Source organism: Carcharhinus amblyrhynchos, chromosome 12 (genome assembly GCF_965287045.1).
Source record: "Carcharhinus amblyrhynchos chromosome 12, sCarAmb.v2.hapA, whole genome shotgun sequence".
Classification (NCBI taxonomy): Eukaryota; Metazoa; Chordata; class Chondrichthyes; order Carcharhiniformes; family Carcharhinidae; genus Carcharhinus; species Carcharhinus amblyrhynchos.
Genome location: NC_137335.1, coordinates 18,045,107 through 18,189,285, shown reverse-complemented (window position 1 = coordinate 18,189,285; position 144,179 = coordinate 18,045,107). Strand labels below are relative to the sequence as shown.

The 144,179-nt window shown below is 46.6% G+C and overlaps 1 protein-coding gene across 1 annotated transcript; it reads right to left on the bottom strand.

Annotated features, from left to right (window-relative positions):
• Window positions 1–28,212: 28,212 nt before the first annotated feature.
• On the bottom strand, window positions 28,213–115,295 carry syndig1 (synapse differentiation inducing 1). The gene is made up of 4 exons (XM_080199752.1): window positions 115,209–115,295; window positions 82,795–83,369; window positions 46,006–46,143; window positions 28,213–28,371 (listed from the first exon to the last, which is right to left on the bottom strand). The coding sequence occupies exons 2-4, from the start codon at window positions 83,275–83,277 to the stop codon at window positions 28,213–28,215; spliced, it is 780 nt and encodes a 259-aa protein (XP_080055878.1). The 5' UTR covers window positions 83,278–83,369; window positions 115,209–115,295.
• Between the last annotated feature and the right edge of the window lie 28,884 nt (window positions 115,296–144,179).

Sequence of the window (144,179 nt, the reverse complement as noted above, 5' to 3'; positions counted from 1 at the left end):
AAGAAAGCAGAGTGAATTTATTTCAGCATCAATATGAAGTGGATATGATAATTGAAAAGAAAACAGTCTCATTTGTATCAGTGAGATATTTAATAGTTTTTCTGTGGCTTTCACACCACAGAATAAATTGGTAGCGAGTCCATTTATTTTAAGTTAAAGTTTATTTATTTGTGTTCCAAGTCAGCTTACGTTAAAACTGTTATGAAGTTACTGTGAAAATCCCCGAGTCGCCACACTCACAGGCGACTATTCGGGTGCACTGAGGGGGAACGTAGTATGGCCAATGCACCTAATCAGCAGGTCTTTTGGACTGTAGGAGGAAACCAGAGCAGCCAGAGGAAACCCACGCAGACACGGGGAGAATGTGCAAACTCCACACAGACAGAGACCCGAGGCTGGGAATTGAACTCTGGTCCTGTGAGGCAGCAGTGCTAACCACTGTGATACCAGTTTAACAATTCCTTCTTGAAATGGCACAAGCGTGTATTGCCCAAATCTACATGCCCAGTACTGTGTAATCTGACATCATTTTTTCCTCACAATCTTTCGCATATCAATGGGGTTTCAAGAAATTAATTATTTCATCTAAAGACAGACTATTTGATGGAACAGATCCCTGCTGGTGTTTACACCCCACCCAAAACTCCCTTCACTTTACTGCTTGTCATCCTCATCAGTATATCCTTCCATTTTCTTTGTCCCTCATGTAACTATCTAGGTTCTTCTTAAATTCACATTTCTACAGCCAAGAAATAAAATTTGACTTCACAATCCTGACTGGTGACAGTTAGAGACCGAAGGCATGGCGAGCCAGACACTCGCCTGCAAAAATCAACCTGCTCCCATGATATGTAGCAGAATCTTCTACATGTGGTAAGATATGATACGTGCAAAAGAGCATTGAGAAAGAATTATTTACAGGACTATGGCGAAAGGATGGGAGATGGAGGCTAATTCATTCAGAGAGTGCCTACAGTGCAGAAGGAGGCCATTCAGCCCATTAAACCAGCACCAACAGCAATCCCACCCAGGCCTTATCCCACGTATTTACCCTGCTAATTCCCCGTGACACTAAGGGGCAACTTAACATGGTCAATCCACCTAGCCCACACATCTTTGGAGTGTGGGAGGAAACCGGAGCACCTGGAGGAAACCCATGCAGACACGGGGAGAGTGTACAAGCTCCACACAGACAGTCACCCAAAGCCAGAATTGAATCCAGGTCCTTGGCGCTGTGCTAACCACTGTGCCACCATGCCATCCAAAGACTTGCCTTACGCGCCATGGCTGAGATTTTCCTGCCGTGCTCACCTGAAGGCCAGAAATACCCCCCCTCCCGACGTCAATGAACATTTGCATGTCCTGCCCACTACAATTGCCATGGTGGGCAGGATGGGAAAATTCTACCCCACAACCTGAATGGCTGCTTTGTGTGCTGTAAGTTTCTGTGGTCTAAAAGTTCAGCTGCGTGGTACCTGTGTTTTTGGCACTACCATTGCCCTTTTGTCTCCAGGATGGGGTCACCTGTGAGTGCATGATTCTGGTGGGCTGGACTCAAATTTGGCGTCAAATCGAATGTCCTTTTCACCCATCAGAAACAGACATTGGGCCATTGACATATACAGATGACGGGGGGGGCGGGGGGGGGGGCCTAATGTTTTCTGTTGTTCCCTCTTGCAACTTTGTTCATTCCTGAGACAGTTAGCATCACTGCGGATTGTTTCTGGGAATACCAACTCTCAGCAGCAGAGAATTAAAAAGAAAAGTTTAATAACATTGGCACCACACAAATGGCAGGCAATGACCATCACCAATAGGATACAATCTAACCTCTGCCCCTTGATATTCAGTGGGGTTACCATCACTGAATCCCTCACTGTCAACATCTTTGGGGTTACCATTGACCAGAAACACAATTGGAATGGCCACATAAACACAGTGGATACAAGAGCAGGTCAGAGGCTTAGAAATATTGCGGCGAGTAACTCACCTCCTGATTCCTCAAGGCCTGTTCACCATCTACAAGACACAAGTCAGAAGTGTGATGGAATACTCCCTACTTGTCTGGATCGGTGCAGCTCCAATAACACTCAAGAAGCTCAACACCATCCAGGACAAAGCAGCCTGCTTGATTGGCACCACATTCACTCCCATCCACTCCCTCCACCACCGACGCTCAGTAGCAGCAGTGTGTATTAGCTACAAGATGCGCTGCAGCAATTCAGCATAGATCCTTAGGCAGCACCTTCCCAACCCATGTCTACTTCCATCTAGAAGGACAAGGGCAGCAGCAGATCCATAGGAACACCACCACCTGCAAGTTCCCTTCCAAACCACTCACCATCCTTACTTGGAAATATATTGGCGTTCCTTTGCAGTCATTGGGTCAAAATCCTGGAATTTGTTCCCTAATGGCTTTGGGGGTCAACCCACAGAACATGGACTGCAGTGTTTCAAAAAGGCAGCTCACCACCACCTTCTCAAGGGCAACTACAGATGGGCAATAAATGCTGGCCAGCCAGTGACGCGTACATCCCATGAATGAATTAAAAAAACTCACCTTAGTTATCATCGCTCCCCTCCCTGAGGTCTCCAGTCGTACTCCTGACTCTGACCTCCAGGCAACCGCTTCAAGCCCAGTGGCCCATCCTTGATCTCTCTGCCCCCTCTGCCCCAACAATGACAGACCAACATGGGACTTAACCATTTATGACAGAGGACAGTTATAAATAAAACTGGTGACATATTAAAGAATCATAGAATACTACAGCAAAGAAAGGAGCCAATCCCAGTTTCATGCCAAAGCAGTGCCTTTGGTACGTATTCCGTTTCCCTCCTTTGGGACTTCCCGCTGTCACGGCTGATGTGAATGTGTCCATTTTATTTCTTACAATTCTGCTCTCACCTGTTCTCAGAAACACGAGAGGGTTCCCCTCGCACTCATTCCAACCCACTGGCCTCCATGTTCAACATATCATCCTCCGCCATTTTCATTACCTCCAGTGTGATATCACCACCTGACACATCTTTCCCCTCCCATTTTCAGCATTCTGAAGGGACCGTTCCTCCTGGCCCATTCCTCCATCGCCTCGATTAACCAATCCCCTTCTCACACAAGTGTAGGAGATGCTATTCCTGCTATTTAGTATTATTGTGAGACAATTAGTCCAGAAACTCAGCTGATGTTCTGGGGACCTGGGTTTGAATCCCACCATGGCAGATGGTGGAATTTGAATTCAGTTTAAAAATCTGGCATTAAGAATCTACTGATGACCATGAAATCATTGCCAACTTTTGGTAAGACCCAGGTGGCTTCACTAACTTAGGGGAGGAAATCTGTCGTCTTTACCTGGTCTGGCCTACATGTGACTCCAGAGGCACAGCAATGTGGCTGACTCTCAACAGCCCTCTGAACAAGGGCAACTAGGGATGGGCATTGAAATGCTGACCAGCCAGCATCACCTATGTCCCATAAATGAATAAAAAAACACTTCTCCCTCATCACTGTTCAAGGTCTGTAGAAATGGTGGCAAGACTTAATGCTGATTTTCCGGTGGTGTACAATAAAGGTGTGGGGAGTGTCTCACACCATGCACTCCTGACCTGGTTGGCTCCATTGCAGGTGTAGGCTTCTGCTAATTCCCTCCCACTGTCCTAGAATCAGGTCAACTTGTCCATGACCCATGGTTCACCATCCCTCAGAGCAGTCATGAACCATAATCGATATTTGGAAACCTTTTCAAAGGTAGGGTCAGAAGGCCTTACCCATGCCTCCATACTGCCTCCATGCCAGCTCACGCTCCCCATCAATCCCTGTGGCCCTTCATACCCTCCATGTCAACACATGCCTCCCACCTATTTCCATGGAAGCTCATATCCTCCATGCCAACTCATGGGACTTCCATGCCCATTCACCCAGTATAAGCTTTGTATAGAGTCAATTAACCCTCTAGTAATAACACCATGAGAAAACTGCTTTAAAAATATCATAATTTTTTTAACAGAAACTGCTGTTGTTACAACCCTACAAAAGTGTCAATCAACCAGACCTTTAAAATAACAGAAACTATAAGCAATTGATGCCTTTTTATTTAATGCTAATAACAGAGAGAAAAAATAGCATATTATGGCTGTAAAAAGCTGTCGACCTGCCTTGCAGCTGTGTCAATAAACCCAGTCACCTAATCCTTTAATGGGAGTCTGGGCTTTCGGCCAAGCCTTATTAGGGGCTCTGATGGCAAGGGCTAGAGTTCTTAAGATATAAACAAACAAATGGGACAAAGTCCTGGAGGACTGAGGCAGGCTGCTCCTGCATTCACATCCAAACTGCTTCTGGGGCAGCAAGCCCGATTCTATTCCCCCTTGACTTTGCATCCCCAGAACAAATATTGGGTACCTTGAACTGTTGTAGGTTGAGAAATCTCCATTTTCAAACTATCTGCCTCAGTAGTAAAATTCCAGAAACTTTGTTTCTTTCCACTGATGTGGGCGGCACAGTTGTTAGCACTGCTGCCTCACAGTACCAGGGGCCCAGGTTCAATTCTGGCCTCAGATGACTGTGTGGAGTTTGCACGTTCTCCTGGTGTCTGCATGGGTTTCCTCTGAGTGCTCTGGTTTCCTTCCACAGTCCAAAGATGTGCAGGTTAGGTGGATTGGCCATGCTAAATTGCCCCTCGATGTCTGAAATTATATAAATTAGGGGGATTAGTGGGTTAAATGCGTGTGGTTATGTGGGAGCCTGGGTGAGAGTTGGTGCAGACTCAGTGGGCTGAATGATTTCCTTTTGCATTTTAGTGATTCTATGATTTTATGATGCTACCAGATTGCCCCTGCCTACATCAATGGGGATGAAGTGAAAATTGTAAAGAACTTCAAATTTCTAGGTGTCTAGATCACCTACAACCTGTCCTAGTTTCTCCATACTGACACTATAGTTAAGAAAGCTCACCAACACCTCTACTTTCTCAAGGGGCTAAGGAAATTCGGCATATGACTCTATGACTCTCACCAACATCCACAGATGCACCATAGAAAGCATCCTATCCGGATGTATCATATCTTGGTGTGGCTTCTGCTCTGTCCAAAACAGCAAGAAACTACAAAGAGTTGTGAATATAGCCCAAGCCAATGCTATATTAAGACAGCCCACCAACCCCTCTACTTTCTCAGGAGACTGAGACAATTTGGCATGTCTGCTATGACTCTCACCCAGTTTTACAGATACACCATAAAAACTTTCAAATTGTACTCCCTTGTGATAATCCCAGGATTTGTGTGGGGAATCTCTGTAAGACTTGTACACTATGAGTTCCTTAGGGATTGGTAATTAACTCACCAGGTGGAGCTTGTATACCGAGCCCTGTATAAAGCAGTCCTCTGAGTGGGTCCATTATTGCATTGTCCCGGTTGAGATCCCTTGTATTCACTACAAGCTTGTGGTTTTGCTTTAATTTATTTTAGTTTGTGCAATAAAACACTGTTCCTTTACAGCTGACTCCTGGAGTTATTATATCCCTGTGCCTGGGAACAGGCCATTCACACATAACAATGATCCGAATACTAACTCCTGCGGAACTACTATATACTTGTCCCCAGTATGAAAACCGTTTGTTTGGCATTACTCTCCACTTCCTAACCCTGTTCCAGTTATGTGTACAGCTTACCACTGCCCCTTTAATATCATGTGCTTCTATTTTCCAAATCAATCTGATGCGTGTTACTTTATTGTACGTGCTTGGAAAGCTCATGTACACAAATATCGATTGCTCCATTAACCATCTGTGTTACTCCATCAAAGAACTCAATCACGTTAGTTAGACACAATTTCCCTTTCATAAATCCATTCTGTCTGCCCTTTATGAGCTCATCTTTCTTCAAGTGAGAATTGATTTTATCCTAGTCAATAGTCTCTGTTAGATTTTTCGAACTGAGCTTGACTGATTTGCCTGAAGTCATTGAGTTTATTCCTCTCCCTGCTTTTGAACAGGACCAGAACATCTGTAATCTCCCAGTCATCTGGTGCTACTCTCATCAGAGGAATGAATGTCTGTGATCAATCTCCAATCTCCAACTGCAATCTCCAACTAATCTTCTTTCAGCCACTTAGGACACACCCTCTCAGGACCAGAGACCTTGTTCATTTTGAGCAATGCCGAATTTTGGGCTCCGTATCTGAGAAAGGATGTGCTGGCCCTGGGGAGAGTCCAGAGGAGGTTTGTGAGAATGATCCCGGGAATGAAAAGCTTGATGTATAAGGAGTGTCTGAGGACGCTGGTCTGTACTCGATAGAGTTTAGAAGGATGAGGGTGGGGGATCTCATTAAAACTTACAGGATACTGAAAGGCCTGAATAGAGTGGATATAGAGAAAATGTTTCCATTAGTAGGAGAGACTAGGATCCGAGGGCACAGTCTCAGAGTAAAGGGACAACCCTTTAGAACCGAGATCAGGAGGAATTTCTTCAGCCAGAGGATGGTGAATCTACGGAATTCATTTCAACAGATAGATGTGGGGGCTAGGTCATTGAATGTATTTAAAACAGAGATAGGTAGGTTTGTGATTGGTGAGAGGATCAAAGATTACGGGAAAAAGGCAAGACAATGGAGTTGAGAAACTTATCAGCTATGATTGAATGGCAGAACAGACTTGATGGGCCGAATGGCCTAATTTTACTCCTGTAACTTGTGGTCCTTTTCCTACAAAAGGCTGTCCTCATCTGCCCTTAATTAGCCAAGCCATTTCTATAACTATCCATTTACTTTGATGGTCTTTATTTGAATGCACGTTGTTCATTTGCCTCTGAGGCAGAACATGACCTTATTTCCTCCAAGATGCACAATAAAATATCCCTTTAACTTCCACATAATGGGAGCTCATTTCTCTTCTATGATTTACGAGGGGAATCATTGCCTGTGAAAACGAAAACAGAATTGATAAGACACCTCAGACATGGAATATAAATCATCATTATCTTGTCCAGGGACGATAAGGTACATTTAAACCCTGGCACATGAGATTGGTTGGCAATGTTGAGTTGATAAGTGCATTTATACACGATGACTGCACCAGTGTGATGGTCAGAGTGAAGTGGAACTTGTTTTTACTCAGAAACCTGACTGTTGATGATAGAAAATGTTCTCTTATGATTGGCATGCTACTCCAGCACTGCAATCTATTTCAGAATGAGGATTTTCTTTTGGGTAAAATTCTAAGTGGTTGTGATGATGCATCAGATGATGGGATTTCTTTACATCTTGATTCCAGAGCAGAGCTAGTGAGAGACCAGGCATCACATTAAAGAAAATAACTCACATTTCTACAGCAAACTTCACAGCCTCGGATCATCGAAACGGACTTCACAATAAATGAATTAATTTTCAATGTGGTCACTGCTGAAACACAGCAGCTGACTGGCGCACTGCTAGGCCCCACAAGCTCAAATGGGATACACGGCCACATCACCAGTTTTACGGTGATTTTGCTTTATTTTGCTTTCAGGCTAGATGTTGTCTAGGGCAGAGGAGAAAACTCCCTCGCTTGTTCTTTGAAATAGTGCCCTAGGGTCATTTGCACTCCCCTGTCTTGGTTGGCAGGGCCGCATTGTAACTGTACCAGGCTGACAGGGCCTGTAAAGGCTGGCAGGCCTCAGAGTAACTGTACCAGGCTGACAGGGCCTGTAAAGGCTGGCAGGCCTCAGTGTAACTGTACCAGGCTGACAGGGCCTGTAAAGGCTGACAGGGCCTCAGTGTAACTGTATCAGGCTGACAAGGCCTGTAAAGGCTGACAGGGCCTCAGTATAACTGTATCAGATTGACAGGACCTGTAAAGGCTGACAGGGCCTCAGAGTAACTGTATCAGGCTGACAGGATCTGGAAGAGCTAGCAGGGCCCCAGAGTAACTGTATCAGGCTGACAGGATCTGGAAAAGCTAGCAGGGCCCCAGAGTAACTGTATCAGGCTGACAAGGCCTCAGTGTAACTGTATCAAGCTGACATGGCCAGTAAAGACTGACAAAGCCTCAGAGTAACTGTATCAGACTGGGGGGACCTGTAAAAGCTGGTAGGGCCTCAGTGTAACAGTATCAGGCTGAAAAGGCTGACTGGATCTCACCTGAACTATGTCAGGTTGACAGGGACTGTAAAGGTTGACAAGGTCTCACTTTAACTTTATCAGACTGACAGGGCCTGATAAGGCAGTCAGGGCTTCAGATTAACTGTATAAAGCTGACAGGGTCTCAGTTTAACCGTATAAAGCTGACAGGGTCTCAGTTTAACTGTATCGGGCAGATAGTCCTTAGTGTTATGAAACGTGCTGATTTTAGGTGTGAGAGCATTCTAACCCGAAACATTGGTTTCATATGTTGTATTTTCTTTTGGATTACCTGTGAGTAACACTTGTGGAAACAGTGATAAAAGCGTTTATTAAAGTAGAAGAAAGATAATGGAACACTACAAAGAACAATCTTATACTTCAAAGATGAACAATAAACACTTACTTTCTCACAGACTATAAACCCTAAAGCGTCTATTTCCCCTGTATCCTCAACTCTACTGAGATCCATCCATTTCCAAACAATACCCATATATCTATTGGTCAAATCTACCCAGTGACTGCTACGTTGTACAGTGTAAGTGACCAGGCCTTTGGTTCAGTGAAGAAAACAATCTTTTGAACAAACTGGCTTTTGCCTTCAATATTTCAACTCAGACTGGGCTGTTTGCTGAAGATGGCTGACCCTCTCCCTCTTACTGCTGTTTCTTCAGTATCTCATCTGCATTTGCCTACTGCTTCCTGAACACAACACTCTAACTCCTAAAACATATCAATTGCAGAAAAACATCCTGTTCCCTTAGTCCCTGCCCAAATATGGCTAAAAAATTACATGGCAGTTTGATCTTACTTTTGCACAAAACAATACATTTATTTTCGTAATATCCTATGTTTCGTAACATGCTCATTTCGAGAGAAAAATTAAGCACCTAAACTTTAAAAGATGTTGTAATTTTACACAAGAATCTGTTTAACTTAACATTACTACAAAAAAAGTTAGCATGCTTTATCAGAACAACAAACTCCAGTAAAATTATATAGATTTTCAACAGTTTTTTAAACTCAGCAATATGAATTTTTAAAAATGAAATAGCTGCAATAATAAACACTTCGTCGAAATAATCTTGTGTTGCAGATTCAGAGCCTTTCCAGGAACCTGAATCGATTATGATCTGGCTCTATAAGATTACTATCAACATAAACTTCACAGTGCTGTAGTGCCAGTACTAGACAGAAAGTTTCTTTTTTTGATGGTGGATTTGGTTTGATTTATTATTGTCCCATGTATTAGTATACAGTGAAAAATATTGTTTCTTGTGCACTATACAGACAAGGCATACCGTTCATAGGGAAGGAAAGGAGGGAGTGCAGAATGTACTGTTACTGTCATAGATAGGATGTAGACAAAGATCAACTTAGTGTAAGGTAGGTCCATTCAAAAGTCAGATGGCAGCCGGGAAAACGCTGTTCTAGAGTCGGTTGGTACGTAACCTCTGACTTTTGTATCTTTCTTCTGATGGAAGAAGGTGGAAGAGAGAATGTCCAGGGTGTTTGGAGTCCTTAGTTATGCTGGCAGCTTTTCTGAGGCAGCAGGAAGTGTAGACAGAGTCAATGGATAGGAGGCTGGTTTTCATGATGGACTGGGCTACATTCATAATCCTTTATAGTTTCTTGCACTCTTGGGCAGAGCAGAAGCCATACCTATGGTGCATCTGTAAAAGTTAGTGACAGTCATAGTGGACATGCCAAATTTCTTTAATCTTCTGACAAAGTAAAGACATTCATGGACTTTTTTAACTATAGCATTGGCATGGGGGGACCAGGACAGGTTGTTGATGATCTGGACACCTAAAAACTTGAAACATCTCGACCACTTCTACTTCATCCTTGTTGATATAGGCAGGGTTCTCTACTACGCTTCCTGAAATCAATGACTATCTCCTTCATTTTGTTGACGTTGAGGGAGAGATTATTGTCGACACACCAATTCACCCGATTCTCCTTCTGATGTCTGTCTAGTTTTCAGGGAAAATATCCCACTGGTTTTTCGATTGCCTGGTCATCCTTTAGCAACAAGATCTTTGCCCTCTAAAATCTTTGAAATGCCCTGGTCACTTGTGATGATACTGCGCCTTTAAGAAATATGTTTTAGTCATGTTTCTATGCAGAATGTTTCTAACAGGCTCTTCCGTTTTTATCAGAGCTGTTCTGCCTGGGTGCAGCAACACTGTATTTGTTACTGCAGCAACATAATTGATCTTAATTGATACACTGTTGGGTTTGATTTGAACTAATGCAGGATCCTGTTGTTTGTGTTTGCCCCTGTGAATTTGCAGAGTGAGGCTTGATTGGGATGGTTGATAGGTATGGTCATACGACTGGATACAGCTAGGCTGACGCAGAGAACTCAAGATCAGTCTGCTTTTTGGGAGAAGGAGAAGTGCCTCTCTTTTCCCCTCTCTGAGATCAGGAGACTGGGAGCTGACAGAGAGTAGGTTTAATTCTCTGCAGTTTTTCTGTTTTGAGAGTATCTCCTCCTCTGAAAGCTGCTGTCTGGGTTTCTATCCAGAAGTGTTAAAAAGCTGGAAATCTAGCATTACATAAGCATCTTTGGCTAACTATTTCTACAGAAGGGATTTGTGCATATGGGGTATACTGCTGAATGGAACAATAGAGATAGTTAGCTGTTAACAAATATACTTTGTCATGTTTAAGTCTTATAAAAGTTATGCCAATTATTTTAGTTACATCCTAACTGTGTTCTTAAATAAAATTTGTTTGTAAAAGCTGCTTATTGGGTCACTTGAGTCATACCTGGAGTGAAACACTTTGTGCTCACCCTAATGCCAACATCAAACGTAAAAGTTGGGGTCTAGGCTAATTGCGTAATATACCTTAGAGTTTCTGGTCTGGTCCTTAACAGCTTTGATATCCATTCCCCTTGGACACATGGGAGCTTTTGAAATCACCACAGCACTCCATTCCATAGTAGGGTATGGCCCAGGTGTTTAAAGCTCTCTTTAAAGTGCTCTTATAGAAATGACCTGTCAGGATTTCTCAGGAGTTCTCCTTGCTTTTTCTCATAGCCGACAGCTGCTGTGAAACCCCTTTGAAGTGCTTTGATGATCAGTTTCACTGGAAAAAGCCCTTTTATCATTAAACAGTTAGCATCTGGTGTCTGCATCCTTTGAAATAGTTTGATTGACAGGTATGGATTACTTACCCATTGGCAAAGAGCTTTGTTTGTTTTTCTTTCCCTTCACTGGTGAATGTATCTCAAGTGCTTTGTAAACATTGTGGTTAGAAACCTCAGAAAATATCCAACCGGATCATAGGGGATTTTCACAGTAACTTCATTGCAGTGTTAATGTAAGCCTATTTGTGATGAATAAATAAACTTTACTTTAAAATCTTTACATTTATAAACATTCAGACTTTGATTAACAGGGTGCTATGATCTCTGTAACCTGGGCTGGCCGGCATGATTCCCGGGATGCATAAATTTAGGTTAGGGATATAAAGCTGGGTTAGGGATCAAACGTTTAATTATAGCTTGTGATTTCCCCACTACTTGGCAAGTGTGACACGTTTTGCAGCGATTAGCCACAACTCTGTATAATCCATTCCATAAATTTAAATGCTAAAGGTGGGAGAATCCCACCTGACAGGCAATTCTAGTGCTAACAGGAAGCATCCTGGTTTTTCTGCTGGCAGGAGAACTTAGAGTGCAAATGGTTGAATTGTGCCATAGTCCGGAAGCATAGGTTCTGACTTTTAATTTCACAGTTTTCCTTGAATTAACTTGGATAGTCCTCTGACTGTATGCCTCAAGGCTATTTCAAAATGACTCAATTTACCAGAGTCACCTGGGGGCGTGGAGGATTGAAATCAGTAAAATTGGAATCCCTTTGTCCCAGTTATAAGGGTAATATTGACCACGTGCTTTCATTATAGCCTTCAGAGATGCCACCTTTCTAATGTTCCTGTGACAGTAGTGGCATTTTTTAAACTCCAAATTCTCCATAACCTCTCTAGATAATCTTGACACGTAACCTGAGCCCTGAGCAGATTGGATTTCTTTTGGTAAGCCATATTGGTAAAAAAAAATGGTCAATTCGTCTCCCATTCTCTCAGCTGAGATACATCCAAGTGAGATGGCTTTGGGAAATCTAATTGATACGTCCGTGATAGTTCAACAAATGTTGATTTTCACTGTGTGTTTTTGGTAAAGGACCCACACAATCAACAAGAGCTCATGAAAAAGCTGGAATAAGGAACAAAGGTTTAATTATAGCTTGTGATTTCCCCACTGCTTGGCAGGTTTTGCAGTGATTAGCCACAACTCTGTATAATCCATTCCAGCAGAAATCTTCTAGTATCTTAGCTTATGTTTTCCTTATTCTCAAATGTCCTCCCAGTGGTATCTCATGAGTTATTTTTAGACTCTCTTTTCTCTATTCAGGATGTAGTATAATCTGATGTTTTTCTGCCCTTGTGTCATCTCTGGTCACATGTGGTGGTCTCCACTTTCTCATCAGGATCTTATCTTTAATATAATAACATTCAGGAATATGCTGTGCTTCCAATGTTGAATAGGCTGTTTGATAAATTTGGTGTAATTAGGGATCTTTCTGCTGTAGCTCAGTGAATCTGTTTGAAGTAAACAAATCTGTCTCTTTATCTTGACTTGCTCCCTCTGTAGTCAATTTGTGAAAATTGAGAGCATTCCAGGAAATTCTTTTTATAAGGATTCTGCAGCTAGACTGTATACAGGCTGTTCAACTACCACAGGCATTACCACTACCTATGATGCTGCTAACTCATTCCCCAAAATAAATTAAACCCCCTGCAATAGGTAATTTTGCTACGGTCCAACAGTCCTCCCATCTTAAACTGCTCCTTCAGTTGAATTTCACTGGGGAAATCTTCCTGTTTTCCCCTTGAATGCTTGTGATGAGAACCTTTTCTTTTAGCATCCTGTTGGAACAACAAGTAATCTTTATCCCACGACATCAGGGACTGACTTGCCCCTGTATCTCTCAGGATTTTAATGTCTTCCCCATTCTGTCCTGTCCACATGGAAAAACCTTTCCAACACCAACAATTACATAGAGTCATAGAGGTTTACAGCATGGAAACTGGCCCTTCAGCCCAACTTGTCCATTCTGCCCTTTTTTTAAAATCCCTAAGCCACTTGTAATTGCCCACGTTTGGCCCATATTCCTCTATACCCATTTATCCATGTAATTGTCTAAACGCTTTTCAAAAGACAAAATTGTACCCGCCTCTACTACTACCTCTGGCAGCTTGTTCCAGATACTCACCATCCTCTGTGTGAAAAAAATGTCCCTCTGGACACTTTTCTATCTCTCACCTCTCATCTTAAACCTATGCCCTCTAGTTCCCCTAACTTTGGGAAAAGATATTGACTATCTAGCTGATCTGTGCCCCTCATTATTTTACAGAACTCTATAAGATCATCCCTCAGCCTCCTACGCTCCAAAGGAAAAAGTCCCAGTCTATCCAACCTCTCCTTATAACTCAAACTACCAAGTCCTGGTAGCATCCTAGTAAATCTCTTCTGCACTCTTTTGAGTTTAATAATATCCTTTCTATAATAGGGTGATCAGAACTGTACACGGTATTCCAAGTGTGGCTTTATCAATGTCTTGTACAACTTCAACAAGACATTCCAACTCCTGTATTCAATGTTCTGACCAATGAAACCAAGCATGCCGGATGCCTTCTTCACCACTCTGTCCACTTGTGACTCCACTTTCAAGGAGCTACGAACCTGTACCTCCAGATCTCTTTAATCTGTAACTCTCCCCAATGCCCTACTATTAACTAAGTAAATCCTCCTGTGGTTCAATCTACCAAAATACATCACCTCCCATTTATCGAAGTTAAATATCAAGGGGACATAAGTTCAAGTTGAGAGGGGGAGAAGGTTTAAGGGAGACGTGCGGGGGAAGTTTCTCACGCAGAGTGGTGGGTGCTTGGAACGCGCTGCCAAAGGAAGCGGGTGGGAGGAAGCACGTTAACAATATTTAAGAGGCATCGGAATGGGTGCATGAATGTGGAGATAATAAAGAGATATTGTCCGAGTAAGGGCGGACTTTCTTTTAGTTTAGTTAGGGCATCATGATCAGCACAGGTTTGGAGGGCTGAAGGGCCTTTCCTGTGCTGTAACTTTCTTTGTTCTAAAATCCTGTAGAGACATGTGCCACCTGCTGGTCACTCTGTCCCTGTACAGTTTGTGCACATGAGTTCACCTCCACCGGGTGCTCCCTCACCCAATGCATTTTCTTTTTCTCCATTCTCTGTTTTCGTTTCTTCCTTCTCAAGATTGATAAGTCCAACTGGCTTTCCCTTTAATGACCAGCATTCTGATTTCACGTGGCCCAGTTTATTGCACTGATAACATCTAACCCTCTTGACTGCTTTCAGGAGGGGTGAAACCTCTTTAGCACTACCATTTCTCCATGGCGGTGAAAGCTCTTTTCCCACACTTCCCCATTTTCCATCTTTTTTTTCCCAATTTAAAATAATTATGGAAAATGTTTGGCTCTATGGACCAGCTTTATAAGCATCACCAAGCTCTGCCACCCGTCTCCCAATCCGAACTCTGCCCTCCCCCCACATGCATCCTAACAATCACAGAGATTGAATTTTTAAATTCTTCTCAAAACAGTCAGCTAAGATTTTCCAATGTTTTCACATCTTTAAAGCCCATATCTAGCAATCAAAATAATTTTCTTTTCTAGTTCAGGATGAGTTTGCCCAGGCTGCTTGTTTGTGTTTCAAAAAATGTGCCCTGTATGCCTCAGGAACAAACTCAAATGCACTGATAACTCTTTTGACTGTCTCACACTCCTTCCATCTCTTCTCATCCAAAGATGCATACACTTAGGCAGCCTTACCTAAAAAATTACTCTGCAAGATTTTTGTCCAAAGCCCATTTTAACTGTTCAGCTACATTTTCAAAAGATATAAAAAATGCCTCTACATCTTTCTCCTCAAATTTAGGAAGTGCCATGTTAATTTACACATCTCTCCACCAGATTCATATCTAGAGCTGCTTCCTTCCTCACCCTGAGCTAGTGTCTCAACTTTTATTTACCACATTCTGAATTGAAATTCCTTCTCTTTATCTTTTTCTCTTTCTAGCATCACTCATTTCGTCATTTCCATTTTGCCATTTCCCTTTCTCTCTCAGCCTGAATGCATGCTAACTCCATTGCCTTACCTTTTAGAGAAGAATCAACTCAACAACAGCTTCTTCCCTGCTGCCATCAGACCTTTTATAGAATTATAGAATCCCTACCAGGCAGAAAGAGGCCATTCAGCCCATTGAGCCTGCATTGACAACAACCCTATCCAGGCCCTATACCGTTAACCCTGCTAATCCCCCTGACACTAAGGAGCAATTTAGCATGACCAATCCACCTAATCTGCGCACCTTTGGACTGTGGGAGGAAACTGGAGTATCTAGAAGAAACCCACGTAGACGCGGGGAGAACGTGCAAACTCCACACAGTCACTCAGGCTGGAATTGAACCCGGGTCCCTGGTGCTGTGAGGTAGCAGTGTTAACCACTGTGCCACTCTAATGGACCTACCTTGCACCAAGTTGATCTTTCTCTACACCTTAGTTATAACTGGGACACTATATTCTGCGCTCTCTCCTTTTCTTCTCTATGAATGGTATGCCTTGTCGGTATAGTATGTAAGAAACAATACTTTTCACTGTATAGTAATACATTTGACAATAATAAGTCAAATCAAATAAAAAAAATTGGCCTGCCCGTCATTGCTGGCAAGTTTAGGTGCTCTGCTAGTCTTTCCACAATCTCGGATTTCTTTAATCATACAAGTGAACCTCACTCCAAGTTATCTGCCAATTCCAGTAGTTTAGCCTGAGGCACATTTTTCAATTTTGTCGTGGTTGTGTCATCCATTTCCAAATCAGCTTGGACTGAAGTGAGAGGTTTTTTTTCTGCAGCCTTTTATTCTGAATAACAAGTTCTCACTTGCCTTCCACAGTTCCACACTTGTTAACCCTTTAAAAAGTTAAATTCTCAGCACCAAAACAAGTAAGATTTAAAAAAATTCAGGCCCAAACAGCCCCCAGTTTATGTATTATGAAACCCTGCTGGTTTAGGTGTGAGAGCATTCCAATATGAATCTTTGTTTTTTTTGTGTGGATTATTAGTGAGAAGTGTTTGTGGAAATAGTGAGAACTCTTTCTTTGAACAATAATAAAAATATTTATTAAAGTAGAAGAAAGATAATGAAACACTAAAAGAAAAATCCTATATTTCAGAAAATTAACAGTAAAACTTAGTGCCTCGCAGTCTATAAACCCAAAAGCATCTATTTCTCCTGTAATCCTCAAATCTACTGACACCCAACCATTTCCAAACAATATCCATAAATCTGTCGGTCAAATCCAGTCAGTGACTGCCACACTGTACAATTGGGTGACCAGTGTTAGAATGTAACCAATGATAACATTGGATCTGTTGTTGTGTGACCAATGGTAACAAGTTGTAAGGGTCAGCTGACCCAATAAGCTATATCACCAATGACAAAATGATGTGATGAGCAGCTGACTCAACATAAATAAGAACTTGTTGGGAATTGTTAAATTGCCTGAATGGCCCAGAGTGAGGCCTCAAGTGTTGGAGTAATAAAGTTTCTTTATTAAACCTTTTTCTTTGATTTATAAGTTGGAGTAAGTTTTGTTATATTTTATTGCCTACACTTGAAGAGTTCCTTCTGGAGGACCAACAACTAGGAATTGTCTTTGGTTCTGTGAAGAAAACGATCTTGCACAAACCAACGTTTGCCATCAATACTTGAACTCTGGCTGAGCTCTCTCTCTCTTGCTGCTGTTTCTTTAGCACCTCAGTAAATCTGCCTACTGCTTCCTGAACACAAGACTCTGATCTTAAAATGTACCAATTGCATAGGACGCCATGTTCCCTTAGCTTCTGCCTAAACATGGTTAAAAAAATTACATGGCAGTTTGATTTTGCTTTTGCACAAAACAATATATTCATTTTAATAGCATCCTAACATTTTGTGACGTTAGTGTTACTGCATCAGGCTAAGAGGGCTGTAAAGGCTGACAGGGCCTCAGTTTATCATCTCCCCTAAAAAAAATGGCTGCTCTGATAGTTCAGTGCTGGGAGTGTCATCCTGGTTATCATCGCTCAAGTTCACAGAGTGGGACTTGTACCCCTGCAATTGGAGATCATGGGTTAATTCCTAGAAAAGGCAATGGCTGGAATTTCCATCCATTGGAAGGTCACAGAGGCAGAGCTGGAAAACCAATGAGCCCAGGATGTATTGCTGCTTCGAGCAGAGAAGGGCTCGTGGGACTCAACCCTGAGAATGGGCAGAATCCATGTGGAAAGGGAGGGCAAAGTTTTCTGTCCTCGTTCACGGCTGGGATATCCCGGTGCCACCAAGAGGGAATGGAGTTTTGATGGGGACACCAAATTTTATGTTCCTGCTCATAATGGCCACGGATGAGACCAGGGAATCCCATCCAAAATATGTTTGCAAGGAGGTTTCAGGAGGAATTTTCTAGGGGTGGAGGAATTGGTGAGAAGTAAGAGCATTAATTTGGCATGTCAGCTACGGCTCTCACCAACTTTTACAGATGTGCCAGAGAAAGCATTCTTTCTGGTTGTATGGCAGCTTGGTACGGCTCCTGCTCTGCCCAAGACCACAAGAAACTACAAAAGGTTGTGAATGTAGCCCAATCCATCATGCCAACCAGCCTCCCATCCATTGACTCTGTCTACATTTTCTGCTGCCTCAGAAAAGCAGCCTGCATAATTAAGGACCCCACGCATCACGGACATTCTTTCTTCTACCTTCTTCCTTTGGGAAAAAGATACAGAACTCTAAGATCACGTATCAACCCACTCAAGAACAGTTTCATCCCTGCTGCTGTCAGACTTTTGAATGGACTTACATTGCAGTAAGCTGATCTTTCTCTACACCCTAGCTATGACTGTAACACTACATTCTGCACTCTCTCATTTCCTGCTCTATGAACGGTATGCTTTGTCTGCGCACAAGAAACAATACTTTTCATTGCATGTGACAATAATAAATCAAATCAAATCAAAAAAATCAAATCAATTAAGGTATTTAAGCCAGGAAAAAAAACAGATGTGGGATAATGGAGATCAAGATTAAGAGCCAATGTCTTAGAATCCCTACAGTACAGAAAGAGGCCATTCAGCCCATCAAGCCTGCACCAACCACAATCCCACCCAGGCCTTATTCCCATAACCCCACACATTTACTCTGCTAATTTAGCATGACTAATCAACCTAACCCGCACATCTTCGGGCTGTGAGAGGAAAGCAGAGCACCCAGAGGAAACTCACGCAGACAATGGGATAACAGGAACCCCGCTTCTCTCTCCAGCGACCCTGCCAGACCCATTGAGAGTTCTCGGTCTTTCTGTTCTCATTTCAGATTTACAGCATCTGCAGGACTTTGCTTCTAAAGGTGGGTGAATTAGTGAAGGGTTTTGGATGAACGGAAACGAATGAAGGTAGAGATGTGAAGCTGACAATAAGGCAGTGACTACATTGTAATGTTTTGCCTTCTCCTCATGTGAAAGTAAATTGATTAGTGCCTCGTTAGACGGCCAGCAATGGAATCGTGAGTGAACGCCATATCAATTTGTCCACTCCTGTCACCAATGCTATTGCTAACTTAGAGACTTACGGCCAAGGTCCTATCTGATCCTTGCTTCTAGCTTCAGGCTAGGAGAAATAGACAATCATTTGTGGGTGAAAGAGTTCGATTCTGAGACACAAGCTTCCCTGAAACATTTACTCCAGATGCGTACCACACATTGATGCTGTTTGCAGAACTGCCAAAATGTTTTATTTTACACTGTCATTTTATTATACATTAACTTGCGTTGTTCTACATTGATTTTAATGCTTAATGAATGACTTTGCTGCTAATTGGCCCTTTGGACAACACATGCCATGAGTGGAAATACACCAACAAGTGGAGGTATATGAGGAAAGAAATGAGAAAGGACACATTATACTTCTGCTGTTTAACATTTCCTCTGTGGTGGTGTTATCTTAAACAAAGATCCTGAAAGCAATCTTTGAGCAGGTTGCAGTCTTTGGAGGGTAAAAGTGGATTTATCTGTAACAGAGGCTGCCGTTAGCTTTGAATCATAGAAACCTATAGTACAGATGAGGCCATTCAGCCCATTGAGTCTGCATTGACCATCCGAAGGAGCACCCTATCTAGGCCCAATTCCCCGCCCTAACCCTGTACATTGACCATGGCCAATCCATCCAACATGCACATCTTTGGACTGTGAGAGGAAACCAGAGTACACATGGGAAACCCATGCAGAAATGGGGAGAACGTACAAACACCACACAGACAGTCGTCCAAGGCTGGAATCGAACCCGGGTCTCTGGCACTGTGAGGCAGCAGTGCTAACCACTGTGAATGCAGTGGGATATCTGTGGGAAACCGCTTTTTCTGAAACAGTGGCCCACACACAGATTGACACTCGAATATTGTCTTTGGTAGTCACTCATTGCCGTCTGTGTGGAAAGGCCCAGATGATCTCTCAAGCATTCTGCCTTCTTATTAGGATAGACTTTTCTTGAAAAGTGACAACACAAGTATTCTCCTTTTGCCTACTCATCAAACCCCGTGTTTGCCACGAAGGGAGAGTTGGGTGCTACTCGCTCTGAGTAGTGCCAGCATGGATGTATTTGCCAAGATCCCTTCCATTCAGTGTCTTGACTTCAATCACAAGCACTCTCCATTATAGCACCCTCGATACAGAGAAAAGCAGCATTCTTTTCAACCACCCCTCCTGCCGTTACACAGGACCAGTAGGATGGAGTGAGAGCGGGGGCGGGGGGGGGGGGGGTGGGTTTCCCCACCCTGTCTCATCCATCTCTTAGGCTGGAACTACAATCAGAAGACTTGATGTTAATCAAAATTGTCACAGTGAATGGTGCAGAAGAGCAGTGGGACACACAAGAGGAAGGGTTTCAGTTTGTAATGTTGGGTGCAATTATTCTTGGTTGGCAGTGTAAAGCGGGTGTTAGCAAACCAGCTGGCTGATTTACTCTTTGCCCAATGATTGTGTTAGAGAGCAGAATGGGGCTCAGGTAAAATGGATTGCCACTTCGCTATTACCTGTCTTATGCTATCATCCCAGATTTATTCCAAAACTGAGAGGTTCAAGCCCCACAGGCACCATTAGCAACTATTTTCTGGGGAAATGGGGATGATCCCTGGCTGTTTCTTTTGGATGGTATTACTGGCCAATAGAAATTTTTTCAGTTTACTTATTAGAGTCACAATTAGGCTTACATTAACACTGCAATGAAGTTACTGTGAAAATCCCTGGTTGCCACAATCTGGCTCCTGTTCGGGTACACTGAGGGGGAATTTAGCATGGCCAGTCCACCTAACCAGCACGTCCTTGGACTGTGAGATGAAACAAGAGGAAACCTACGTAGACACGGGGAGAACATGCAGACTCAGCACAGCCAGTGACCCAAGCCAGGAATCGAACCCAGGTCACTCTGAGGCAGCAGTGCTAACAACTGTGCTACCATGCAGCCCCAGTTTAATGATGTCACCCAAATTTTAATGTTGTGCTCCTTGCCTGGATCCCCTGATCAGAATTTGTTTCTCTACATCCAATCCATCGAATTAATTTATCAATTTAAGCACCCCTGGTAGATCACGGCACAGCCTTTTAAGCTCAAGGAAACAATACATGTCCTCAGAACTTAACCATTTAATTGGTGGCACAGTGGTTAGCACTGCTGCTGTACAGCACCAGGACCTGGATTCAGTTCTGGCCTTGGGTCACCATTTTTGCATATTCTGCGTGGATTTCCTCCAAGTGATCCAGTTTTTTTAGGGTTGATTGCCATGCTAAATTGACCCTTAGTGTCAGAGGGACTGGCAGGGTAAGTACACAATGGGGGTTACGGCGATAGTGCCTGGGTGGGATTACTGTCGGCACAGGCTCGATGGGCCAAAAGGCCTCCTTCTGCACTGTAGGGACTCTCTGATGCTATCCCTGGGCACCATTTTGGTAAAGTCTGCTTCTTTCCCTCCACATTTGGTGTATTTCACACCCCCCGAGATGTGGTGCCCAAGGACTGAACGTAGTACTGTAAAGAGGCCTGACTGGATGCGAAGGGGATATAATTATACCTTGGCTGGGAGTGCAGAATGGGCAGCAGTGAGTCAGCAGCCTGTCTCATGCCCTTCGATCAACGTCAGGTAATAGCTGAGTATGTATTATGTGTAGGCGTTTATGACAAATAAATCATAAGTGTCATGATTGGCATCAGCTCGCAAAGCTGTCAGCATCAGGGCAATATTAGGAGCGAGGTTTACGATTGAGTTAGAGATATTGAATAGAGCAATTAAATTTGCGGAGGTGTGTTTAATTTTTAAAAAGCGACATATTTTCACTATAGATCATAATCCATAAACCAAAGTAACCTATCATCAATCTGAATGAATGACACTGGGTCCCAATGGTACTTCTGGCTTGTTTTCACCAACCTTCTGTCAAGACACTCTTCACCTCATCCAAAAAGGGGTGGTGGGCTGAGAGGGGGGGTGGGGTGGGGGGAGACCAGGGGATGGTGGTTAGGGTCAGATCACATGTGAAATACCATAAGCTATTTTGGGCTCCATTTCTAAGGAAGGATGTGTTGGCCCTGGAGAAGGTCCAGGGGAGGTTCATGAATGAAAGGCTTGACGTACAAGGAGCGTTTGAGGACACTGGGTCTGTACTCGGAGTTTAGAAGGATGACGGAGGGGAATCTCATTGAAACTTACAGAATCCTGAAAGGCCTGGATAGAGCAGGTGTAGGGAAGGTGTTTCCAATAGAAGGAGAGACTAGAATACAAAGGCACAGCCTCAGAATAAAGGGACAGTGCTCTAGAACTGAAATGAGGAGGAATTTCTTCAGCCACACAGTGATAAATCTATAGAATTCATTGCCACAGAAGGCTGTAGAGGCTGGAGCATTGAATATATTTATGACAGAGATAGATAAGTTCTTGATTGGTAAGGGATCAAATGTTGCAGGAAAAAGGTGGGAGAAAGGCGTTGAGAAACTTATCAGTCATGATTGAATAGCGGAGCATACTCGATGGGCCGAATGGCCAAATTCTGCTCCTATATCTTATGGTCTTATTGTCAACCACAATCTTTCAGGGGTTATCTAGCCATATGTGTATTATATACCCTGGTCAAAATGTCCCCAGATCCATTTAGTCCCTGATGGACCCCAGTCACAATTTCTCACCAGATATCTAGTCCAACAGGTTAGGTAGACAACAGCTGCAGTCTCTCACTGCTTGGCTAACATTTCATTCTGATACAAATGAAATAGAAATGAAGTCTTACTCCGAGCATTGAAGCGAAAATCCATCCAGGAATAGTCAGAAAAATATATACACTAAATATGCCAAAGGTTCTGTTTTAGCTCAATATATATAAGTATATAAAATCTATATATCCATAAATGCACACTCTGGTGATCACCAGTTTTCTCATTAATGTACATCCAATTTTACATGCAAATAGAACTTAAACCATTCTGTTAACAGTAGGGCATTCATTAACTGTAAAATTTGAAGTAACATACCTTTGTTACCTTCTGCATGCTTAATTTTTGGGAATATGTTAAGGGACTAAATCAATCCTGTCAGATCAATTTGTTTTTACATGTCTCTTTCATGGACATTTCTACATGCTCCAGGTGAATTATTCTAAGCCTGGGTTTAACCAGATCTCATGTTGAGTAGGTGCGATTCAGTGAATAAACATCCAGCAAAGAGAAAAACATTCCAATCTCTTAATGCCACAGTTAGCACCCTCTTCAAGGAATCCTACTGAGTGTGGAATTCTAAGACGAGTCAATGGGACTTCATTGTAAATTAGCCATGTTGATGTATATTTGTACAGCTGGAAGTGAGGGTGAAGTTTGTAATGTATACTTTTCCACTTCCAATTCAAGTTAGAACCACAGAATCCCTAAAGTGCAGAAGGAGGCTATCGGGCCTATGGATCCAACCCAGGCTCTATCCCCAAAACCTCATATATTTACCCTCCTAACTTTCCAACACTAAGTGGCAACTCATCATGGTCAATCAACCTAACCTGCACACCTCTGGAGTGTGGGAGGAAACCGGAGCACCCACAGGAAACCCACGCAGACATAGGGGAGAACGTGCAAACTCCATACACTCACCCGAGGCCGGAATGGAACCCGGGTCTCTAGTGTTGTGAGGCAGTAGTGCTAACCACTGTGCCATTGTGTTGCCCACTGTGCCACTGTGCTGTGGGCATGATTAGTGGCATGGTGTTAACATGGTTGCGTGAGTACACACAATTCTGATCAGAAGCCATGTAAGTATCAATTTATCTATTGACGATGAGTTCTCATCTCCCTTATATGATTAACTTTACTGGATATTAGTGTCAATGGGTGAAGACCTCACTCTACATTTCCATAAAATGCATATCATCATGACTAATTTATAAAATTTTAAAAACTGGATAAAGACTCTAAAATGAAAGAAACCCTGGCTGACTGTGGCTCAAAAAAAACTTTCTGACATGCAGAGAAGTTTCTCGTTATCTCTGAAGACATGCTTGTGAGCTGCAAAAGATCAATTTCCAAGGAAATTCTACAAAGGCCATTTACATTCTTAGCTATGACCTGTTCAATGGGGAATCCTTGTTTGCTAGGACAATGCACGTTATAACCTTTTCTGAAATTCTTAATGATTGAAATATTAACTATCTCAAGATTGAGGAATTTACATTTTTTGTCAAAGCAAATGTGAAGAAGTGAGAGCCATGTCACACACCCCACCCCCCCCCCACCTGCTAATGAGTTTGCCATCTTTCATCAACCACACAGAAGCTCAGAAAAAAGGACTCTGTCCTTTGAATGTCTAACCCTATCTGTGTTGTTTCTACTGGAAGTTTTGTACCATTTCCCACATGACTAATCCTTCTCTGCATGTCCATCTCATCGTGGAAGTAGTCTTCACTGGATCGGTTTGCAGCCTGCTGAACTCTCTGAAGGAATGAACGATTTGGACTTTTGATTCTGGACTCGCATGAAACAACCTTTCTTATTTTCTCTGAGGTCTTTTCTTTATCCCTATTTTACTCCATGGGCATGATCTTCCCTGCTGTCATGGCATGCTCCCGCTGCAGCAAGGCCAGTGAATTTGGCAGCCAACCACATCTCCGTTCACTACAGAGGAATGGGAAAATCCTGTTGACGTGAACGGTGATAAGTTTCTGATCCATGAATACAATAAAGGATGGGGTAGGGAGCATTGTGAACCCTCTACCCATGTTTCAAGTGGGTGTGAAAATAGACCAACTCTCTGATTTTACCCTTCTGTGAGTTTGCTGAACTTGGATCATACTAGAACAACATGCACCACTGCTGCTAACAGGGGAGATACAAAATATCAAAAATATTATCCAAACAGGGACGGGTAGTGTGAGGGGAAATCAGGGCTATCTAAGTTAAACCCCTTCCTGTCCATAACAGTAGACAAGGGTAGAAAGTGACACCCAGTGCACTTAATAGCAAGGTCCCAAAAACAACAGAAAATCTGCTTTTTGGTGAATTTGGTTGTGGGATAAATGTTGGCCAGAATACACCTGCTCTTCTTCGAAATAGCCCTGTTGAGTCTTCTACATCCACCTGGCAGGGTAGATAGGGTCTTAGTTTAACATCTCAACTGAAGGATGGCACCCCCAGCAATGCTGCACTCCCTCAGTACTGCAGCACAAGTGTCAGCGTGGATAGTGTGCTAAAAACACTGGGGTGGGACTTGAACCTATCATCTTCTGACTTCCACTAAGTTTAAATTTAAAGTTTATTTATAGTGTCACAAGGAGGCTTACATTAACATTGCAATGAAGTTACTGTGAAAATCCCCTAGTCGCCACAGTCCGGCACCTGTTCTGGTACGCTGAAGAAAAATTTAACATGACCAGTTCACCTAACCAGCATGTCTTTTAGACTGTGGGAGGAACCCAGAGCACCCAGAGGAAACCCACGCAGACCTGGAGAGAACATGCAGACTCCGCACAGACAGTGACCCAAGCCGGGAATCGAACCTGGGTCCGTGGTGCTGAGAGGCAGTAGTGCTAAGAACTGTGCCACTGTACCACGCTAAACCAAAGTTTACGTCAGTGAAAAATGGAATAAGTGAAGGAATAAAATTTAGATGTTGCCAAGTGGGAGGTGGTGGCACAGTGGTATTCTGTGGACTAGTAATCCAGAACCCGGGCTAAAGTTCTGGGATCGAATCCCACCATGGCAGAGGGTGAAATATGAATTCAATAAAAAAATTCTGGGATGAAAATGACCATGAAAGCATTGTCGATTGTCAGAAAAACCCGTCTGATTCACTATTGTCCTTTAGGGAAGGAAATCTGCCTTCCTTACCCGGTCTGGCCAATGTGTAACTCCAGACCCACAACAATGTGATTGACTCTTCATTGCCCTCCAGGGGTGGGCAATAAATGCTGGCCCAGCCAGCATTGCCTACATCCAATGAAAGAAAAAGTATGTCGTGGAATGGGAACACTGCTTCAGTGAAACAAAGAAAGGAAGATTGTACTAAATGTAACAAACAATTGGCAGTTTGATTTGAGACAAAATTCATCTGCCACATGTCCGTTGAGGAAGCAAGCTTTCAGTTCCGCTGAAAGAACCTTTTGTTTAATTATTCGTAAGGAACAATTGATTGAAGAACCCCTGCCCAGGCACAGTTGGAGAGAATTAAACTGTTTCGTGAAGAAGAATTTGGCTTCATGGCTGTAATGATGTCAAAAATATTTCCCTACTCAGCTACACAGAAGGCGGGAGCTGTTTGATTGATGGGAGAACTCTGCCTTTAAGAGCATGGAAAGGGTTACAATGTTGGGATAAAACAAAGGTTATTGCATTTCTGTGAATCAACGTGAATAAGGGCCGAAATTCTACCACCTCACTTGCCTGATTCCAGGGCTGCCGAGGTTCCCAGAACGGAAATCTCTGTTGACCTCGGATGGGATTTTCCGATCTTGCCGGAGCGAGGCTGTTAAATCCTCGCCCAAGGATTGCTGAAGAGCAGGAAGAGACCGTTCAGCTCTTAAAACCTGCTCTATCATTCCCGACTGATCTGCAACTCAACATCATTTGTGCAGTTTGGCACCGTATTCCTCAATATTCTTACACAAAAAAAGGTACACTGACCTCAGGATTGAAATCTCTAACTGAACCCTAACATCAGGAGCCTCTTCGTGAGTAAATTTCATGTTTTTTATCACCCTTTGTGTCAAAACATGAGTTGCGATTAATGTCCTGAATGCCTTGGCTCTTGAATTGTAAGATTGTTCCCCTTCGTTCTTGAAAGGAAATTTCAAGCTTCAAAGTTTAACCGATGGATTTAGTCAAAAAATCCCTTTTCATCAAAGAGCTGATAAAGTGGCAGAATGGACACCCCAAGATGTTAATCATGGGAGGGTTCAGTAATAGTAATAATGTTGAATGTCGAGGGGAAATGATTAAACTTTCCCATTTGGAGATGATCATTTCCTGGCACATGTGTGGCACAAAATTTACTTACCACTTGAATGTAATCAGGTCTGGCTGTGTGCTGGACTGGGCTCTGGGTTAGAGCCTGCACATTTACTCTCTGGGTCAGAGGTTGTACATTTACTCTCTGGGTCAGAGGTTACACATTTACTCTCTGGATTAGAGGTTGTACATTTACTCTCTGGGTTAGAGGTTACACATTTACTCTCTGGGTTAGAGGTTGTACACTTACTCTCTGGGTTAGAGGTTACACATTTACTCTCTGGGTTAGAGGTTACACATTTACTCTCTGGGTTAGAGGTTACACATTTACTCTCTGGGTTAGAGGTTACACATTTACTCTCTGGGTTAGAGGTTACACATTTACTCTCTGGGTTAGAGGTTGTACACTTACTCTCTGGGTTAGAGGTTACACATTTACTCTCTGGGTTAGAGGTTGTACATTTGCTCTCTGGGTTAGAGGTTACACATTTACTCTCTGGGTTAGAGCCTGAACATTTACTCTCTGGGTTAGAGGTTACACATTTACTCTCTGTGTTAAAGGTTGTACATTTACTCTGTGGGCTGGAGATTGCACGTTTGGTCGCCGGTTTGATTAATCCTAACTTGACCTGTGAGGTTGGTGCCGTCCTCACCTGATGAGATGCCCCCTATACCTCCAGGTGACTTCTGTCTGGCGGCCTGCCAGGAGTGAGCAGCCTATTCTCATTAGGTTTTTAACCAAGTGAAACCTTCTTCCAAATGTGGCCCATCAGCTGACTCAGCACAAACCAATGGGTGGAGATGGGAACAGCCATTTGGAAAGGTGTCTATGTGGGACGCATCCTGCACGGAATAGGATGGTGCTTGTCTGCAGAGATTCAGTGAAGCAGGGCGAAGAAGAATGGTGGTTGGCGGGGGCGGGGGTGGGTGGGGGGAGTGGTGCGGTGTGGTGGCGGGAGGGGAGGCGAGGTGGGGTGGGGGGGGTGGGGTGGTTGCCACGGGAGGGTACTGGGGAGGTGAGTGGTAGTTTGGTGGCCAGTTTTTAGTCATCATTCCCCAGAGGCCTTGGAGCCGAGGCCTGTGAGGAAATCAACGGAAGGAGAGAAGAACGAAACAAATAGGTAGCTTGGAGTACCTAATTTTTCACAAACTCTTTCCAAAGCTATCATGAGCCTTGCTATGAGGGCAAAACGATTTTCTACATCATTGTCATTGCTGTGACACACTTTTGAAAAGCAACCTCATCCTTGCATTTGGGGTAAGGCTTCCCCCTTGCTTAGCTGACTGAATTACCAGTTTGAGCCCGGGTATTTTTTTGGGAAGCACTTTGTCCTCAGTCCTCCTAATACTGTACACTGATGCGATTGAACAGCTGATGAGGTTTTCCTTTTAATCAAGCGTTCCATTGGCTGTGTTGGAGCTGACCAGTTCGCCTTCTGATTTAGGACGTGGCTCGCGTAGCTCGAGAGGTCACATGTCGAAGAGCGATGTGCGTGTCCAGTGAGGTCACCGAGTCCTACAAATGGTTGTTCTTGGACAGGTAGGCTATCAGTGCCACAGCAACGCCCACGTAAATGCCAGTCCCAATTGTGATGGAGAGCACTGCCAGGAACAGGGCCCGCCTGGAGCTGGAGCTGGCATGATGGTAGTCTCCCTTTGCCACACCCTTGTTGGTCTGGAGAGGAACAAATAAAAATAAATTGGTCTTGAACAGTGAGGAATGGAACACATCTGTCACTCAATAGTGAAACTGTCTCTTTAACCAGAGCCCCTCATCAACATTTTCTATAAAAACAGCGTGGCATCATAACAATTTGAATTCAATGAACAAAATCTGAAATTAAGAATCTACTGATGACCATGAAACCATTGTCGGAAAAGCCCATCTGGTTCACTAATGTCCTTCAGAGAAGGAAATCTGTTGTCCTCACCTGGTCTGGGCAACATGTGGCTCCAGAGACACAGCAATGCCCTCTTAACAAGAACAACTAGGTATAGGGGATAAATGCTGGCCAGCCAGCAACACCATTCATTCCCATGAATGAATAAAAAAAATGAAAAAAGGGTACTTGGACCAGAGTGCAGACACCTCAGGAGAGGGATAAAAGCGAATTACTGTGGATGCTGGAATCTGAAACCAGAAGAGAAAATGCTGGAAAATCTCAGCAGGTCTGGCAGCACCTGTAAGGAAAGAAAAGAGCTGATGTTTCCAGCCCAGGTGACCCTTTGTCAAAGCTAAAAAGCACAGAAAGTGGGAGATATTTATACTGCAGGGTGAGGAAATGAAAGATGTTATAGCCACAGAAACCAGGGAAAAGGCTGCTAATGGCAGTCCACACGGAGTATAGAAGGTGTGAATGGCCAAACAGCACAGAAGCTGAAATCAGAGGGTAAGCTGTGACAGATGAAGATATGGGGGGAATTGGCTGGAAGAGAGGTAAATTGAGAAAAAAGGGGGAAAGGAGAAGCAAAGGGGGAGAAAAGGTAAGGAAAGAGGGAGAATAAAATAGAGAGAAAGTGGGGGGGAAAGGAAAATAAAGAAAGACAATAAAGAAATAGAAGGGAGAGAACAGTTAAAAATTAAATAAAATGAAAACATGGGGAATCATGGAACCCTACAGTACAGAAAGAGGCCATTCAGCCCATCGAGTCTGCACTGACCATAATCCCACCCAGGCCCAACCCCCATATCCTACCTGCTACTCCCTCTAACCTACGCACCTCAGGACGCTAAGGGGCAATTTTAGCATGGCCAATCAACCTAACCCGCACATCTTTGGACTGTGGGAGGAAACTGGAGCAAACCCACGCAGACACGAGGAGAATGTGTAAACTCCACACAGACAGTGACCCGAGCCAGGAATCGAACCCAGGTCCCTGGAGCTGTGAAGCAGCAGTGCTAACCACTGTGCTACCGTGTTGCCCACAAACAGGCAAGGGGCCGATATTGAAAACAATCCTCTCCTGTCAACTTCACAGGTTCCTGCACTGGATGCAGGGAGCCAACTAGGAGAACTTTCTTTGAATTCAACCTCCTCTGTGATTCTTCATGGAACTGAAGCATCAAATTACAATGTATTCTGCGTGGATACTGTCAACTGCCTCAGCCAGGCTTCACTGCATGTGGTATTCGTGTTGGGCCTGTAAGTTCATTGCTGCCTTGGATGTAAATCAGGGTGTGATTACTACCACTGAGGGAGTGCTGCACTGTTGGAAGTGCTATCCTCTGAATGACAGGCTAAACCAGAGCTCTGTCTGTTCTGCCAGATATTTTTAATTTATTTATTGGACATGGGCGTCACTGGTGACCAGCATTAATTGCCCATCCCTAGTTGCCCTTGAGGGGAATTGGGAGTCAATCACATTGTTGTGGCTCTGGAGTCACTTGTAGGCCAGACCAGGTAAGGCTGGCAGATTTCCTTCCCTAAAGGACATTAGTGAACCAGGCAGTTGTTCTGACAACCGACTATGGTTTTAATGGAATTCAAATTCCACCATCTGCTGTGGTGGGATTCAAATCCGGGTCCCCAGAACATTAGCTGAGTTTCTGGATTAATAGTCACTCGGCCATCGCTTCCCCGTTGATGGCGAAAGACTCCTGAGTGCCAGGTTTGCAAGAGGATTAAGGATGTTCTCCACAGTATTTGTCCTTGAACTTAACATCACCAAAATCAATCATGTGTTGTTATTACTTTGCTGTCTGGGGATCTTGCTGTGTTTCTACAAATATATAAAACGAAAAAGAGTGGCTAAAGTAAACATTGGTCCTTTAGAGGACAAGAAGGGGGATGTAATAACCGGAAATGAAAAAATAGCTGAGGCATTGAACAGAGATTTTGAGTCACTCTTCACAATGGAAGACACAAATAACATGCCAAAAATTGATGACAGGAAGGCTATGGCAGGTGAGAACTAGAAACTATCATTATCATGAAAGAGGTAGCGTTGGGCAAATTAATGGGGCTAAAGGTAGTCAAGTCTCCTGGTCCCGATGGAATGCATCCCAGGGTACTAAACGAGATGGCGGGAGAAATAGCAAATGCACTAATGATAATTCACCAAAATTCGCTGGATTCTGGGATGGTTCCCACAGATTAGAAAACAGCAAATGTGATGCCACTGTTTAAAAAAGGAGGTAAACAAAAGGCAGGCAACTATAGGCCGGTTAGCTTAATTTCTGTAGTAGGGAAAATGCTTGAACCTATCAAGATGTCTCGCTATTTCAAGGAAGAAATAGCGAGACATCTGGATATAAATTGTCCTATTGGTAAGACGCAGCATGGGTTCATGAAGGGCAGGTCATTTTTGACTAATTTGGTGGAATTCTTTGAGAACATTACATGTGCAGTGGACAATGGGGATGTGGTGTATCTGGATTTCCAGAAGGCATTTGACAAGGCGCTACACAAGATAAAGGTGCAATGTGTTACGGGTAATGTATTAGCATGGATCGAGGATTGTTTAACTAACAGAAAACAAAGAGTGGGGGTAAATGGGTGTTTTCTGGTTTGCGGTCAGTGACTAGTGGTGTGCGTCAGGGATCAATGTTGGGACTGCATTTGTTTACGATTTACATAGATGATTTGGAGTTGGGGACCAAGTGTAGTGTGTCAGAATTCTCAGATGACACTAAGGTGGATAGTAGAGCAAGGTGTGCAGAGGATGCTGGAAGTCTGCAAAGGGATATAGATAGTCTAAGTGAGGGTCTGGCAGATGGAGTACAATGTTGGTAAATGTGAGGCCATCCATTTTGGTAGAAATAACAGCAACATGGACTATTATTTAAATGGTAAAAAATTGCAGCATGCTGCTGTGCAGAGGGACCTGGGTGTCCTTGTGCAAGAATCTCAAGGAGTTGGTTTGCAGGTGCAGCAGGTAATTAAGACGGCAAATGGAATTTTATCCTTCATTGCTAGAGGGATGGAGTTTAAAAACAGCGAGAATATGTTGCGGCTGTATCAGGTGCTGGTGAGGCCACACCTGGAGTACTGTGTACAGTTTTGGTCTCCTTACTTGAGAAAGGATATACTGGCACTGGAGGGGGTGCAGAGGAGAGTCGCTAGGTCGACTTTAGCATTGAGAAGGTTGGCTTATGAGGACAGGCTGAATAGACTGGGGCTATACTCATTGGAATGCAGAAGAATGAGGGGGGATCTTGTGGAAACATATAAGATTATGAAGGAAATAGATAAGATAGAAGCAGGAAAGTTGGTTCCACTGGCGAGTGAAACTAGAACTAGGGGGCATAGCCTCAAAATGAGGGGAACAGATTTAGGACTGAGTTGAGGAGGAACTTTTTCACACAAAGGGTGGTGAATCTGTGGAATTCCATGCTGAGTGAAGCAGTTGAGGCTACCTCATTGAACATTTTTAAGGCAAGGATAGATACATTTTTGAACAGTGAAAGATTTAAGAGTTATGGTGAGCAGGCGGGTAAATGGAGCTGTATCCGCAAAAAGATCAGCCATGATTTTATTGATTGGCGCAGCAGGCTCGAGGGGCCAGATGGCCTACTCCTGCTCCTAGTTCTTATGTTCTTACGTGATGTTCTTATGAAAGCTGACTGGTACTGGCACATGCTGACTGCGTTAAAAACATCAACTGCACTTCCAAAGGTTTCCACTGGTTGTATAGTGCTTTGGGATGTCCCAAAGTTGTGAAGGGTGCTGTGGAAGTGGAAGTCTCTCTTTCTCTCTCTTGCTTTCTCTCTTTCTCCCTTTCTTCTCCAGCTGATAATATTATGGAGCGACAGGTTTTAATTATTCATGCACACTCTCTGCAGCTGCCTCAGATGTAAATAAGTCATATTTATGGCATAAAGATTGTTACAAAAATAACTGCAGAGCAGCAATCAAGCTGCAATATTTGACCCTTTCCGGGCTGGAAAGTGTTTGCTATTTTCAGTCTACCTGCTGCACAATATAAAGCAAAGAGAATTGATTCTGAGATGGGGTGCAGGGAAGAGACAGAGGGTGGGACTTTCAGGCCGCACTCACTCCAAGAGCAGAAATTCCTGCCTGACGTCAATGGACCTTTGCATGGTCGGCCAAATATTCTGTCCCACCCGCTACGATTCCCACAGCGGTTGTGACGGGAAAATTCTGCCCAGAGAATCTGGTGAACCGGTGCGACGACAATAATCTCTCCCACAATGCCATTAAAGCGAAGGAGATTGTCATTGACTTCATGAAGCGTAAAGGATAACGCGACCCTGTCTACATCAATGGTGATGAAGTGGTAATAGTCAAGAGCTTCAAATTTCTAGGTGTTCAGGTCACCAATAATCTGTCCTAGTCCCCTCGTGTTGACACTGTAGTTAACAAAGCCCACCTACACCTCTACTTTCTCAGGGGCTTTTTGGCATGTCTGCTACGACTCTCACCAATTTTTTACAGATGCACCATAGAAAACATCCTTTCCGGATACATCACAGTTTGGTATGGCTCCTGCTCTATCCAAAAGACTGCAAGAAACTATAAAGGGTTGTGAACAAAGCCCAGTCCATCACGCAAACCAGCCTCCCATCCATTGACTCTGTCTATACTTCCCGCTGCCTCAGAAAAGCAGCCAGCATAATCAAGGAGCCCATGCACCCCAGACATTCTCTCTTCCACCTTTCTTCATCGGGAAAAAGATACAAAAGTCTGAGGTCACGTACCAAGCACAGCTTCTTTCCTGCTCCCATCAGACTTTTGAATGGACGTACCATATATTAAGTTGATCTTTCTCTGCAGCCTAGCTATGGCTGTAACACTACATTCTGCACCTTCTCCTTTCCTTCTTCCCTATGTACCCTATGAATGGTATGCTTTGTCTGTATAGAGTACACGAAACAATACTTCTCACTGTATTCCAATACATGTGACAATAATAACTCAAATCAAATCAAAATGCAGGCCCTCAAGTAAATCCTTGGGAGGTGAGGAAGTGGGGAGCGATGGGAGAGGCTGGGGAATAGGCTGTTCAGAATAGAAATGTTACTGCCTTTTGGTACTTTACATAAGAACATAAGAAAAAGGAGCAGGAGTAGGCCATCTAGCCCTTCGAGCCTGCCCCGCCATTCAATAAGATCATGGCTGATCTGTCGTGGCTCAGTTCCACATTCCCGCCCTCTCCCCATTACCCTTAATCCCCTCTCTTATCAAAAACCCATCAACCCGCGTCTTAAAAATATTTAGCGAGGCAGCCTCCACCACTTCAATGGGCGGAGAATTCCAGAGATTCACCACCCTTTGAGTGAAGAAGTTTCTCCTCAACTCCGTTCTAAACCGCCCTCCCTTTATCTTGAGGCTGTGCCCCCTAGTCCTACTGTCCTTTCTGAGCGGGAACAGCCTCTCCACCTTAATTCTCATCAAAAACCTAATGCAATCAAATCCAATTTATGGTCCCCACGTAAGGAACTAGCAAGATCCAAGTTGACAAGATGAGACATTGCACACCTTCCCAGGCTTCATCTTAGCCAAAAGGCCAAGATGGCTTCGAAAAATTGGATCAGGTAAGGCCTCAGTTTAACCTTATTGGTTACCCTGAATCTTTACCCTAGCTTTGGCAAACCACCATCGCAAGCTTCAGCACACCCTGAGCGCAATGGGCCAGCCTCACCAGCTGCCTGATTTGCTAAGACGAAATGCCAGATCAAGCGTAAGATGGGGTGCGGCGCTTTATCTTGTCAGCTTGGATCTTGTTTGTCTCTCTTGTGGGGACCATGAATTGGATTCAATTGGAAGTTGAATTTGGTTTTTGGAGCCAGCAAGGATTGGATTCAGCTTCGCTCGGTTCACTCTGAACTTTGACTTTGTAACTTCAAGGATGGAGTAAAAAAAACAATGTTATGAAGACAGGAGGAACTTGATTTTGAAAGAATAATTACATTGGCATTGGTTGCTGAAGACATCAGGGTGAGGTCACGGTGAAGTAATTTAGCGGATGGGTCAGACGCTGAATTGGGTTTTACACTTCTCTACGTGAGAGTTGTAGGGACTGAAAAATGGCCCGGTCCATTTTTGAGTTGGACAGTTTTCAGGGATCCTTGAGGCACAGGACATTGGGCCCTGAAATTGGGCTGCGATGTACCTGTTCTCTAATCGTAAAAGGGCACAAAGAAGTCTGATTTCTACCTGTACAATTCTTTCACAAAGCACCATAAAGACAAGACAGAGTTATACTGGAAAATAGTGAGCCTTGTGTACACAAAAGTGATGTATAACACACAACTGTCTTTGTGTTGAGTAAGTGATGAATAGAAGCACTAAATCACTTTTTTTATGAGCCACTGGATTAACCCACTCCGTCATCTCTCACGCGACACACAGCTATAACAGCTGCTCTATTTAATTGTCGGGAGGTCATTACAGGATCCAGAAATACTTCACGTCTGGTTGTTTGGGGGTCACACAAATAGCTGAGGAAGATTGAATTCAAGCTGAGATTCAGCATAATCCAAGGTTGGTGAGGTAGTGTGAAGGGCTCCTTTCTCTATTGATTCACATTTGTCTCTGTCAGATGCCGTCTGTTCTGCGTCTGTTGGCTAGAATCAAAATGTGAATCATACGTTGGCCTCTGAACACTTTCTCAGCCAGCCAAGGCATTTTGTGCTTACGCAGCCAGATCCTGCCTCTGTGTGTTAGCTCTAATGGAAAGTGGATGTGATGGAGGGCACTGATTGGAGTTGTGTCCTGTCTGACCTCTCAGATAAAGATCCCAGAACAAAGGTTCAGGACATTGCGGCCCGCTTGCTCAGCACCCCATCCACCACTTTGAACATTCACTCCTTCCAGCACAAAGGCAGTGGTGTGTGATGTGTGCAAGATGCACTGCTGCAACTCACTGATGTGCCTTCAACAGCACCTTCCACCATCTAGCAAGGCAAGGGCAGCAGGCACACATCAATGTCACCAACTGCAAACATCTCGACTTGGAACTATATCGCCAACTGTCAGTGGGTCAAAATCCTGGAACTCTCTCCCTAACAGCGCTGTGGGTGCACCTACATCAATTTAAGAAGACAGCTTGTCACCACACTCTTAAGGGCAATTAAGGATGGGCAAAAAATGCTGCCATGCCAATGACACTCACATCCCATAAAGAATCTTAAGAAATCACTATCGTGCCAAGAAGGTGTCTTGGCCTACGTTTATTCCTGATCCAACATCATTTAAAAAAGGTTATTGCGTCATTATCCCAGTTACTGGGATCTTACTGTGCACAAATTAGCCGGTACTTTGCGCTTGAAAGTACTTCAGCTGCTGTAACACACTATGGAACACCCTAAGTTTTTTTTATTCATTTGTCATTTTTATTCATTCTCCCCTGAATCTGGCTACATTAGGGGTACCATTCACATACACCCGGGGCAGGGTAGGTGTAGGAAAATGCTTTGTTGAAATGGCGGCGCGGGCTCGTTGGGCCGAAGGGCCTGTTTCCCGTGCTGAGTTGTTCTTTGTTTTGTTTTGTGGGACATGGGGGTCGCTGGCTGGCCAGCATTTATTGCCCATCTGAGATAGTGGTGATGAGCTGCCTTCTGGAATCCCTGCAGTCCGTGTGCTGTGGGTTGACCCACAGTGCCGTTAGGGAGGAAGTTCCAGGATTTTGTCCCAGTGACTGCGAACGAACGTAGATATATTTTCAAGTCAGGATGGTGAGTGGCTTGGAGGGGAACTGGCAAGTGGTGGTGTTCTCATTTATCTGCTGCCCTTGTCCTTCTTAATGGAAGTCATTGTTGGTTTGGAAGGTGCTGTCTAAGGTTCTTTGGTGAATTTCGGCAGTGTATTTTGTAGATAGTACACATAGCTGCTACTGAGCATCGGTGGCGAAAGGAGTGGATATTTGTGGATGGGATGCCAGCCAAGTGGGCTGCTTTGTCCTGGATGGTGTCAAGCTTCTTGAGTGTTGTTGGAGCTGCACCCATCCAGGCAAGTGGGGAGTATTCCATCACACTCCTGACTTGTGCCTTGTAAATGGTAGACAGGCTTTGGGGAGTCAAGAGGTGAATTACTCACCACAGTATCCCTAGCCTCTGATCTGTTCTTCAAGCCAAGAAAGGCAACTCACGGAGCAATTGGCTGACTATCAACATATAGGATAGGGAGCCAAACTGGATGATTGTAGGTTGAGATATACGACAGGCTGGACTGAGGCCCTAAGGTTGGCTGAGGGAAAAATACAATGCAGGGGAGGTGGAAGTGGGGTAAGGTGGTGGTGAGTGGAGAACCTGGCATTACAGTGGCCTGGAGTAACTTTGGGGATCCTGGGGAGGTGGGGGTTGCACAATTCTATCAGTCCCCATCTCCAATATCACCCTTGGAAGTGGTAGAACTTACTCAGTTCAGCCTCCCGACTAGTTTTGGCTGAAGATAGTATTTGCGTTTACATCAGAGGTCCCTGATCTTCACGTGAAACGGGATCTACTATCTGAAAAAGTTGGCCCTTTAAAAATGGCACCAGCCATAACACGGGTATTAACAAGGACTCTATGGTTGTCAACCCCACTTTGAGGTTGTTGCTGTACAATTAAAACCAGTGAAAAGTTGAATAGGCCTAGTTACTAATACCTATATCAATGGTGACAGTATGTAGTTTTTATCCATTTGTCACTGAGAGCTCTACACTCACAGAGAAAGGAGAAGAATTTGGCAGTTGTTAATATGATTTATTCTTTTAATAATCCTGATAACATGCACAATATTAATGCCTAACTGAGGACTAAGTACTCAATCTTAGAATTCCACCACAAATGGCCATGCCATTGTTTGAGATACATAGCTGATAAGACGTTAAAACATGAAGAGTTTCTTAGCAACCACGTAGGTTCCTAAGCAACAGTCATGTAAATCAATTCAGCAGATAATGAAGACGTACGTGGTTGAAAGCTTGCCATCCTTTCCCAAGACGGTCAATTTGTCTCCCTGATTGAGAAACCGTGGCTGACCTTGTATTAATTTATTGAACATTTTCAAATTTGCATCGGGTTCAATTTGTTACAGTCAGCGAGATGAATGGAAGTGCTTAATGTCTTCATAGCAAGTGGTATCAGCCATGCCATTCTGATTTACAAGTCGCGGGTTCAAGTCCCACTGCTGAGAATTGGCCACAAGATCTCGGCTAACACTCCTGTGCAGGACTGAGGGAGTGCTGCACAGCTGGGTATGCTATCTTTTAAATGCGATGTTGAACTGAGATTGTGACCTTCCCCCTGTGTTTTAAATTCCCTTTTTTATGTATCCTGTACATGTATTATCTCAATGCAACCCTTTGCCTCTCACACCCAGCCAGCTTCTGTCCTTAAAGTTGCTACTTCTGTTTGCAGTTTCTACAGTCCTAACATATTCTCCCTTCCTTCAGTTCTGATGAAGGGCCAAGAGGAATCAAAATGTTAACATTGCTTTCTCCTCCAGGTGCTGCCAGACCTGCTGAGCTTTTCCAGCCTTATCTATTCTGGTTTCAGATTGCAAGACCCTCAGTTTTTCCTCTGTGGCAAGCTGAGGGCCTGTCTGCCCTCACAGGGGGATGTGTGTAGGATCTTGTGGTATTATCTGAAAAGTAGAGTGTTCTCCCTGGTGTCTTATCCCTCAGGTAAGGTAAAGTCGCCATAGTCCCAGAGGACCACAGGCTTTGAGGGGGAGAGCTGACTGGTAGTGAGGGGCCTGAGAATTGCCACAGCTCAGTCGTGGGGCCTTTATGAATAACCTCAACTGCTACGGGAATTGAACCCGTGCCTTTGGAGTCCCTCTGCAACACTAGCCAGCCACCCAGCCAACTGAGCTAAACTGACCCCCTGACCTTATCGCCCAACTAGCATATCATTAAAAGCAGATTATCTGGTCATTAGCTCATTGCTGCTTGTTGGACAGTATGCAATTTACCCGCTGGCTGGAATTCTCTGGCCTCGCCCATGGCTGGGATTCTCCAGTCCCGCTGCAGTGAATGGCCAAGTGCCAAATTCTCTGTTCTCCCTGGCAGCGGTTCGAGACTGGAGCAATCCGGTGGCTGTCTTTTTACATCTTAAGACGATGATTACACTTCAAGAGCGCTTCAGGAAGAAAAGTTTTCAGGAAATGGAAAAGCCACTTGAATTCTCCATTCTTGGGATGCGGACATTGTTGGCAATGCCCAATGGGAGGAGAATGGACAACATTCAATTTGCAATTAGTGCCAGAGGCAGGCCTGGTGAATTGAGGTTTTCCTGTTCTCTATAGCAGATGGTAATCAATTGGACTGTTGCCCTAAAGGCAGGCTGCCTTAACAGATGGGCATTTTATTTTTGTCATTTTGTTTTTCCATCTCTGCACAAGGTTCTGTGATATCTGGTAACAGAAACATAGAAACTAGAAACAGGACTAGGCCATTCGGCCCCTCAAGCCTGCTCAGCCATTCGTTTTGATCGTGGCTGATCATCAAATTCAATATCCTGATCCCATCTTCCCCCCAAATAGCCCCAAGAGTTACATCTAATTTCTTCTTGAAATCACACAACGTTTTGGCCTCAACAAATATTTTCCACCACTGGGATTCAGAAGAGGAATTGTTCCCAGCATGCCCTGGGGGTGAATATGGCCTCCCACTGAGAACCCCCCCTCCTCCTCCTTTCTCCTCCAGCAGCCTGTCTCACTCTGTGTGACCTCTGCTCACTCTCCAAGTCATGCTGTGTTCCTGGGGAATGAACTCATGGCGGGAGCAACTGGCTTATGCAGAAGCCTTGGAGTCAACAAGAACGCTTCCATAGAAACATAGAGAATAGAAGCAGGAGTAAGCCATTCAGCCCTTCGAGCCTGCTCTGCCATTCATTTTGATCATGGTTGATCATCAAATTCAATATCCTGATCCCCCATTCCTCCATATCCCTTCACCCCTTTAGCCCCAAGAGCTGTATCTAATTTCTTCTTAAAATCAAACAACATTTTGGCCTCAACTACATTCAGTGGTAGTAAAAGCTACACATTCACCACCCTCTGGGTGAACCTCACCTCAGTCCTAAAATGTTTACCCCTTATCCTCAAACTGTAACCTCTAGTTCTGGACTCCTCCACCATTGAGAACATTCTTTCTGAATCCACCCTGTCTAACCCTGATGGAATTTTATAAGTTTCTATGAGATCCCTTCTCACTCTTCTAAACTCCAATGAATATATTCCTAGCTGACTTAGTCTTTCCTCATATGCTGACACACCCAGTCTCTCCAACTATACCAAATGTATTGACTTCATTTGTAGAAGTGTTGAATAATCTCCACTTGCTGGATAGATGGAGCCTCAAGCAGAGAGATAGACCCGTGAATCTCTCACGGTGTGGGCTGAAGGTTCACTGTACAGGGGGTAACATCTCAGCGTCACAAAGGTTTCAGCTGGTTTCGAAAGTTTAGGGGATGGATTAAGGATTTGTGAGCACTGGCAGACTCCAGGCAATTGCGACCACTCCGAGGGAGGGCCAGCGGGTTCTTTTTTTATTATACATTCGTGAGACATGAACGTTGCTGGCTGGCCAGCATTTATTGCCCATCCCTAGTTGCCCTTGAGAAGGTGGTGGTGAGCTGCCTATGGTGGTGTACCAGGGAAAATAAGCCTAAGAGGGCAAGATTCAGAGGCCAGCAACTTGAGAAGGAGTGCAGGAAGAACATGCAAGGTTATGAGGATAAGGCAGGGGAGTGGGATTAGGTAGAGTGCTCTTGCAGCGTGCTCATGCAGATTCGATGGGCCAAATGGCCTCCTTCCACGCTACAAAGACTCTGTGGTTTTGAGTCTTGGAGCATGGGGTGTTGGCACCATGTTGGGGTAAGAAGAGCCTAATGCCCAGAGTGGGAAGGGTGTTCAGGAAAATGGGATCTAAGACGTTGCTGGCCCCTATCAAGCCATCTCGGTCAGCTAACTTTGAGGTGGGAATGTCAGTTGGGAATGCCACTGTCGGCGGGCGTCATTCTTTATGTTTTGTCTTGAAGCATTGAGATGGGAACTCTTGTTAAAAATGAACAAACAGAAATGAAACAGAACAAAACACCTTTCACAGCCAATGAGGTTCGATTGAAATGCAGTCACTGTTGACAGAGATTTCGAAAGGAAAGGCTCTTTAAAGACACCTAATGTGTGGATAATTCAAGCAGAATTTTCACAGCTGAAGCTACGTAAACACGGAGTGGTCCAACCTCTATTCCACTGTTAACGCTGGATTTCCTCCAAGGCTGAGGTTGCTAATGTTGCAACTGTCGTGGGTGCACTCATAGAATCATAGATTCCCTACAGTGCCGAAGGAGGCCACTCAGCCCATCCAGCCTGCACTGACAGCAATCCCACCCAGGCCTCATCCCCGTAACCCCATATATTTCTATTGTTAATTCCCCACGACATTAAGGGGCAATTTGGCATGGCTAATCCACCTAACCCGCACATCTTTGGAATGTGGGAAGAAACGGGAGCACCCGGAGGAAATCCACGCAGACACGGGGAGAATATACAAACTCCACACAGGCAGTGACCCGAGCCAGGAATTGAACCTGGGTCCTTGGCGCTGTGAGGCCGCAGTGCTAACCACTGTGTCACCGTGCTGCCCCACTCCTTGCCCATGTTGGTGCACTGCCTGTAACATCACTGCCATTAATGTCCCAGATGTCTGTATCAAAAACAGCCAAAACAAAAAAACTCAGCAAGGAAAATATCTTCCTCCCTGCACTAGAAACTGTGAACAGTGATATATACCCCCTGCTAAACAAATTGTTCACCTTTTTGAAAAATAAAAAGAGTTGATATGAAACTTTATTCTGTATTTAATGCCTGTCATTTGAGTGTGTGTGGGTATGTGTATGAGTGGGTGTGAGTATGTATGTGTGGGTATGTGTGTGGGTGGGTGTGGGTGGATGTGGGGGTGTGTGGGCGTGGGTATCTGTGGGTGGGTGTGTGGGTACGTGTGTGGGTGTGTGTGTGGCGGTGGGTGTGTGTGTGGGCGTGGGTGTGTATGTGTGTGTGTGTGTGTGGCGGTGGATGTGGGTGTATGTGTGGGTGTGTGTGTGGCGGTGTGTGTGTGTGTGGGTGTACGTGTGGGTATGTGTGTGTGTGTGTGTGGCGGTGTGTGTGTGTGGGTGTACGTGTGGGTATGTGTGTGTGTGTATGATGGGATAATATTGAGGGTAGATTTCTCTGCTGCAGTAAATACAGAAAAGAGGGGAAAGGGCTTGGCAAAGAGTGGGTGAGCAAGAGATGGCAAAGGCTCAATCCAGTGATGCTGGACATTGGTAAAGAGAGGGAAGAGAGGCAGCGAGGGCTCAGACCAGTAATGTACTGGGCAGCAAAGCACAAACCAGCACTGGCACCGGCTGACTGATGCATGCCAATGACACCAAGGGTGGCAGAAACAGTGCAGGTACCGATGAATGCAGTGTGGGCCAAAACCGTGTGTTTAGGTGTTACAGTGATCCTGAAAAATGGTCGGCAGAAAATGAAAGTGCATCCTCTGGCACGTCCTCACCCCACTGCTGTTCTCTCAGGGTGGAACTGTACCGGCACATCCGCCCGGGGTCCGTGAAAACTTTCTCCCGAGCCTCATCCACCCCCAGAATCGGGGCGAGGGGTGCCAGTAAAATTCCAGCCTCAGAGTCAGGACTTGAATCTGTTTCGCAGGCAGATTGCGTCACATCACCCCGCACCACGTGAGGGAAGCCTCCACATTATTCACTTCCGCTTCAGGGACGTGCAGGGTCCCTGGCAAGCTGAGACACAACCAATATCACAGACCCGAAACATCTCCAGTCAGGGCTCTGCGAAGAAAATTCACAAAAAGACTATTGCTGTGGTGCCTCAGGGCAGAGTGAATGCAGAAGGTTCATTTCCTTTGAGGTTGCTGGATTGCAATTTAATATCTTTCTGAATTTTGCAGTGTTATCTACCTTCATTGTAATGCAGTCCTCGGGAGCTGTACTATAATGAGGAAAGTGCTGGAGTGCACATCCCACAACATAGCATAAAATTAAACCAAGGTCCAATAGCTTTCAAACACAGACTTTGTAATTTAATGAGTATCTGTGCTGGCCAGCTGAATATTACCCACACACTACACGTCCTCCTCAATAATATCAGGCAGATTCATAATCACTGTTTTTACATGGAGCTATTTAGTTGTGGGAATGCATCCCCTGTTTTCCGCACAAAGGGTTAAGAAAAACCACCAATGCCTCTATTTTCTCAGGAGGTGAAGGAAATTTGGCATGCCCACTCCGACTCTCACCAATTTTTATAAATACGCCATAGAAAACATTCTTTCCAGTTGTATCACAGTTGGTAAGCTCCTCCTGCGCTCCTGAAAGAAAGGGTTGTGAACCTAGCCCAGCCCATCACGCAAACCAGTCTCCCATCCATTGACTCTGTCTACACTTCCTGCTGTCTCAGCAAAGCAGCCAACATTATCAAGGATCCCACACACCCCTGACATGCTCTCTTCCAGCTTTCTCCATTGGTACAATAGTCTGAGATCATGCGCCAACCAACTCAAGAGCAGCTTCTTCCCTGCTGCCATCAGACTTTTGAATGGACGTATCTTATATTAAGTTGATCTTTCTCTGTATCCAGCTATGAATGTAACATTACAGTTTGCACCCCTCTCCTTTCCTTCTCCTGCAGGTACTCTATGAATGATCTGTTTTGTCTGTATAGCACGCAAGCAATAATGCTTTTCACTGTATCCTGGTACATGTGACAATAATAAATCAAAACAAATCAAATCAACATAAAAATCTGCTGATGCCAAACACCTTGGGATGTTGTTTAAAGAAAAGCAAAATATAATATGCAGGAGGTAGGGGTGTCACCACTTCAGATCCAAGGCCCCTCTCTTAGTCCCATCAATGGAGAACCAGCTTTGCACCCTCCAAGCCACTCTGTCAGGCTAATATTGCCTATTGACCAGGGTCTCATCTGGTTGAGGTTTGAACCTTCCTACTGCAATCTGACCAACAAGAAGGGAAACCAAACTTGCATAACTTATGAGCAATGCCAAAGCTGCCTGTGGTTCCTGTTTCTCTGTTTCAAGTGTCCTGGCCAACATTCATCCCCCAAACAGTATTACTCAAACACATTGTTATTTGTGGCACCACACTATGCACACATCGTCCGCCCATTTCCAACATTACAACAGCAATTACACTTCCAAAGAAAAAGTACTTCATCGGCTGAGAACTGCTTTGGGACTTCTTGTGGAAGGCTGTATACAAATACATTTAATTGTGTGGAAGTTAAAGTTTTTCTACTACTGTCAGTAAAAATCCAGTGGTAGTTCAGCTCAACGTCATTTTCTCTTCAGTTATACACAAGAGGGAAGTAGTCACAGGAGTCAGACAGTCCCAAGCAGGAGTCATTCTTAGTTGGAACAGCAGGGGCTGTAGTACTGTTCTTTGTAGACACCACTGCAGGCCGGGAACGGGGCACGGGGGACAGGGGATGGGGGACGGGGGGCAGTTTCCCATTCTGCCCGCTATGGGAATCGCAGCAGGTGGGAAGTGCGTGGGATGGGTGCGGTGGTGGCAGTGGTGGAGAGGAACCATGCAAAGCTCCTTTGATCTCGGGCAGGATTTTCCGGTTTCGGGGTGAGCGCAGCCAGGATCTTCTGGTTGTTCACACCAGTGGGATTTTCCAGTCTCACCGCAGTGAACTGAGATTTGGCTGAGTGTCAAATCCTCCGTCCTCACTTGCAGGACCAGCGGGGTGTGAATAGCTGGTAATATCGCGTCCCAGCCTCTGCCACTTGGAATAGCTGCCCTTTACTCCTACCCTCTGTTCCCCGTCTTGTGCCCAGCTAGTTGTCCTTTTGCCCACTTGACCTCTGACCCCATATGCTTGGACCTTATTTATCAGTTTATTATATTACAGAAGGGCTTTTTGAAAACTGGATCAATTACATCCACTACATTACCCTTGTCTACTCTCATTCTCATAATTCAATGGGGTTGGTCAAGCAAGTCTTTGAAATTCCAACTGACTATTCATTATTATAGTTGAGGTTTCTCAATGTTCAGCTTTAGAATCATAGAATCATAGACTCCTACAGTGCAGAAGGAGGCCATTCAGCCCACCAAATCTGCACCGACCTCAACCCCACTCAGGCCCTATTCCCATAACCCCATGCATATACCCTAGCTAGTCCTCTTGACACTAAGGGTCAATTTAGCATGGCCAATCCACCTAGCCCACACATCTTTGGATTCCATTATTTTTCATACCATTGATGTTAAGTTGGCTGGTTTATAGTTCCCCATCATGTTCTATGTCCCTTCCTAAATATAGGTAAAACACTGACTGTCTGCAATATCTCTAGCACTTCCATACCTATTTCTACAAAGTATTTAATATGTAATAGTGTCTCTGCTATCTGTAGATTCTTTAAAAAATGTGATGATGCAGTCTGTCTGAACCCGAGATTTTATCCTCTTAGATCTTGATTAGTTTATTAAATATTTTTCATCTTTTTATTTTAAATGTGGTTATATCATGTCATCTTCCACTGTCAAATCTACCCAACTTTGTCTCCCTGGCAAATACAGGGTGGCACAGTGGCATTGTGGTTAGCAGTGCTACCTCTCAGCGCCAGGTTCAATTCTGGCCTTGTTTGACTGTCTGTCTGAAGTTTGCACGTTCTCCTCACACCTGCACGGGGTCTGTTGAGTCTCTGGTCTCCTTCCACAGTGCGTGAGTCGGATTGGCCATACTAAATTACTCCTTACTGTCCAAAGATATGCAGGTTAGCTGGATTGGCCATGTCAAATTGTCCTTTGTTTCCAAAGATGTATAAGTTAGGTAATGCTAGATTGCCCCTCATGTCCAAAAGATGTGTAGGTTTAGGGGATTGGCCATGACAAATTGCCCCTTAGTGTCCAAAGATGTATAGGTTAGGTGGGTTGACCATGCTAAACTGTCCCTCGTTTCCATAGATATATAAGTTAGGTGGATTGGTCATGGTGAATGTGCAGAGTTATGCAGATAGGGAGGCAAGGTGGGCCTCGGTAAGATGCACTTTCAGAGAGTCAATACAGACTGAATAGAGCTGAATAGATTCCTTTTGTACTGGGATTCTGCGGTTCTATGCTTCAAAATACTACTAAGTGGGTAAGTAGTAATTTGAGTAGACAGCACACCCGTCAGGACAGAGATTAACTAGTGAATCAAAACAGTCAGGAGTAGCTTCATGAGTTTTGATCTAACAAGATACATTGAGCTGAAGGGGTTGCTGCTATTTAATAAAACATTGATAATCAATGGGTCACTCCTGTATTTGTGGATGAAATGTGATGCTTCCTTCATTTCTAAAGCAGTCCTTGTGACCTTCCATCCCTACTTACTTCGTGTGAAAGATAGAAGGCAGCGATTCCCAAAGGCCAGAAGCAGCACAGCATGGAGAAGACGCTGAGACCCAGATGATCCCTGGGTGGTATCATTAGGAAATTGTCTTCACTTTCCGTCTCACTCGAGTAATCACTCTGCATGAAATCAAAAGGCAAGGCATCCAGTTAGTTACGTATTCCATCATTCATCATAAAAGCGTTGGGTTAGTGAGAAAATCCAAGACCAAATTAAAGACTTAATAAATTCATGACTAAATTGCGACACATTCTGTTTTGTGTTACAAAGATTTCCAACGTGCATTTCAATGCCAACCTCTGGGATATGCAGGAATTCTCAATGCCAGTCACTGTTAATCAGAAATACCTACTAAACAGAAGACTAAGTGATATAGAACCATTGGCATGGTGGCACGTCAGCAGGCTGGCACAGTGTTTAGCACCGCTGCCTCATAGCAGCAGGAACCAGGGATCAATTCCAGCCTTGGGTGATTTTCTGTGTGGAGTTTGCACATTCTCCCAATGTCTGTGTGGATTTCCTCCGAGTTCTCTGGTTTCCTCCCACAGCCCAAAGATGTATGGTTAGGTAGATTGGCCATGCTAGATTGCCCCTTAGTGTTCTGACATGAATAGGTTGGGATATTACCCATGGTAAATATGTGAGGTTACAGGGATAGGATGGGGGAGAGGTAAGATACTCCCTCAGAGTGTCAGACTTGATGGGCCAAATGGTCTCTTCTGCACTGTAAGAATTCTGTGATTCTAGGAATCTATGATTCTATGGCACAGTTTGATATCTACAAGAATGAAGTCTGGATTGAGGGACATTTAAGTGATTAAAGGGAGCATGTTTGCCAGTGTCAGATGAATTCTTTTAGGAAGGAAAAATCTCAATTCTGGACCTATTAAGACAGAGGCATTATTGATGCAGTCAATGGACACTTGAGGGGTAGACTGTCACATCATGAGGCTTGGGATAATGACGACTGTCATGAAGTGACTGGCCATTTGAAAACCACTCTACCACACAATTTAAAATAATGAACTGGCGCCAACAACTTAAATCATCCAATTCACAACTTTCTTTTTCCCATTTGTTTACTAGTTTTGTTGAGCTAATCTGACACCTCCAATGTCGGGAGAAACTGAGACAGCAATGCAACAGATCCCTATTAAATCCTTTATATCAGAATAGAGGGGCGAGGATGTTATTTAAGAGGCATACACATTAGAATAGCCAATTTATTCACAAGGATTGATCATAGAAAGGCAGCTTTGTGAAGATTTTCTTTGCTTGGTGTCACTAATGAGGTAACGTTTGACCATGTAGCCTCCTGGTTTGATTTAAATTAACTTCAAAGGGTGTTGGATAATCCTTTTAATCAACATATAGATTTGACTAACTAGGACACCAGGAGCGAGATTCTAACAGTGTGTTTCCTGCCAGCACAAGGTGGCGCATTGTTTGCCAATGGTGAGATTCCCTGGTCTCAATGGAAATTCCCATTGATGTCGCCCAGCGGGAAATCTGTGGGTGGGTTTGCGCTGCTGGGGGGACCGGAGAATCCCACAAGAATGAATGGTTGGAGAATTCCAGCTCAGATGTTCTGGTCTCCATATTGTCCATTTCGACTTACTTACCCAGGGAATGTTAGACTGAAAAATCATGGCTAAACACATAGGTGGCTACAGAATGTTCCCCAAATCACTCACGCTGATCCCTGACCCCTTCCGACCCGCAGCTAGTCCCCTTACCAGCCACTTTTCCACAACCCCGTTACTGCCCCCTGAATCCTCAACCACCTGACTACATCCAACCCCGACTACCTGCAAATTCCAGAATATACTCTCGACTTTCCCCATCCCCCAATCTCCTGACTACCCCCCAACTCCGTGAACCCCTGACCCCAAACTACCCCCTGAATGTCTGAACAGCTGGCTACAGCCCCAACCCCTCTGACCTTCCAACTACCCTCCCCCGACTCCCTGAACCCCCAACGACATCTCTCGATTAATAGTGACTGCCAGAGACTTGGTCACTTCACAGCCACCGGCAATGCCACCCATGCCCTGCTCAGTGGTCTCAATGATTTCAGTGAGAACACCCTTACCGAAGTGCAGAAACTACAAATATTTTCCCCCACTGGGATTCAGAAGAGGAATTGTTCCCAGCATGCCCTGGGAGTGAATATGGCCTCCCACTGAGACACCCCCCCCCCTCCTTTCTCTTCCAGCAGCCTGTCCCACTCCGTGTGACCTCTGCTCATGCTCCAGGTCATGCTGTGTTCCCAGGGGAATGGCTATGAGTGAACTCATGGCGGGAGCAACTGGTTTATGCAGAAGCCTTGGAGTCAACAAGAACTCTTCCATAGAAACATTGAGAGTACAAGCAGGAGTAGGCCATTCAGCCCTTCGAGCCTGCTCTGCCATTCATTTTGATCATGGTTGATCATCAAATTCAATAACCTGATTCCCCCCCCTTCTCCCCATTTCCCTTGATCCATTTAGCCCCATGAGCTATATCTAATTTCTTTTTGAAACCATACAATATTTTGACCTCAACTACTTTCTGTGATAGTGAATTCCACACATTCACCACTCTCAAATTTCTCCTCAACTCAGCCCTATCCTTTTTCCTCAAACTATGATCCCTAGTTCTGGGCTCCCCCACCATTGAGAACAGTCTTTCTAAATCTACTCTGTCTAATACTGTTAGAATTTTATAAGTTTCTAGGGGATCCCCTCTCACTCTTCTAAACTCCGGTGAATACAATGCTAACTGACATAGTCTCTCCTCATATGACAGACCTGCCATCCCAGGAAGCAGTCTGGTGAACCTTCGCTGTGCTCCCTCTGTAGCAAGCACCCAACACTCCACTCCTCAGAGACTTTGTGACTGATTATAAAGATCCGTGCATTTGTATAATTGAAGTTACAGCCAGAGGTAAACAATCGATAGTTTATCTATAAGCAGGTGATGATCCCTTAGAGGTTGAGATGGGGGAAGGGGTCAGGGGGGCTGCGGGGGTGACCTTCCTCCTGTGTGTGTGCAGTTGTGCAAGTTTAAGAGAGGGCATCAGCTGGAGGGTGAGTTCCAGAATGGTACCACTGGAATGAAGTCACTATTGAATATTGACTAACGCCACGATCTGCCCATCCTGCATATTTACAGCAGCCATGGGGTGCATGATGGCACAGTGGTGAGCACTGCTGCCTCACAGCGCCAGGGACCCCGGGTTCACTTTCGATTTAGGATGAATGTGTGGAGTTTGTATGTTCTCCCCATGTCTGCGTGGGTTTCCTCTAGGAGCTCTGGTTTCCTTCCACACGCCAAAGATATGCGGGTAAGGTTGATTGGCCGTGATAAATTGCCCCCTTAGAGTCAGGAAGTTAGCAGGGTAAATACGTGGGGCTATGGGGACTGGATTTGGGTAGGATTGTTGTTGGCGCAGTCTCGATGGGCTGAATGGTGTTTTCCTGCACTTTAGGGATTCTATGATTCACTGTGTGTGCTAACACCGTCGCAATGTGGCATCTGTGGCTTGCCTCACATTATCCCATCCCTTTTTTCCTACGTTACAGTTTTAGCTGAATTGATAAGAAGGAATATAAAAAATGTATTGCTTTTCTCACAAAATGGCAGAGAGCACTCTGTTTGAAGACTGTTTCTGAATTTCTATTCAATCAGCTAAATTACATGAGATACACATGGTTGCAGATTGAAGTAGAACCACATGGTGTCTGTATTTTGACAGTTTCATGAGTATCTGAAGAGACTTTCCCCTGTAAGTAGAGGGCTCATGAGTTCTGTCCATAGTGCATACTGAGAGAATGGGAATGGGTGGATACAGGGTGGCAGAGGGCATAGAGGGATATGGGGGGACAGGATGGTTATGAAGTATCTGGGGGGAGCATGGGGATATGAAGGGGGCATTGGGGATTGAGGGAGGTGAGGGGATTGAGGGATGAGGGTTTGGGTACTTAACACTCATGTACAGAATTGGGCTGCTGTTCTTAGTGAATGGAGGAGGGCCTTCTAATCTCCATCTCCACTTTGGGCTCCATTTGGGCCTGTTTTGGGAGGTGGTGGTCCCAACTCCAGCCCATCCCTGCCACCCACCAATGTGGTAAGAAGTCTCACAACACTGGGTTAAAGTCTAACAGGTTTATTTGGAGCAAAAGCCACTATTTTTCAGAGCATTGCTCCATCGTTAGGTAAGTGGGAGTTCTGTTCACAGACAGGGCATATAAAGACACAAACTCAATTTACAAAATAATGGTTGGAATGCGAGTCTTTACAGGTAATCAGGTCTTAAAGGTACGGACAATGTGAGTGGAGAGAGCGTTAAGCACAGGTTACAGAGATGTCTCCAGACAGGACAGTTAGTGAGATTTTGCAAGCTCAGGCAAGTCTTGGGGGTTAAAGATAGAGTGACATGAACCCAATGTGGTCACCAGTGTGGGCAGGCATAGCCACTCAGTAGGTGTGATTGTTAGGTCAGGAAACCTCCAGACCTGCTGTGCCCACCTCAGAGAGGAAAACTTGTCTCCAGGTGTACCATGCACACTGGCAGGCTGGCATAAGGAACATTGTTGTGAAGAAGTAAAATAGCATTGTGAGAACAGGAAAGTAATTTTAACAGGAGACCTAAATATAAACTGGGAAAAGCCCAGTAGTATTGTGCGGGTCAGTAAGTGCAATGCATGCCTGCTTAATGACCTATTCCTTCGAGGTAGCTGCAAGTGGAAGGATTGGACTTATAGCCAACCTGAGACTGGAAAATCTTGCCTGAGGACATTTCCATTGTCCGCCTCTCGCCTGCTCCGATTCCATGGTGGGCGGGAAGGTAGAATTCTGGTGCAAATGTTCACCTTTACCTGGTGATTATTAGTGACTCAGGCAGCGTACAGACCATGGAAATTGTGGTATCTTCATAGAGCAATAACCATAAAATGATTGGAATGGAAGAACAGATCATTTAGCCCCTCAACCTTAATTTGTTATTCAATGAGATCAAGACTAATCTGGATCCTACCGCCTTTTACCTGACTAAAGTTCAGCTGTATGCTTTATAAAGATATACAAGGGACCAATCATTCATTAGGGATTGTGCAAATGCGTTGTGGCTTCATTAATTCTGGGAACATGTGAAGATGTACAAATGGATGGAAAGCGTGAAGAGATCAGAGCTGCAGAACTGTGCGTTTGCGCTCTGCTCCAGGCCAAAGCGAAACTGAGGCTGGATCACATGACACAGTTCTTTTAAAGTGACATCATGCTGCTATTCCTTAAAGGCATATTACAACAAGCCCCATATCCCTCAGTATGTTTGCTTATCAAATGTCTATTATTCTCAGGTTGGGCATTTTTACTTTATCCAGCTTGAACAGGCTTTTATCGTGTTGGTGTTGTGTGGGGAGGGTTCCAGATTTCCACCTCTCTTTATGTGAGGAAATGCTTCCTGAACACTCTACTGAGTTCCGATTTGAAAGTTGCACTGCTTGTCTGGACTCCCACCAGAGGAAATCAATAGTTTGCTGTATAATCATCTTAAACAGCTGGATCTATTATACTCAAGAGAATACAAGGCTAATCTCTGCAACCTGTAATTGAGTTCTGATAGCCTGAGCATGATTTTGACGACTCTGCATCTTATCTCATACATGGGTGGTGGTGTCTAGGACTGAATGGCTCCAAAATGATCTGGGATTTAGTTGGAAATTTCCAGAGACCCTCCCTCCCACCCACCCCCCGGCTCTCTCTCCACCCAGCAGGTTTCCCTGCAATGGAGGCAGCACGCCATTGGTCGACGGTGGAATCTTCCAGCCCCGCTGATGTCCAGGGCATTTTTCATGGCTTGCCCAAGCCACTGCTGGGGAACCCATGGTGGGGTTTGAATTCTGTGGGACAGGGACGTCCTGCTGGTGGGCAGGACTGGAAAATCCCACCCGACAGACAGACCTTTATCTGCACATCTGAAAACCAGGAGCAGAATTTTCCTGCTCTGCCCTCCATGGGAATTGGAGCATGCTGGAAATGGACCGTGCAAAGGTCTGTTGAGCTCGGGTGGGATTTTCCAGACTTGGAACGAGCGAGGCCGGAAAGATACCCTCCCCAAACGTTTTTTGAATGACTCTGGAGTTAATTTGTATGTTAGTACAGCAAAGAAATATTCTATTCCAGGAGTAATAAGTGTTAATGGGAGTGCAACCTCAACAGAGTGTGGAGGTTGGTGAGTTGAGGGAGTTTGATGAGAAGGGGAGGGAGGTACTCTTTTTTTTTACCCTCTAGGAATTGGATTCTGCTTTACTATATTAGTATAAGCGAGTTATTGGTGAGTAGAATAAAGAACAAAGAAAATTACAGCATAGGAACAGGCCCTTTGGCCCTCCAAACCTGCACCGATCATGCTGCCCGGCTGAACTAAAACTCCCTACCCTTCCGGGAACCATATCCCTCTATTCCCAGCCTATTCATGTATTTGTAAAGACGCCCCTTAAAAGTCCCTACCGTATCCGCTTCCACTACCTCTCTTGGCAACGAGTTCCAGGCACCCACTACTCTCTGTGTAAAAAATCTGCCTTTTACATCTCCTTGAAACTTTGCCCCTCGCACCTTAAACCTGTACCCCCCCCAGTGATAAACTCTTCCACCCTGGGAAAAAGCTTCTGACTATCCACTCTGTCCATGCCTCTCATAATCTTGTAAAGTTCTATCAGGTTTCCCCTCAACCTCCGTCACTCCAATGAGAACAAACCAAATTTCTCCAACCTCTCTTCATAGCTAATGCCCTCATACCAGGCAACATCCTGGTAAATCTTTTCTGTACCCTCTCCAAAGCCTCCACATCCTTCTGGTAGTGTGGCGACCAGAATTGAACATTATATTCCAAGTGTGGCCTAACTAAGATTCTATAAAGCTGCAATATGATTTGCCAATTTTTAAACTCAGTATCCTGGCCGATGAAGGCAAGCATGCTGTACATCTTCTTGACTACCTTCTCCACCTGTGCTGCCACTTTCAGTGACCTGTGTATCTATACACCCAGATCCCTTTGTCTATCAACACTCTTAAGGGTTCTGCCATTTACCGTATGTTTCCTATCTGTATTAAACCTTCCAAAATACATTACCTCACATTTATGTCTGGTGTACCTGTTGAACATCAAATAAGTGGTCTATTTTTGAAAGGTTTAAAATGGTATTAAATTTGTGATGAGATTAATAAATATCCAAAAGCAAATAAGTAATTGAATAAAATAGTTAAGTAATTAATTATAAGTATGGAGGGCAGGTGACGTGGCATTCAGGAGCTCATGGATACCAGAGTTATCCAGGGCAATCACGTCTGCAGCAAGTAAGCTTTGGCTCAGAGTCATCGAGCCGGAGGCTGAGCTGCAGACACCGTGACATGTCAAGGAGGAAGATAGTTACCTGGACACTTGTTTCAGGAGGTGGTCGCACTCCTTAGGATAGGATCTTGGAAAGTGGTCAGGGACAGGAGGCTGTGACTGCAGCTGAAACAGGAAAGGGGACTCAAAGGACAGGAGTGTTAGTCTCTGTCATTGTCCAACACCTTTGAAGTTCTCTCAGCTTGTTTGGATGGGGGGCAGAGGTTGCAGGGTGAATGAGCTAACTGACCCTGGCACCATGATACAGGAAGCCATTCAAGTGAGGAGAGCAGAAATGAATATAGTGGTCCTAGGGGGACAGTATAGAGAGGAGGATTGACACTGGGGAGAGCAGGAACGAATGTAGTGGTCCTAGGGGGACAGTATAGAGAGGAGGATTGACACTGGGGAGAGCAGAGAGGAATGTAGTGGTCCTAGGGAGACAGTATAGTGAGAGGGATTGACACTGCTCTCTGCAGCACTGAGCCAGAGTTCAGACGGTTGTGTTGTCTGCCTGGTGCCAGGGTTTAGGACATCTGCTCAGGGCTGGAGAAGAACTTGCAGTGGGAAGAGAGGATCCTATGGTTGTTGTGCATGTGGGTACCAAAAACATAGGCAGAATGAGGAAGGAGGTTCTGCATTGTCAGCATGAGGAGCTAGGCACCAAATTAAACATAGCCAGGTTTTCATTCCACACCTTCTAACATTTTGTCAGTAAAAAGCCAGTCTTGAGAGTGAAGGGCACTCCAATTGCAAAGTAATATTAAAGGCCCTCCTTCCCCCCCCCAACAGACATTGGGACCCCCCCCATCTCAGCCCTTGAATAAAGAGATCCAACCTCCCCCTTGCACCACTCAATGATTAGTCCACACCCCACGCCACACAGCTATTTGCCAGTATTGGGGGCACATACATCTTCAGCCCCCTCGCCTTTCCCCCATTCTCAGTGTCCAGCCAACCTCCCCATTGCCATGAAAGTACAACCTCTCCACCATTGCTCCCAACCTCACGTAATGGGAAGTCCCCTCCCCCAGCGGGCTACCCTAAAAACCCTGGCCCTGGCTTTACTGCCAACCTGGCAGTGCCAGGGCAATGCCCTTCCACGTTTCTCACCAGCTGGGGGTTATACTCACATCCGTGTCTCTGCCATGGCCATCACGACTGGTTTCCATTATTGAAAACCAGTAGTGATACCCATCAGTGTGATGTCACGCCGGGGGGATCATCTAACACCCCTAGAAACATCTGCGTTAAGCCAGTTTGTAATATTAAAATGTATTTAAATTCATGGTAATTGGATTTATACCCCTTCTAGGTCTCAATCTGATTATGTTGCTGGTGGAGTGTGGGGCGGACCAGATAATTTCTCATTGTGATGTTTAATGAGCGATATATCTTGAATACAGGGATTGTTCCTTTGTTCTTCCTTGAAATAGCACCCTGGAATCTTTTATACGCCTGAGTCTTGGTTTAATGTTCAGTCCAAAAGCTGGGCACTGACAACTATTCACCACTGCCTCAGTGCTGGCACTGCAGTGTCAGCCTGGATTATGTTCTCAAATCTCTGAAGTGGAACTTGAATCCATTACCTTGTTTGGAGAGAGTGCAAAGAGGGTTCACCAGGATGTTTCCTGGTCTCCAGGGTGTTGGCAATGAGGACAGGTTGAATTAACTAGGATTGTTTTCACTGGAAAGTTGAAGACTGAGTGGAGAGCTGATGGAGGTCGACAAAATTATAGACAGGGTGGATAGTCAGAAGGTTTTTCCCAGGATGGAAGTATCAATTACAAGGGGGCACAGGTTCAAAGTGAGGGAGGGAAAGTTTAAAGGAGATGTGCGGGGGATGTTTTTCATGCAGAGAGTGTTGGGTGCCTGGAACGCGCTGCCAGAGGAGGTGGTGGAAGCAGGAACATTAGCAACATCTGCGTGGGTACATGAAAAGGAAGGGAGTTGAGGGTTAAGGCACATTAGCAACATTTAAGAGGTATCTTGGGTACATGAATAAGGAGGGAATAGAGGGATATGGGCAGAAGGGTTTTTTTTTAGCTTAGTTAAGGCATCATGATCGGCATGGGCTTGGAGGGCCAAATGGCCTGTGCTATCCTGTTCTTTGTTCAGATTCAGCTGAGGCTATAGCATTGAGGCAGGGGCTGACAACCATACAGTCAGAATAGTTCGAGAAGAATTAAGGATCATAAAGGGTGCAAGTATCTTAAACAATCACATGACCATCACAAATGTTTTGAATGATTGATTCCTGTGAGTATTCTCAAGGGAAAGCATGAGACACACAATCTTCTCAAGCAGATCATTTCTCTGACTGACATTGGATGCAGGATGAATATTGACCAGATTACCAGGGTAACCGCGGAAGAATGATAGCTTTAATGATGGAGGTACCAATCAGGTTTAATAGACCAGAAACAAATACATCTCCAGGGATAGATAGCACTTAACCCTGAGAGCTGAGAGAGACGAGGGAGGGAGTTTGTGAAATACTGACAATCAGGATCAATGAGTTAATGTGGAGATTGGAGATTGGTGAACTAGTGCGCCTGAGCTATAGGGAGGTGTTGACCAGGCTAGGAATTTATTCCTTGAAATGTAGGAGAATGAGAGGTGACCTTATTGCGATATATAAAATTATGAGGGGCATAGATAGGATGAACTCACATAGGCTGGAATTTTATCAGGGCGGGTGAGGCTCACAGAACGGAATTCTCAGTTGCCCTTGGACAGGAATTTATGAGCCTTGTTCAAGCATGGTTGTAAAATCCCGGCGATAGTCTTTTTCCCGGAGAAAGAGAATTGAAAACTGGAGGGCTCAGGTCTAAGGTGGGAAGGGCAAGATTCGAAAGGGACCTATGAGATTACTTCTTCACGCAGAGAGTGCTGCGTATATGAATTGAGCTGCCAGAGACTGAAGTCATTGACTGGTGTTTGACTTGGAACAACAGAAATAGCTAGCCATTAGGAGTTATACATACTGTGTCATGTTTAAATTTAGTAATTGATGAAAGTTATTTTAATTCTTTTTGTTATATTTAAATTGTGTTCTTAAATAAACTTTGTTTGATAAAAATTTCCTGGTGGATCAATTGAATCATACCTGGAGTGGAACATCTTATGTTTACCAATGGCAAATGCAAATGTAAAACTTAGGGTCTAGGCTAACTTCACAAAACATCTTGGAGTTTCTGGCTTGGGCCTTAACAAGAGAGACATTTAAAACTGGAGGCAGAGTAGTAAAGAAGCAAAGACTAATGACTGAGTGGCAAGGGCCTGAGTTATATGACTGGACTGGAAAATTTTGGCTTGTTAGCCAGGAGGGGTGGTACCTGAGAGGAATAAATGATTAAAAGTAAAGTTTAAAGTTTATTATTTGTGTCATGAGTAGGCTAACACTGTAATGAGGTTACTGTGAAAAACCCACAGTCGTCACACTCTGGGGCCTGTTCGCGTACACTGAGGGAGAGTTTAGCATGTCCAATGCATTTAACCAGCAGGTCTTTCTGACTGTGAAAGGAAACCGGAGCACCCAGAGGAAACCCATGCAGACACGAGGAGAACATGCAAACTCCACACAGGCACTGACCCAAGCTGGGAACTGAACCCGGGCCCCTGGCACTATGAGGCAGTGGTGCTAACTATTGTGCTACCATGCTGCTCCACTGTGCCACGTGATGGGGGTCAAAGAACAAGGAAGAACAAAAAAAGTACAGCCCAGGAACAGGCCCTTCGGCCCTCCAAGCCTGTGCTAATCACGATGCCCTAACTAAACTAAAAGAAAACCTTCTGCCCTTACTCGGACCATAACCTTCTATTCCCTTCCTTTTCATGTACCCACGCAGACGTTGTTAATGTTCCTGCTTCCACCACCTCCTCTTGCAGCGCGTTCCAGGCACCCAACACGCTCTGCATGAAAAACCTCCCCTGCACATCTCCTTTAAACTTTCCCTCCCTCACTTTGAACCTGTGCCCCCTTGTAATTGATACTTCCATCCTGGGAAAAACCTTCCGACTATCCAACCTATCTATATCTGTCTATAATTTTGTAGACCTCTATCAGCTCTCCACTCAGCCTCCAACTTTCCAGTGAGAGCAATCCTAGATTATTCAACCTCTCTTCATGGCCAATGCCCTCGAGATCAGGAAACACCCTGGTGAGCCTTTTTTGCACTTTCTCCAAAATGTCTACGTCCTTCTGGAAGTGTGGTGACCAGAACTGCACGCGATGATGAGAACTGCACGCAATGATGAGAACTGCATGCAATAATACTTTGGGCAAAGTATTAGAAAAAATTATTAGGGATAGGATTTATAGTTATTTGGAGAGTAATGAATTGATTGGAGATAGTCAGCATGGTTTTGTGGAGGGTAGGTCGTGCCTTACTAACCTTATTGAGTTTTTTGAAAAAGTGACCAAAGAGGTGGATGGGGGTAAGGCAGTTGACGTGGTATATATGGACTTTAGTAAGGTGTTTGATAAGGTTCGCCATGGAAGGCTTCTGCAGAAAATGCAGATGTATGGGATTGAGGGTGATTAGTTAATTGGATCAGGAATTGGCTGGCGGATAGGAGACAGAGGGTGGTGGTTGATGGGAAGTATTCGCCATGGAGTTCGGTTACGAGTGGTGTGCCTCAGGGATCTGTTTTGGGGCCACTGCTGTTTGTAATTTTTATAAATGATCTGGATGAGGGTATAGAAGGATGGATTAGTAAATTTGCTGATGACACCAAAGTCGGAGGAGTGGTGAAGAGGGGTATCATAGTTTACAGAGAGACTTGGACAAGTTGCAGAGCTGGGCCGAGAGGCGGCGGATGGAGTTTAATGTGGAAGAGTGTGAGGTAATTCACTTTGGCAGGAATAACAGATATGTAGAGTATAGGGCTAACGGTAGGACTCTGAATAGTGTTGACGAACAGAGGGATCTAGGTGTATATGTGCATAGATCCCTGAAAGTTGGAAATCAAGTCGATAAGGTTGTTAGGGAGGCATACAGTGTCTTGGCGTTTATTGGTAGGGGGATTGAATTTAGGAGCCGCAATGTCATGTTGCAACTGTACAAAACTCTGGTGCGGCCGCACTTGGAGTATTATGTACAGTTCTGGTCCCCACATTATAGGAAGGATGTGGAGGCATTGGAGAGGGTGCAGAGGAGGTTTACCAGGATGTTGCCTGGTATGGAGGAAAGGTCCTATGAGGAGAGACTGAGGGATTTGAGGTTGTTTTCGTTGGAAAGAAGGCGGCTAAGAGAGGACCTTATTGAAACATATAAGGTGATTAGAGGTATAGATAGGGTGGACAGTGATAGCCTTTTTCCTCGGATGGAGAAAGCTAGCACGAGGGGACATAGCTTTAAGTTAAGGGGTGGTAGTTATAGGACGGATGTCAGAGGTAGGTTCTTTACCCAGAGGGTGGTGGGGGAATGGAATGCCCTGCCGGCTGCAGTTGTAGATGCGCCTAGTTTGGGGGCGTTTAACAGGTCCGTGGATAGGTTTATGGATGGAAAGGGATTGGTTTAGGTTAGAGGGTCATTGCTTTTCTCTTAATTGGTCGGCGCAACATTGTGGGCCGAAGGGCCTGTTCTGCACTGTAATGTTCTACGTTCTATGTTCTATGATGAGAACTGCACACAACGATGAGAACTGCACGCAATGACCAGAACTGCACGCAATGACCAGAACTGCACACAATGATCAGAACTGCACACAATGATCAGAACTGCACGCAATGACCAGAACTGCACGCAATGACCAGAACCGCACGCAATGATCAGAACCGCACGCAATGATCAGAACTGCACGCAATGATCAGAACTGCACGCAGTGATCAGAACTGCACACAGTGATCAGAACAGCACACAGTGATCAGAACCGCACGCAATGATCAGAACTGCACGCAGTGATCAGAACTGCACACAGTGATCAGAACCGCACGCAATGATCAGAACCGCACGCAGTGATCAGAACCGCACGCAGTGATCAGAACCGTACGCAGTGATCAGAACCGCACGCAGTGATCAGAACCGCACGCAGTGATCAGAACTGTACGCAGTGATCAGAACCGCACGCAGTGATCAGAACCGCACGCAGTGATCAGAACCGCACGCAGTGATCAGAACCGCACGCAGTGATCAGAACTGCACGCAGTGATCAGAACCGCACGCAGTGATCAGAACCGTACGCAGTGATCAGAACCGCACGCAGTGATCAGAACCGCACGCAGTGATCAGAACTGTACGCAGTGATCAGAACCGCACGCAGTGATCAGAACCGCACGCAATGATCAGAACCGCACGCAGTGATCAGAACCGCACGCAGTGATCAGAACCGCACGCAGTGATCAGAACCGCACGCAGTGATCAGAACTGCACGCAGTGATCAGAACTGCACGCAGTGATCAGAACTGCACGCAATGATCAGAACTGCACGCAGTGATCAGAACCGCACGCAGTGATCAGAACCGCACGCAGTGATCAGAACCGCACGCAGTGATCAGAACCGCACGCAATGATCAGAACTGCACGCAATGATCAGAACTGCACGCAGTGATCAGAACTGCACGCAATGATCAGAACTGCACGCAGTGATCGGAACCGCACGCAGTGATCAGAACCGCACGCAGTGATCAGAACCGTACGCAGTGATCAGAACCGCACGCAGTGATCAGAACCGCACGCAGTGATCAGAACCGTACGCAGTGATCAGAACCGCACGCAGTGATCAGAACCGCACGCAGTGATCAGAACCGTACGCAGTGATCAGAACCGCACGCAGTGATCAGAACCGCACGCAGTGATCAGAACCGCACGCAGTGATCAGAACTGCACGCAGTGATCAGAACCGCACGCAATGATCAGAACCGCACGCAGTGATCAGAACCGTACGCAGTGATCAGAACCGCACGCAATGATCAGAACCGCACGCAGTGATCAGAACCGCACGCAGTGATCAGAACCGCACGCAGTGATCAGAACTGCACGCAGTGATCAGAACCGCACGCAATGATCAGAACCGCACGCAATGACCAGAACCGCACGCAGTGATCAGAACTGCACGCAATGACCAGAACTGCACGCAGTGATCAGAACCGCACGCAATGATCAGAACCGCACGCAATGACCAGAACTGCACACAATGATCAGAACTGCACGCAATGATCAGAACTGCACGCAATGACCAGAACTGCACACAATGATCAGAACTGCACACAATGATCAGAACTGCACGCAATGATCAGAACTGCACGCAGTGATCAGAACCGCACGCAATGATCAGAACTGCACGCAATGACCAGAACTGCACACAATGATCAGAACTGCACGCAATGATCAGAACTGCACGCAGTGATCAGAACCGCACGCAATGATCAGAACCGCACGCAATGACCAGAACTGCACGCAATGATCAGAACCGCACGCAGTGATGAGAACTGCACGCAATGATCAGAACTGCACGCAGTGATCAGAACTGCACGCAATGATCAGAACCGCACGCAATGATCAGAACTGCACGCAGTGATGAGAACTGCACGCAGTGATCAGAACCGCACGCAGTGATCAGAACTGCACGCAGTGATGAGAACTGCACGCAGTGATCAGAACCGCACGCAGTGATCAGAACTGCACGCAATGATCAGAACTGCACGCAGTGATCAGAACTGCACGCAGTGATCAGAACTGCACGCAATGACCAGAACTGCACGCAGTGATCAGAACTGCACGCAATGATCAGAACTGCACGCAATGACCAGAACTGCACGCAATGATCAGAACTGCACGCAGTGATCAGAACTGCACGCAATGATCAGAACTGCACGCAGTGATCAGAACCGCACGCAATGATCAGAACCGCACGCAATGATCAGAACTGCACACAATGATCAGAACTGCACACAATGATCAGAACTGCACGCAATGACCAGAACCGCACGCAATGATGAGAACTGCACGCAATGATCAGAACTGCACGCAGTGATGAGAACTGCACGCAATGATCAGAACTGCACGCAGTGATCAGAACTGCACGCAATGATCAGAACTGCACGCAGTGATCAGAACCGCACGCAATGATCAGAACCGCACGCAATGATCAGAACTGCACACAATGATCAGAACTGCACACAATGATCAGAACTGCACGCAATGACCAGAACCGCACGCAGTGATCAGAACTGCACGCAATGATCAGAACTGCACGCAATGATGAGAACTGCACGCAATGATCAGAACTGCACGCAGTGATCAGAACTGCACGCAATGATCAGAACTGCACGCAGTGATCAGAACCGCACGCAATGATCAGAACCGCACGCAATGATCAGAACTGCACACAATGATCAGAACTGCACACAATGATCAGAACTGCACGCAATGACCAGAACCGCACGCAATGATCAGAACCGCACGCAATGATCAGAACCGCACGCAATGACCAGAACTGCACACAATGATCAGAACTGCACGCAATGATCAGAACTGCACGCAATGACCAGAACTGCACACAATGATCAGAACTGCACACAATGATCAGAACTGCACGCAATGATCAGAACTGCACGCAGTGATCAGAACCGCACGCAATGATCAGAACTGCACGCAATGACCAGAACTGCACACAATGATCAGAACTGCACGCAATGATCAGAACTGCACGCAGTGATCAGAACCGCACGCAATGATCAGAACCGCACGCAATGACCAGAACTGCACGCAATGATCAGAACCGCACGCAGTGATGAGAACTGCACGCAATGATCAGAACTGCACGCAGTGATCAGAACTGCACGCAATGATCAGAACCGCACGCAATGATCAGAACTGCACGCAGTGATGAGAACTGCACGCAGTGATCAGAACCGCACGCAGTGATCAGAACTGCACGCAGTGATGAGAACTGCACGCAGTGATCAGAACCGCACGCAGTGATCAGAACTGCACGCAATGATCAGAACTGCACGCAGTGATCAGAACTGCACGCAGTGATCAGAACTGCACGCAATGACCAGAACTGCACGCAGTGATCAGAACTGCACGCAATGATCAGAACTGCACGCAATGACCAGAACTGCACGCAGTGATCAGAACTGCACGCAATGATCAGAACTGCACGCAATGATGAGAACTGCACGCAATGATCAGAACTGCACGCAGTGATCAGAACTGCACGCAATGATCAGAACTGCACGCAATGACCAGAACTGCACGCAGTGATCAGAACTGCACGCAATGACCAGAACTGCACGCAGTGATCAGAACTGCACGCAATGATCAGAACTGCACGCAGTGACCAGAACTGCACGCAATGATGAGAACTGCACGCAATGATCAGAACTGCACGCAGTGATCAGAACTGCACGCAGTGATCAGAACCGCACGCAGTGATCAGAACCGCACGCAATGATCAGAACTGCACGCAGTGATCAGAACTACACACAATGATCAGAACCGCACGCAATGATCAGAACTGCACGCAGTGATCAGAACCGCACGCAATGATGAGAACCGCACGCAGTGATCAGAACCGCACGCAGTGATCAGAACCGCACGCAGTGATCAGAACTGCACGCAATGATCAGAACCGCAGGCAATGACCAGAACTGCACGCAGTGATCAGAACTGCACACAATGATCAGAACCGCACACAATGATCAGAACCGCACGCAATGACCAGAACCGCAGGCAATGACCAGAACTGCACGCAGTGATCAGAACTGCACGCAGTGATCAGAACTGCACGCAGTGATCAGAACCGCACTCAATGATCAGAACCGCACGCAATGATCAGAACCGCACGCAATGATCAGAACCGCACGCAATGATCAGAACCGCACGCAATGACCAGAACTGCACGCAATGATCAGAACCGCACTCAGTGATCAGAACTGCACGCAATGACCAGAACTGCACGCAGTGATCAGAACTGCACGCAGTGATCAGAACTGCACGGAATGATCAGAACTGCACGCAATGATCAGAACCGCACGCAGTGATCAGAACCGCACGCAATGATCAGAACTGCACGCAATGACCAGAACTGCACGCAGTGATCAGAACTGCACGCAGTGATCAGAACTGCACGCAGTGATCAGAACCGCACGCAGTGATCAGAACTGCACGCAGTGACAAGAACTGCACGCAGTGACCAGAACCGCACGCAGTGATCAGAACTGCACGCAGTGACCAGAACTGCACGCAGTGATCAGAACCGTACGCAATGATCAGAACTGCTCGCAGTGATCAGAACTGCACGCAGTGATCAGAACTGCACGCAGTGATCAGAACTGCACGGAATGATCAGAACTGCACGCAATGATCAGAACTGCACGCAGTGATCAGAACTGCACGCAGTGATCAGAACTGCACGCAGTGATCAGAACTGCACGCAGTGATCAGAACTGCACGCAGTGATCAGAACTGCACGCAGTGATCAGAACTGCACGCAGTGATCAGAACTGCACGCAGTGATCAGAACTGCACGCAGTGATCAGAACTGCACGCAGTGATCAGAACTGCACGCAGTGATCAGAACTGCACGCAATGATCAGAACTGCACGCAATGATCAGAACTGCACGCAGTGATCAGAACTGCACGCAGTGATCAGAACTGCACGCAATGATCAGAACTGCACGCAATGATCAGAACTGCACGCAGTGATCAGAACTGCACGCAATGATCAGAACTGCACGCAGTGATCAGAACTGCACGCAGTGATCAGAACTGCACGCAGTGATCAGAACTGCACGCAGTGATCAGAACTGCACGCAGTGATCAGAACTGCACGCAGTGATCAGAACTGCACGCAGTGATCAGAACTGCACGCAATGATCAGAACTGCACGCAGTGATCAGAACTGCACGCAGTGATCAGAACTGCACGCAATGATCAGAACTGCACGCATTGATCAGAACCGCACGCAATGACCAGAACCGCACGCAGTGACCAGAACGGCACGCAGTGACCAGAACTGCACGCAGTGATCAGAACCGCACGCAGTGATCAGAACCGCACGCAGTGATCAGAACCGCACGCAGTGATCAGAACCGCACGCAATGACCAGAACCGCACGCAGTGATCAGAACCGCACGCAGTGATCAGAACCGCACGCAGTGATCAGAACGGCACGCAATGACCAGAACTGCACACAATGATCAGAACTGCACGCAATGATCAGAACCGCACGCAGTGATCAGAACCGCACGCAGTGATCAGAACCGCACGCAGTGATCAGAACCGCACGCAGTGATCAGAACGGCACGCAATGACCAGAACTGCACACAATGATCAGAACTGCACGCAGTGATCAGAACCGCACGCAGTGATCAGAACCGCACGCAGTGATCAGAACCGCACGCAGTGATCAGAACCGCACGCAGTGATCAGAACCGCACGCAATGACCAGAACCGCACGCAGTGATCAGAACCGCACGCAGTGATCAGAACCGCACGCAGTGATCAGAACGGCACGCAATGACCAGAACTGCACACAATGATCAGAACTGCACGCAATGATCAGAACTGCACGCAATGATCAGAACTGCACGCAATGATCAGAACTGCACGCAGTGATCAGAACTGCACGCAGTGATCAGAACTGCACGCAATGATCAGAACTGCACGCAGTGATCAGAACTGCACGCAGTGATCAGAACTGCACGCAATGATCAGAACTGCACGCAGTGATCAGAACTGCACGCAGTGACCAGAACTGCACGCAATGATCAGAACTGCACGCAATGATCAGAACTGCACGCAGTGATCAGAACTGCACGCAGTGATCAGAACTGCACGCAATGATCAGAACTGCACGCAGTGATCAGAACTGCACGCAATGATCTGAATTGCACGCAATGATCAGAACTGCACGCAGTGATCAGAACTGCACGCAGTGATCAGAACCGCACGCAGTGATCAGAACCGCACGCAATGACCAGAACAGCACGCAGTGACCAGAACTGCACGCAGTGATCAGAACCGCACGCAATGATCAGAATTGCACGCAGTGATCAGAATTGCACGCAGTGATCAGAACTGCACGCAGTGATCAGAACCGCACGCAATGACCAGAACTGCACGCAGTGATCAGAACTGCACGCAATGATCAGAACCGCACGCAATGATCAGAACTGCACGCAGTGACCAGAACTGCACGCAATGATCAGAACTGCGCGCAATGACCAGAACTGCACGCAGTGATCAGAACTGCACGCAATGATCAGAACTGCACGCAGTGATCAGAACTGCACGCAGTGATCAGAACTGCACGCAGTGATCAGAACTGCACGCAGTGATCAGAACTGCACGCAGTGATCAGAACTGCACGCTGTGATCAGAACTGCACGCACTGATCAGAACTGCACGCAGTGATCAGAACTGCACACAATGATCAGAACTGCACGCAATGATCAGAACTGCACGCAATGATCAGAACTGCACGCAATGATCAGAACTGCACGCAGTGATCAGAACTGCACGCAGTGATCAGAACTGCACGCAATGATCAGAACTGCACGCAGTGATCAGAACTGCACGCAGTGATCAGAACTGCACGCAATGATCAGAACTGCACGCAGTGATCAGAACTGCACGCAGTGACCAGAACTGCACGCAATGATCAGAACTGCACGCAATGATCAGAACTGCACGCAGTGATCAGAACTGCACGCAGTGATCAGAACTGCACGCAATGATCAGAACTGCACGCAGTGATCAGAACTGCACGCAATGATCTGAATTGCACGCAGTGATCAGAACTGCACGCAGTGATCAGAACTGCACGCAGTGATCAGAACCGCACGCAGTGATCAGAACCGCACGCAATGACCAGAACAGCACGCAGTGACCAGAACTGCACGCAGTGATCAGAACCGCACGCAATGATCAGAATTGCACGCAGTGATCAGAATTGCACGCAGTGATCAGAACTGCACGCAGTGATCAGAACCGCACGCAATGACCAGAACTGCACGCAGTGATCAGAACTGCACGCAATGATCAGAACCGCACGCAATGATCAGAACTGCACGCAGTGACCAGAACTGCACGCAATGATCAGAACTGCACGCAATGACCAGAACTGCACGCAGTGATCAGAACTGCACGCAATGATCAGAACTGCACGCAGTGATCAGAACTGGACGCAGTGATCAGAACTGCACGCAGTGATCAGAACTGCACGCAGTGATCAGAACTGCACGCAGTGATCAGAACTGCACGCTGTGATCAGAACTGCACGCACTGATCAGAACTGCACGCAGTGATCAGAACTGCACGCAATGATCAGAACTGCACGCAATGATCAGAACCGCACGCAATGATCAGAACCGCACGCAGTGATCAGAACTGCACGCAGTGATCAGAACTGCACGCAGTGATCAGAACTGCACGCAATGATCAGAACTGCACGCAATGATCAGAACTGCACGCATTGATCAGAACTGCACGCAGTGATCAGAACTGCACGCAATGATCAGAACCGCACGAAATGATCAGAACCGCATGCAGTGATCAGAACCGCACGCAGTGATCAGAACTGCACGCAGTGATGAGAACCGCACGCAGTGATCAGAACTGCACGCAGTGATCAGAACTGCACGCAATGATCAGAACTGCACGCAGTGATCAGAACTGCACGCAGTGATCAGAACTGCAAGCAATGATCAGAACTGCACGCAGTGACCAGAACTGCACGCAGTGATCAGGACTGCACGCAATGATCAGAACCGCACGCAATGATCAGAACCGCACGCAGTGATCAGAACAGCACGCAATGATCAGAACCGCACGCAATGATCAGAACCGCACGCAATGATCAGAACCGCACGCAGTGATCAGAACAGCACGCAATGATCAGAACCGCACGCATTGATCAGAACTGCACGCAGTGATCAGAACTGCACGCAATGATCAGAACCGCACGAAATGATCAGAACCGCATGCAGTGATCAGAACCGCACGCAGTGATCAGAACTGCACGCAGTGATGAGAACCGCACGCAGTGATCAGAACTGCACGCAGTGATCAGAACTGCACGCAATGATCAGAACTGCACGCAGTGATCAGAACTGCACGCAGTGATCAGAACTGCACGCAATGATCAGAACTGCACGCAGTGACCAGAACTGCACGCAGTGATCAGGACTGCACGCAATGATCAGAACCGCACGCAATGATCAGAACCGCACGCAGTGATCAGAACCGCACGCAGTGATCAGAACAGCACGCAATGATCAGAACCGCACGCAATGATCAGAACCGCACGCAGTGATCAGAACTGCACGCAATGATCAGAACTGCACGCAGTCATCAGAACTGCACGCAGTGATCAGAACTGCACGCAATGATCACAACTGCACGCAATGACCAGAACTGCACGCAATGACCAGAACTGCACGCAGTGATCAGAACTGCACGCAATGACCAGAGCTGCACGCAGTGATCAGAACTGCACGCAGTGATCAGAACTGCACGCAATGACCAGAACTGCACGCAGTGATCAGAACCGCACGCAGTGATCAGAACCGCACGCAATGACCAGAACCGCACGCAGTGACCAGAACCGCACGCAGTGATCAGAACCGCACGCAGTGATCAGAACTGCACGCAGTGATCAGAACTGCACGCAGTGATCAGAACTGCACGCAGTGATCAGAACTGCACGCACTGATCAGAACTGCACGCAATGACCAGAACTGCACGCAGTGATCAGAACTGCACGCAGTGATCAGAACAGCACGCAATGATCAGAACAGCGCGCAATGATCAGAACCGCACGCAATGATCAGAACCGCACGCAATGATCAGAACCGCACGCAATGATCAGAACCGCACGCAATGATCAGAACCGCACGCAATGACCAGAACTGCACGCAGTGATCAGAACTGCACGCAGTGATCAGAACGGCACGCAGTGATCAGAACTGCACGCAGTGATCAGAACTGCACGCAGTGATCAGAACTGCACGCAGTGATCAGAACTGCACGCAATGACCAGAACTGCGCGCAGTGACCAGAACTGCACGCAGTGATCAGAACTGCACGCAATGATCAGAACTGCACGCAGTGACCAGAACTGCACGCAGTGATCAGAACTGCACGCAGTGATCAGAACCGCACGCAATGACCAGAACTGCACGCAGTGACCAGAACTGCACGCAATGGCCAGAACTGCACGCAGTGACCAGAACTGCACGCAGTGATCAGAACTGCACGCAGTGATCAGAACTGCACGCAGTGATCAGAACCGCACGCAATGACCAGAACTGCACGCAGTGATCAGAACTGCACGCAATGACCAGAACTGCACGCAGTGACCAGAACTGCACGCAGTGATCAGAACTGCACGCAGTGATCAGAACCGCACGCAATGACCAGAACCGCACGCAATGATCAGAACCGCACGCAATGGTCAGAACTGCACGCAATGACCAGTACTGCACGCAGTGATCAGAACTGCACGCAGTGATCAGAACTGCACGCAATGACCAGAACTGCACGCAGTGATCAGAACCGCACGCAGTGATCAGAACCGCACGCAATGATCAGACCTGCACGCAATGATCAGAACTGCACGCAATGACCAGAACTGCACGCAGTGATCAGAACCGCACGCAGTGATCAGAACCGCACGCAATGATCAGAACTGCACGCAATGACCAGAACTGCACGCAATGATCAGAACTGCACGCAATGATCAGAACTGCACGCAATGATCAGAACTGCACGCAATGATCAGAACTGCACGCAGTGACCAGAACTGCACGCAGTGATCAGAACTGCACGCAGTGATCAGAACCGCACGCAGTGATCAGAACCGCACGCAGTGATCAGAACCGCACGCAGTGATCAGAACCGCACGCAATGACCAGAACTGCACGCAGTGATCAGAACCGCACGCAGTGATCAGAACTGCACGCAATGATCAGAACTGCACGCAGTGACCAGAACTGCACGCAGTGATCAGAACCGCACGCAGTGATCAGAACCGCACGCAATGACCAGAACTGCACGCAGTGATCAGAACCGCACGCAGTGATCAGAACCGCACGCAATGATCAGAACCGCACGCAATGACCAGAACTGCACGCAATGATCAGAACTGCACGCTGTGATGAGAACTGCACGCTGTGATGAGAACTGCACGCAGTGATCAGGACTGCACGCAGTGATCAGAACCGCACGCAATGATCAGAACCGCACGCAATGACCAGAACTGCACGCAGTGATCAGAACTGCACGCTGTGATGAGAACTGCACGCTGTGATGAGAACTGCACGCAGTGATCAGGACTGCACGCAGTGATCAGAACCGCACGCAATGATCAGAACCGCACGCAATGACCAGAACTGCACGCAGTGATCAGAACTGCACGCTGTGATGAGAACTGCACGCTGTGATGAGAACTGCACGCAGTGATCAGGACTGCACGCAGTGATCAGAACTGCACGCAATGATCAGAACTGCACGCAGTGATCAGAACCGCACGCAGTGATCAGAACCGCACGCAATGATCAGAACCGCACGCAATGACCAGAACTGCACGCAGTGATCAGAACTGCACGCTGTGATGAGAACTGCACGCTGTGATGAGAACTGCACGCTGTGATGAGAACTGCACGCAGTGATCAGGACTGCACGCAGTGATCAGAACCGCACGCAATGATCAGAACTGCAGGCAATGATCAGAACTGCACGCAATGATCAGAACTGCACGCAGTGATCAGAACTGCACGCAGTGATCAGAACTGCACGCAGTGATCAGAACTGCACGCAATGATCAGAACTGCACGCAGTGATCAGGACTGCACGCAGTGATCAGAACTGCACGCAATGATCAGAACTGCACGCAATGATCAGAACTGCACGCAGTGATCAGAACTGCACGCAGTGATCAGAACTGCACGCAATGATCAGAACTGCACGCAATGATCAGAACTGCACGCAATGATCAGAACTGCACGCAGTGATCAGAACTGCACGCAATGATCAGAACTGCACGCAATGATCAGAACTGCACGCAATGATCAGAACTGCACGCAGTGATCAGAACTGCACGCAGTGATCAGAACTGCACGCAGTGATCAGAACTGCACGCAGTGATCAGAACTGCACGCAGTGATCAGAACCGCACGCAATGATCAGAACCGCACGCAGTGATCAGAACCGCACGCAATGACCAGAACTGCACGCAGTGACCAGAACTGCACGCAGTGATCAGAACCGCACGCAATGATCAGAATTGCACGCAGTGATCAGAACTGCACGCAATGATCAGAACTGCACGCAATGACCAGAACTGCACGCAGTGATCAGAACTGCACGCAATGATCAGAACTGCACGCAATGATCAGAACTGCACGCAGTGATCAGAACTGCACACAGTGATCAGAACTGCACGCAATGATCAGAACTGCACGCTGTGATCAGAACTGCACGCACTGATCAGAACTGCACGCAGTGATCAGAACTGCACGCAATGACCAGAACTGCACGCAATGACCAGAACTGCACGCAATGATCAGAACTGCACGCAATGACCAGAACTGCACGCAGTGATCAGAACTGCACGCAATGATCAGAACTGCACGCAATGATCAGAACTGCACGCAATGATCAGAACTGCACGCAATGATCAGAACCGCACGCAATGATCAGAACTGCACGCAATGATCAGAACCGCACGCAATGATCAGAACTGCACGCAGTGATCAGAACTGCACGCTGTGATCAGAACTGCACGCAGTGATCAGAACTGCACGCAATGATCAGAACTGCACGCAATGATCAGAACTGAACGCAATGATCAGAACTGCACGCAGTGATCAGAACTGCACGCAGTGATCAGAACCGCACGCAGTGATCAGAACTGCACGCAATGATCAGAACCGCACGCAATGATCAGAACCGCACGCAGTGATCAGAACCGCACGCAGTGATCAGAACTGCACGCAGTGATCAGAACCGCACGCAATGATCAGAACCGCACGCAATGATCAGAACCGCACGCAGTGATCAGAACCGCACGCAGTGATCAGAACCGCACGCAGTGATCAGAACCGCACGCAGTGATCAGAACCGCACGCAATGATCAGAACCGCACGCAATGATCAGAACCGCACGCAATGATCAGAACCGCACGCAGTGATCAGAACCGCACGCAGTGATCAGAACCGCACGCAATGATCAGAACCGCACGCAGTGATCAGAACCGCACGCAGTGATCAGAACCGCACGCAATGATCAGAACCGCACGCAATGATCAGAACCGCACGCAATGATCAGAACCGCACGCAGTGATCAGAACCGCACGCAGTGATCAGAACCGCACGCTGTGATCAGAACTGCACGCAGTGATCAGAACTGCACGCAGTGATCAGAACCGCACGCAGTGATCAGAACCGCACGCAATGATCAGAACCGCACGCAATGATCAGAACCGCACGCAATGATCAGAACCGCACGCAATGATCAGAACCGCACGCAATGATCAGAACTGCACGCAATGATCTGAACCGCACGCAGTGATCAGAACCGCACGCAATGATCAGAACCGCACGCAATGATCAGAACTGCACGCAGTGATCAGAACTGCACGCAGTAATCAGAACCGCACGCAATGATCAGAACCGCACGCAATGATCAGAACCGCACGCAGTGATCAGAACCGCACGCAGTGATCAGAACCGCACGCAGTGATCAGAACCGCACGCAGTGATCAGAACCGCACGCAGTGATGAGAACCGCACGCAATGATCAGAACTGCACGCAGTGATCAGAACTGCACGCAGTGATCAGAACCGCACGCAGTGATCAGAACCGCACGCAGTGATGAGAACCGCACGCAATGATCAGAACTGCACGCAGTGATCAGAACCGCACGCAGTGATCAGAACCGCACGCAGTGATGAGAACCGCACGCAATGATCAGAACTGCACGCAGTGATCAGAACTGCACGCAATGATCAGAACCGCACGCAGTGATCAGAACTGCACGCAGTGACCAGAACTGCACGCAGTGACCAGAACCGCACGCAGTGATCAGAACCGCACGCAATGATCAGAACTGCACGCAATGATCAGAACTGCACGCAATGATCAGAACTGTACGCAGTGACCAGAACTGCACGCAGTGATCAGAACTGCACGCAATGATCAGAACTGCACGCAATGATCAGAACTGCACGCAGTGATCAGAACTGCACGCAGTGATCAGAACTGCATGCAATGATCAGAACTGCACGCAATGATCAGGACTGCACGCAATGACCAGAACTGCACGCAGTGATCAGAACCGCACGCAGTGATCAGAACTGCACGCAATGATCAGAACTGCACGCAATGATCGGAACTGCACGCAATGATCAGAACTGCACGCAGTGATCAGAAATGCACGCAGTGATCAGAACTGCACGCAGTGATCAGAACTGCACGCAATGATCAGAACTGCACGCAATGACCAGAACTGCACGCACTGATCAGAACTGCACGCAATGACCAGAACTGCACGCAATGATCAGAACTGCACGCACGGATCAGAACTGCACGCAATGATCTGAACTGCACGCAGTGATCAGAACTGCACGCAGTGATCAGAACTGCACGCAGTGATCAGGACTGCACGCAGTGATCAGGACTGCACGCAATGATCAGAACCGCACGCAGTGATCAGAACCGCACGCAGTGATCAGAACCGCACGCAGTGATCAGAACTGCACGCAGTGATCAGAACTGCACGCAGTGATCAGAACTGCACGCAGTGATCAGAACTGCACGCAATGATCAGAACTGCACGCAATGATCAGAACTGCACGCAGTGATCAGAACTGCACGCAGTGATCAGAACTGCACGCAATGACCAGAACTGCACGCAGTGATCAGAACTGCACGCAGTGATCAGGACTGCACGCAGTGATCAGGACTGCACGCAATGATCAGAACCGCACGCAGTGATCAGAACTGCACGCAGTGATCAGAACCGCACGCAGTGATCAGAACTGCACGCAATGATCAGAACTGCACGCAGTGATCAGAACTGCACGCAGTGATCAGAACTGCACGCAATGACCAGAACTGCACGCAATGACCAGAACTGCACGCAGTGATCAGAACTGCACGCAATGACCAGAACTGCACGCAGTGATCAGAACCGCACGCAATGACCAGAACCGCACGCAGTGACCAGAACTGCACGCAGTGACCAGAACTGCACGCAGTGATCAGAACTGCACGCAGTGATCAGAACTGCACGCAGTGATCAGAACTGCACGCAGTGATCAGAACTGCACGCAATGATCAGAACTGCACGCAGTGACCAGAACTGCACGCAGTGATCAGAACTGCACCCAGTGATCAGAACTGCACGCAGTGATCAGAACTGCACGCAGTGATCAGAACTGCACGCAGTGAGCAGAACTGCACGCAATGATCAGAACAGCACGCAATGATCAGAACTGCACGCAATGATCAGAACTGCACGCAGTGATCAGAACTGCACGCAGTGATCAGGACTGCACGCAGTGAGCAGAACTGCACGCAATGATCAGAACAGCACGCAATGATCAGAACTGCACGCAGTGACCAGAACTGCACGCAGTGATCAGAACTGCACGCAGTGATCAGAACTGCACGCAGTGATCAGAACTGCACGCAGTGAGCAGAACTGCACGCAATGATCAGAACAGCACGCAATGATCAGAACTGCACGCAATGATCAGAACCGCACGCAATGATCAGAACCGCACGCAGTGACCAGAACTGCACGCAATGATCAGAACTGCACGCAATGATCAGAACCGCACGCAATGACCAGAACCGCACGCAGTGATCAGAACCGCACGCAGTGATCAGAACTGCACGCAATGACCAGAACTGCACGCAGTGATCAGAACTGCACGCAGTGATCAGAACTGCACGCAGTGATCAGAACTGCACGCAGTGATCAGAACTGCACGCAATGACCAGAACTGCGCGCAGTGACCAGAACTGCACGCAGTGATCAGAACTGCACGCAATGACCAGAACTGCACGCAGTGATCAGAACTGCACGCAGTGATCAGAACTGCACGCAGTGATCAGAACCGCACGCAATGACCAGAACCGCACGCAATGATCAGAACCGCACGCAGTGATCAGAACCGCACGCAATGACCAGAACTGCACGCAGTGATCAGAACTGCACGCAGTGATCAGAACTGCACGCAGTGATCAGAACTGCACGCAATGACCAGTACTGCACGCAGTGATCAGAACTGCACGCAGTGATCAGAACTGCACGCAGTGACCAGAACTGCACGCAGTGACCAGAACCGCACGCAGTGATCAGAACCGCACGCAATGATCAGAACCGCACGCAATGATCAGACCTGCACGCAATGACCAGAACTGCACGCAGTGACCAGAACTGCACGCAATGATCAGAACTGCACGCAGTGATCAGAACCGCACGCAGTGATCAGGACCGCACGCAGTGATCAGAACCGCACGCAGTGATCAGAACTGCACGCAGTGATCAGAACTGCACGCAGTGATCAGAACTGCACGCAGTGATCAGAACTGCACGCAGTGATCAGAACTGCACGCAGTGATCAGAACCGCACGCAGTGACCAGAACCGCACGCAGTGATCAGAACCGCACGCAGTGATCAGAACCGCACGCAGTGATCAGAACCGCACGCAGTGATCAGAACCGCACGCAGTGATCAGAACTGCACGCATTGATCAGAACTGCACGCAGTGATCAGAACTGCACGCAATGACCAGAACTGCACGCAGTGATCAGAACTGCACGCTGTGATCAGAACTGCACGCAATGATCAGAACTGCACGCTGTGATCAGAACTGCACGCAGTGATCAGAACTGCACGCAATGATCAGAACTGCACGCAGTGATCAGAACTGCACGCTGTGATCAGAACTGCACGCAGTGATCAGAACTGCAGGCAATGACCAGAACTGCACGCAATGATCAGAACTGCACGCTGTGATCAGAACTGCACGCTGTGATCAGAACTGCACGCAGTGATCAGAACTGCAGGCAATGACCAGAACTGCACGCAATGATCAGAACTGCACGCTGTGATCAGAACTGCACGCAGTGATCAGAACTGCAGGCAATGACCAGAACTGCACGCAATGATCAGAACTGCACGCAATGATCAGAACTGCACGCTGTGATCAGAACTGCACGCAGTGATCAGAACTGCAGGCAATGATCAGAACTGCACGCAGTGATCAGAACTGCACGCAATGATCAGAACTGCACGCAGTGATCAGAACTGCACGCAATGATCAGAACTGCACGCAGTGATCAGAACTGCACGCAGTGATCAGAACTGCACGCAATGATCAGAACTGCACGCAGTGATCAGAACTGCACGCTGTGATCAGAACTGCACGCAGTGATCAGAACTGCAGGCAATGACCAGAACTGCACGCAATGATCAGAACTGCACGCTGTGATCAGAACTGCACGCAGTGATCAGAACTGCAGGCAATGACCAGAACTGCACGCAATGATCAGAACTGCACGCTGTGATCAGAACTGCACGCAGTGATCAGAACTGCAGGCAATGATCAGAACTGCAGGCAATGATCAGAACTGCACGCAGTGATCAGAACTGCAGGCAATGACCAGAACTGCAGGCAATGATCAGAACTGCACGCAATGATCAGAACTGCACGCTGTGATCAGAACTGCACGCAATGATCAGAACTGCACGCAATGATCAGAACTGCACGCAATGATCAGAACTGCACGCTGTGATCAGAACTGCACGCAGTGATCAGAACTGCACGCAATGATCAGAACTGCACGCAATGATCAGAACTGCACGCAGTGATCAGAACTGCACGCAGTGATCAGAACTGCTCGCAATGATCAGAACTGCACGCAGTGATCAGAACTGCACGCAGTGATCGGAACTGCACGCAGTGATCAGAACTGCACGCAGTGATCAGAACTGCACGCAATGATCAGAACCGCACGCAGTGATCAGAACCGTACGCAGTGATCAGAACTGCACGCAATGATCAGAACTGCACGCAGTGATCAGAACTGCACGCAATGATCAGAACTGCACGCAGTGATCAGAACTGCACGCAATGATCAGAACTGCACGCAGTGATCAGAACTGCACGCAATGATCAGAACTGCACGCAGTGATCAGAACTGCACGCAGTGATCAGAACTGCACGCAATGATCAGAACTGCACGCAATGATCAGAACTGCACGCAGTGATCAGAACTGCACGCAGTGATCAGAACTGCACGCAGTGATCAGAACTGCACGCAATGATCAGAACTGCACGCAGTGATCAGAACTGCACGCAATGATCAGAACCGCACGCAATGATCAGAACCGCACGCAATGATCAGAACTGCACGCAGTGATCAGAACTGCACGCAATGATCAGAACTGCACGCAGTGATCAGAACTGCACGCAATGATCAGAACTGCACGCAGTGATCAGAACTGCACGCAGTGATCAGAACTGCACGCAATGATCAGAACTGCACGCAGTGATCAGAACTGCACGCAATGATCAGAACCGCACGCAATGATCAGAACCGCACGCAGTGACCAGAACTGCACGCAGTGACCAGAACTGCACGCAATGATCAGAACTGCACGCAGTGATCAGAACTGCACGCTGTGACCAGAACTGCACGCAATGATCAGAACTGCACGCAGTGATCAGAACTGCACGCAGTGATCAGAACTGCACGCAGTGATCAGAACTGCACGCTGTGATCAGAACTGCACGCAGTGATCAGAACTGCACGCAATGGTCAGAACTGCACGCAGTGATCAGAACTGCACGCAATGATCAGAACTGCACGCAATGACCAGAACTGCACGCAATGACCAGAACTGCACGCAATGACCAGAACTGCACGCAATGATCAGAACTGCACGCAGTGATCAGAACTGCACGCAGTGATCAGAACTGCACGCTGTGATCAGAACTGCACGCAGTGATCAGAACTGCACGCAATGGTCAGAACTGCACGCAGTGATCAGAACTGCACGCAATGATCAGAACTGCACGCAATGACCAGAACTGCACGCAATGACCAGAACTGCACGCAATGACCAGAACTGCACGCAGTGATCAGGACTGCACGCAGTGATCAGAACTGCACGCAGTGATCAGAACTGCACGCAGTGATGAGAACTGCACGCAGTGATCAGAACTGCACGCAGTGATCAGAACTGCACGCAATGATGAGAACTGCACGCAGTGATGAGAACTGCACGCAATGATCAGAACTGCACGCAGTGATCAGAACTGCACGCAATGATGAGAACTGCACGCAGTGATGAGAACTGCACGCAATGATCAGAACTGCACGCAGTGATCAGAACTGCACGCAATGATCAGAACTGCACGCAGTGATGAGAACTGCACGCAGTGATGAGAACTGCACGCAATGATCAGAACTGCACGCAGTGATGAGAACTGCACGCAGTGATCAGAACTGCACGCAATGATCAGAACTGCACGCAGTGATGAGAACTGCACGCAGTGATGAGAACTGCACGCAATGATCAGAACTGCACGCAGTGATGAGAACTGCACGCAGTGATCAGAACTGCACGCAATGATGAGAACTGCACGCAGTGATCAGAACTGCACGCAATGATCAGAACTGCACGCAATGATCAGAACTGCACGCAATGATCAGAACTGCACGCAATGATCAGAACTGCACGCAGTGATCAGAACTGCACGCAGTGATGAGAACTGCACGCAGTGATGAGAACTGCACGCAGTGATCAGAACTGCACGCAGTGATGAGAACTGCACGCAGTGATCAGAACTGCACGCAGTGATCAGAACTGCACGCAGTGATCAGAACTGCACGCAGTGATGAGAACTGCACGCAGTGATGAGAACTGCACGCAATGATCAGAACTGCACGCAATGATGAGAACTGCACGCAATGATCAGAACTGCACGCAATGATCAGAACTGCACGCAGTGATGAGAACTGCACGCAGTGATGAGAACTGCACGCAATGATCAGAACTGCACGCAGTGATGAGAACTGCACGCAGTGATCAGAACTGTACGCAATGATCAGAACTGCACGCAATGATGAGAACTGCAAGCAGTGATCAGAACTGCACGCAATGATGAGAACTGCACGCAATGATGAGAACTGCACGCAGTGATCAGAACTGCACGCAATGATCAGAACTGCACGCAATGATCAGAACTGCACGCAGTGATGAGAACTGCACGCAGTGATCAGAACTGCACGCAATGATCAGAACTGCACGCAATGATCAGAACTGCACGCAGTGATGAGAACTGCACGCAGTGATGAGAACTGCACGCAATGATCAGAACTGCACGCAATGATCAGAACTGCACGCAATGATGAGAACTGCACGCAGTGATCAGAACTGCACGCAATGATCAGAACTGCACGCAGTGATGAGAACTGCACGCAGTGATGAGAACTGCACGCAATGATCAGAACTGCACGCAGTGATGAGAACTGCACGCAGTGATCAGAACTGCACGCAGTGATCAGAACTGCACGCAGTGATCAGAACTGCACGCAATGATGAGAACTGCACGCAGTGATGAGAACTGCACGCAATGATCAGAACTGCACGCAGTGATGAGAACTGCACGCAGTGATGAGAACTGCACGCAGTGATCAGAACTGCACGCAGTGATCAGAACTGCACGCAGTGATCAGAACTGCACGCAATGATGAGAACTGCACGCAGTGATGAGAACTGCACGCAATGATCAGAACTGCACGCAGTGATGAGAACTGCACGCAGTGATCAGAACTGTACGCAATGATCAGAACTGCACGCAATGATGAGAACTGCAAGCAGTGATCAGAACTGCACGCAATGACCAGAACTGCACGCAGCGATTAGAACTGCACGCAGCGATTAGAACTGCACGCAATGATGAGAACTGCACGCAATGATCAGAACTGCACGCAATGACCAGAACTGCACGCAGTGATCAGAACTGCACGCAGTGATCAGAACTGCACGCAGTGACCAGAACTGCACGCAGTGATCAGAACTGCACGCAGTGACCAGAACTGCACGCAGTGACCAGAACTGCATGCAATGACGAGAACTGCACGCAGTGACCAGAACTGCACGCAGTGATCAGAACTGCACGCAATGACCAGAACTGCACGCAATGACCAGAACTGCACGCAGTCATGGGGGTAGAAAGCATAATTCCAGAGCATTAGTCTAAACATTTGATTTAAAATAAGACATGGGCTCAAATGAGTAAATCACACATTGAAGACTGATATCCTTATCATAAAAATTGATCAACGCCTGGAATGAGCTTTCAGACAGAGTGGAGAAGAGGGAGATTCTGGGAGCATTTAAAAAGATGCTCAACATTTTTTCATTCATTCAAGGGAAATGGGTGTCGCTGGCCAGCCAGCATTTATTGCCCATCCCTGGTTGCCCTTGTTCAAGGGGCAGTTGAGAGTCAACCAAGTTGCTGTGGCCCGAGAGTCACATATAGGCCAGACCAGGTAAGGACGGCAGATTTCCTTCCCTAAAGGACATTAGTGAACCAGATGGTTTTTCCGACAATGGTTTCATGGTCATCAGTAGATTCTTAATGCCAGATACTTTTTATGGATTCCAAATTCCACCATCTGCTGTGGCGGGATTCGAACCCGGGTCCCCAGAATATTAGCTGATTTTCTGGATTGACAGATGGTGATAATACCGGTAGCCCATCGCCTTGGCAAGTTGAAAGAAGTTAAAATAGACAGAGGGGAGGAAAGTTGTCAGATTTTTACACATTAAAGGTGGGATTTTCTGGCCGTTCCTGATGGTGGGATTCTCCAGTCCAGCCAAGGCTGACCCCTTGCTGTGGGTTCCCTGCTGGCGGAGGGGCGAACAATAAGAAACCCTGTTGGCAGCAGCAGGACTGGAAGAAGTTAAAAGCTTATTTATTAGTGTCACAAGTAGGTGTACATTAACATTGCAGTGAAGTTATTGTGAGAATCCCCTACTTGGCACACTGTGGAGCCTATTTAGGTATACGAGGGAGAAATTTGCATAGTCAATGCACCTAACCGGCGCATCTTTTGGACTATGGAAAGAACCGGAGTACTCAGAGGAAACCCACACAGACACAGGGAGAACGTGCTGACTCCACACACACAGTAGCCCAAGCCGGGAAGCGAACTTGGGTCCCTGATGCTGTGAGGCAGCAGTGCTAACCACTGTGCCAATGTGCCGTGGCAGTGCGTCCCTGCTCTTAATAACTCAGTGTGCTAAATAAACCTTTTACCTGGTCTTCTTCCAATTTTCCTCAATCTATGTCCGCTGGTTAGACAGTTAAACTGCCTGGCAGTAAACCCTGGCAGATAATAACATCCTTGATATGACTTCTTCCAGCTCCTGCACCCACACAGTCATTACTGGCAATTTGCTTCATATCATCACAGGATGGTGTTTACTTTCATTTTGTTTTTGTCAACTTGGGCAAAAGCATTTAATGTGGAAACTGAAAGGTGATTCGGTGACCTAATTATCACAACAGTTCATCAGCCTGGCTTTGCTAACAATTACTGTGCTTGACTGGCTTCAGTTTAATGGATAGGGTGACCCCCCTGGTGTTATCTGCCACAATCAGAGTTGTGTCTTGGTAATACTAGTGCCCAGCCATCGGAAGGCGGCATGTTTAAGTCCCACTACAGTGTTAAATCTACATGGACACTCCGGTGGAGTACTGAAGGAGTGCTGCATGGCATTTGGTGCAGTCTTTTGGGACGGGACACTAAACTGAGACTATCTGTCCTTTCAGATGGACATTAAACATCCGATGAAGAGTAGGGAAACTCTCCTTGGTTTCTCGACCAACGGTTATCCCTTGATCAAGATTAAACAAATGGTCTGCTTATTATTGCATGGCTAGTCACGTGAGCTTGCTGTGCCTTCATTATCTGCCCTGTTTCTCGATATTATAACATTTCAAAAGTGTTCACTGGGCTGTAAAATGCTTTGCAATGGTCCTGACAAGCAATACACAATTGCAATTTTAAAAAATGGTTTTAAATAAACTCTTTCATTACTTCTCTACTGAACGTGGGAAGACTTATATTGTAATCAGCTCAGCGATTGCAACCTTCAGTGTGTGACAATTGTCATTATTCTGCCAAGGTGCCTGTGCTTCTCATTTGTATTATGTAAAAGAAATTCCTGGCTTCCCACACCCCCATCTCTGTAACCTCCTCCAATCCTCAGAGATCCTCAGAGATCTCTGCGCTCTTTGAATTCTGGCCTCCAGCAGGTCTCCATTTTCCATCACCCCCATCATTGACTTTCAGGAGCCTTGGCCTTCAGCTCTGGAACTCTGCCTCGCTGCCCTCCTCGGCAATGGTTCTTTATAGGCTACAGCTTTGACAAAATTCTGGGTCACCTGCTCTGCTATCCTCCTCCCAGGGCTGGGTCTAGTGTTTAATTTTCAAACAGCTCTGTGAAGCACCTTGGGACTTTTTTAAAACTATGTCAAAATAAATGCAAATTGTTATTGTTCACTCCCCCGCTCTGTCCCTGCCATCTCTCTCGGGAGCTGAGAGCACAGATTGTGTTTCCATCGACTTCAGGGGAGCCTAGTGATATTATCGCTCGAGTATTCATCCAGAAATTCTGCTAATGTCCTGGTGACCCAGGTTCGAATCCCGCCGCAGCGAATGGTGGAATTTGAATTCAATTTTTAAAAAAATCTGGAATTAAGAATCTACTGATGACCATGAAATCATTGTCGGAAAAAACCCATCTGGTTCACTAATGTACTTTAAGGAAGGAAGTCTGCTGTCCTTACCTGGTCTGGCCTACATGGGACTCCAGAGCAATGTGGTTGATTCTCAGCTGCCCTCTGAACAGGGCAATTAGGGATGGGCCATAAATGCTGGCCAGCCAGTGATGCCCATATCCCATGAGTGAATACAAAAAATGGAATATAAAATCAGGTGAAGTTGTATAATGGGCTTGCAAGGCCCAATTCTGTACTCTCTCCCATTGGGCAGGTTACCCCCCCAACTCCCAGTAGTTAGATTCTGAAGAATCATAGAATCCCTACAGTACAGAAGGAGGTCAGTCAGCCCATCAAGTCTATACCGACCACAATCCCACCCTATTCCTGTAACCCACGCATTTGCCCTCTAATCCCCCAGACATAGGGTCAATGTAGCATGGCCAATCATGTCTTTGGGCTGCGGGAGGAAACCAGAGCACTTGGAGGAAACCCACACAGACATGGGGAGAACATGCAAACTCCACACGGACAGTAACCTGAGGCCGGAATTGAACATGGGACCTTGGCGCTGTGGCACTAACCACTGTGCCACCGTGCCACCCATAATTATTCTGAAACAGATTCCTACCTCCAGCTCCTGGAAGTCATCTTCATCCTCCACGTCGTAAGACAGGGTTTGCACTTTACTATCATCTGCTGCCAGGTCTATAAATTGGCTTTCTCCATAGTCCAGGCCATCCTTTGTGGGGGACCTGCTTTCAATAAAGGTAGTTTCACAGCAGTCTGAGCTGTTGCTCTCACTCCAGGGTCTCAGGATGCCCTCAGAGTACAAGATGATACTGGGTCGGTATTGGGCGTCGACCGTGTGTTGCAGGGTACTGGGGTTGAGGACCTGTTGCTGGCTGGAATCATTCCTGCTCCTCTCTATGTAGTTCTGAGGTGGGAAACTCCCCAGTGTGTGTCCCTGGTATTGAGGCGCTGAATAAAGGGGCACCAGGCCATCCTTGCTGTCTGCCGCCAAGTCTTTGGTGTTGATTAGACCGTTCCTCTTGCCAGCCTCCACAGGAGCTGTGTGACTCAAGCCCTTGCCTTGATCCACGTGACCCTCCATTTGCTTTGCTACCTCCGAACTAGTTTCCTCAGAATTCCCACTGCTGCCCAAAGTTATTTAAGTGGAGCCCATCCGACCCTTAGGTCTTCTTCCTGTTGAGAAAACAGAAATATTATTTTGCTTATCACTGCGAGCCAAGGGATAAGGTTGGGAATCCAGACAGACCTCCTGACCCCTCCATCCACCTTTTAGAGTCATGTCAGAGTGTTATACAATACAGGAACAGGCCTTTTGGTCCAACTCATCCATACTGACCCTGTTTCCTAAACTGAACAAGTCCCACTTGCCTGAGTTTGGCCCAAATCCCTCTAAACCTTTCCCATCCATGTACCTGTCCAAATGTCTTTTAAATGTTGTCATTGTACTTGCCGCTACCACCTCCAGTTCATTCCGTATACGCACCATCCTCTGTGTGAAAAAGTTATCCCTCAAGTCTCTTTTGAATCTTTCCCCTCTCACCTTAAACCTACACCCTCTAGTTTTAGACTCCTTTACCCTGGGGAAAAGACCTTGGCTATTCACTGTATCAATGCCCTTCATGATTTTATAAACCTCCATACGGTCACCCCCTCATCCTCTTATTTTCCAGGGAAAAAAGCCAATCCAGCCTCTCCTTATAATTCAAAGCTTCCAGTCCTTGTAATTTTTTTTGCACCCTTTCCAGTTTGATAACATCCTTCCTATAGCAGGGCGACCAGAATTGCATGCAATACTCCAAAAGTGGCCTTACCAATGTCTTGTACAGTTGTAACATAGCGTCCCCATTCCTGTACTCAATGCTCTGACCGATGAAGGCAAGTGTGCCAAATAATTTCTTCAAGTCACAAACCTTTTCCAGCTCAATCCACAACTTTATAAAGAGCTTTAATGCAGCAAACCATCCCCAGGTATTTGAAAGGAGGGAGTGCCATCGAGCATGAGCCACAGAATGAGCTACAGTGAAACCTTTACTATTGGCAGGGGAATGGGTGACGCCAGTTAATCAAAAAAGGAATCGAGAGTTCCATTTCCCAATGGAATACAACACAATATGTGTCACATGAACGAATATGACAGTACACTAATATGCAAGAACAGTCTACTTAACCTTCAACCTTACACTGAAACGTGAATGAACATATCAAACAATACTGTATCCAGGCTCCGGATAACTGTGTGATTACTGCTGGTTGGTAAAGGGGCAATTGGTGTCAAACCATCATCAGAAATTCTTGTTAGTAGGAAATTCAGGTTAGTAGAATTCTGGTTAGTAAGGAATTTTGGTTAGTAAGGAATTCTGGTTAGTGGGGAATTCTGGTTAGTAGGAAATTCCGGTTAGTCGGGAATTCTGGTTAGTAAGGAATTCCGATTAGCAGGGAATTTGGTTTAGTAGGGAATTCTGGTTATTAGGGAATTCTGGTTAGTAGGGAATTCGTGGTTAGTAGAGGATTCTGGTTAGTAGGGAATTCCAGTTAGTAGGTAATTCTGGTTAGTAGGGAATTCTGGCTAGTAAGGAATTCATGTTAGAAGGGAATTTCGTCTACTAGGGAGTTCTGGTTAGTAGGGAATTCTGGTTAGTAGGGAATTCTGGCTAGTAAGGAATTCTTGTTATAAGGGAATTCCAGCTACTAGGGAATTCTGGTTAGTAGAGAATTCCAGCTACTAAGGAATTCTGGTTAGTAGAAAATTCCGGTTAGCAGGGAATTCCAGCTATTAAGGAATTCCGGTTAGCAGGGAATTCCAGCCAGTAAGGAATTCCGGTTAGCAGGGAATTCCAGCTATTAAGGAATTCCGGTTAGCAGGGAATTCCAGCCAGTAAGGAATTCTGGTTAGCAGGGAATTCCAGCTATTAAGGAATTCCGGTTAGCAGGGAATTCCAGCTAGTAAGGAATTCTAGTCAGTAGAGAATTCCCATTAGTAAGGAATTTCGATTAGTAGGGAATTCCCGTTAGGAGGGAATTCCGGTTAGTAGGAAATTCTAGTTGGAAGAGAGATGGACAACTCAAAGTTGACTGTATTAAGGCAGGTGACCAAGAGCTTGACTGAAGCTTTTCTCTCGGCTGGTTTGCAGATAAAAAATGGTGGCGAGGCTGAGGAGAAGGGCATTCAAACACACTGGATGGTGAGGGTGAAGGCAGTGAGGTGCTGCACAGGAGGATAGAGCAGAGCGATTGGAGGACTGGAGGGGGCTATAGGCATAGTGAGCGTGGAGGCTTTGGAGGCATTTGAACAGAAAGATAAACATTTTAAAGAGCTGTTTGTGAACTGGAGTTAATGTAGGTCAGTAAGTAGATGAGTATGGGCTCACCAGAACTAGGACACAAGGCAGCAGAGTTTAGGACAGGTTCAGTTTTGAGTTTCAATATGATTGAAATTTGGGAGAGTTGAATCTTACCTTGTTGGTTGTGTATTAACAGGTGGTAGGGCCGTGGATTAGACTGCATCTCAGCTGTCTGCTGTAGACTTGCGGTGAGGGACCTCAAAGAACAGGCTTCAGTCCCTTCAACATACATGTGGCAAAGGGTCTCAATGAGTGTTATAAAGTTGAAGCACCAGTTTTTGGTATATAGCTATATGATGGATGGCACATTAGTATAGAACCATAGTTCCCTTATAGCACAGAAGAATGCCATTCAGCCCATCAATTCTGCACCAAGTCTCTGAACAAGCCTCCCACCCAACCCTATCCCCGTAATCCCATGCCTTTACCCCACTAATCCCCCTAATTTACTCATCTTTGGACACTAAGGGGCAATTTACCGTGGCCAATCCACGTAACCCACACACCTTTGGACCATAGGAAGATACCAGAGCACCCGGAGGAAACACACGCAGACATGGGGAGAACGTGCAAACTCCACTTAGACAGTCGCATGAGGCCGGAATTGAACTCGGGTCCCAGCAACAGTGCCGCTCACTTCTGGTTTGTAATGTGTGTGTGCACATCTTGCCTGCTAGATTGGAGGCTTAAATAGTCATAGAAATACACAAACTTTGTGATCAGTTTTCCAAACCTTTGTTCTTTATCGTTTATTTTACAGTTAATGATGACAGCTCTTCATTTATAGTCCAGATGTTACATAGAGGAGCCCATGGATTATTGATATTTGAAATCTGTTTTATGGTAACCATGGTGATCTGTATACCATGTTAAATACGTACAATGGAAACTCCCTATGGAGTGAAATTCTCCTCCAGGCCTCATTCCTTGGCTTACTCCTGCTTCCAGTTTCAATGTTTCTATGTTTCTATCCGGTTCAAGATGAATTGAATCATTATCTGCAGAACTGGTTATTCGAATCCCACTTGAAACTCACAATCTGACCACATTATTACAATTTGCATATATCATTCACCAGGTCCCATCCTTTCTTCTGTCTATTCTTGGGACGTGAGCATTGCTGGCAAGGCTAACATTTATAGCCCATCCCCAACTGCCCTTGTAAAACAGGTGGTGAGCTACCTTCTTGAACTGCAGCAGTCCATGTTGTATGGGTACTACTGGGAAAGGTGTCTCGGGATTTTACCTCAGCAACAATGAAGGAATGGCAATCTATTTCCAAGTCACACTAGGGTAGGACTTGTAAAATCAACAGCGTGTAATTTGGAAGGGAAATTACAGGTGATGGTGTTCCCCAATGCCCTGCTGTTCCCTTTGTTCTTGAAGTAGAGGTTGCAGGTTTGGAAGGTTTGGAGCCTTAATGAGTTGTTGCAGTATATCTTGTACTTTGTACACACTGCTGTTACTGTGTGTTGGAAGGAGTGAATATGGTGCTGATTAAGCAGGCTGCTTTGTCCTGAACGGTGCTACATTGCTCTACACTGTCTGTACTTATCCTTTGCCACTCTTGATTACCTGTTAGTGTCGGGCTATCATCACACTGCCTATATATTCTGTGCCTCTCTCCACTTCACCTGACGAAGCAGCAGCACTCCAAAAGCTTGTGATTTTAAATAAACCCATTGGACTATTACTTGGTGTCGTGTGACTTCTCACCTTGTCCATTCCAGTTCAACACCGGCATCTCCACATTGCTGGATAGTGCTGAGTTTCTTGAATGTCATAATCTACCCCTCCAGGCAAATGGAAAATATTCCATCAAACTCCAGGTACTCCAGTTTCCTCTCACAATCAAAACATGTGTGGGTTTGGTTGATTGGCCCTGCTAAATTGACCCTGGTGTCAGGGAGATTAGCAGGGTAAATGTGTGGGGTTACAGGAACAAGGCCTGAGTGGGATTGTGGACGGTACAGACTTGATGGGCCAAATGGCCTCCTTCTATACTGCAGGGATTCTATGATTCTATTACCTCCTGACTTGTACCTTGTAGATGGCGGAGAGGCTTTGGGGAGTCAGAAAGTGAGTTAGCTGCTACAGAGATTCCAGTTTCTGGTCTGCTCCAGTAGCCACGGTATTTATGTTGCAATTCCAGTTCGTTTTCTGGTCAATGGTGACACCCAGGATGTTGATGATGGGGGAATTCAGCAATGGTAATGTTGTTCTGAGGATAGGGTTGGAGATGGTCATTGCCTGGTCCTTGCCAAGCATCAGCCCAAACCTGAATGTTGTCCAAGTTTTGCTACATGTGGACACAGACCCTTTAGTATCTGAGGAATTGAAAATGGTAATGAACACTGTGCAATCATCAGTGAACATTCCCACCCAGGAATTATGACGGAGGAGAGGCCATTGAGGAAGATGTTTTAAAGTTTTGTAGTGAATTTATTAGTGTCCCAATTGGCTTACGTTAACATTGCAATGAAGTTACTGTGAAAATCCCCTAGTTGCCACATTCTGGGGCCTGTTTGGGTACACTGAGGGAGAATTTAGCATGGCCATTGCATCTAACCAGCATGTCTTTCGGACGCTGAACCTGGTTGGGTCTAGGACCTGATGAGGTCCTTCAGCCATGTCCTGGGGATGAGATGACGGGCCTCCAACAAATGCAATCATAGAATCATAGAATCCCTACAGTGCAGAAGGAGGTTATTTGGCCCATCGAGCCTATGTTAACAACAATTCCACCCAGACCCTATCCCTGTAACCCTAGGTATTTATCCTGCTAAACCCCCCTGACAGTGAGGGACAATTTAGCAAGAGCAATCCATCTAACCCGCACATCTTTGGAGTGTGGGAGGAAACCGGAGCGCCTGGAGGAAAGCCATGCAGGCACGGAGAGAATGTGCAAACTCCACACAAACGGCTGCCCAACCTGAGTCCCTGGTGCTGTGAGGTAGCAGTACTAACCCCTGTGCCACTATGCTGCCCACTATGCCCAATAAGATTCCAGCAAGTGGAGTGTTTCCACTGATTCTCATTGGCTTTCATTTTTTTTCAGGACTCCTGGATGCCTCACTCAATCAAATGGTGTCATGAAGTCAAGACAATCACTTGCATTTCACCTCCTGAGACCAGCTCTTTTGCCTATGTTTCGACCAAAGCTGCAGTGAGGTCAGGGGCTGAGTGACCCAGGCAGATACCAAACTGAGCATTGCCTGGTGACTGCCACTTGATAGCACTGTCAATAACATCTTCCACTACTTTGCTGATGATTCAGAGTAGGCTGATGGGGTGGTAGTTCTCTTTTACATTAATAACCTGGACCTGGGGTACAGTGCTGCTAAATCTACCGCTTACACTGTAGGGTGGCAGTGGCTCCATGGCACATGAACCTTCTGCCCACTTTTGGGGGACACCATTTGTGCTCCCATCACTGCCACTCTAAGAGCTCTTGTGGTGCACTGGTAGCGCCCCTGCCTCTGAGCCAGAAGCTCTGGGTTCGAGTCCCACCCCACCACTTGATGGTCAAGGAAGGTGCATCCATGGTGCAGCCAAACAGGTGGCACGTGTCAACCTGCAAATCCTTCCAAACACGCCAATGGCAGTAAGAGCAGGAGAGACTCCTGGTCAGCCATGTTTGATGTGGAGTGGCCTCCCTCAAGCTGTAAGCCTCTAATGACAGACTCGCAACACTTCTTATAGAAACATAGAAAATAGGTGCAGGAGTTGGCCATTCGGTCCTCCGAGCCTGCTCCACCATTCACTTTGATCATGGCTTTCAGTATCCCATTCCCTCTTTCTCTCCATACTCCTTGATCCTGTTAGCCACAAGAGCCACATCCCGCTCCCTCTTGAACATATCTAATGAATTGGCCCCAACAGCATTCTATGGTAGAGAATTCTTCAGGTTCACAGCTCTTCGAGTGAAGAAGTTGTTTCTCATCTCAGCCTTGAATCACTTACCCCTTATTCTTAGACTGTGATTCCTAATTCTGGACTTCCCCAACATAAGGAACATTCTTTTCACATTGAGCCTGTCCAGTCCCTTCAGGATTTATAGGTTTCTAGAGATCCCCTCTCATTCTTCGAAATTCCAGTGAGTACAAGCCCTTTCTTCATATGTGAGTCCTGCTATTCCAGGAATCAATCTGGTGAATCTTTGCTGGATTCTCTCAACAGCAAGAATGTGCTTCCTCAGACTAGGAGACCAACACTGCACACAATACCCGAGGTGTGGCCTCACTAAGGCTCTGTAAAATTGCAGCAAGACATCCTTACTCCTATACTCAAACTCTCTTGTCGTGAAGGCCAGCATGCCATTCCCTTTCCTCACCGCCTGCATGTCAATCTTCAGTGACCGTTTTACCATGACACCCAGGTTATGTGAGGTATCTAAATGGATACAAAATTGGCTTCTTGACAGGAGCTAGAGGGTGGTTGTAGAGAATTTTTTTTCAAACTGGAGACCTGTGATGAGTGGTGTGCCTCAAGGATCAGTGCTGGGCCCATTGTTAATTGTCATTTATATTAATGATTTGGATGAGAATATAGGAGGCATGGTTAGTGAGTTTGTAGACAACACCAAGATTGATGGCATAGTGGACAGTGAAGAAAGTTATCTCCAATTGCAACGGGATCTTGATCAATTGGGCTAGTGGGCTGATGAATGGCAAATGGAGTTTAATTTAAACAAATGTGAGGTGATGCATTTTGGTAGATTGAACCAGGGCAGGACTTACTCAGTTCATGGTAGGGCGTTGGGGAGAGTTATAGAACAAAGAGATCTAGGGGTACATGTTCATAGCTCCTTGAAAGTGGAGTCACAGGTGGACAGAGTGGTGAAGAAGGCATTTGGCATGCTTGGTTTCATCAGTCAGAACATTGAATACAGGAGTTGGGATGCCTTGTTGAAGTTGTACAAGACATTGGTAAGGCCACACTTGGAATACTGTGTGTAATTCTGGTCACCCTATTATAGAAAGGATATTATTAAACTAGAAAGAGTGCAGAAAAGAATTACTAGGATGTTAGTGGGACTTGATGGATTGAGTTATAAGGAGAAGCTGAATAAATTGGGACTTTTTTCTCTGGAGAATAGAAGGCTGAGAGGTCTATAAAATAATGAGGGCCCTAGACAAGGTAGATAGTCAATATCCTTTCCCAAAGATAGGGGAGTCTAAAACTAGAGGGCATAGGTTTAAAGTGAGATGGGAGAAATACAAAATTGCCCAGAGGGGCAATTTTTTCACTCAGAGGGTGGTGTGTCTGGAACAAGCTGCCAGAGGTAGTAGTAGAGATAGGTAGAATTTTGTCTTTGAAAAATCATTGAGATAGTTACATGGGTTTGATGGGTATAGAGGGATATGGGCCAAATGTGGGCAATTGGGATTAGCTTAGAGGCTTTAAAAAAAAAGGGCAGCATGGACAAGTTGGGCCAAAGGGCCTGTTTCCATGCTGTAAACCTCTATGACTCTAGACCTCTACGTCGCACCTCCCCTCTTCCTAATTTGCCACCATTCAGATAATCTTCTTTATCCACATTATATTACATTTGCCAAGTATTTGCCCACTCTGTCAGCCTGTCCAAGTCACCCTGAGGCCTTGTGGCAAGCTCCTTACAGCACACACTACCACCCAGCTTAATGTCATCTGCAAATCTGGAGATGTTGCATTCAATTTCTTTGTCCAGATCATTAATGTGTACTGTGAACAGTTGGGGTCCCAGCTCTGAACCCTGCGGTAGCCCACTAGCCATTCAGAAAAGGACCCATTTATTCCCACTATCTGTTTCCTGTCTGTCAACTAGTTCTCTAGCCACATTGCTCCAATACCATGAGTTTTAATTCTGCTCACTAACCTCCTGCAAGCAGAACTCTGGGAATTACTCTGTATGGAAACAGAGGAGAATCTGCCTTAGTGCACTGTAGGTGTGGGAGGAGGATTGGAATTGGTCTGGCACTTTGCCAGTGCCTCAGCAGGGCAGCCAGCTCAGGTTGTTAGTGCCCATTCTCAGATAGTCGGACCTTCAAAGGGTCAGCGCTACTTGAAATCGTAAGGCCATCTGCACTTTATCCCAGTGAAAATCAGCCAGCGTCCACCAGCCAAGGTGCAGCCACTGTATTAGCTGTGTTTGCACCCACTGCGTGAGAGCAGGAGGCCAAGGAACGGCAATAAGCTTTCCAGAGGAACCCAACCCTGGTGAGCCAGTTGCTAATATTGAAGCAACAGCTGGATGATAGAAAGGAGTCAGCAGGCATGTTTAGAGAGAATGGCCCATGTCACCAGGCAGACACTCTCTGGTTTATACTCCTTTCCCACATATATTTGTGGAGCAGGTTCAGGGGGCCAAATGGCCTACTCCTGTTCCTACTTCTCATAATGGAGGGGAAGTGGGGGAGGGAATGATTGGAAATGGAGGGTGCATTAAGAAATAATACAAGAGCAGAGAGGTGGGGGGGGGGTGGGGAGAGGGAAGGTGGGGAGGTGGAAAGAGAATACAAGAGAGAAGGCAAGGACTGGCCTAAGGAAAGCATGGAAAAGGGAGGGGTGAGAATATAGGTAAGGTGGAGGGGAAGGGACTGCAAGCTGGGAGAAAGAGCAGAAAAGTTTTAAGTTTATTTATTAGCGTCACAAGTAGGTTTACATTAACATTGCAGTGAAGTTACTGTGAAAATCACCTAGTCACCACATTCTGGTGTCTGTTTGGGTACACTAAGGTAGGATTTAGCATGGCCAATGCACCTAACCAGCAGGTCTTTCAGAGGAAACCAGAGCACCTGGAGGAAACCCACGCAGACATGGGGAGAATGTGCAGACTCCACACAGGCAGTGTCCCAAGCTGGGATTCGAATGCATGTCCCTGGTGCTGAGAGGCAGCTGTGCTAACCACTGTGCTGTCCCTATTGAGAGGTCAGGGCAAAGCTGTGTGGCAGATCCAGGGGGCGGACATAAGGAATGTCACAGGGGAGAGGAGGGCAGAATTTAGGGAAAGGGCAGTTGCAGAAGTTGAACCAGAAACACCACTAAAAGAGCAAAACTATTGCTAGCTGAATGAGGAACACTGGCTTACCTTTCCACTTCAGGTGTTGATTCACCTAATGAACTCTTCCAGGAGATTTTACTTTGACTGCATCTAAATCATGGCCATGGAACTCGGCAGTTGTGCGTCTGACTCGATTACCGATAGTGGTTAGGTGAAGAAGGTAAGTATTTATTTCAGCAGCCTGGGAAACTACCTAATTTATCATTTATCCATCATCACACATGAGAATACCATCCACCAGATACATGGTAAATACTCTTGCAACTCGGCCAACGTTGTCTACCTGATACGTTGCAAGAAAGGATGTCCCGAAACATGGTACATTGGGGAGACCATGCAGACGCTACGACAACGGATGAATGAACATCGCTCGACAATCACCAGGCAAGACTGTTCCCTTCCTGTTGGCGAACACTTCAGTGGTCACGGGCATTCAGCCTCTGACCTTTGGGTAAGCATTCTCCAAGGCGGCCTTCACAACACACGACAGCGCAGAGTCGCTGAACAGAGACTGATAGCCAAGTTCCGCACACATGAGGACGGTCTCAACAGGGATCTTGGGTTCATGTCGCACTATCTGTAACCCCCGTGACTTGCCTGGGTTTGCAAAACCTCACTTACTGTACTGTCTGGAGACAATACACATCTCTGTAACCTGTGATCAGTGCTCCTTCCACTCACATTGTCAGCCACTTCAGGTCTTGAACAGCAGGTTAGGTGTAAGGATTCGCATTCTAATCAGTAATCTCTAAACTGTCTGTGCTTTATATGCTCTGAGGCCAGAACTCTCCATTCACCTGACGAAGAGGGAAACCTCGAAAGCTTGTGCGTTTACTATCAAATAAATCGGTTGGACTAAAACCTGGTGTTGTCAGACTTTTTACTGTGTTTACGCCAGTCCAACGCCGGCATACCCACATCATTGGCAAAGTAGACAGTAATAGAATGGAAACACCAAATATTAATATTGCAGCTTTTACAAAAATATTTGTGTGTGAGGTACAGGCATTGCTGGAGAGGTCAGCATTTATTACCCATCCCGAACTGGCTTTGAAAAGGCAGTGGTGAGCTGCCTTCTTACACTGCTGCAGTCCAAGTCTCTAAGTGCATTCACAGTGCTGCTAGGGAGGGAGTTCCAGGATTTGTACACAGCAATAGTGAAGGAATGGAAATATATTTCCAAATCAGGATGGTGTGTGGCTTGGAGGGGAACCTGCAGTGTTGTTCCCATGTATTTGCTGCTCTTGTCCTTCTAGATGGCAGAGGTAATGGATTGGGAAGATGCTACTGAAGGAGCCTTGGTGAGTTGCTGCAGTGCATCTTGTAGATGGTACACACTGCTGCCACTGTGCACTGGTGGTGTATGGGGTGCCAATCAAGTGGGCTGCTTTATCCTGGATGGTAATTGGTAAATGGTATTCTTGATTAAGTCATCTCAGTGCCAACCCTTCCCTAGTTTACTCTGACCTTCTTAAATACCTAAATTATAGTAAATACAAGACAAAGAATTGGTGGTGGAACGGTTTCTATGCTTTATAGATAACCATTCCAGCTCCTGCTATTGTTAAATTCAACAAGTAATATCACAAAAGCTGAAATAGAAGTACTGACTAGAATGGTAATCTCCAACTAGCTTGTTCCCTTGGAGCTTGGGCCATTTGCATTGCAGTTTTTAAGAAACCAAATGTACTTGGAAGCGGGATCACAGAATCCCTACTGTACAGAAGGAGGCCATTCAGCCCATCAATCCCCACCCAGGCCTATCCCCACAACTCCAGGTATTTACCCTGCTGGAACCCTTGACACTAAGGGGCAATTTAGCATGACAAATTAACATAACCCATACATGTTCGGACTGTGGGAGGAAGCAGGAGCACCCGGAGGAAACCCATGTAGACACGGGGGGGTGTGCAAACTCCACACAGACAGTGATCTGAGGTCGGAATTGATTCAGGGTCTCTGGTGTTGCGAGGCAGCAGTGCTAACCACTGCACCATCGTGCCACCTACAGTTGAGTTCAGTTGAATTTATTATCTAGATGTAAAAATCAATTCCATAGCAGAAGAGGCCGGGAATGGAAGCAGATTAGTGCGCTTGCCAGGAATGGGAAATTAAAGCAAAAAATGAGGGAAGCCCTCAGTTGGACGCAATATGTCTAGTGGAGTGGGAGACGGAGATAATGTTGCAGGCTGATGAACTTTCATCGGAAATGGGAAAGGTTAGAGGGTGAAGCTCGTGGAGAGGTGGAGGGGAAGGTATGTGGGGGAGGGGGGTATGAGGGATCAAAGGGACAATCTGAGATAGATTGAAGGGCAGGTTCACAAAGGAAATGATGGGATAACAGGGCTAATAATGGGACAAGTAAACTGGGACCAGAGGAATCATAACAACAGAAGCTTGAAAACATGGGAGTGGTGGCTAAAATCGAAAGATGTCAAACTCAATTTTGAGGCTGGAAGGCTATCTAGTGTCTCATTGAAAGATAAGGTTCTATTCCTCAAGGTGAGAAACAATCCCTTCGGTTTGTGTCAAAAAATAATTGGAATGATTGGGATAAAAACACAAAGTGCTGGAAACACTCAGCAGGTCAAGTTGCATCTGTGAAGAGAGAAAGCGAGTTAACACAAACGTCAGCTCCATTCCTCTGTCCCTAGGTGTTGATTGACTCGAATACTCTCCTCAGCTTCTGTAGCCGATTTCCAGAACCGGGGCTATTTTGCATTTGTATTTGTGGGGAGCCAGTTGGCCTGATGTGGAGCTGGCTGGAGCTGACCAGTTCCCAGTCAGTGGGCTGTGTGAGGAACAAACCTGGCCCACTATCTGCCCTGGTGTTGAATTGGAGCCAGTGCTGAGTAAGCCCGGGCTTCCTCCCTGCAGTCCAGAGCAGCCCTTCAAGAGGAGCTCCTCTTCCCACTCAATTCAAATTGCAGTGGTTCCTGCAGGCAGAATCACTGAAAGCTTCCCTGGTGTTCACATACAGAGTTCAGAAAAAAAAAACTCTGTCTCATTCTGCTCGTGAACAGAACAGATCCACAATTATATAATGTGACTTAAGGCGCTGTAACCCCTCCCACAGTTGCACACATGCAAACTGCCCACAGTGTCACTGCTGGCGAATCTCCAACCTATCTCGACACCTTTCCAGCTTGGAACATTGACCTAGAGAAAGGTCCACACAGAACCACCACCCAATCCCACACAGAACCACCACCCAATCCCACACAGAACCACCCAGTCCCACACAGAACCACCACCCAGTCCCACACAGAACCACCACCCAGTCCCACACAGAACCACCACCCAGTCCCACACAGAACCACCACCCAGTCCCACACAGAACCACCCAGTCCCACACAGAACCACCCAGTCCCACACAGAACCACCACCCAGTCCCACACAGAACCACCACCCAGTCCCACACAGAACCACCCAGTCCCACACAGAACCACCACCCAGTCCCACACAGAACCACCCAGTCCCACACAGAACCACAACCCAGTCCCACACAGAACCACCACCCAGTCCCACACAGAACCACCCAGTCCCACACAGAACCACCACCCAGTCCCACACAGAACCACCCAGTCCCACACAGAACCACCCAGCCCCACACAGAACCACCACCCAGTCCCACACAGAACCACCACCCAGTCCCACACAGAACCACCCAGTCCCACACAGAACCACCACCCAGTCCCACACAGAACCACCACCCAGCCCCACACAGGACCACCCAGTCCCACACAGAACCACCACCCAGTCCCACACAGAACCACCCAGTCCCACACAGAACCACCCAGCCCCACACAGAACCACCACCCAGTCCCACACAGAACCACCACCCAGTCCCACACAGGACCACCCAGTCCCACACAGAACCACCACCCAGTCCCACACAGAACCACCACCCAGTCCCACACAGAACCACCACCCAGCCCCACACAGGACCACCACCCAGTCCCACACAGAACCACCACCCAGTTCCACACAGAACCACCACCCAGTCCCACACAGAACCACCACCCAGTCCCACACAGAACCACCCAGTCCCACACAGAACCACCACCCAGTCCCACACAGAACCACCACCCAGTCCCACACAGAACCACCACCCAGTCCCACACAGAACCACCACCCAGTCCCACACAGAACCACCACCCAGTCCCACACAGAACCACCACCCAGTCCCACACAGAACCACCCAGTCCCACACAGAACCACCCAGTCCCACACAGAACCACCCAGTCCCACACAGAACCACCACCCAGTCCCACACAGAACCACCACCCAGTCCCACACAGAACCACCACCCAGTCCCACACAGAACCACCACCCAGTCCCACACAGAACCACCCAGTCCCACACAGAGCCACCACCCAGTCCCACACAGAACCACCACCCAGTCCCACACAGAACCACCACCCAGTCCCACACAGAACCACCCAGTCCCACACAGAACCACCACCCAGTCCCACACAGAACCACCACCCAGCCCCACACAGAACCACCACCCAGTCCCACAGAGAACCACCCAGTCCCACACAGAACCACCACCCAGTCCCACACAGAACCACCACCCAGTCCCACACAGAACCACCACCCAGTCCCACACAGAACCACCACCCAGTCCCACACAGAACCACCCAGCCCCACACAGAACCACCACCCAGTCCCACACAGAACCACCACCCAGTCCCACACAGAACCACCACCCAGTCCCACACAGAACCACCACCCAGTCCCACACAGAACCACCCAGTCCCACACAGAACCACCACCCAGTCCCACACAGAACCACCACCCAGTCCCACACAGAACCACCACCCAGTCCCACACAGAACCACCACCCAGTCCCACACAGAACCACCACCCAGCCCCACACAGAACCACAACCCAGTCCCACACAGAACCACCACCCAGTCCCACACAGAACCACCCAGTCCCACACAGAACCACCACACAGTCCCACACAGAACCACCACCCAGTCCCACACAGAACCACCACCCAGTCCCACAGAGAACCACAACCCAGTCCCACACAGAACCACCCAGTCCCACACAGAACCACCACCCAGTCCCACACAGAACCACCACCCAGTCCCACACAGAACCACCCAGTCCCACACAGAACCACCACCCAATCCCACACAGAACCACCACCCAGTCCCACACAGAACCACAACCCAGTCCCACACAGAACCACAACCCAGTCCCACACAGAACCACCACCCAGTCCCACACAGAACCACCCAGTCCCACACAGAACCACCACCCAATCCCACACAGAACCACCACCCAGTCCCACACAGAACCACAACCCAGTCCCACACAGAACCACAACCAGTCCCACACAAAACCACCACCCAGTCCCACACAGAACCACCACCCAATCCCATACAAAACCACCCAGCCCCACACAGAACCACCACCCAGTCCCACACAGAACCACCACCCAGTCCCACACAGAACCACAACCCAGTCCCAAACAGAACCACCCAGTCCCACACAGAACCACCCAGTCCCACACAGAACCACCCAGTCCCACACAGAACCACCACCCAGCCCCACACAGAACCACCACCCAGTCCCACACAGAACCACCACCCAGCCCCACACAGAACCACAACCCAGTCCCACACAGAACCACCCAGTCCCACACAGAACCACCACCCAGTCCCACACAGAACCACCACCCAGCCCCACACAGAACCACAACCCAGTCCCAAACAGAACCACCACCCAGCCCCACACAGAACCACCCAGTCCCACACAGAACCACCACCCAGTCCCACACAGAACCACCACCCAGCCCCACACAGAACCACCCAGCCCCACACAGAACCACAACCCAGCCCCACACAGAACCACAACCCAGTCCCACACAGAACCACAACCCAGTCCCATACAGAACCACCCAGTCCCACACAGAACCACCACCCAGTCCCACACAGAACCACAACCCAGTCCCATAAAGAACCACCCAGTCCCACACAGAACCACCACCCAGCCCCAAACAGAACCACCACCCAGTCCCACACAGAACCACCCAGTCCCACACAGAACCACCACCCAGCCCCACACAGAACCACAACCCAGTCCCACACAGAACCACCCAGTCCCACACAGAACCACCACCCAGCCCCAAACAGAACCACCACCCAGTCCCACACAGAACCACCCAGCCCCAAACAGAACCACCACCCAGTCCCACACAGAACCACCCAGTCCCACACAGAACCACCACCCAGCCCCACACAGAACCACAACCCAGTCCCACACAGAACCACCCAGTCCCACACAGAACCACCACCCAGTCCCACACAGAACCACAACCCAGTCCCATAAAGAACCACCCAGTCCCACACAGAACCACCACCCAGCCCCAAACAGAACCACCACCCAGTCCCACACAGAACCACCCAGTCCCACACAGAACCACCACCCAGTCCCACACAGAACCACCACCCAGTCCCACACAGAACCACCACCCAGCCCCACACAGAACCACAACCCAGTCCCAAACAGAACCACCACCCAATCCCACACAGAACCACCACCCAGCCCCACACAGAATCACCACCCAGTCCCACACAGAACCACCACCCAGTCCCACACAGAACCACCACCCAGTCCCACACAGAACCACCACCCAGTCCCACACAGAACCACCACCGAGCCCCACACAGAACCACCCAGCCCCACACAGAACCACCACCCAGTCCCACACAGAACCACCACCCAGTCCCACACAGAACCACCACCCAGCCCCACACAGAACCACCCAGTCCCACACAGAACCACCACCGAGCCCCACACAGAACCACCCAGTCCCACACAGAACCACCACCCAGTCCCACACAGAACAACAACCCAGTCCCACACAGAACCACCCAGTCCCACACAGAACCACGACCCAGTCCCACACAGAACAACAACCCAGTCCCACACAGAACAACCACCCAGTCCCACACAGAACCACCACCCAATCCCACAGAGAACCACAACCCAGTCCCACACAGAACAACAACCCAGTCCCACACAGAACAACCACCCAGTCCCACACAGAACCACAACCCAGTCCCACACAGAACAACAACCCAGTCCCACACAGAACAACCACCCAGTCCCACACAGAACCACAACCCAGTCCCACACAGAACCACAACCCAGTCCCACACAGAACCACCACCCAATCCCACAGAGAACCACCACCCAGTCCCACACAGAACAACCACCCAGTCCCACACAGAACCACCACCCAGTCCCACACAGAACCACCACCCAGTCCCACACAGAACCACCACCCAGTCCCACACAGAACCTCCTCCCAATCTCGCACAGAACCACTTCCCAGTCCCATACAGAATCACACAGAACCAGCACACAGTACCACACAGAACCAGCACACAGTGCCACACAGAACCAGCACACAGTACCACACAGAGCCACTACCCCATCCCACACAGAAACACCCAGTCCCACACAGAATCACCACCCAGTACCACACAGAATCACCACCCAGTGCCACACAGAACCACCACCCCAGCCCACACAGAATCACCACCCAGTCCCACACAGAACCACCACCCAGTCCCACACAGAACCACCCAGTCCCACACAGAACCACCACCCAGTCCCACACAGAACCACCCAGTCCCACACAGAACCACCACCCAGTCCCACACAGAACCACCCAGTCCCACACAGAACCTCCTCCCAATCTCGCACAGAACCACTTCCCAGTCCCATACAGAATCACACAGTACCACACAGAACCAGCACACAGTACCACACAGAACCAGCACACAGTACCACACAGAACCACCACCCAGTCCAACACAGAACCACCACCCAGTCCAACACAGAACCACCCTGAGGGTGCAATTTTCTGGCTGCGTTTGCCCCAGGAATGGAAAATTTCACCCAAGGTCAATGAATCTTTGCACGGTCCTATCCTGCCCATTACAATTCTTGTGGTGGATGGGACAGAATATCCCACCCTTAGTGTCCAAAGATATGTGGGTTAGATGGATCGACAATGATAAATTTGCGGGGTTGCTGGAGTTAGGCCTGGTTACAATGCTCTGTTGGAAAGTCAGTGCAGATTTGATGGGTCAAATGATTTTAATGCTCTGGAGCATTAAATGGCCTCCTTTTGCACTGTAGGGATTCCTACATTTGACCCATGAGCCTGCACAGACCAAAATCTCACCCAGGCCCTATCCTCGTAACTCCACATATTTACCCTGCTAATCCCCCTGACACTCGGGTCGATTTAACATGACCAATCCACCTAACCCACGCATCTTTGGAGTATGGGACAAAACTGGACAAGCCAGAGGAAACCCATGCAGACACGGGGAGAATGTGCTAACTCCACACAGACAGTCACCCGAGGCCAGAATTGAACCCGGGTCCCTGGTGCTGTGAGGCAGCAGTGCTAACCACTATACTACCACGCTGCAAATGTTAGAGAACATGTGTGGAAATCCCTCTAGGGCAGCTTTGAGAATCAACAACTGGAGTACTGTGTGCAGTTTTGGTCGCCACACTTGTGGAAGGATATTTTGGCCTTGGAGGGAGTGCAGAGGAGGTTCACTAGGCTGATACCGGAGATGAGGGGGTTGGACTATGAAGAGAGACTAAATAGACTGGGTCTGTACTCGTTGGAGTTTAGAAGGATGAGGGGGGATCTTATAGAGATGTATAAGATGATGAAAGGGATGGATAGGGTAGAGGTGGAGAGGTTCTTCTCACTCAGAAAGGACAGCAGGACTAGAGGGCACAGCCTCAAGATAAGGGGGGGGCGGGGGGGGCAGTTTAGAATGGAGTTGAGGAGGAACTTCTTCACTCAAAGGGTAGTGAATCTCTGGAATTCTCTGCCCATTGAAGTGGTGGAGGTTGCCTCGCTAAATATATTTAAGACACGGGTGGATAGGTTTTTGATAGGCAAGGGGATAAAGGGTTATGGGGAGAATGCGGGGAAGTGGAACTGATCCACTTCAGATCAGCCATGATCTTATTGAATGGCGGGGCAGGCTCGAAGGGCCAGATGGCCTACTCCTGCTCCTATTTCTTATGTTCTTATGTTCTTATTAACAAATCAGTTTGAAAATATCTGGGAAAAAAAAAGCTGCTGCTAGTAAAGTAAAAGCGAAGTTTAGTTATTACAAGTAGGCTTACGTTAATACTGCATAAATCATAGAACCCTACAGTGCAGAAAGAGGCCTTTCGGCCTGTCGAGTCTGCACCGAACACAATCCCACCCAGGCCCTACCTCCATATCACATATTATACCCACTAATCTCTCTAACCTACACATCCCTGGACACTAACGGGCAATTTCTTATCATGGCCAATCAACCTAACCCGCACATCTTTGGAATGTGGGAGGAAACCAGAGTACCTGGAGGAAACCCACGCAGACACGAGGAGAATGTGCAAACTCCACACAGTGGAGGAGAATGTGCAAACTCCACAGCAATGAAGTTACTGTGAAAATCCTGTAGTTGCCACACTCCAGTGCCTGTTCGGGTACACTGAGGGGGGACTTAGCATGGCCAATGCCCCTAACCTGCAGGTCTTTCAGGCTGTAGGAGGAAACCGGAGCAGTCAGAGGAAACCCACACTGACATGGGGAGAATGTACAATATCCGCACAGACAATGACCAAAATTGGGAATCGAACCCAGGTCCCTGGTACTGTGAGGCAGCAGTGCTAACCACAGTGTCATCCATGGAGGTGACCACAAAACTCTCAGGTTCATCGGAATTCGACTGCCCCGCGCACCACAGAATTGGAGCAGGTGAGGGGCAGACATTGGAAATGTCCATTGATCTCGGGCGGGATTTTGGATTGAGTGAAGTCATAAAATCCTGCCCATTGTCACAAATCTAAAGCTTTTCCCTCCAGGGAAGGAAATCTGCCCTTCTTACTGATCTACATATGACTCTAGTCCTACACTAACATAGTTGACTCTTAACCACCACCCTGACTCAATCTAGTTCATAAGAATGTAAGAACTAGAAGCAGGAGTAGGCCACCTGACCCCTCGAGCCTGCTCCACCATTCAATAAGATCATGGCTTATCTTTTTATGGACTCAGCTCCACTTGCCCACCCGCTCAGCAAAACCCTTAAATCCTTTACTGTTCAAAAATGTATCTATCCTTGCCTTAAAAACATTCAATGAGGTAGCCTCAACTGCTTCACTGGGCAGGGATTCTACAGATTCACCACCCTTTGTGTGAAGAAGTTCCTCCTCAACTCAGTCCTAAATCTGCTTCCCCTTATTTTGAGGCTATGCCCCCTAGTTCTAGTTTCACCCGCCAGTGGAAGCAATTTCCCTGCTTCTATCTTATCTATTTCCTTCATAATCTTATATGCTTCTACAAGATCTCCCCTCATTCTTCTGAATTCCAATGAGTATAGCCCCAGTCTACTCAGTCTCTCCCCATAAGCCAACCCTCTCAACTCTGGAATCCAGTGACTCTCCTCTGTACCCCCTCCAGCACCAGTATATCCTTTCTCAAGTAAGGAGACCAAAACTGTACTCCAATGTGGCCTCACCAGCACCTTATACAGCTGCAACATAACCTCACTGTTTTTAAACTCCATCCCTCTAGCAATGAAGGATAAAATTCCATTTACCGTTTTAATTACCTGCTGCACCTGCAAACCAACTCCTTGAGATTCTTGCACAAGGACACCCAGGTCCCTCTGCACAGCAGCATGCTGCAATTTTTTACCATTTAAATAATAGTCCATTTTGCTGCTTTTCCTACCAAAATGGATGGCCTCACATTTACCAACATTGTACTCCATCTGCCAGACTCTCACTCACTCAGACTATTTATATCCCTTTGTAGACTTTCAGCGTCCTCTAAACACTTTGCTCTGCCACTCATCTTAGCGTCCTCTGCGAATTTTGACACACTACTCTTGGTCCCCAACTCTAAATCATCTCTGTAAATTGTAAACTTAGCTAAGGGCTGGGCATTAAATGCTGGTCACATCAGTAACACCTACACCCAGAGCATTAAAAACACACACACACACACACACAAATTAGCAGACAGGCCAACGTCAAAATGGGGTTACGTGCTCTTGAATCCTTGCAAAGATGCCTGTCATTCCCTAACATTTCCCACAGCGAGTGTATAAAAGGCACAATCTTTTGCCTGTTTCTTGCAGGATAATTTAGATAACCTGAGTGCCCCCCAACCACCCCCCCCCAGTGCAGACTCTGGGTTTGGAATCGCAGGCAACTTCCTTGTCAGAAGAACAGTCGTGTACTTGACATTTTTCTCAATTTGTTTCTGTCTCTCTAATCCATTTGGCACGTTAGGTAACTGGCTTCTTGACTTCCCCCCCGCCGGTCACCGCCGGCTGAGCCAGCATGCCTGCCTTTGATACCGAGCCAGTTGTTCTCAGGAACTGAGCCAGGCTCTGATGAAAGCCTCAGTGCTTACTGATATACTGAGCACTGAATCGCAGGTTAGCAGCGTTTAATTCCTATTCTGCAGTTTTATCTTGCACCTGCAAAGTTGAGATGCAGAGTCGCTCTGTCCAGGCAGCTATTTTGCACTGCTCTGATTCATGACCCTTTTGCTGCACAGAACTGTCAGAGCTGCAAGTTTATATCTAACCAAAGGTGTTTCCTGGCAGCACAATACTGAACATTGCAGATCTAACAGGGCTTTAAAGGCAAGCACTCCTGGCTCAAGGACACTCTCATTTTAATGACACAGTGCTTTACTCAGCACTCAGTGATGCAGATCCGAATTTCACAAGAGGCAATGCCACCATTTCTTTAACTCTCCCTCACCCCCGGTGCATTTTGATGAATTCTCGCTCCTCTTGCTGAGTCTGAGTGGAATCCAATTTAATTAGCAATCTCCAGGGACCCTGGAAAGGGAGCTGTCATCAGGTCCTCTCAATCCTGGCTTTGCCTCCCAGTCATTATCCGAAAGATGTGTTTATCACCAGCATCAGCCTGGACAACTGCTCGCAATCTCCCCCTGAGCACTGGATTCGAGTCCTTCGCCAGGACTCTGAGTATATAATCCAGACTGACACTCCCAGAGCAGTACTGAGGGAGTGCTGCACTGCCCCAGGTGCTGTCTTTAGGATGACATGTTTAAACTGAGGACCTGCCCTCCAGTCGATTTGCAGTTGTCTGACTTCTTAGATTAGGTGAGTCCGGCTCACATAGCTCCCAACGTGGGGAGGGGGTGCAGGGGAAATGTTTTGTGTTGTGGTGCTTCTCCCCACCTCCCACACTGTCTCTATAGTTTCATTATTTATTTATTATTTTTATGTATTAATGTGACAAGTAGGCTTACATTAACACTGCATTGAAGTTACCCCGAAAATTCCCTAGTCGCATCACTCCGGCACCTGTTCAGGTACACTGAGAGGGACTTTAGTATGGCCAATGCACCCAACTAGCCCGTCTTGCGGACTGTGGGAGGAAACTGGAGCACACAGAGGAATCCCACGCAGACATGGGGAGACCATGCAAACTCCACTCAGACAGCGACTCAAACCAGGAATCGAACCGGGGTCCCTGGCGCTGTGAGGTAGCAGTGTTAAGCACTGTGCCATCGTGCTGCCCCTTACAGAGCTAATGTAGGTCTGTTTCTTCTTGATAAGATATGGATGGGGGAAGATTCTACACTCTGGATAATGACAGCTTCAGTAGTTGCATTGGATTGACTTGGTGAATGACTGGTGTGGATATTCAGCACTGTGTCTGGAAAGTTAGCAGGGACACTCTGGGTGATACTCCCACCCCGCCGTGCTAATTATCTAGTGCAGGGAGGTGGGAGAACCTTGCATTTGGGCACACATGGGATTCACACGTGTGTTCCTGCCACATGCATATCTCTCAGCGCCGGATTTCCAGCACTGTCTGACTTGCGCTGGAAACCAGTGGGAACTCTAGGTCTGTACTTTACATCTTATTTTAATGTTACTTAATGTGATTATCGAGCCTGGGACTGAATTCTCCAGGCCTGATAGCATCTCTCACCCCACCAGGAGTATTTCACTCCGGTGGGGTTTAGAGCATCTCCCCACTTTCGGGGAACTAGCGGAGGCCCCACCGGATGAAGAGGGGCAATTGGAGCCCCCCAGGGGGTCAGGCAATGGGAGGATGGTGGCCCCTGGGCATGAGCAACCTGGCAGTGCCAGCCTGTGGTCCCTGGCACTGCCCAAGGGACGAAGTGCCCATGTCCTGGGGCACCTTGGCACTGCCTATCAGGAGTCGAGCAGTACCAAGAGATGGGGCCAATAGGGGCAGGGCCTGGTAGGAGGCGGGGCTTAGGGGCAAATAGAGAGTGGGAGGTCCCACTGCATGGGTGTTGTGAGACTTTTTACTCTGCATGGGGATCGATGAGGGCAGGACGGAGGCCAGCGTTTGGGGCAGGTTGTGGGGTGCTTGGGGCTGTTGGAGGGGGTGAATCTGTTTCGGGGGGCTGGAAATCAGGGCAGGCTGGGGGGAGGTGCCTGGCAGGGGGAGGTGTGAGGAGCTTTCATCGCTTCTGGGGAGTGGTGAGGAGCTACAGATCGGGGTTCCCTGAGACCGGGGTGGGGGTGGGGGGGATTCGAGGCCAGCCTGGGAATGGTCGGTAGGCTGCAAAAGGGCCATTGGCTGTTGGGGGGCAGCACTGCGGGGGTCCTGGGCTGGCCAGCGATCGAGCTGGTCAGCAAATGGGGAGGCTCAGTTTGAGGTCAATGCCCATGCACGGACTTCCGCTGGTTTCAGTGCGAACAGGTCCCATCTCCTGAAATTGAATGATAATCACGCTGGTGCCTCTGCGTTGCACAGAATATGGGAGATTCTAGTCTGAACTCCCACTACAAAAACCGGCATGAATTACTCCAATTTTCCCACAAATTCAACACTTAGAATATCTGGGGGAGAATTCCATCCATTGTCTTTCTTTTGTGCCCAGAGCATTCAGAAATATCCCAGTATTACACAGCTGAATGGACTGGAAACTGGCCAATTAGGACCATCCACTTGGCAATTTTGGCTGAGGGTACTTAAGCACTTCTGTCTCATCTTCTGCATCCACCATGTCTGAGAATGACAATGCTCATGAAAGCTCCTCCTTCAGTTTGTGGCCTAATGTCCACCTCCACAATGGGGAGGTAATGGCCTAGTGGTATAATAACAAGATTGTTCATCCAGAAACTCAGCTAATATTTTGGGGACCCGGGTTCAAATCCCACCATAGCAGGTAGTGGAATTTGAATTCAATAAAAAAAATCTGGAATTAAGAATCTACTGATGACCATGAAACCATTGTTGGAAAAACCCATCTGGTTCACTACGAAGAAGATAGGAGGAGGCCATTTGGCCCTTCGAGCTTGCTCTGCCATTCGTCACGATCATGGCTGATCATCCAACTCAATAACCAAATCCTGCTTTCTCCCCATAATCTTTGATCCTATTTTCCCCAAGTGCTATATCTGGCCTTCTCTTGAATACATTCACTGTTTTGGCATCAACTACTTCCTGTGGTAATGAATTCCACAGACAGACCACTCATTGGGTGAAGAAATGTCTTCTCATCTCCATTCTAAATGGTCTACCCCAAATCCTCAGATTGTGACCTCTGGTTCTGGATTCCCCGACCATTGGAAACATCCTCACTGCATCTACCCTGTCTAGTCCTGTTCGAATTTTCTAAATCTCTATGAGATCTCCCCTCATTTGTCTGAACTTCAGTGAAAACAATCCTAACTAGTCAATCACTCCTTATACATCGGTCCGCCATCCCCGGAATCAGCCTGGTAAACCTTTGCTGCACTGCCTCAGGAGCAAGAACATCCTTCCTCTGAAATGGAGACCAAAACTGCACACAATATTCTAGGTGTGGCCTCACCAAGGCCCTGTATAATTACAACAACACACCCCTGCTCCTGCAGTGAAACCTCTCTCAGTGAAGGCCATTTGCCTTCTTTTACTGCCTGCTGCACCTGCATACTTACCTTCAGCAGCTGGTACACAAGGACATCAGGTCTCCTTTAGGGAAGGAAATCTGTCATCCTTACCTGGTCTGACCTAAATGTGACTCCAGCGCCACAGCAATGTGGTTAATGTCGGGCAAGGGATGGGCAATAAATGCTGGCCAGCCAGTGATGCCCAATGTCCCACGAATGAATAAAAAGAAATGATCTTATGGATGTGGTAAGAGCTGCTCAGTTTTGCTCTGACCTGTTAGATTTTTCTGCATGCCAGTAACCTCGTGTAGTGGCCTTACTAGATTTGTAAATCTGCTGCATGTCTTAGCACAACCCATCTACACTTCACCTAGAGCTAGCTTTGGTCACCTCAATCAATGGTGATTGAGGAGTGAAAAATTTCCCCGAGGTTACAGATAGTGACCGTAAACAGTTCTCCCGGTGCTCCATGGGTGTCCAACCAGATCTTGTTTGCTTTATACACGGATGGTACCATGCTACATTTTGGGGGACATTCTGAAGGGTGGGTGGGGAAAACTGTTTAAAATGCAATCCTACAAGTTCCTTAGAGAGGGACAGTTTTATTTCAAACACAGCTGTGCTTTGGAAAGGGGAAGGGCAAAGACAGAGAGATGGGGGAGTGGGAGTACGGAGTAGTGGGAAGAGTGGAAAGGGATATTAACTGACGGAGAGATGATAAAAGCGGGGAGGTCAAAAGCAAATCACTGCGGATGCTGGAATCTGAAACAGAAAAGAAAAATGCTGGAAAATCTTAGCGGGTCTGACAGCATCTGTGCCGAGAGAATAAAGCCAGAGCCACAAAACATGGGCTCTAATCTCTCTGCATAGATGCTGGAAAGCCTGCTGATGATTTTCCAGCATTTTCTGTTTTTGTTTGCGATCACGCTGAAACTGTATAAAACAATAGTTAGGCCACAGCTGGAGTACAGTGTATAGTCCTGGCACCACTGATTACACAGCATAGGAGATTTATAAGGATGTATTCACACTGGCAAACTACAACCATACCTTGCCAAACAGAACCATGGACCAACACAAGGAAATGCATGTTCCCCAGTGCTCTCTTGGGGCAGAGCACCTGAAAAGGGGCAACTCTGGAAAATGTAAACTATGAAGAAAGGTTTTATAGGCTGGCTTTGTTTTGTATGGAACAGCTGACAGGAGAATTCATAGAATCATAGAATCCCTACAGTACAGAAGGAGGCCATTCAGCCCATTGAGTCTGCACCAACAATAATCCCACCCATAACCGCATGTATTTATCCTGTGAATCCCCCTGACACTTAGCATTAATTTAGAATGGCTAGTCCACCTAACTCGCATATCTTTGGACTGTGGGAGGAAACTGGAGCACCCGGAGGAAACCCACACAGACACAGGGAGAAAATGCAAACTCTACTCTGACAGTCGCCCAAGGCCGGAATTGGACCCGGGTCCCTGGCGCTGTGAGGCAACAGTGCTAGCCACCATACTGCTCTAAATTAATTGGGGTGTGTGACATTATATGAGGTGTTAAGACAGAATGGAGAGGAAGGAAAGTTTCCCTCAGCAGAGAGATTTGAAGAGTCATTGACTTTTACTGGCATTTCTCTCTCGCAGATTCTGGGTGTTTCCAGCATTTTTCCGTTTCTATTTCACATTTTGCAGGAGCTGCAATTGTTTGAAGGATAAGACGGGAATTGGGGGTGGTGGGGGTCTGGAACTCCCAACCTGAAAGGATGGCAAAGTGAAAATCCTCGCCACATTTACAACAAAGAACAAAAAATTATGGGACGGGAACAGGCCCTTCAGCCCTCCAAGCCTGCACTGACCATGCTGCCCATCTGAACTAAAACGCTCTACCCTTCTGGGGACCATATCCATCGATTCCCATCCTATTCATGTATTTGTCCAGATGCCCCTTAAAAGTTGAGTCAAAGTTAAAAACCACTGGGGTGAATGGAGGTGCTGCAACCTACAAGGCTGCAGACCATGAACGTGAGAGTGGATTTAGGTTGGATCGCCATGTTCTAAGTGATGGGGAAATGATGAACCAAAGGGCCCCCCGTTCTGCTATGGGGTGATATTATAGTTTTTACCGGAGCGAAGAAGTTGGGATGGTAAGTGATCCATTTGCTCACGCTCTCACCCCACAATCTCAGCACTGGGAATCAGGCATCGGACAACCATTTAACAGCAATGTGATGAGAGTCTCCACGTGCCAACGGAGTCTTGGCTGAGGCATCAGCCAGAACTCTACCACCTCGCCCACCCAGAATTGGAGTGGGGAATGGTCCGGAAACAGAAATCTGCATTGACCACAGGCGGGAATTTCCGGTCTTTCCCGAGCGAGGCTATAAAATCCCACCCATCAAGTGGGAGAGGGTTTATGCCCTGAGCAGGAAGTTGGACAGGGCTATCAATTTAAGCCCCCCACCTCCCCGCAGCTCTCCCAATCTCTCATCTCGTACAGCAAGCTCAACACAGCAAACAAATGAAATCAACAAACGTCAAGGATGTGATTACATGAGAGAGGATCAAAGGAGACTCGCCAGGATGTGGTTTGGGCTGGAACATTTCAGCTATGAAGAGAGGCTGGTTAGGCTGGGGTTGTTTTCCTTAGAGCAGAGAAGGCTGAGAGGGGGACGTGACTGAGGTGTTGAAAATTATGAGGGACATTGATAGAATGGATAGGAAGAAACTTTTCCCCTTAGTAGAGGAATCAGTAACTAGGGAGCATTGATTTCAGATAAGGAGCAGGAGATTTGAGGAAAAATATTTTCACCCAGAGGGTGGTGGGATTCTGGGACTCACTGCCTGAGAGGCTGGTGGAGGAGAGAACCCTGACAACATTGAAGGAGCATTTAGATGAGCACTTGAGATGCCATAGCATACAAGGTTACAGACCAAGTGCTGGAAAATGGGATTAGAACAGATAGGTGCTTGATGGCCAGTACCGGCACGATGGGCCAAAAGGCCTCTTTCTGTGCTGGAAAACTTTATCACTTGATGCAAATGTTGCCACCTCCAGCAGTATAGGCATTGTGGACGGTGGAGGGAAAGGGATAGGTGGGTGGAGGAAAAGGGGATAGGAGGGTGGAGGGAAAGGGGATAGGAGGGTGGAGGAAAAGGGGAGAGGAGGGTGGAGGGAAAGGGGATAGGAGGGTGGAGGGAAAGGGGATAGGAGGGTGGAGGGAAAGGGATAGGAGGGTGGAGGGAAAGGGGAGAGGAGGGTGGAGGGTTAGGAGTTAGAAGTGTGGAGAGAAGGGGATAAGAGGATGGAGAGAAAGGGGAGAGGACGATGGAAAGAAAGGGAATAGGAGGATGGAGAGTGAAGGGATAGGAGGGTGGAGGGAAAAGGGATAGGAGGATGGAGGGAAAGGGGAAAGGACGATGGAGTGGAAGGGGATAGGAGGGTGGAGACAAAAGGGATAGGAGGCGAGAGGGACAGGTGCTAGGAGGGTGGAGAGTAAGGGCTTGAAGGGTGGAGGGAAGGGAATAGGAGGGTGGAGAGAAGGGGATAGGAGGATGGAGGGAAAGGAGATAGGAGGGTGGAGGGAAAGGGGATAGGAGGGTGGAGGGAAAGGGGATAGGAGGGTGGAGGGAAAGGGGATAGGAGGGTGGAGGGAAAGTAGATAGGAGGATGGAGAGAAGGGGAATCGGTGGGTGGATGGGAAAGGGGATCGGAGGGTGGAGAAAAATGGGAATAGTGAGGGGAGGTGATGGCCTAATGGTATTATCACTAGACTAGATTGAATGCAGAAACTCAGCTAATGTTCTGGGAACTCAGGTTTGAATTAAGAATCTGCTGATGACCATTGTTGCTTGTGGGAAAATCCCATCTGGTTCACTAATGTATTTCATTAGTGTCCTTCAGGGAAGGAAATCTGTCATCTTTACCTGGACTGGCCTGCATGTGACTTCAGAGGCACAGCAACATTCCCTCCAAGGCAACTAGGGAGAGGCGGTGGCACAGTGCAACCTCACAGTGCCAGGGACCCAGGTTCCATTCCTGGCATGGGTCACTGTCTGTGTGGAGTCTGCACGTTCTCCCCATGTCTGCGTAGATTTCTTCCGGGTGCTCTGGTTTCCTTCCCACAGTCCAAAGACATGCAGGTTAGGTGCTAAAAAATTAGTTTCAGGGAGACTAGCCAGGGTAAATGAATGGGGTTATGGGGATAGTACCTGGGTGGGATTGAGGTCAATGCAGACTCGATGGGCTGAATGGCCCCTTCTGCACTGTAGGATTCTATAACCAGCCAGCAATGCCCATATCCCATGTATGAATAATTAAAAAGAAGTAGGGTGGAGAGAAGGGAATAGGAGGGTGGAGCTGCCTTAAGTCCCCAAAAGTGTCAGTACACAGTGTGGGTGAGCGGCACGGTGGCACAGTGGTTGGCACTGCAACCTTACAATGCCAGGGACCCGGATTCGATTCCTGGCTTGGGTCACTGTGTCTGTGTGGAGTTTGCACGTTCTCCCCGTATCTGCGTGGGTTTCCTCCAGGTTCTCCGATTTCCTCCAACAATCCAAAGATGTGTGGGTTAGGCTGATTGGCTGATTGGTAACTTGTCCCTCAGTGTCGCGGGATTAGCAGGGTAAATACGTAGAGATGTTTCAGGGGGACTAGCTGGGTTAAATGCATGGGGTTATGGGGATAGGGCCTGGGTGGGATTGTGGTCGGTGCAGACTCGATGGGCCGAATGTCCTCTTTCTGCACTGTAGGGATTCTATGATTCAATGGGCTAAGACCTTCTTGTTGAAGATGGGAGTGCCCAAATATTTGACTTTCCTAAGCAAGCACCAGGCAGCAGCTCTGGTGGTGTAGAGTCCAGGTTGAACGTTTGTCAAAACATGTCACATCCCAGGTATTCCCTTCCACAGGAACCTTCTTTATTCATATTAAAAATCTCCCCTCGGCACTGCAGCAAGGAAACGCTTGGCAAAAATACCTTTAGTAGCGCTGTTGCAGCCAGACACTGGGGGGAATGCAGGAATAAACTCCACTGGATTTCATAGAATAGAAGCAGGGGGAGTCCATTCGGCCCATTGTGCCTGTACTAGCAGCAGCAGAGCTCTCCAGTTTAACTCCACACTGTGTGCACTGCACCGGAGCAGAACTAATCTGCTCATCTGCAGTTTCTGGGCAATTTAGCTTGGTGGTTCGTTACACTTCGCATTAAACACCCCCCCCCCCTCCTTACCTTTCTCAAAATAAATCTACCAGATCGGACGCAGTCAGTCAATGATCAATCCACTCGGCCCTGTCAGGATCAGGGGAGTTTAAATTTTACTGCAATTTTGACAAATGTTTAAAATGCAGGAGAGGTGAAAAGATCCGATAAACACCCAGCACACAGTCACCAAGTCATTGGCTTTCTGCCCGCGCTTGATCAGAGGGACAAGAACCGCAGTAACAACCTGTTTACAACACACACACACACCTTCCCAGTTTAACATTTGCCTTACTCAAGGGTATCTGGAGGGAAGTACCTCAGCCGCCCCCCCCCCACCCCACACCTTCATTAGGGGGCTATCCCCAGACCCTGGGCTAACCAGTGAAAGCCTCTCTCACATTTCCCCATGCAATAACACAGTTGTCACCCACTTCAGAAAGGGTTTCGTTCCGATTCACTGGGACATTGGTAAAGCTCAGCCGTGTGCTCTGTCGGAATGTGTCCCACTTATGTGGTCAAGAAATGTTGCAAAATGCACGTTATTATTTCCAGTCGGTCTGTACGTGAGATGTGTATTTAACTGTAGGTATGCAGTGTATATGTGAGATGTGTACGTAACCGTAAGTATGTAATGTACATGTGAGATGTATATGTAACTATAAATATATAATGTATGTGTGTAACTGTAGATATGTAATGCACATCTGAGATGTGCATGTAACAATAGTTTTGTGATATATATGTAACTATAGGCCTGAGATGTGTGTGTATAGCTCTGTATGTGATATATATATAACTATAGGTGTGAGATGTGTGTTTAGCTCTATATGGGATCTACATGTAACTACAGGTGTAGGATGTGTGCATGTAGTTGTGTGTGTGATATATATGTAGCCATAGGTGTGAGATGTGTGTGTATAGTTTTGTATGTGATCTACATGTAACTATAAGTGTGAGATATGTGTGTAGCTCTGTATGTGATCTACGTGTAACTATAGGTGTGAGACGTGTGGGTGTAGCTCTGTATGTGATATATATGTAACTATAGGTGTGAGATGTGTGTGTGTAGCTCTGTATGTGATATATATGTAACTATAGGTGTGAGATGTGTGTAGCTCTGTATGTGATATATATGTAACTATAGGTGTGAGACGTGTGTGTGTAGCTCTGTATGTGATATATATGTAACTATAAGTGTGAGATGTGTGTGTAGCTCTGTATGTAACTATAGGTGTGAGATGTGTGTGTGTAGCTCTGTATGTGATATATATGTAACTATAGGTGTGGGATGTGTGTGTGTAGCTCTGTATGTGATATATATGTAACTATAGGTGTGAGACGTGTGTGTGTAGCTCTGTATGTGATATATATGTAACTATAGGTGTGGGATGTGTGTGTGTGTGTAGCTCTGTATGTGATATATATGCAACTATAGGTGTGGGATGTGTGTGTGTAGCTCTGTATGTGATATATATATAACTAAAGATGTGAGATATGTGTGTGTAGCTCTGTATGTGATATATATGTAACTATAGGTGTGGGATGTGTGTGTGTAGCTCTGTATGTGATATATATATAACTAAAGATGTGAGATATGTGTGTGTAGCTCTGTATGTGATATATATGTAACTATAGGTGTGAGATGTGTGTGTAAAGCTCTGTATGTGATATATATGTAACTATAGGTGTGAGATGTGTGTATAAAGCTCTGTATGTGATATATATGTAACTATAGGTGTGAGATGTGTGTGTGTAGCTCTGTATGTGATATATACGTAACTATAGGTGTGAGATGTGTGTGTGTAAAGCTCTGTATGTGATATATATGTAACTATAGGTGTGAGATGTGTGTGTAAAGCTCTGTATGTGATATATATGTAACTATGGGTATGGGATGTGTGTGTAAAGCTCTGTATGTGATATATATGTAACTATAGGTGTGAGATGTGTGTGTGTAGCTCTGTATGTGATATATACGTAACTATAGGTGTGAGATGTGTGTGTGTAAAGCTCTGTATGTGATATATATGTAACTATAGGTGTGAGATGTGTGTGTAAAGCTCTGTATGTGATATATATGTAACTATGGGTATGGGATGTGTGTGTAAAGCTCTGTATGTGATATATATGTAACTATAGGTATGGGATGTGTGTGCATAGCTCTGTATGTGATATATATGTAACTATAGGTGTGGGATGTGTGTGTAAAGCTCTGTATGTGATATATATGTAACTATAGGTATGGGATGTGTGTGTAAAGCTCTGTATGTGATATATATGTAACTATGGGTATGGGATGTGTGTGTATAGCTCTGTATGTGATATATATGTAACTATAGGTATGGGATGTGTGTGTATAGCTCTGTATGTGATATGAATGCTTGATGAATATATCTGTATAAATGGGTCAGTTTCATACCGGCGGCTACAACGTCTTTCCCCGGAGCAAGATTAAACAAGACACACTTTGTTCCGCCTACCTGTTCTTTCCTTTATGAGGCTGCCCGGTGTGGTACCGAACTCTGCCGAGCCATCCATTAGTGAGGGGCTGTCCGCTCAGCCCTTCCGTCCAGCCAGCGGCCCCTGGGGCTGGGGGCAGCATGATCAGCGGCAGCAATGCTGCAGTCTGCAAGCACCATCACTGCACTGCACTGCCCTGCTTACAGAGCTGCTCACATTAGGCTGCTCACACAGAGCCTCCAAGCCCGGAAAGCAACACCTCCACACCAACCTACCCTGTCTATCTCCGATCCAGCGCTGCTTAAATCCACCAGGCATCTCCCACTGACACAGCACCGTGTCTCTCCCCCAATAACCAGGGCTGTGCGTGTACGTGTGTCTGCAAATCCAAATCCACACAGACAGAGGTTTACAAAAGTGTGTTTGTGTATGGGCGTAAATCTGTACGTTCATACACACAGGTGTATTTTTGTATAACTTGTATGCTTACGAATGTGTAGGTGTGTGCGTATTAGAGTACATGCATGTGTGTGCCTATCAATATGTGTGTCTGTGTGATTATGCATCTGCAAGTATGAATGAGGGTACGTGTGACAGTGCAGGTATAACCACTAATCCCTACAGTGCAGAAAGAGGCCATTTGGCCCATCGATTTTGCACTGATTTTCCAAAAGAGCATCCCACCCAAGCCCTCCCCTCCACCCTAACCCCATACATTTACCATGGCTAATCCCCTTAACCTACACATCTTGGGACACTAAGGGGCAATTTAGCATAGCAAATCCACCTAACCTGCACTTTGGAGGAAACCAGAGCACCCTGAGGAAACCCATGCAGAATGTGCAAACTCCACGCAGACAGTGACCCAAGCTGGGAATCGAACCCAGATCCCTGGCGCTGTGAGGCAGCAGTGCTAACCACTGTGCTGCCCTGTGTGTGTGCGTGTGTGTGTGTGTGTCTGTCTGTCTGTGTGTGAATGTATGACTGTATATGGGACAGTGTGTATGTATGTATGAACTCATGCGTGTGTGATAATGTATGTGTGTTTTTGTGTATGTGACAGTGTGTGTGAGTGACAGTATATGTATAAGCAACAGTGGCTGTGTGTAACAGTACATGACAGTGTGTACACGTGACAGTGTTTTTGTATGACAATGTGTATGTGTAACAGTATATATTTGTGTTTGTATGACAGCATGTATACTTGAGTGTCCATGTGATAGTATATAAAAACAACATGTTTGTATGACAGCATGTATGTCTGACAGTGTGTATGTTTGACTATGTGTGTGTATATATGACAGTATGTACATTTGATGGTGTGTATGTGTGACAATGTGTTTGTGAAAATATGTATGCATGTACATATGGCAATGTATATATGTGACAGTGTGTTCATACAGCAGTATATGCATGTGGCAGAGTTACATGTGACAATATGTATGTGTAACAGTGTGTACATGTGATGGTGTGTATGTGTAACATTGTGTATGTGTGACAGTGTGTACATGTAAGAGTGTGTGTTTATGAATGTGACAGTGAGTATATGTGACTGTATATAAGTGACAGTGTGTATGTGTGTTATCATTTATGTGACAGCATGTGTGTATCTGTGGCAGTGTGTGTACATGTGACAGTGTGAAAATGTGACAGTGTATATGTGTGAGAGTGCGTATATGTGACGCATTGCGTATGTAAGACAGTGTGTACATGTGATAGTGTGTACATGTGATAGTGTATATGTGTGACAGTGTTATGCATGACAGTGTGTACATGTGACAATGTGTACATGTGATTGTGTATATGTGCAACACTGTGTACATGTGACAGTGTGTAATGTGACAGTGTGTATGTGTGACAGTGTGTATGTGTGACAGTATGTACATGTGTATGTGTGACAGTGTGAAAGTGTGTACGTGTGACAGTGTATACGTGTGACAGTGTGTACATGTGTATTTGTGAAAGTATGACAGTGCATATGTGCGACAGTGTGTACATGTGACAGTGTGTACATGTGTATGTGTGACAGTGTGTACATGTGACAGTGTGTATGTCTGACTGTGTGTACATGTGTATGTGCGACAATGTGTAAGTGTGACAGTGCATATGTGTGACAGTGTGTATGTGTGACTGTGTGTACATGTGTATGTGTGACAGTGTGTATGCGTGACTGTGTGTACATGTGTATGTGTGAAAGTGTGTACGTGTGACAGTGTGTATGTGCATTTGGGAGATTTGGACAGCCTACTGCAGGCACCACAACACATTGGAGAGTTGTCACCAACGGTGCTTTCACAAAATCCACTAAATCCAGTGATCCCAAGCCAACATGTCCAGTAATCACTGAAAAGCAACTCCTAGAACATAGAACATTATAGCACAGTACAGGCCCTTCGGCCCTCGATGTTGTGCCGAGCGATATCCAAATCCAAGATCAAGCTATCCCACTCCCTATCATTCTGGTGTGCTCCATGCGCCCATCCAATAACCATTTGAAAGTTCCTAAAGTATCCAACTCCAGTATCACAGCAGGCAATGCATTCCACACCCCAACCACTCTCTGAGTAAAGGACCTGTCTCAGGCATCCCTCTTATATCTTCCACCATGAACCTTATAGTTATGCCCCCTCGTAACAGCTACACCCACCTGAGAAAATAGTCTCTGCACATCCACTCTATCTATCCCCCTCATCATCTTATAAACCTCTATTAAGTTGCTTCTCATCCTCCTCCGCTCTAAAGAGAAAAGCCCCAGCTCCCTCAACCTTTCCTCATAAGACCTACTCTCCAAACCAGGCAGCATCCTGGTAAATCTCCTCTGCACTCTCTCCAATGCTTCCACATCCTTCTTATAGTGTGGTGACCAGAACTGAACACAATATTCCAGATGTGGTCTCACCAACGTCTGGTATAATTGCAGCATAATCTCACGGCTCTCAAACTCAAACCCCCTGTTAATAAGCGATAACACACTATAAACCTTCTTCACGGCTCTATCCACTTGAGTGGCAACCTTCAGAGATCTGTGGATATAAACCCCAAGATCTCTCTGTTCCTTCACATTCCTCAGAATCCTGCCGTTGGCCCTGTAATCAACAGTCAAGTTTATCTTACCGAAATGAATCACCTCACACTTATCCGGGTTAAACGCCACCTGCTACTTTTCTGCCCAGCTCTGCATTCTATTAATGTCTCTTTGCAGCCTACAAGAGCCCTCCACCTCATCCACTACTCCACTAATCTTGGTGTCATCAGCAAATTTACTAACAACCCTTCAGCCCCCTCTTCCAAGTCATTGATAAAAATCACAAATAGCAGAGGAGCCAGCACTGATCCCTGTGGTACACCACTGGTAACTAGCCTCCAGTCTGAAAATTTTCCCTCCACCACCACCCTCTGTCTATGATACAGCCAGTTACTTATCCAATCGGCCAAATTTCCTTCTATCCCACACCTCCTTACTTTCTTCGTGAGCCTACCATGGGGAACCTTATCAAACGCCTTACTAAAATCCATGTATACGACATCAACTGCTCTACCTTCATCTGCACACTTGGTCACCTCCTCAAAGAATTCAATCAAATTTGTGAGGCAGGACTGACCCCTCTCGAAACCATGCTGACTGTCCCGGATTAAACTGCATCTTTCCAAATGGTCATAAATCCTATCTCTCAGGACCCTTTCCATTAACTTACCAACAACCGAAGTAAGACTAACTGGCCTATAATTACCAGGGTCATTCCTATTTCCTTTCTTGAAGAGAGGAACAACATTTGCCAATCTCCAGTCCTCTGGCACAATCCCCGTGAACAGTGGGGACCCAAAGATCAAAGCTAAATGCTCCGCAATCTCATGCCTTGCCTCCCAAAGTATCCCAGGATGTGTCCCATCTGGCCCAGGGGACTTATCCACCCTCAGGTTTTTCAAAATTGCTGATACATCTTCCCTCAGAACATCTACCTCCTCCATCCCATCAGCCTGTATCACACTCTCATCCTCAAAAACATGGCCCCTCTCCTTAGTGAACACTGAGGAAAAGTATTCATTCAATGCCTCACCTATCTCTTCTGACTCCCTGCACAAGTTCCCACTACTATCCTTGACTGGCCCTAATTTCACCCTGGCCCTTCTTTTCCTTCTCACATAAGAGTAAAAAGCCTTGGGGTTTTCCTTTATCCGACCCGCCAAGGACTTCTCATGCCCCTTCCTAGCTCTTCTAAGCCCTTTTTTTAAATTCATTCCTAGCTACCTTGTAACCCTCAAGCGACCCAACTGAACCTTGTTTTTTCATCCTTACATACGCTTCCTTTTCCCTCTTGACAAGATATTCAATCTCCTTTATGAACCATGGTTCCCTCACTCGGCCATTTCCTCCCTGCCTGCCAGGGACATACCTATCAAGTTCCTGGGCACAACATGTATGCCTGACACCTAAATCCCAAAATAACTGCTACTCAGAACTCGGTCATAATGGGAGATTTCCAGGAGGACCCTTATGGAATGTCCATAAAGCATTCCAATGAGGTCAAACCTCACTGCTGACTCATGAGAATTCCTGGTTTGTGACTAACCCGAGGTGAAGGGATATTTAGGCAGATACAGAAAACAAACTGAGAGGCTTTGTTAAGAACACACAGAGACAAAGACAAAATGTGGCAGAGAGAGAGCACAAACCAGCAAATACCTCAACTACTTGACTCTCCAAACACTATCCCCCCTCCAGAGCATTATCCAAATCTGCAAAACACTACCCGACTCTCCAGAGCATTATCCAGTCCTCCAGAACACTACCCGACTCTCCAAAACACTACCTGACCCACTTGTGGCAGAGGCAGCAGCGCACAATGCATCAATCATCTGAGAATCTTCAAACAAGCAAATCAACCTCCATCCCAGTGAACTACTGGAGCACTGTTGACACCTGTGAGTGTGTGTACGACTGTCAACACCTGTGAGTGTGTGCATGAATGTCAACACCTGTGAGTGTGTGTATGAGTGTCAACACCTGTGAGTGTTTGTATGAGTGTCAATACCTGTGAGGGTGTGTTATGAGTTTCAATGTGTGTGAGTGTGTCTGAGTGTCAACACATGTGAATATGCATGAGTGTCAACACCTGTGAGTGTGTGTATTGAGTGTCAACATGTGTGAGTGTGTGTGAGTGTGAACACATCTGATTGTGTATATGAGTGTCAACATCTGAGTGTGTATATGTGTGAGCACATTTGAGTGTGTGTATGAGTGTGAGAGAGTGTGCATGTGTGTATGAGTGTGAGAAAGTGTGCGTGTGTGTATGGGTGTGAGAGTGTGTGTGTGTATGAATGTGACAGAGTGTGCATGTGTGTATGAGTGTGAGAAAGTGTGCGTGTGTGTATGGGTGAGAGAGTGTGTGTATGTGTGTATGAGTGCGAGAAAGTGTGTGTGTGTGTGTATGGGTGTGAGAGTGTGTGTATGAATGTGACAGAGTGTGCATGTGTGTATGAGTGTGAGAAAGTGTGCGTGTGTGTATGGGTGTGAGAGTGTGTGTGTGTATGAATGTGACAGAGTGTGCATGTGTGTATGAGTGTGAGAAAGTGTGCGTGTGTGTATGGGTGTAAGAGTGTGTGTACGTGTGTATGAGTGCGAGAAAGTGTGTGTGTGTGTGTATGGGTGTGAGAGTGGGTGTGTGTATGAATGTGGCAGAGTGTGCATGTGTGTATGAGTGTGAGAAAGTGTGTGTATGTGTATGGGTGTGAGAGTGTGTGTGTGTATGAGTGTGAGAGAGTGTGCATGTGTGTATGAGTGTGAGAAAGTGTGTGTGTGTGTATGGGTGTGAGAGTGTGTGTGTGTATGAGTGTGAGAGAGTGTGCATGTGTGTATGAGTGTGAGAAAGTGTGCGTGTGTGTATGGGTGAGAGAGTGTGTGTATGAGTGTGAGTGCATGTACATTTGCGTCTGAGTATGAGTGTATTTGAATGTGTGTATGAGTGTGAGAGAGTGTGGGTGTGTGTGAGTGTGAGCACATGTGGGCACATGTGAGTATGTGTATGAGTGAGTGCATGTGAGTATGTATGTATGCAAACACATGTGAATGTGTATGAGTGTGAGAGAGTGTGCGTAAATGCATGTATGAGCGTATGTGTGTATGAGTGTGAGAGAGTATAAGCATGTGTGAGTATATATGTGTATAAATGTGATTATGTGTATGAGTGTGAGTTTGTATATGAGTGTGTGTGTATATGAGTGAGAGTGTGTGTATGAGTGTGAGTTTGTGTGTGTATGAATGAGCACATGTGAGTGTATATGTGTGTGAGCTCATGGGAGATTCTCAGGAGGACAGTTACGGGATGTCCTCAAAGCATCCCTGACGAGGTCAACCCCGCTGCTGACTCATGAGAATTGCTGGTTTGTGACTAACTGAGGTGGAGGGATATTTAGGCAGGTACAGAAAACAAACTGAGAGGCTTTGTGTGTGTGAGAATGTGCATGTGAGAGAGAATGTGTGTGTGAGAGAGAGTGTGTGTGAGAGAATGTGTGTGTGAGAGAATGTGTGTGTGAGAGAGAGTGTGTGAGAGAGAATGTGTGAGAGAGAATGTGTGTGTGAGAAGGAATGTGTGTGTGAGAGAGAATGTGTGTATGAGAGAGAATGTATGAGAGAGAATGTGTGTGTGAGAGAGAATGTGTGTGTGAGAGAGAGAGTGTGTGTATGAGAGAACGTGTGTATGAGAGAGAATGTGTGTGTGAGAGAGAATGTGTGTGTGAGAGAGAATGTGTGCGTGAGAGAGAATGTGTGTGTGAGAGAGAATGTGTGTATGAGAGAGAATGTGTGTGTGAGAGAGAATGTGTGCGTGAGAGAGAATGTGTGTGTGAGAGAATGTGTGTGTGAGAGAGAGAGTGTGTGTATGAGAGAACGTGTGTATGAGAGAGAATGTGTGTGTGAGAGAGAATGTGTGTGTGAGAGAGAATGTGTGTATGAGAGAGAATGTGTGTGTGAGAGAGAATGTGTGTGTGAGAGAATGTGTGTGTGAGAGAGAGAGTGTGTGTATGAGAGAGAATGTGTGTGTGAGAGAGAATGTGTGTGTGAGAGAATGTGTGTGTGAGAGAGAATGTGTGTATGAGAGAGAATGTGTGTGTGAGAGAGAATGTGTGTGTGAGAGAATGTGTGTGTGAGAGAGAGAGTGTGTGTATGAGAGAATGTGTGTGTGAGAGAGAATGTGTGTATGAGAGAGAATGTGTGTGTGAGAGAGAATGTGTGTATGAGAGAGAATGTGTGTGTGAGAGAGAATGTGTGTGTGAGAGAATGTGTGTGTGAGAGAGAGAGTGTGTGTATGAGAGAACGTGTGTATGAGAGAGAATGTGTGTGTGAGAGAGAATGTGTGTGTGAGAGAGAATGTGTGTGTGAGACAGAGTGTGTGTATGAGAGAGAATGTGTGTGTGAGAGAGAATGTGTGTGTGAGACAGAGTGGGTGTATGAGAGAGAATGTGTGTGAGAGAGAATGTGTGTGTGAGAGAGAATGTGTGTATGAGAGAGAATGTGTGTGTGAGACAGTGTGTGTGTGAGAGAGAATGTGTGTGTGAGAGAGAATGTGTGTGTGAGACAGAGTGTGTGTGTGAGAGAGAATGTGTGTGTGAGAGAGAATGTGTGTGTGAGACAGAGTGTGTGTGTGTGAGAGAATGTGTGTGTGAGAGAGAATGTGTGTGAGAGAATGTGTGTGTGAGAGAGAATGTGTGTGTGAGACAGAGTGTGTGTATGAGAGAGAATGTGTGTATGAGAGAGAATGTGTGTGTGTGAGAGAATGTGTGTGTGAGAGAGAATGTGTGTATGAGAGAGAATGTATGAGAGAGAATGTGTGAGAGAGAATGTGTGTATGAGAGAGAATGTATGAGAGAGAATGTGTGAGAGAGAATGTGTGTATGAGAGAGAATGTATGAGAGAGAATGTGTGAGAGAGAATGTGTGTATGAGAGAGAATGTATGAGAGAGAATGTGTGAGAGAGAATGTGTGTATGAGAGAGAATGTATGAGAGAGAATGTGTGAGAGAGAATGTGTGTATGAGAGAGAATGTCTGTATGAGAGAGAATGTGTGTGTGAGAGAGAATGTGTGTGTGAGACAGTGTGTGTGTGAGGGAGAATGTGTGTGTGAGAGAGAATGTGTGTGTGAGAGAGAATGTGTGTGTGAGAGAGAATGTGTGTGTGAGAGAGAATGTGTGAGAGAGAATGTGTGTGTGAGAGAGAATGTGTGTGTGAGAGAGAATGTGTGTATGAGAGAGAATGTGTGAGAGAGAATGTGTGTATGAGAGAGAATGTATGAGAGAGAATGTGTGAGAGAGAATGTGTGTATGAGAGAGAATGTGTGTGTGAGAGAGAATGTGTGTGTGAGAGAGAATGTGTGTGTGAGAGAGAATGTGTGAGAGAGAATGTGTGTGTGAGAGAGAATGTGTGTGTGAGAGAGAATGTGTGTGTGAGAGAGAATGTGTGTGTGAGAGAGAATGTGTGAGAGAGAATGTGTGTGTGTGAGAGAATGTGTGTGTGAGAGAGAATGTCTGTATGAGAGAGAATGTGTGTGTGAGAGAGAATGTGTGTGTGAGACAGTGTGTGTGTGAGGGAGAATGTGTGTGTGAGAGAGAATGTGTGTGTGAGAGAGAATGTGTGTGTGAGAGAGAATGTGTGTGTGAGAGAGAATGTGTGAGAGAGAATGTGTGTGTGAGAGAGAATGTGTGTGTGAGAGAGAATGTGTGTATGAGAGAGAATGTGTGAGAGAGAATGTGTGTATGAGAGAGAATGTATGAGAGAGAATGTGTGAGAGAGAATGTGTGTATGAGAGAGAATGTGTGTGTGAGAGAGAATGTGTGTGTGAGAGAGAATGTGTGTGTGAGAGAGAATGTGTGTGTGAGAGAGAATGTCTGTATGAGAGAGAATGTGTGTGTGAGAGAGAATGTGTGTGTGAGACAGTGTGTGTGTGAGGGAGAATGTGTGTGTGAGAGAGAATGTGTGTGTGAGACAGAGTGTGTGTGTGAGGGAGAATGGGTGAGAGAGAATGTGTGTGTGAGAGAGAATGTGTGTGTGTGAGAATGTGTGTGTGAGAGAGAATGTGTGTGTGTGTGAGAACGTGTGTGTGAGATAGAGTGTGTGTGTGAGAGAGAGTGTGTGTGTGAGAGAGAATGTGTGTGTGTGAGAATGTGTGTGTGAGAGAGAATGTGTGTGTGTGTGAGAACGTGTGTGTGAGATAGAGTGTGTGTGTGAGGGAGAATGGGTGAGAGAGAATGTGTGTGTGAGACACAGTGTGTTTTTATATGCACGTGACAGTATATGAGTGCATGTAAGAGTATATTGGAGTATATTGGTGCACGTGTGAGAATATAAATGTAAGAGTGTGTGCATATATGCAGGGAACTATGTGTGAGAGCATGTATTTAAAAAAGAGTAAATGTGTGTAGCAACATGTGCATATAAGAGTATATCTGTGCGTATGAGAGTTTAAATTGCAGAGGAGGGTATATGTGAGTACAGGTGTGCGTGTATAAAGTATATGTGTGCACAGAAGAGTTTATGTAAGAGAATATATGAGTGTGCAGCAGAGTGTGTACATGAAAGTATATTAATGTGTGTATGAGGGTATATGTGTGTATGAGAGTTTATGAGTGTGTAGGATATTGTGTGTCTGGGGGTGCATGTGTGTGCAGGGTAGTGTATCTGTGAGTGTATGTGTGCAGGAGAGTGAGTATATGAGAATATATTTGTGAGTGTGTGGGAGTATATGTGTACGTGTGTGAGAGAGTGTGTGCAGTAGAGTGTATATGACAGTATTTGTGTGTGTGTGTATATGCTTGTATGCGAGAGTATGTTTCCATTCCTAATGGCACATGCTGACGTGCAGGTCTGAAATGGCTTTTGTGAAGGGCAGTTTAAGTGCCTGACAGAGGGCATTAATTGTCACAGTGACTGACCACTTTCAATGGAGCAGAAACCATCTGAAGAGGGGATGGGACAAACGGTACTTGGCATTGACAAAACTTCTTCTAATCCACCCAGCTGCCAGGCCAGAGACACATGCGGCACATAGAGAATATAAAGCAGGTGCACAGTGAGAGCAAATACAACTTGAAAGCCAGTCTGAGTGAGGACTCACCTCTGGATCGCAGTGCAAGACCTTCAGTACAGCTGCGTAACCCAGTAACTGACCAGGTAGAGATGGGGGGACTCTGTAGCAGAGGAACTTGCAGTCGTCATGCTGACTGCTCAGGGTCAATGTGACAGTCCCAATAGATTACCTGTCGCACCCCCTCTCTCTGCAAAGCAGAATTCCCTGCACAGATAGTGCAATCTTAGCTGAGGAAAAGGATCATCAAGTTCATACTCACTGACTCTCTGCAGAGTTTCAGACAAAAAAAAAGTATCAGTTCAGTTTGTGTAAAACATAATCTAAGTTCCGCATTGAGTGAGAAGGATTAAACTCCACCGCCAGAGCAGTGTGGCTATTGGTGGTCCGTGGATCCTAAAACCGGCAGCTGCACAGAGATTCACATTCACTTATTGAACACCCAGAGACTGTTCTGGACTTTCGCACTGTGGATAGCTGGTTGCAAGGTGAAATGATACTCCACTTGGAGTGCAAAATCTTCCTCAGGCTTCACAAGTGGGAAAATTGGGTCATAGAATCCCTACAATGCAGAAGGAGGCAATTCGGTCCATTAAATCTGCACTGATCACAATCCCATCCAGGTCCTATTCCCACAATCCCACATATTTACTCTACTAATCCCCTGACATTAGGGTCAATTTAACATGGCCAATCAACCTAACTCATGCACCTTTGGACTGTGGGAGGACACCGGAGCACCCAGAGGAAACCCATGTAGACACAGGAAGAACATGCAAACTCTACACAGATCGTGACCTGAGGCTGGAATTGAACCGGGGTTCCAGGTGTTGCAAGGCAGCAATGCTAACCACTGTGCCACCGTGCCGTCCCATCGGATGTGATGAACTAACACAAAGCACAGTTGATTTGTAGAGTCACCAAGGGCATCTAAGGATGGGCAATAAATACTGCCATCTTGGTGTCTCAAAGAATTAATGCAATGAACTTCCATGGCAAGAACCCACCCTTGCTATACACACAATTCTGCATCCTTACCAGCGTATACCTCTCCCTCCTTGAAAGCAGGAGTTGGGAGGTCTTGCTGAAGTTGTACAAGACATTGGTAAGGCCACACTTGGAATACTGTGTGCAATTCTGGTCACCCTATGGTAGAAAGGATATTATTAAACTAGAAAGAGTGCAGAAAAGATTTACTAGGATGCTATCGGGACTTGATGGTTTGAGTTATAAGGAGAGGCTGGATAGACAGGAACATTGCCCTTGGACTGTAGGAGGCTTAGGGATGATCTTACTGAGTTCTATAAAATAATGATGGGTATAGATAAGGGAGATAGTCATCTTTTCCCAAAGCTGGGGGAGTCTAAAACTAGAGGGCATAGGTTTAAAGTGAGAGGGGAGAGGTACAAAAGGAACCGGGGGGGCAATTTTTTCACACAGAGGGTTGTAAATGTCTGGAACAAGCTGCCAGAGGTAGTAGTGGAGATGGGTACAATTTTGTCTTTTAAGAAGTATTTAAACAGTTACATGGGTAAGATGGGCATCGAGGGATATGGACCAAAGATGGGCAATTGGGACTACCTTAATGGTAAAAACTAGTTGGCATGGACAAGTTGGACCAAAGGGCTGGTTTCCATGCTGTAAATCTCGATGGTTCTATGACTTCTGACACATTAGACAAAACAACCACACTGACAATACAATATTAATCTACCTGAATCTCAGGAGCTGGGAGGTGATATATATCAGCAGTTATGCCCTCCCCCATCAAGTATGGGCCGATCTACAAAATAAACCATATTCTTCAGTCTAGGAGACTCTGAATTCAATCCATTCAGTGACAGGTTGGCACTTTTGTCCTCTTGCTTCATACGGTCATGTCAAGGACATAACCAAACACCCGGTCAGGGAACTTCCTGTCACTGAAGTCAAGGAAGGGCTGGAATTGGGAGAAGGATTTCTAGCTTTTCGTTACTGGTGAGGCCACATCTGGAGCATTGTGTGCAGTGTTGGTGTCCTTATCTGAGGAAGAATGTCCTTGCTATAGAGAGAGTTCAGTGAAGGTTTACCGGGCTGACTCCAGGGATGGCAGGTCTGTCATATGAGGAGAGATTAAGTTGGTTAGGATTATATTCACTGGAGTTTAGAAGAGTGAGAGAGGATCTCATAAAAACCCATAAAATTCTAACAGGATTAGATAGGGTGGATTCAGAAAGAATGTTCCCAATGGTGGGGGAGTCCAGAACTAGGGGTCATAGTTTGAAGATAAGGGGTTAACCTTTTAGAACTGAGGTGAGGAGAATTCACTATCACAGAAAGTAGTTGAGGTGAAAATATTGTGTGATTTCAAGAAGAAATTCAATATAACATTTGGTGCTAAAGGGATCAAGGGACACAGGGGGAAGACAGGATCAGGATATTGAATTTGATGATCAACCATGATCATAATGAATGGCAGAGCAAGCTCGAAGGGCTGAATGGCCTACTCCTGCTTCTAGTTTCTATGTTTCTATATTTTAATACTGGTACCATGTTGGAATCAGTCAGAATTTGAGAGGACTGGAAGTAAATAGATCATTCTCTATCACCAATCCCATCAAGGAAGAATCAATCCATTGAGGAATTTTGGACACTGAGGCTTTTGTGCTTAGAATTGCCTATTTAGGATGGGGAGGTTTTTTGGGAGGTGTGACAATCTGGTAAGGTCTGGTTTAATGACCCTGAAACTATGAAAAGGGAAGAAGTGTTATCCCCATTGTTGCTTCATTATGACCAAAATGTTCAGCAGACAGTTTTCGGACAACAGTGAATTTTAGCATGGAGGTAAATGGGGTGGCAATTGTGTGCACAGCAAGATCCAACGCTAATGTAATGAGCAGTCAAAGTGTTTTGGGTGGCATCTGCTGTTGGCCAGGGCAAGCAGGAGGGCTTCGGACCAAAGGCTTTGAACTAAAACCTTAACTCCTTCGCTCTCTCCACAGATGCTGCTCGACTTGCTGAGTATTTCCAATGCTCTCTGTTTCTATTGATTCTCTGCAAACAGGTCAGTTTGCACTGAGGAGTGCCTCAAACCCACTCAGGTCAATACTCTGTCGTCTTCATCCCAGCCTCATGCACCACCTAAACTCTCCCACCCCTTGGCTTTATTTTTCCTCTTAGCATTGACATTGAAAAGATCTTCATCTCCAACAAGGCCATTTCCAATCTCTTCCATCTCCGTTCTTGTGTCTTCCCTTTCTGACCCTAAATATAACCTCTGAGCCCTGGGGGAAAACAAGACCATCTCTTAACCTACTCGCTAATAACATCCCTTGGGACCCCATCGCTGAGGTTTCTCTGCCTTATGTCTGGGTCTATTAGAGACTCATTGAAAGAGATTGATTGCCTGGGGGGGTTAACCATTATTGCTCCGTCATACCGTTGACTCGGATGGCTAATTAGATAGACCTTGATCTTCTTTCACCTTACAATTCCTCTGCTCCTATTACACCTGGATCATCCTGGACACCAGAATAACCCTCAGGCCTGAGGAGGTGGTAGAGACTGGTACAGTTACAACATTTAAAAGACATTTGGACAGGAACATGATTAGGAAAGGTTTAGAGGGATATGGGCCAAATGCAGGCAAATGGGACTAGTTCAGTTTAGGAAGCGTGTTCAGCATGGACGAGTTGGGCCGAACGGCCTGCTTCTGTGCTGTATATCTCAGTGACTCTTTTTGAAGAATTGCGACTCATTGTGGAGTTTCCTTGATCTGAGCAAATTGTTTGTCTGTCAGATGTAATGCCCCTGCTGGGTTGATATCTTCCAGATCATGTTGAGCTACTGCTTCCGTCGGTTCTGGAAGATTTCACATTCTGTGTGAGCATCAGTGACTTCCTTCAAAGGGAGTATGTCTCTTGACAATATGCCAGCGGTATCCATCCACTTCCTTTGCTTGTACTTTTCTTCTGAATAATGCCTCTGCTAACGCAGTAACATCCTTTGCAGATGCTTTGGAGCTGAAAGAGGTTGTTTGAAAAAGATTCTTCAAAGTGGCTTGCAGTCAGATGCTACTAACACTTTGTATCTCGCAAGTAGATACTGATTCAAATACCCACAGGCAAAGACAATAACCGTGCATCTTATTCATCCATTTTTATTACTTCATATTCTTATTATATGTTTGAAATTTTAATATCTTCAAATGTTTCATTTGTCCACGTTTAAATCTCATTCCCATCTTGTTCCTCCCACCCCCACCTCTTCCGTCCACCCAACTAGAGCCATTTGCCACATGCCTCAAGTTGCCCTCTGATGCTTTGCACTTTTGTTCTACCATTTACACATGCCATTCTCTTAGTGCCTGATATTAACACCATTCTCAGCCTTTATAACCACCATTTACATTCCCTTAGTCTTTTTATCTATGATGGTGGCACGGTGGCAACAGTGGTTGGCACTGCTGCCTCACAGCGCCAGGGACCCGGGTTCAATTTCCAGCTTGGATCAATGGCTGTGTTGAGTTTGTATATTCTCCCTGTGTCTGCATGGGTTTCTTCCAGGTGCTCCTGTTTTCTCCCACAGTCCAAAGGTATGTGGGGTTAGGTTGGCTGATTTGCCATGCTAATTGCCCCTAGTGTCAGGGAATTAATAGGGGAAATATGTGGAGTTACGGGCGTTGGGCCTGGGTGGGATTGTGGTCGGTACAGACTCAATGGACCGAATGGGCTCCTCCTGCACTGTTGGGATTCAATGATCTTGGTCAATTATACAACCCCCTCCACCACTTCCTGTCCTCACCCTTATAGTATGAATCTTGTTCTATTTTCTAAGCCTCGCCAACTTGAAATGTTGGCTTTTTTCTCCCTCCACAGATGCTGTCAGACCTGCTGAGATTTTCCAGCATTGTCTGTTTTTGTTTCAGATTCCAGCATCTGCAGTAATTTGCTTTCAGCCACACCCTCTGTCTCAATTTGTGCGTAGTGTCATTCAGTTTGTGTTAATGCTCCAAATGGAAATACAGCTGCTTTTCCCTGTTGTGTGAGGGTGGCTGCAACTTCTCTTTCGTCTGCATCACATTGCAGAGTGGCTTAGACATTAACATTGTAGTATCTCAGCTCTGGCTTCGTCATCACTAGTCTGATGTGAATGAGAGAGAGTGGCACAGTGGTTAGCACTGCTGTCTTACAGAGCCAGGGCCCTGGGTTCAATTCCTGGCTTGGGTCACTGTCTGTGTGGAGTTTGCACATTCTCCCCTGGACAAACTTTTCTGTTCCACGCATGTGGAATCATAGCGGACGAGGGGCTGACCATGGGAAGGTTTGTTGACCTCAGGCAGGATTTTCCAGTTTTCGGACGAGTGGAGCCAGAAACATTCCCCCCTCCTCCCCACCCCTAGCCATATCTGTCTAGGTTTCGTCCGAGTTTGCTCTGATTTCCTCCCACAGTCCAAAAGACATGCTAGTTAGGTGCAGTGGCCATGCTAAATTCCCCCTCAGCGTACCCTAACGGGCTCCGGCGTGTGGTGACTAGGGGATTGTCACAGTAACTTCATTGCAGTGTTAATGCAAGCCGGCTTGTGAGACCAATAAATAAGCTTTAAACATTTTTGTTCTGTGCCCCAATATTACTGAACAACCTTTGCAGTGAGCTTGTGTAGACGTTCACATTCTGATGACAAACTGGGCACGAACTTTGCTAGGTAGTTCACAAATCCAATGAATCATCGCACCACCATTCATTGGTTGGTTGCTGCACCTCTGGACCAACTCGCACCTTATCAGGATCAGGGTGAACTCCTTCAGCTGTCAGTAAATGACTTACGTACTTCAGTTTCCTTAAGTTGCAGTTTTTTCTTGTTCAGCTTCAGGTTCACCTGGTGAGTTCTCTGTAGCAGTCTCACTGAATTCTGATTTTAATTTGATTTCATAGAATCATAGAAATCCTACAGTGCAGAAAGAGGCCATTTGGCCCATCAAGTTCTGCACCGACCACAATCCCATCTATTCCCTACCCCCATATCCCTACATATTTACCTGCTAATCCCTCAAACCTGCGCATCTCAGGACACTAAGGGGCAATTTTAGCATGGCCAATCAACCTAACCCACAAATCTTTGGACTGTGGGAGGAAACCGGAGCACTCAGAAAAAACCCGTGCAGACATGAAGAGAATGTGCAAACTCCATACAGGCAGTGACCCAAACCAGGAATCGAATCCAGCTCCCTGGTGCTATGAAGCAGCAGTGCTAACCACTGTGCTACTGTGCCACTGATTCATTATTGCCGCATGTATTAGTATACAGTGAAAAGTATTGTTTCTTGCATGCTATACGGACAAAGCATACTGTTCATAGAGACGGAAAGGAGAGAGTGAAGAATGTAGTGTTACAGTTTTAGCTAGGGTGTAGAGAAAGATCAATTTAATATGAGGTATTAATACAGCAGGGACGAAGTTGTTCTTGAGCCAGTAACTACGTGACCTCAGACTTTTTATCTTTATCCCAACAGAAGAAGGTGGAAGAGTGAATGTCTGGGAATGTAAGGGAGTCCTTAATTATGCTGGCTGATTTGCCGAGGCAGTGGGAAGTGTAGACGGAGCCAATGGATGGCAGGCTGGTTTGTGTGATGGACTGGGCTACATTCACAACCCTTTGTAGTTTCTTGCTGTCTTGGACAGAGCAGGAGGCATATCAAACTGCGATACAACCAGAAAGAAGGCTTTCCATTGTCCATCTGTCAAAATTGGCCAGTGTCGTAGCAGACATGCCAAGTTTCCTTAGCCTCTTGAGAAAATAGAGGCGTTGGTGGGCTTTCTTAAGAACAAAGAACAAAGAAAATTACAGCACAGGAACAGGCCCTTTGGCCCTCCAAGCCTGCACCGACCATGCTGCTCGATTTAACTAAAACCCCCTACCCTTCCGGGGACCATATCCCTCCCTTCCCATCCTATTTGTGTACTTGTCAAGGCACCTCTTAAAAGTCACTACCGTATCTGCTTCCACTACCTCCCTCAGCAGAGAGTTCCAGGCACCCAATACTCTCTGTGTAAAAAATCTGCCTCGTACATCTCCTTTAAACCTTGCCCCTCGCACGTTAAACCTTTGTCCCCTAGTAATTGACTCTTCCACCCTGGGAAAAAGCTTTTGACTATCCACTCTGTCCATGCCTCTCATAATCTTGTAAACTTCTATCAGGTCTCCCCTCAACCTCCATCGCTCCAGTGAGAACAAACCAAATTTCTCCAATCTCTCCTCATACCTAATGCCCTCCATGCCAGGCAACATCCTATACCCTCTCCAAAGCCTCCCTATCCTTCTGATAGTGTGGTAACCAGAATTGAACACTATATTCCAAGCGCGGCCTAACTAAGATTCTATAAAGCTGCAACATGACTTGCCAATTTTAAAACTCAATATCCCAGCCAATGAAGTCAAGTATGCCTTCTTGACTCCCTTCTCCACCTGCATTGCCACTATCAGTGACCTGTGCACCTGTACACCCAGATCTCTTTGCCTATCAATACCCTTAAGGATTCTGCCATTTACAGTATATTTCCTATCTGTATTAGACCTTCCAAGATGCATTACCTCATATTTGTCTAGATTAAACTCCATCTGCCATCTCTCCACCCAAGTCTTCAACTGATCTATATGCTGCTGTATCCTCTGATGGTCCTCATTGCTATCTGCAAATCCACCAATCTTTGTGTCATCCGCAAACTTGCTAATCAATCCAACAGCAATGGTCCCAGCACTGATCCCTGCACTTATCACAGCCCACTGGAGGTCATCGATCATGGTCCGCGATGGCTTCTTTCAGTGTATTTCCACATCCACAAACTAGCAGATCATGCACAAGCGCTGCCACTCCTGGGAGATTCATTGACTATCTCATGCCGTCTGTGTTGGTATTCTGGAGCAGTAGGAACGCTAGACAGCTTGTGCAGCCATCTGTTCCTCCCAAATGACATCCAGAATGTAGCCAGAAAACTGTTCCTTTCATCCAGCTTCATTGGCCAGGATCCATGTCAGGGATAGTGAAGACCTTTGTCTTGGCAAGTTGCAGGAAAATATCTTCAATGTCTGGCATAGGGCAGTGAGATCTCTTCAAAGCGTTATTGAAGTTCTTTGGATGGATATACACTTGCAGCTTTCCAGTTTGTTTCACTTCCACTGTGCTGCTAATCCAGTCTGTAGGAGTTGTCATTATCTTGACTTCTCCCTTCTTTCCATGTTCTTCTATCTCGCCTTTCAGGTTGACTTGAGGGCAGCTGGAATTCTCCTCGAAGATATTGTGTTGGTTTCACAATCTCATCGACTTCAAGATGATGTTCACCAGGAAAACATTCCAGACCTGTGGAAGTACCTGTGCAATTTGTGACAATCTGTTCTGCAGTCGATGGTTTCGTGCTGTGTGAAATATTACTTATCTCTCTCAGTACGCGGAGGTTTACCAGTCCGAGCTTCTGGCTTGTCGCAGCTGAGATTTTGTTCAGTATTTACCATCTGGAGCCGTACACAGATCTTCTCTCTCCCCATTGTGCTGGCCTCTCTGTTTAGTTTGGCCTCTCTGGGGGTGAGCATCCTTCATCATAGAGCCTCAACTTTATCCTTGATGGCTTCATTTTTCTGTGTCACCACCTTGAGCGACTTCACACAGATCTGTGAAGCTCACGGTGTTGCATGGAGCACCCATGTCTAACTAAAACTTTGCATTTCATGTGGGGAAGTGGCTTCTTAGCGGTATTGTCACGAGACTAGTAATCCAGAGATTCCAGGTGCCTGCTTTTGAATCCCACCACTGCAGATGGTGAAATTAAAATTCAATAAAAATCTTTTTTTATATTTGTTCATGGGACATGGGCATCGCTGGCTGGCCAGCATTTATTGCCCCTGCCTGGTAGCCCTTGAGAAGGTGGTGGTGAGCTGCCTTCTTGAAGCGCTACAGTGCACACACTGTAGGTTGACCCACAATGTCATTAGGGAGGGAATTCCAGGATTTTGACCAAGCGACTGCGAAGGAATGGCGATATATTTCCAAGTCAGGATGGTGAGTGGCTTGGAGGTGGTGGTGTTCCCATGTGTCTGCTGCCTTTGTCCTTCTAGATGCAAGTGGTTGTGTGTTTGGAAGTGTGATTAAAAGTCTATAAATGACAATAAAACCATTGTTGATTGTTGTAAAAACCCATCTGGTTCAATAATGTCCTTTAGGGAAGGAAATCTCTCATCTTTACCTGGTCTGGCCTACATATGACTTCAGAGCCACAGCAATGTGTTTGACTTTCAACTGCCCTGTGAATTGGTGGAGTCTTCTATTAATATTCTTCCTTCTCTCCACTGTTTTGTGTGTGGAAGGTGTTTTCGCTGAGTTTTTGCCTCATCAGTTCTCCCATCAATGCTCTGCAGCTGCCAATTGACCATGTTAGAGCTACTGCACATGTCAATAGTTTTCAGAAGGGCTAGTTTCACCCCCTCAGCAGACGTGCTGTCACAGTGGGATCTTCTGTAACTCAGACAATCCTTTCTGAGGTCAGATCATTCTTCAGCAGCTCAAATTTACAAGATTCAATAAGGTCACATACTGATTAATATTCTCCCTCTTTTCATAGAATCACAGAACTCCTCCAGTGCAGAAGAGGCCATTTCGCCCATTGTGTTTGCACCAAATCTCTGACAGATTATCTTACCCAGGCCCTCTTCCCCGACCCTATCCCAGTAACCCCACACAGTTACCATGGCTAATCCATCAATCTAATCTGCACATTTTTGGACAATAGGATGAAACCGGAGCACCCGGAGGAAGCCTACACAGACACAGGGAGAGTGTGCAAACTCCACACAGATGGTCACCTAGGGCTGGAATCGAACACGGGTCCCTGGTACTGTGAGGCAGCAGTGCTAACCACTGTGCCACCAGGCTGCCTCTTTCCTGAGTGCTGGTGTTGACACATAGGATTCATAACATTGGCAGAGGTTTCAAAGTGGATCTTCCAGGCCTCCAAGATTTCATAAGATTAGCTTTTCTGCTTCTCAGTGGGGTGGGATACAGCTTGAAGCCCTCTGTCTCCAGCACTGATAATAAGAGGTTTCTTGTTTAACTCTAGTTCTTCCACTGAGACTAGTAACAATTCCAATTCATTTTCAAATCAGTTCCATCCCATTCAAATCACCAACTCCAGGAGCATCCTTGCGGGCAAGAATGCCTTCCCCCACTCTCTCTGCCCTAACACCAGAGGCAGATTTTATAATTATTGTCCTCCCGTTTCTCTGAAACACTCTCTATGACAGCCTCCTCAAACGTGAGCTCTTCAGCCACTTAGTGCCCAGAGATGTGCAGGTTGGACGGATTGGCCATGCTAAACTGTCTCTTAGGGAATGATTTTGCCTTTGTGTTGCACCCATTTTTAGGTGCGATTGGTGATGGTTTTTGGGAAAACCAGCACCATTTAATGAACGGCTGAATTCTGGTGCGGCCAACCTCTTGTTGGAAATGGACAAGAGGCAGCTTAATTTATTGAAGTTTATTTGAAGAAGCATTTACAGATTATTGGCGAGCCCGCTCGCCGCTGAATCGTCCAGGAGTTCCTGTATTTATGACCTTGCCTGGAATGGTTTTCACCACCGAGCAACAGGCATGCTGTCCATGAACGGGAGCAGTCAACTTGGGCTCGCTGTTGGAACCGGACACCACTGAGGCCCCCTTGGGGAGGCCGAGGGCAAGGGGAGTGCCTCTTGGGCATTGCCATCCTGACAATGCCACCCTGGCACCTGGCATTGCCAATTGGGCACTTGAGCAATGCTGACTAGACAGTGCCAGGATGCGGGGCTAATGGGGGAGAGGGCAGTGGAGCAGGGCAAATGGGGGAGGGGGCAGTGGGGTGCAGGGCTAATGGGTGGAGGGGGCAGTGGGGTGCAGGGCTAATGGGTGGAGGGGGCCCGCTGCCACTGCAGCGATTGGCAGAGGTGAGGGCAACAGGGCTGTGATCGGTGGGGGAGGGAGGGGGTCCGTGATTAGTCTTGGCAATGGGGGGTGGGTGGGGTTGGCGGGGGCTGTATCTAGGGCCACGGGTCCCCATGATTGTAAGGGGGTGCTGCTTCAGGCAGCCTGCACTAGCAGGGTCCTGACCGCTCTCTATCTGCCTGTTAGATCACTGCTACTCCTAATGTGTGTATGCAGGATGTGAGGTCTGCACATGTGCATTGCCACCCTCTGCAGGCTTTCGGGTGCATTAAGCCCCATCCATAGGCCTCTACAGTGTGCAGGCAGAGTGCGTCTGGGGGGGCCTGAAAACATACCCAAGAACTGGATCTGAAACTCTCCCCATTTCAAATCAACCAGCACGTGGACAAAAAATGGTAATATACTGCCATTAGTGTTCAAAGATGTGCAGGTTACGTGGATTGGCCTTGATCAATGCACAAGGTTATGGTGATAAGATGAGAGGGTGGACCTAAGTAGAGTGTACTTTTGGGGGGAGGGGTGGTCAGTGTAGACCTGATGGGCCAACAGCCTCCTTTGCAGTGTGGGGATTCTATGGAATTTCATCCGATTATAAAGCGTGCCAAAACATTTCAGTCTTTGATCTTGCCCCTGACTCGGTCAGAGGTAGCCTTGGAGTATGTTACAGGGGTCATTTGATGAAGCTGCCTTTGACCCGGAGCTACACTGGAACGGCAGTTCCAGCACCAGCACTAAATTTCTGTTGTCCCATCTCCAAATCTGCATTTCACAAGCAGTTTAACACTTTTGAAGTGTAGTCATTATTCCAATGCAAAAAGCATATGGCACGGTGGCACAGTGGTTAGCACTGCTGCCTGTCATCGCCAGGGACCCGGGTTTGATTCCTCCGGGTTTAATTCCTCTGGGTGCTCTGGTTTCTCCCACAATCTGAAAGACGTAAGGGTGAGCTGCATTGGCCGTGCTAAAATCCCCCTCAGTCTACCAGATCAGGTGCCAGAGTTTGGCAACACAGGGGATTTTCACAGTAATTTCATTGCAGTGTTAATGTAAGCCTGCTGTGACCCCAGTAAAAATTAAAACAAAAGAACCATCCCAACAACCAACTTATATTCAGCAAGTGCAACGATGACCAGACAATCGACTTGAATGACATTGGTGGAGGGAGAAATATTGATCAGAACTCTCTTGGTCTTCACTGTCGAGGGATCTGGTCCACCCTGAGCCATAAAAACCGTAAGGAACCACAACATACTTCTGCAAATGTTGTCTGCTTAATAACTGGGGGCGCTCATCCAGTTATTTTTCAACAGTGGAGATCAGTGTCTCAGATGAAGAGTGCATTCAGTGATTACACAGAAGTATCCCGGGGAGTAATTGCCGGCATTGTGACTCCCAGCTCACTTTGTCATTAATATTTTGTGTTCTTCTGACTGAATGCTACTCCCAGTTCTCCACATCAATCGCTGGCCTCTGTCCCATTTTTGGCATCCACCTTGCTGTTCTTGCATCAAATGCCATCTGTACTCTCTTAACAACTACAAACAGAAGGCTCCTCATTAACCTTGACATCACCTTCCAACTTTGGCATGTCTCCCTTTACTCAGAGCTGAATATGTAGGGAGAAAACAGTGAAAGGATGATGTGATACACATCTCTTTGGCAGCATCTGTTCTGAACCTCACAAAAAAATACATTCTCAGACAAAACCGTGCCCTGTGCTTTCTTTCTCTGATTCCTTCTTGAGAGAAAAGGCAGCTCACAAACACCGGCAAGAGTGTGCCACCTTCTGCTGCAAACCCTTCACAATCCAACTCAGAAGCTTCCACTCACAGTGCCGGGGGGGTGGGGGTGCTACAAGGGAGACAACTCTTGAGGAATTGATAGTCTGGTGGTATTATCGCTAGACTATTCATCCAGATGTTCTGGGATGACCAGGCTGTGGAGATGCTGGCGTTGGATTGGGGTAAGCACCGTAAGTAGTCTCACAACACCAAGTTAAAGTCCAACAGGATTATTTGGAATCATGAACTTTCGGACTCACCTGATGAAGGAGCAGTGCTCCAAAAGCTTGTGATACCAAATAAACCTGTTGCACTTTAACCTGGTGCTGTGAGACTGCTTACAATGTTCTGGGGATCCTGATCTGAATCCCACCACGGCAGATGGTGGAATTTGAATTCAATAAAGAAAATGTCTGCAATTAGGAATCTACTGATGACCATGAAACCATTGTCGATTGTTGGGAAAACCCATCTGGTTCCCTGATGTCTTTCAGAGAAGGAAATCTGCCGTCCTTACCTGGTCTGGCCTACATGTGACTCCAGAGACACAGCAATGTGGTTGATTCTCAACTGCCCTCCAAACGAGGGCAACTAGGGTTGGGCAATAAATGATGGCCAGCCAGCGATACCCATGCCTCATGAATGAATAAAAAAAATATAATGGCTTTAGTGTAGCCGATCTCCAAAAGCGCCTCACAGGAGCATTATCAGACCAACTTAAAATCTGCGATGCACAAGTAAACATTTGGACAGTTGGCAAAAAGTTGGTCAGAGAGGTTTGAAGTCAACTGCCATAGTGGAGTGAAGAAATCTGGGGATATGCGATGGGTCAGAAATAGGGGGTGTAAAGCTGTCCTAGGGTTGCAGGGCTGGATGAGGTGACAGACATAGGGAAGGACAAAGCCATGGAGGCACTAGGTTGAGAATTTCCAATCTGAGGTGTTGCCAGTCTGGGAGTCAGTCTACTTTGGTGAACGCCAGGGCTATGGATGAACTTTGTTATGAATTAGGACATGGGCAGCGGAGTTTAGAATAAGCACGGCATAGGGCTGATGTAGAAAATTGTCTGTTAGGAGGCGCTTTGGTTACTGTGGCGTAGAATGATTTGCCAGCCAATGGCAGCATTGAGGCCATTTGGGAGTGAGCTAGAATCTTAATCAACTGAATACCTCCACAACAATCTGTGCCAATAACTTATCTGGCAGTTAGTCCAACTCTGCTGTTCATTAAAGTTCAGTGTGTCACTGGCTGGGCCAGCATTTATTGCCTGGCTTAACTGCCCTCCATTTGCAGAGGCGTCTGAAAGTTGACCAATTGCAGTGGGCCTGGTAGGCCTGACGGGGCAGATTTCCCTCCTTAAAGGACAGAGTGAATGAGGTGGGTTTCAATGACAATCCGTAATGGTTTCATGGCCATTGTTAGAATTTTTGGGTGGAATTTTCCAGCTGTGTTCGCCCGAAGACTGGAAAATCTCATCTGAGGTAAATGGACCTTTGCAGGGTCTGTGTCCCACCCGTGATGATTCCCGTGGTGGGCGGGATGGGAAAATTCCACCCTTAATTCCAGATTTTTATGGAATTCAAATTTTACCATCTGCCATGTGGGATTCAAACCCGGGTACCCAGAGAATTATCCACTCATTGGTACACTCCACACTATTTGACGGGACTTGGATCTCCTTTCCTTGCTAATTGAGAAATGTCAACATTTAAAACTTGCCACTGTTGAGTTCAAACCCCTCCATGACCTTACCCCTCCCTAACCCTAACCCTAACCTCCAGCCCTTAGAGATCTCTGTGATTCTTCACTTATGGCGTAATGTTCTTTGCTGAATTTCCTTCACCCCACCATTGGTGCTTGTGCCTTCAGGTTGCCTAGACCCTCGGTGTTGGAATTCCCTCCCTAAACCTCTTTCCCTCTCTCCATCCCTCTCCTCCTTTGAGACGTTCCTTAAAATCTGCCTTTCCTGTTCCCCTTTCTACTCTATGAACGGTGTGCTTTATCTGTATAGTGCATAAGAAACAATACTTTTCACTGTATCCCAATACACGCGACAATAATAAATCAAATGAAATCAAGAATGGAACGCAGTGTAATCTACCCTGAGGTGTGATCGAAGTTTAACATGGTTTCACTTTTCAATGTTATTTCCCCAGCATTTTTGTGGTCTTTCTAACTTCTGGCGATTTGTGTATCTGTGCTCCTCGTGCACCTTGCTCCTCGACAGCATTCAGATTTTCTGAGTAACACGCGACCTCCTTAATTGTATTATCAAAATATGAAAACTCACTTTTATCGGTGTTGAAATTTGTTTGGTAATGGGCTGTCAATTTTGTGAGCTTATGAATGGCTTCTTGTAACTTGTTGTAGGTCTCTTCAGCATTGACTTTATTCCCGATTTGGTGTCATCGACAAATTTAGAAAATGTCTAAGCTCACAATTTAAATGGTGCAGAACAGAATCCCAGCATTGATTCGCTTTGCACACGCTGCCACTCTGGACGCCTATTCTTTGCATCTGCTCTCTGCTTTCTGTCTTGTAGCCAGTTAGCTATCATTTCCACTGACTCTGCGTGCTCTGACCTTACTCATTAATCTATCATGTGGCACTTTATTGAAAGCTGCGTGTAGATAAATAACATACACAGCATTATTCTTGTTGCTTCTTCAAAGAATTCAATGAGGTTCATTGAGACTTTTCTTTCTGAAATCCACACAGACTATTCATTATTATAGGTTTGGTGTCTTGATGTTTTCCTATTTGCTGCTTTAATACCATAATTTGTTCCCATGACTGAAGTTAAGTGGACTGCCCTGTATTTCCTGCAAATTTTCTAACCCCCATTCCAGATTTCACTATCCAACACACTATAACAAAGCTTTAATAAGCATTGTGCCATCTCTTCCCTAAATTAAAGAACTGGATATCTTTTCTAAGCAAAAAAGATGGGCAAGTGGCTTTGTCATGCAGCAGAGTCAAGAAGCATCAATTACATTGCAGATATCCCAATGTAAAGTTTAAAATTTATTTATTAGTGTCACAAGTGGGCTGACATTAACACTGCAATGAAATTTCTGTGAAAATCCCCTGGTCGCCACACTCTGGAGCCTGTCCGCGTACACTGAGGGAGAATTTAACATGGCCAACTCATGTAACCAGCATGTCTTTTGGACTCTGGGAGGAAACTGGAGCATCCAGAGGAAACCCAGGCAGACACAAGGTGAATATACAAATTCTGCACAGACAGTAACCCAAGCTGGGAATTGGACCCAGGTCCCTGGCATTGTGCGGCTGCAGTGCTAACCATTGTGCCACCATGCTGCCAATTACTACAAGTGTGATGGATTTTACAAAGAACAAAGAAAAGTACAATACAGAATAGGCCCTTTGGCCCTTCAAGCCTGTGCTGATCATGATGCCCTAACTAACCTAAAAAAAACTCTTCTGTCCTTACTTGGTCTGTGCCCTCTATTCCCTCCCTATTCATATACCCATCCAGATGCCTCTTATATGTTGTAAATGCGCCTGCCACTTCTGGCAGCACATTCCAGGCACCCACCACTCTCAGCACATCTCCCTTAAACTTTCCCCCTCTCACCTGTGTCCCTTATAATTGAACCTTCCACCCTGGGAAAAAGCCTCTGATTAATCATTTTGCCTGTGCCTCTCATAACTTTGTAGACCTCTGTCAGATCTCCCTTCAGCCTCTGTCTTTCCATTGAAAACAATCCCAGCTTATTCAACCTCTCCTCATAGCCAAAATCCCCGAGACCAGACAACATTCTGGCGAACCTTCTTTGCACTATCTCCAAAGCTTCCACGTGATTATGTTGGCTGTTTTTCTGAGTCAGAAAAGCCTCACAGTTAGGCCTGGGGAATGCTCCTTGGTCCTGTTACTAATCTCTCCACCCAGTGTCACTTCACTCATGTGATATTTCTTGTCAAACCTCTGACCTAGGTAACTCAGTTGGTCAGAGCACAACTCCGAGATTGTGCCTCTTTTTCCTTTCTGCTCAGTATTTACTAAAGACACAATTAAAGAGGAAAGATTTGTCATCTCCAGTCTCCGTTTAAGCCAATTAAAATACCATTGCAAAGAGCTAACCTTCCCAACATATGCAGAACAATTCATTCCCTATAGAAACTGAAGTGTTCTAAATAAAAGTGAAGCTTTTTCCAATCTGGAATGACAGGATGATTGAAACTGTTTACTTTTTAATTCCCTCGAGGTCATTTTGCTTCAGAAATCATTGTAATGAGCACTGATTGAGCCAGCATTGCCTGCTGAAGGCTCCTCACTCTGCCTCCTATTGTTACTCAGCAACAGCTTCTCTTTGAGTTCTATTTAGTGTTACACATTGCAGTTCAAACATATCCTGCTCTTTCTCTATATGCCATTTTGGAATCCTTGCCTGTTCTGAATGTCCAATGTTCCATGGCATCATTTTCAATAAGAGCAAGGAGTTCTCCACACTGCCCTGGGCAAGATTTATCCCTCAAACAATATTATTCAGACTTATGAAGTGAACCTTTAGCTCCTTGCTACTTATTGGAGCTGGCTATGTGCAAATTGGTTGACATGTTTCCTACATTACAACAGTGTCTCCTCTCCTCCATGGGTCTCACATGGGGAGGCGGTGGTTTATGCTCCCAAATAAACCAGCTGGATTTTAGCCTGGTGTTGTGAGACTTCTTATTAACTTGTTCCATCCCATCCCCACATTAGAATCCCAGGCCAGCAAGGTGTGCGAAGGCTGCAGTGCAAAATAAATAACTTGTCACTGATCTAGTAATCCAGAGACGCAGAGTAATCCTCTGGAGGACCAGGGTTTAAATCCCACCATGGCAGATAAATACAACTCAAATCTGGGATTAAAAGTCTAAATTGTTGTAAAAAATCCATCTGGTTCACTAATACCTTTTAGGGGAGGAAATCTACCGTCCTTATTTGGTTTGGCCTATATGTGATACCAGACCCACAGTAACTGTTCATTGTCCCCCTGAAATGGCCTCACAAGCCATTCAGTCCAAGGCCAATTTGGGATGGGCAATAAACACCGGCCAGCCAGCGTACCCATGTCCCATGAACAAATTAAAGAACACGCTTTGAGAGGTCCCGAGATGGTGGAATGAGCTGTCTGAGTATACATTCTTTCTTCCTTCTGGTACCAGTGTACCTGGCAACTTACCCCATGATGTAGAGATGCCAGCGTTGGACTGGTGTGAACACAGTAAGAAGTCTCACAACTCCAGGTTGAAGTCCAACAGGATTATTTGGTAGCAAAAGCCACTAAAGCTAGTGGTTTTAGCTACCAAATAAACCTGTTGGACTTTAACCTGTTGTTGTGAGACTTCTTACTAACTTGCTCCATCCCCATCTCCACATTAGAATCCCAGGCCAACAAGGTGTGTGAAGGCTGCAGTGCAAAATAAATAGTTCAAAGTTTTAAACCAGTTTTGAACAAGTTTTGAACTAGGGCAGAACTTAATTAATGGTAGGGTGTTGGGGATGGTTACAGAACAAAGAAAGCTAGGGGTATAGGTTCATAGCTCCTTGAAAGTGGAGTCTCAGGTGGACGGAGTGGTGAAGAAGGCATTCAGTATGCTTAGTTTCATTGGTCAGAACATTGAATACAGGAGTTGGGACAACTTGTTGAAGTTGTATAAGACATTGGTAAGGCCACACTTGGAATACTGTGTACAATTCTGGTCACCCAATTGAAGGAAGGATATTACTAAACTAGAAAGAGTGCAGAAAAAATTTACTAGGATGCTGCCGAGACTTGATGGTTTGAGTTATAAGGAGAGGCTGGATAGGCTGGGACTTTTTTCCCTGGAGCGTAGAAGGCTGAGGGGCAGCCTTATAGAGGCCTATAAAATAATGAAGGGACACAGATCAGCTAGATAGTCAATATTTTTTCCCAAAGGTAGGGGGGTCTAAAACTAGAGGGCATAGTTTTAAGGTGAGAGGGGGAGATACAAAAGTGTCCAGAGGGGCCATTTTTTCACACAGAGGGTGGTGAGTGTCTGGAACAAGCTGTCAGAGGTAGTAGCAGTAGCGGGTACAATTCTGTCTTAAGAAGCGTTTAGACAGTTACATGGGTACGATGGGTGTAGAGTGATATGGGCCAAACGTGGGTAATTGGGACTAGCTTTGGGGTTTTATGAAAAAGGGCGGCATGGGGCCTGTT

Coding starts and splice junctions, on each gene's coding strand:
- syndig1 (XM_080199752.1), bottom strand. CDS start 83,277: ATGGAGGGTCACGTGGATCAAGGCAAGGGCTTGAGTCACACAGCTCCT. Junction 46,144..82,794: donor ATGACTTCCAGGAGCTGGAG/GTAGGAATCTGT, acceptor GATTTCATGCAG/AGTGATTACTCGAGTGAGAC. Junction 28,372..46,005: donor CCTTCTATCTTTCACACGAA/GTAAGTAGGGAT, acceptor GTTCCTCTCCAG/ACCAACAAGGGTGTGGCAAA.